This window comes from Salmo salar, chromosome 19 (assembly GCF_965601325.2).
Source record: "Salmo salar chromosome 19, fSalSal1, whole genome shotgun sequence".
NCBI lineage: Eukaryota > Metazoa > Chordata > Actinopteri > Salmoniformes > Salmonidae > Salmo > Salmo salar.
In genome coordinates this window covers 1,562,420-1,706,598 of record NC_138309.1, presented here as the reverse complement: position 1 = coordinate 1,706,598, position 144,179 = coordinate 1,562,420, and the positions used below count along the sequence as shown (strand labels likewise).

The 144,179-nt window shown below is 43.5% G+C and overlaps 3 protein-coding genes and 2 long non-coding RNA genes across 12 annotated transcripts; 2 read left to right on the top strand and 3 right to left on the bottom strand.

Annotated features, from left to right (window-relative positions):
- The first annotated feature begins 12,148 nt into the window (after positions 1-12,148).
- Positions 12,149-14,274, top strand: LOC106578263 (uncharacterized). Its single transcript, XR_001322400.3, has 2 exons — positions 12,149-12,303; positions 13,142-14,274. It is a non-coding gene; the product is annotated as an uncharacterized LOC106578263 (long non-coding RNA).
- On the bottom strand, positions 13,985-19,705 carry LOC106578262 (histone H3.3A). Of its 2 annotated transcripts, none has more exons than XM_082965556.1 (4): positions 19,533-19,705; positions 18,811-18,975; positions 18,573-18,730; positions 13,985-15,019 (listed from the first exon to the last, which is right to left on the bottom strand). In XM_082965556.1, exons 2-4 carry the CDS (start codon positions 18,936-18,938, stop codon positions 14,895-14,897), a joined length of 411 nt encoding a protein of 136 aa, XP_082821682.1. In that variant the 5' UTR covers positions 18,939-18,975; positions 19,533-19,705; the 3' UTR covers positions 13,985-14,894. The 2 variants fall into 2 exon arrangements, with proteins under 2 accessions (XP_082821682.1, XP_082821681.1); XM_082965555.1 differs by having other exon boundaries at positions 18,811-18,957; positions 19,533-19,699.
- A 21,266-nt stretch (positions 19,706-40,971) lies between these two features.
- On the top strand, positions 40,972-47,034 carry LOC106578261 (uncharacterized). 2 transcript variants are annotated; one of them, XR_001322397.3, is made up of 4 exons: positions 40,979-45,515; positions 45,602-45,799; positions 45,929-46,024; positions 46,325-47,034. It is a non-coding gene; the product is annotated as an uncharacterized LOC106578261 (long non-coding RNA). The 2 variants fall into 2 exon arrangements; XR_001322396.3 differs by having other exon boundaries at positions 40,972-45,515; positions 45,602-46,024.
- A 282-nt stretch (positions 47,035-47,316) lies between these two features.
- Positions 47,317-54,515, bottom strand: LOC106578258 (GATOR2 complex protein WDR24). Of its 6 annotated transcripts, none has more exons than XM_014156917.3 (12): positions 54,292-54,515; positions 53,415-53,583; positions 52,875-52,950; positions 52,047-52,530; positions 51,631-51,808; positions 50,765-51,437; positions 50,098-50,207; positions 49,873-49,994; positions 49,122-49,244; positions 48,596-48,936; positions 48,132-48,316; positions 47,317-47,973 (listed from the first exon to the last, which is right to left on the bottom strand). In XM_014156917.3, exons 4-12 carry the CDS (start codon positions 52,525-52,527, stop codon positions 47,805-47,807), a joined length of 2,382 nt encoding a protein of 793 aa, XP_014012392.1. In that variant the 5' UTR covers positions 52,528-52,530; positions 52,875-52,950; positions 53,415-53,583; positions 54,292-54,515; the 3' UTR covers positions 47,317-47,804. The 6 variants fall into 6 exon arrangements, with proteins under 6 accessions (XP_014012392.1, XP_014012391.1, XP_014012394.1 ...); XM_014156916.3 differs by having other exon boundaries at positions 53,461-53,583; XM_014156919.3 differs by having other exon boundaries at positions 48,596-48,933; positions 53,461-53,583.
- A 6,693-nt stretch (positions 54,516-61,208) lies between these two features.
- Positions 61,209-139,316, bottom strand: LOC106578257 (rhomboid-related protein 1). The gene is made up of 8 exons (XM_014156915.3): positions 138,846-139,316; positions 123,391-123,549; positions 110,405-110,629; positions 108,577-108,725; positions 108,232-108,344; positions 77,657-77,757; positions 70,853-70,913; positions 61,209-66,796 (listed from the first exon to the last, which is right to left on the bottom strand). Exons 1-8 carry the CDS (start codon positions 138,882-138,884, stop codon positions 66,525-66,527), a joined length of 1,119 nt encoding a protein of 372 aa, XP_014012390.1. The 5' UTR covers positions 138,885-139,316; the 3' UTR covers positions 61,209-66,524.
- Between the last annotated feature and the right edge of the window lie 4,863 nt (positions 139,317-144,179).

Sequence of the window (144,179 nt, the reverse complement as noted above, 5' to 3'; positions counted from 1 at the left end):
GATATATATATATATAGTTAATCTGTAGTCTGGGGGTCTTATAACCCCTCCCTTCTATTAATACAACATAAGCATAATCAATTATTATAGTACATCAAACATTTGGTACAGCCCCTATCATGACCCCAAGGCGAACCCCTGACACGTGCATCAGTTATTTTGACAAAAGTTGCCATTTATAAAAAACTGAACTTGACATGAGAATGTGCTTATTCTACTTCAAACCATGCGTACGCACAATGTCTACTGGCTGAAGTATTGCATTGCAAGAAGACAAAAGTAGCCTAGTTGCCTTGCGCAAATGGGGAATATATGATGACTTATTCAAAACAAAATAACAAGTAGCTAAATATAATAACAGGATGCTATCATTTGTGAGAAGAGGGAAAATCATTTTTTAAATATTTACATTATAAAAAAAATAGATTTTTTTTTTCTCAGATTATTTAACTTCCATGATCATTGCAGAATAAATTCCTCACCTCTTCTGACTGTGATGGTTTCATACTCGCGAAATAGCCTGTAGGCATACAACAAGTTAGGATAGGCAACCATTCGTCCGATCTATCTATCATCTAATTGGACCCACTTCACAGTAGTAACTAGATAAACTATTTAAAGTATTTTGCTTTATGTGATCTCATCCGAAGTGCAGTTTAACAATAGAACAGACGGTTCACCGTTGCCATTTGTAGGCTACGCCTGAATACTGTAATGTCAAATGTCGTGGAAATTCACCACTAAGGACTCAAACTCAATGTAAATGAATCAATCTTTATTATCACGGTTGGAGAGGTTCACAAATTCAATCCAAGCTTGATGAAAACTCTGAAAAGGGCGTTCCCGTTCAGTCCTTATATACTGCTATACAAAACAAGTCATATAAGCATGATTTACATTATTAATAGTTGGTTCCTGCATGTGACTGATGGGGCTTCTTCTCTCAAAGCTGAGACCTTGAAACTGAGATACCCCTTTCGGTTCCCAGAGCAATGTTCGGTGCGTACATCCAAATTGCTTATACAGTGATAGTGAGGATTTCTCCCATGCACAATATTTCCGAAGTAGCCAAAAAACGAATTACCATGCACATCTCTCATTTAATTGGGCCTATTAGATAACCTATTATAACTTAAAGTTTTTGCTCTATGCATCTGAAAGGCAACGCGGTTTATAACATACAGTAGAACTTAACAGGTGAACAGACAGTTGATATTTTGCATTGAAGTGTGTAGGCTACCACTGTAAGCAGGCCTACTGTAGTTAAAAAAAATTCAGAGAAGACAATGTTTTAGAATTCGCGGAAAGTGCAGCATATTTAGGTTCGGGAAAGTAAATGCAAAACATGGTAACACTTCCTTTTAAAGGGTCCTTTTTGTAATTACACTAACAATACTGTAGTTAAGTGTAACGACTCATAGTTACAATGTAATAACTACCTGGTAGTAATTGTGGTCTGTAATTACAGAAGTATAACAGCGAATGCTTGTTACCATGCTTGTTACAAATGGGCAGGTTTCCACTAAATTCACCAACTTAGTATTTTATTTCTTCTCAGATGCATCTGAGTCATTAACAACTGTGACAAAGGTTGGGATCCCTTGTGGATGTGCTGGGTGTCTGAGAGATTATAGCTTATGTTCAATAGGCTCTAATTAATCATGAATGTGCACTGTACAAAATATATCTCCAGTCCACATTGTTGCTAGCACTTGACCCCCCCAAAAAGCATACCACCTGGGTTAACTTGGTTGAGCTAACGAAAACAGATTTAATTTGAGTGTCATCCCAGATGAATAGGACACTATTTCAAAGCACATGTAATATTTGCCTAAGTACAATGTAATTACTAATTGTTACACAGGATTTAGCTAGTTAAAATTAAGTGTATCTTGAGGAGTACTAACTTGTAACTAAACTTGCGTACTTATACAGTACATTACCCATACTGAGAATCTGTCCCTCTATTTAAAAGCTTGTGGAAGCGAGATCCAAGTGGGAGAATAAATACAAGAGTACACCACAGTACATGTAATATCTGCATAAGTACAATGTAATTACTAGGTGTTACACAGAACTTGGCTAGTTATAATGAAGTTTATCTTGAGGGGTACTTGTAATTATAGTGCACCAATAGCCAATGACTGAAGTAAAAATGAAAGTCACCCAGTAAAATACTCATTGAGTAAAAGTCTGAAAGTGTTTGGTTTTAAATGTGCTTAAATATGCTCACATAACTTATATTAAGCAAACTAGATGGCACAATAATAATAAAAACAAATATTATGGATAGTCAGGGGCACACTCCAACACTCAGACATAATTTTCAAACAAAGCTTTTGTGTTTAGTGAGTCCGCCAGGTCAGAGGCAGTAGGGATGACCAGGGATGTTGTTTTGATAAGTGTGTGAATTGGACCATTTTCCTTTTTTTGTGTACTACGTCATCCATTTTTTTGTGTGCAATTCCTATGATATGTTACGAATCCAATTCGTACTATGTTACACATTTGTTGTGCTTAAGATCCTGGAGTGCGTCTTTAAGTACTGGTACTTTAGTTTACACCACTGCTGATAGCATCTCAACTAGTGAAGCGCCGATACCGATATCCAATATGTTCCTTGCCCAAAAAAACAATACCAATAACCGATATTTAAAATTTTTGTGACGTTTTAAAGAATTCTAGTACAGTTAAATAGTTAACACACACATGGACACAGCGGTCTAAGGCACTGCATCTCAGTGCAAGAGGCGTCACTACAGTCCCTGGTTCGAATCCAGGCTGTATCAAATCTGGCCATGATTGGGAGTCCCATAGGGTGGCTCACAATTGGCCCAGCTTCGTCTGGGTTTGACCGGGGTAGGCCGTCATTGTAAATAAGAATTTGTTCTAACTGACTTACCTAATTAAATAAAGATTGCACACACACACACACACATGTCCCCATTACCAGTAAAACATAATCAAACCCTATTTCTTTCACTTACTTGCTGTGCTGTTTCATTGTTCATTTGTTCAGTCGTTTCATTCTCAACTAGGATTTCATCATACATGTCAAGTAGTGAAGTTTCAGCTCCGTCTGTCTGTGGCCTCTCTTCCTCGGTGCGCACAGTCACTGTGTCCGTTTCGATCTTGTCCAGCTGCGTATGTAACATTTTACGTAAAGCCCGTTTCTTGTCTGCATCGAAGTAGCGGTCCTTGTACCAAGCATCGAGCATGGTGGCAACACAGTAAAGAGAGAATGCCACCGAATCGCTTGTTCACAGCCTGTGTTGGCAGTTTTGTTGAGCAGGCGTTTCAATTCCATGACAGAGGGCATCACGTCAGCTGCAGGCGCAGTTGATGAGCTTATTTCTCGAGTCAGTTGTTTGAATGGCGCTAGCTAGTGTGTTCATGTTTCAAACATGTTCTCAAATGCCATTGAAATGGCAGCAGCGGTATGACAACCATCATTCATGAGCATGCAATACGACTTTGCTCAGTACGAAATCCTCAACGACCCACTGTGCTGTCAGACTCAGCATGCTCATGGGGCTGATATCACTGGTCCAAATGTCAGTGGTGAAGCTAATAGCAGTGACTGTATTATTGTGTAACTCCGGTAGGGCAACGTTTGGAAACTAGCACACCTGGTAGTGGGTACCAGTGCTCGACCAGTCGGCGAAAGCCAACATCACCCACGACAGAGAACGGTTGATTGTCAAGGGCAGTGAATTCCATTATTTTGGCGTTAATGGATTATGCCTTTTAGTTGTCTCACTGAAAATCTCTTACTCTTTCAAATGACCTATTGACTGCTTAATCCACACAGAAGACATTGTGGGCTAGATTAGGAATGCTGTGTTACACATGTAGCGCAAAATTTTACGTGGCGTCATTACATCATGTACAGTGAGGGAAAAAAGTATTTGATCCCCTGCTGATTTTGTACGTTTGCCCACTGACAAAGAAATTATCAGTCTATAATTTTAATAGTAGGTTTATTTGAACAGTGAGAGACAGAAAAACAACAAAAAAATCCAGAAAGACGCATGTCAAAAATGTTATAAAATGATTTGCATTTTAAATGAGGGAAATAAGTATTTGACCCCCTCTCAAACAAAAATATTTCTGGCTCCCAGGTGTCTTTTATACAGGTACTGAGCTGAGATTAGGAGCACACTCTTAAAGGGAGTGCTCCTAATCTCAGTTTGTTACCTGTATAAAAGACACCTGTCCACAGAAGCAATCAATCAATCAGATTCCAAACTCTCCACCATGGCCAAGACCAAAAAGCTCTCCAAGGATGTCAGGGACAAGATTGTAGACCTACACAAGGCTGGAATGGGCTACAAGATCATCGCCAAGCAGCTTGGTGAGAAGGTGACAACAGTTGGTGCGATTATTCGCAACTGGAAGAAACACAAAATAACTGTCAATCTCCCTCGACCTGGGGCTCCATGCAAGATCTCACCTCGTGGAGTTGCAATGATCATGAGAACGGTGAGGAATCAGCCCAGAACTACACGGGAGGATCTTGTCAATGATCTCAAGGCAGCTGGGACCATAGTCACCAAGAAAACAATTGGTAACACACTACGCCGTGAAGGACTGAAATCCTGCAGCGCCCGTAAGGTCCCCCTGCTCAAAAAAGCACATATGCATGCCCGTCTGAAGTTTGCCAATGAACATCTGAATGATTCAGAGGACAACTGGGTGAAAGTGTTGTGGTCAGATGAGACCAAAATGGAGCTCTTTGGCATCAACTCAACTCGCCGTGTTTGGAGGAGGAGGAATGCTGCCTATGGCCCCAAGAACACCATCCTCACCGTCAAACATGGAGGTGGAAACATTATGCTTTGGGGGTGTTTTTCTGCTAAGGGGACAGGACAACTTCACCACATCAAAGGGACGATGGACGGGGCCATGTACCGTCAAATCTTGGGTGAGAACCTCCTTCCCTCAGCCAAGGCATTGAAAATGGGTCGTGGGTGGGTATTCCAGCATGACAATGACCCAAAACACACGGCCAAGGCAACAAAGGAGTGGCTCAAGAAGAAGCACATTAAGGTCCTGGAGTGGCCTAGCCAGTCTCCAGACCTTAATCCCATAGAAAATCTGTGGAGGAAGCTGAAGGTTCGAGTTGCCAAACGTCAGCCTCTAAACCTTAATGACTTGGAGAAGATCTGCAAAGAGGAGTGGGACAAAATCCCTCCTGACATGTGTGCAAACCTGGTGGCCAACTACAAGAAACGTCTGACCTCTGTGATTGCCAACAAGGGTTTTGCCACCAAGTACTAAGTCATGTTTTGCAGAGGGGTCAAATACTTATTTCCCTCATTAAAATGCAAATCATGTTATAACATTTTTGACATGCGTTTTTCTAGATTTTTTGTTGTTGTCATTCTGTCTCTCACTGTTCAAATAAACCTACCATTAAAATTATAGACTGATCATTTCTTTGTCAGTGGGCAAACGTACAAAATCAGCAGGGGATCAAATACTTTTCCCCCCTCACTGTACCTACCTTATAAGTATGCACGTCGATTTTGCACATCGGCGTTAAACCAGACATCGGGCTGATACCGATGTTGGCATTTTTAGCTAATATCATCCGATTCTGATATGTTCACCGATATAGCGTGCATCCCTGATCTCAACACACCATATTTCAGCCTGCACAAACACTGTGATACGTGTTTGCCAACTGAGAACCGATCTCCTCATTGACACAACTCTGCTTAGATTGCCAGGTAGTAAGTTCACTTTGGTTGTTTTGTTTAGTAGTTTAGCGAGCAGGCTAATGCTGGCAAGTACTGAGCTAGGCAGTTTGCTAATAATGATAAGTATACATACCTTTGTAATCCGTTAAATTGGACAACACGTAGAATTTAAAGCCCTTCTCCAATTTGTTTTTCGGCCCGGGCAATTCTGTGGACATTGTTTACAGTCAACTTCGACAACTCCTGAAGGCACCGCAATTTGCTTCATTTTTTAAAATATATACAGTATCAGTCAAAAGTTTGGACACACCTACTCATTCCAGGGGTTCTCTTTATTTTTACTATTTTCTACATTGTAGAAGACATAAAAACTATGAAATAACACATATTGAATCATGTAGTAAACAAAAGTGTTAAACAAATCAAAATATATTTTATATTTGAGATTCCTCAAAGTAGCCACCCTTTGCCTTGATGACAGCGTTGCACACTCTTGGTATTCTCTCAACCAGCTTTTCCAACAGTCTTGAAGGAGCTCCCACATATAATGAGCACTTGGCTGCTTTTCCTTCACTCTGCTGTCCAACTCATCCCAAACCATCTCAATTTGGTTGAGGTTGGGTGATTGTGGAGGCCAGGTCATCTGATGCACTCGATCACTCTCCTTCTTGGTCAAATAGCCCTTACAAGGCTGGAGGTGTGTTGGGTCATTGTCCTGTTGAAAAACAAATGACAGTCCCACTAGGCCCAAACAAGATGGGATGGCGTATCGCTGCAGAATGCTGCGGTAGCCACGCTAGTTAAGTGTGCCTTGAATTCTAAATAAATCACTGACAGTGTCACCAGCAAAGCACCATCACACCTCCTCCTCCAAGCTTCACGGTAGGAACCACACATGCGGAGATCATCTGTTCACCTACACTGCATCTCACAAAGACACGGCGGTTGGAACCAAAAATCTCAAACTTTGACTCATCAGATCAAAGGATAGATTTCCACTAGTCTAATGTCCATTGCTCATGTTTCTTGGCCCAAGCAAGTCTCCTCTTCTTATTGTTGTCCTTTAGTAGTGGTTTCTTTGCAGCAATTCAACCAGGAAGGCCTGATTCACGCAGTCTCCTCTGAACAGTTGATGTTGAGATGTGTCTGTTCCTCTGTGAAGCATTTATTTGGGCTGCAATTTCTGAGGCTGGTAACTCTAATGAACTTATATTCTGCAGCAGAGGTAACTCTGGGTTTTCCTTTCCTGTGGCGGTCCTCTTGAGAGCCAGTTTCATCATAGAGCTTGATGGTTTTTGCGACTGCACTTGAAGTTTCAAAGTTCTTCAAATTTTCCTTCATGTCTTAATTTAAAGTAATGATAGACTGTCGTTTCTCTTTGCTTATTTGAGCTGTTCTTGCCATAATATGGACTTGGTCTTTTACCAAATAGGGCTATCTTCTGTATACCACCCCTACCTTGTCACAACACAACTGATTGGCTCAAATGCATTAAGAAGGAAAGAAATTCCACAAATTAACTTTCAAGGCACACCTGTCACGCCCTGATATGTTTCACCTGCCCTTGTGCTTGTCTGCACCCCCTCCAGGTGTCACCCATCTTCACCACTCTGGGTATTTATACTGGTGTTTTGTCTGTCTGTGCCAGTTCGTCTTGTTTGTCAAGCTTACCAGCGTTTGTCCTGTCAGCTCCTGGCAGTTCCCAGCCGCTCTTTTTCTCATCCTACTGGTTTTTGACCCTTGCCTGTCCTGACCACTCTGCCTGTCCCTGAGCCTGCCTGCCGTCCTGTACCTTTGCTCCATCTCTGGATTATCGACCCCTGCCTACCTTGACCTGTCGTTTGCCTGCCCCTTGTTACAATAAATATTGTTACTTCACACAGTCTGCACTTGGGTCTTACCTTAAAACACACCTGTTAATTGAAATGCATTCCAGGTGACTACCTCATGAAGCTGGTTGAGAGAATGCCAAGAGTGAGCAAAGCTGTCAATGCAAAGGATGGCTACTTTGAAGAATGTCTTCACTATTATTCTACAATGTAGAAAATAGTAACAATAAAGAGAAACCCTGGAATGAGTAGGTGAGTCAACCTTTTTTTTTAACCCCGTTTTCTCCCCAATTTCATGGTGTCCAATTGGTATTTACAATCTTGTCTAATCGCTGCAACTCCCGTACGGACTCGGGAGAGGCAAAGTTCGAGAGCCATGCATCCTCTGAAACACAACCCAACCAAGCCGCACTGCTTCTTGACACAATGCCCACTTAACCCGGAAGCCAAACGCACCAATGTGTCTGAGGCAACACGGTGCACATTGCGACCGTGTCATCGTGCACTGCGCCCGCCACAGGAGTCGCTAGTGCGCAATGGGACAAGGCCATCACTGCCAGCCAAACCCTCCCCTAACCCGGACAACGCTGAGCCAATTGTGCACTGCCCCATGGGTCTCCCGGTCAGCTGCGACAGAGCCTGGACTTGAACCCAGAATCTCTAATGGCACAGCTGCCTGCGTGAAGTGCCGCCACGAGCCCTCGGGACGTTGGGCTTGAGTTGGACCAGCCCCTCCCACCCAGTAAATTTCGAAATGTCCATAAAGTACATATCAGATTTAAAAAAATGTCATGACAGGCCAGATGAAAACAGAACATTTTTCGTTCAACTTTCGAAATGTTGAAAAAACAATATGCTAGACAAGGTGGGATCTTTTGTGTCGGTAAAATGAATGATAGAAGTGTCGGTGGAAACACTTATGCACAAATATTTATATACAGTGCATTCATAAAGTATTCAGACCCCTGGACTTTTTCCACATTACAGCTTTATTCTAATATGTATTTAAAAAAAAAATTAAATCTCAATAGACACACAATACTCCATAATGGCAAAGCAAAAACAGGTTTAGACATTTTTGCAAATGTATTAAATAGAAAACTGATATCACATAAGTATTCAAACCCTTTACGCAGTACTTTGTTAAAGCACTTTGGCAGCAATTACAGCCTTGAGTCTTCTTGGGAATGACGCTACAAGCTTGGCAGAGTTCCTCCCATTCTTCTTTGCAGATCCTCTCAAGCTCTGTCAGGTTGGATAGGGAGATTTGCTGCACAGATATTTTCAGGTCTCTCCAGAGCTCGATCGGGTTCAAGTCAGGGCTCTGGCTGGGCGACTCAAGGAAGGACATTGAGACTTGTCCCGAAGCCACACCTGCGTTGACTTGGCTGTTTGCTTAGGGTCGTTGTCCTGTGGGAAGGTGAACCTTCACCCCAGTCTGAGGTCCTGAGCGCTCTGGAGCAGGTTTGCACTGTTTATCTTTGCCTTGATCCTAACTAGTTTCCCAGTCCCCGCCGCTGAAAAACATCCCCACAGCATGATTCTGCCACCACCGAGCTTCACTGTAGGGATGGTGTCAGTTTTCCTCCGGATGTGACGCTTGGCTTTCAGGCCAAAGAGCTCAATCTTGGTTTCATCAGACCAGATTATCTTGTTTCTCATGGTCTGAGAGTCTTTAGGTGCCTTTTGTCAAACTCCAAGCGGGCTGTCATGTGCCTTTTACCGAGGAGTGGCTTCCGGCTGGCCGCTCTACCATAAAGGCCTGAATGGTAGAGTGCTGCAGAGATGGCTGTCCTTCTGGAAGGTTCTCCCATCTCCACAGAGGAACTCTAGAGCTCTGTCAGAGTGACCATCAGGTTCTTGGTCACCTCCCTGACCAAGGCCCTTCTCCCCCGATTGCTTAGTTTGGCCAGACGGACCGCTTTAGGAAGATTGGTTGTTCCAAACTTCTTCCATTTAAGAATGATGGAGGCCACTTTGTTCTTGGGGACCTTCAATGTTGCAGACATTTTTTGGTACCCTTCCCCAGATCTGTGCCTCGACACAGTCCTGTCTCGGAGCTCTACAGACAATTCCTTTGTCTTCATGGCTTGGTTTTTGCTCTGACATGCACTGTCAACTGTGGGACCTTGGAAAGGCAGACACCTTTCTAAATCATGTCCAACCAATTGAATTTACCACAGGTGGATGCCAAGTTGTAGAAACATCTGAAGGATGATCAATGAAATCAGGATGCACCTGAGCTCAATTTCAAGTTGCAAGAGGTCTGAATACTTATGTAAATAAGGTTTGTTTATTTTTAATACATTTGTAAAAAATACATTGCACTTTATCATTATGGGTTATTGTGTGTAGGAAAAAAATGAATTTAATCCATATTTGAATAAGGCTGTAACGTAACAAAATGTGGAAAAAGTCAAGACTTCTGAATACTTTCCGAAGGCACTGTATCAAGAAATATAGCTAGCTAACGGTCTCTCTCGTCCTTCATTTTTTAAGAAATATATTTGCTCAAAACTGTTCAACTATTGTCCTTCTCTCAGTCAACTACTCACCACATTTTATGTACTGCAGTGCTAGCTAGCTATAGCTTATCAAATTTATATAACCCTTCTTACATCAGCTGATATCTCAAAGTGCTGTACAGAAACCCAGCCTAAAACCCCAAACAGCAAGCAATGCAGGTGTAGAAGCACGGTGGCTAGGAAAAACTCCCTAGAAAGGCCAAAACCTAGGAAGAAACAGAGAGGAATCAGGCTATGAGGGGTGGCCAGTCCTCTTCTGTTCAAATGTTCATAAATGACCAGCATGGTCAAATAATAATAATCATAGTAGTTGTCGAGAGTGCAACAAGTCAGTAACACAAGAGTAAGTGTGAGTTGGCGTTTTCATAGCCGATCTTTGAGAGTATCTCTACCGCTCCTGCTGTCTCTAGAGAGTTGAAAACAGCAGGTCTGGGACAGGTAGCACGTCCGGTGAACAGGTCAGGGTTCCAGCAGGTCTGGGACAGGTAGCACGTCCGGTGAACAGGTCAGGGTTCCATAGCCGCAGGCAGAACAGTTGGAACTGGAGCAGCAGCACGGCCAGGTGAACTGGGGACAGCAAGGAGTCATCAAGCCAGGTAGTCCTGAGGCATGGTCCTAGGGCTTAGGTCCTCCGAGAGAGAGAAAGAAAGAGAGAGAATTAGAGAGAGCATATTTAAATTCACACAGGACACCAGAAAAGACAGGAGAAATACTCCAGATATAACAGACTGACCCTAGCCCCCCGACACAAACTACTGCAGCATAAATACTGGAGGCTGAGACAGGAGGGGTCAGGAGACACTGTGGCCCCATCCGATGAAACCCCCAGACAGGACCAAACAGGTAGGATATAACCCCACCCACTTTGCCAAAGCACAGCCCCCACACCACTGGAGGGATGTCTCCAACCACCAACATACCATCCCGAGACAAGGCCGAGTATAGCCCACAAAGATCTCCGCCATGGCACAACCCAAGGGGGGGCGCCAACCAAGACAGGAAGACCACGTCAGTGACTCAACCCACTCAAGTGACGCACCCCTCCCAGGGACGGCATGGAAGAACAGTCACACTTATGCTTTCAGTACTAGATTCATTCTCTGATCCTTTGATTGGGTGGACAACCTGCTCTGTTAGGTTGGAGGCCGGCCTCCAACCTATCATAATTACTGTGTAAGTCTATGGGAAGGGGTGAGAACCATGAGCCTACTAGGTTTCGTATTGAAGTCAATGTACCTAGAGGAGGACAGAAACTAGCTGTCCTCCGGCTACACCATTGTGCTACCTTACAGAGTGCTGTTGAGGCTACTGTAGACAGTCATTGTAAGACTGTTTTAATCAATTATTTGGTGACGTTAACATATGTAGTATAGATTTAGCTAAAAATCATTTTCTCATGTTTGACTATTTTTATGAAATTCATTGAGAATGGCCCTCCCCTTCCTCTGAGGAGCCTTCGCTGTTATTGGATTCAAGACAAGGTTGTTTATATTGATCTCAGATTCTCAGTTTGTCAGTGTCAAAAAGTAGCCTGTCATTTTGATAATTTGTTCAGTATAAACTCTGCCAAAGTTTCCAGTCATGTAAAATGACACAGAATTGCATGAAATGCATTTATCCAGGACCCTAGGCTACTAAAAATGTTCCCCATGTGTGCAACTTCTATGCTGCTCTATGCCACAACACAAATGCTATGATTTGCTTACAATTCTTTAACATAAAACAGACCGTCTCCTATGCGTTCTGATACCAAGTCACCCCGCTTACTTACTTGTTCTGGCACCTTGCGATTTACAAATTAAGCACCGGTTTTAAGCATGACCCGAAGGCTACATAATTGTCTGGGTGCTCTTGCAATTCCAATAGGTGACAGATGGCAATATTATCCAACATTTTATGCAAGCACAGTATCTTGCATTGTTTATCATAAGAATTTGACGTCCACCATAGATTAAATGTAAAAAATATAATATTCTAGTTTTGTTTAAATATATTGGCAGCATCTGTGATCATACTGTAAAATTAAAAGTCCTCAACTACCTGTCGAATGTTTAGGAATCATTTTCTCGTTAGCTTTTTTGACGAACACAATTCAGTGTTACACAACGAAATGTTACATGATCTGCTTCGAACTGAGTATTTTGACCTGTGATGGCCATTCTTCACGATGTCGAGAGTAGGACGTGTTTTATCTAGTTTGTCACACTATCGTGAGATTGTGATTTATGTTAACATGACAAAGCAGAGGTATGTACAATATGATAAATATACAGCTACATGTGCAGTACTCAATTAAACTCCAGGAGTTGCGTTTAGGCGGCTAGCTATACAGTTCAGTTTCATCATGGACAGAGTAGTTCAGTGAATCAAACAAACCTGACTGAAACCAAGCTAGCAAAGGTGTAGACATTTGGTTCAGGTTTTAAAACCATCACTCAGTGTTCAGTGACGCTGGTTATTTTACCTTTTAGATTAAGGGGCTCTTCGACCTTCCTGCACCCCACGTGATCAACCAGGAGCGACTGACTCACATTAGCTAACAGTGATGCTTGCTAGCTACATTTCCTACGGTCATGTTTTTATTTAAACTAGGCAAGTCAGTTAAGAACAAATTCTTACTTACAATGACGGACTAAGAACAGTGGGTTAACTGCCTTGTTCAGGGGCAAAAACAGATTTTTACCATGTCAGCTCGGGGATTCGATTTAGCAACCATTCGTTTACTGGCCCAACACTCTAACCACTAGGCTACATGCCGCCCCAGGATCCTGAGTAGCTGCATATCTGAAGCCTTTTCAAACGATCAAATATGAGAAGGGGGGGATACGATATTGCGTAACAGCTTTCTGTAGGTTGCCAAAAAAAATCCTAGACGCCCAAGCTCCTAAAATAGTACATTAGTTATTTGGCAGACGCTCTTATCCAGTGTTTGTCCAGATGTGGTAGCACATCTGTCATAGAAAGTACGTTTTTCCTCAAAGTAGCGATCAGTAAAGTCACTGTATGGGTGGGGAGTGGCATTCTGTTCAATGCCATTTATTGAAATGTAACGGTGGCTTGTTTTTTTTTTTTTTGTTTTTTTTAGATTAAACCATGCACGGACCCTCTCCCTTACCTCCCAGAGGCTGGCTAAGTCAACAGCAGATGAGGATGGTGAGGAGCTCAGTCATCCCATCAAGTTCAGTACCAGCAAAGCCAGTCACAAGACTTGGGATGTAGACCAGTCCCTTGGAAGCAAGTATCAGCGGCCATGGTGGAAAGTCCTCCCCATCAGTCTCTTTGGGGTGAGCTTCTTGCTGTGGTGTGCACTGAGGGGTGAGACAGACTTTGATGGACAGCTTGAGAAGAATCTATGAACATTTACCTGGCTTACTTGAAGAACAAAGCAAATCTAGCTAATATTGTGCAACTGAAAGTCTAATTTCAGGTTATTTTAGCTAGATTAGGCAATGTCTGGAATACACAATTTGTGTATGCTTCCATGTCGATGAGCAGTGAGCCTGAGGTATTAATGCTCTGGCCATCCACCTGTAAGGATTTAAGGAGCAAAATGCAATTATCATACAAAATGTTTACTATCCAAGATTTAGACTTTATGAACCTCACTCAACATTGTCAATCGTGTGAGGGAAAGGTAACACTAACCATGCTTCCGTCCAACCTTCAGGCAAGTAGTCATAAACATATGGTGAAACCAAGTTGTGTACAATATGAATTAGATGTAATTTTGCAGAAGATGTAGTCTTTGGCTGTGTATTTGTAGCCTGTTGGTTTTAAAATGTTAATGCAGAGCCTTGTACTTAACATACTGCCTCACTTTAAATCAACAAACACCAATCCTGGGCATAGTTAATTTTGCCTCAGCCATGGCTAAGAAAGTTATAGCTCAGCCTAGAGTTTGCATAAATTAGGGTCATAAACAATGTAGTCCAAGTGAGGTAGTGGAAATTTTATTTACAACAAATGGCCATAATGTGATATGCATACTACATTAAGATGACCTAAAAGTATTACCATTTAAAAAAAAAAAAAGTTTCAAAACCTGAGAGAAAAGAGTAGGAATGTTTTTGCATGAAACTTGCTACTAATGTACTATAAATACCAAGCTTTTATTTTACTAATGAGACCATACAAAAATGACTACATACACTGAACAAAGATTGTCCCAAGTTCAAGCTGAAATTAAAAAAAATAAAGATTTTACACACAAATCTTAAATTTTGTGCACAAATTGTTTTACATCCCCATTAGTGAGCATTTCTCATTTTCCATGCACCTGACAGGTGTGGCATATCAAGAAGCTGATTAAACAGCATGATTACACAGGGGCACCTTGTGCTGGGGACAAAGGCCAATTAAAATGCGCAGTTGTCACAATGCCAGATGTCGCAAGTTGGGCGAGCATGAAATTGGCATTCTGACTGCAGGAATGTCCACCAGAGCTGATAAGCCGCATCCAACATTGTTTAAGAGAATTTGGCAGTACGTCCAACTGGCCTCACAACCATTGCTGATGTTCATGTTGTGAACAGAGTGCCCCATGGTGGGGTTATGTACAGACAATGAAAACAATTGCATTTTATCGATGGCAACTTCAATGCTCAAAACCGATGAGATCCTGAGTCCCATTCTAAGGTATTTGTGACCAACAGATGCATACCTGTACCCAGTCATGTGAAATCTATAGATTAGGGCCTAATGAATTTATTTAAATTGACTGATTGCCTTTACTGAGCTCAGTAAAGGCAATGAAATTGTTGTTTGTCCAGCATAGTAATTTATGGTTGAACACCCCAGCCAATATCACCCACCTTCCCGCCAAGAGTTCAAAGTTCATATTATGCACGCTCGCCTCGGATTCGCCTAGCCAGCTGGATGTCTTTGGGCATGATGGTGACCCTCTTGGCATGGATGGCACACAGGTTGGTGTCCTCAAACAGGCCAACAAGGTATGCCTCACTGGCTTCCTGTATGGGGAGAGAAAAGCCCATAATCAGAATCTATTGGCATCAGTACATATTAATTTAAGTGCAGCAGCAGCTAACCAAGTCATGATTTACCTGCTACATAATTGGGACAAAGGCTAATCTGGCACACCACTGCCTGGGTTGTCTGCCCATGTTAGAGCAACAGCCAATGGGACTGAACCAAGGTTTCCATTTGGGGGGGGGGGGTAGAATAAGTTTCCAGACAATGTGACTGGGAAGAGAGAAATTTACCAGACACGTATGCATAAACCATTAGGGCATCAACCCACAGTGCTCAGAATATAGCAATGCATCTTAACAGAAAAAGCAACGCATTTGTCGCAGCAATCAATAAAACTATTTTCAAGTTAGAAAGCAGGAGAATCTAAAGATTGAACTTGGATGGGTTGCTAATATGACTAGGATTGTACCTTTTGCTTCTGGACAACGAAATAAAGTAAACATGAAAACTAATTGAACGGGATTAATGGCATAGGGGTGGGCCCAATAGGGAATGGAAATGCATGTCAAAAGTACTTGTCCATAGAGGAATAAGACCATTCGACACACTTCACCAGAAAGGAACCGAGGATCATTGGCATCTTACTTTTTTGTTGTTGCTGTGGATTGTTTCAAAATCACAAGCACGTACGCCGATGCCCATTTGGGAAGTCTGCAATTTGGTAAACGCAGGGCAATAAGACCTAGCTGATTGAGTTACGGCTTGTGTCGTGAAAATGTAAAATGTGTGAAGCCGTCTGGAGTAGAATTTTTAAATGTTGGGACAAGGGGAGGGGTGTGTGGCGAAGATGGTCGAGTCTACAGAATTGCTCAGCTGTCTCCCGCCAATTCAGTGTAAATTGTTTGCCCTTTGATTTTAGTAAATGTACCGTTAAGCTGTCATTTGGTTACAATTTCTGCTAATGCATGCATTAGTCATTTTACTGTTCTCATTGAATAGAAACACTGTTTGCAGAGTTTACAACCTTCTACACTTGTGAGTTTGTTTATTTCATAACCATTTGAGGAGATTTGTCAATTTCTCATTGTCTTTTGTTTGGAGTGCTCCATGTGAGCAATGAGCATGTCTGGTTTCTCAGTCCTGATAATGTTGAGGGAGCGTGCATGCATAGAAGTACCTAGCCTGCTGTGTGGAAATGTAGGAAAGAGGAACATCCACTGCGAACTATATTTTATTAAAACTAGTTCCACAGTAACCTATTAGAAAAATATTTCCAACAACCGCCATCAAGCCTCAGTGTGAAAACGCAATAGAAGTTAGAGGCTACGAGTTCTGTGCACTCATTTAGCTGCCAATGGATCAATGTATCTGTTAGAGGTCGACCGATTAATCGGCATGACCGATTTCAAGTTTTCATAAACACTTTTGGACGCCGATTACATTGCACTCCACGAGGAGACTGCGTGGCAGGCTGACCACCTGTTACACAAGTGCAGCAACAAGCAAAGGTAAGTTGCTAGCTAGCATTAAAACTTACCATAATCACTAGTTAACTACACATGGTTGATATTACCAGTTTAACTAGCTTGTCCTGCGTTGCAAATAATCAACGCAATGCCTGTTAATTTATCATCGAATCACAGGGTAATGATTTAACAAGCGCAGTTGTGAAAAAAAGCACTACCGGTGCACCAATATACGTAACCATAAACATCAATGCCCTTAAAATCAATACACATATATTTTAAACCTGCATATTTAGTTAAGAAAGTCATGTTAGCAGGCAATATTAACTAGGGAAATTGTCACTTCTCTTGCATTCTGCGCAAGCAGAGTCAGGGTAAGAGCAGCAGTTTGGACCGCCTGGCTCGTTGTAAACTGAAGGCCAACACCGTAATTAATGTGCCACAATTATGACATTGAAGGTTATGCAATGTTACAGCAATATTTAGACTTAGGGATGCCACCCGTTCGATAAAATACGGAACGGTTCTGTATTTCAATGAAAGAACTAACGTTTTGTTTTTGAAATGATAGTTTCCAGATTTGACCATATTAATGACCTAAGGCTCATATTTCTGTGTTTATTATATTATAATTAAGTCTATGATTTGCTAGACCAGTGGTAGGCAGCATGCTCGTAAGCATTCAAACAGCACTTTTCTACATTTGCCAACCGCTCTTAGCAATGCTTGAGGCACAGCGCTGTTTGACTTCAAGCCTATCAACTCCCGAGATTAGGCTGGCATTACTATAGTGCCTATAACAGCCAATAGTCAAAGGTATATGAAATACAAATGGTATAGTCCTATAATATCTACAACCTAAAACTTAACTGAGAATATTGAAGACTCATGTTAAAAGGAACCACCAGCTTTCATATCATGTTCTGAGCAAGGAATTTAAACGTTAGTTTTTTTTACACTTTTACTTTCTCCACACTTTTTGCATTATTTAAACCCAATTGAACACGTTTCATTTATTTGAAATGAAATTGATTTTATTGATGTATTATATCAAGTTAAAATAAACATGTTAATTCAGTATTGTTGTAATGGTCATTATTACAAATAAATAAAAGTCTGCATCAGCTTTTTTTGGTCCTCCAATAATCAGTCAACCTCTAGTATCTGTGTCCATATGGCAGAGGTTGGTGATGAAATCTGAAGTTTGCTTAACTTTCAGATTTCTATCATTTGAACTCAGGTTTATGATTAACATGACCGATTAAGAAAACAAAACTGCACATGAAAATCCTAACTGCACTTGTTTACCTTTATTTAACTAGGCAAGTCAGTTCAGAACAAATTCTTATTTTCAATGATGGCCTAGGAACAGTGGGTTAACTGCCTTGTTCAGGGGCAGAACGACAGATTTGTACCTTGTCAGCTCGGGGATTCGAACTTGCAACCTTTTGGTTACTAGCCCAATGCTCTAACCACGAGGCTACCCTGCCACCCCCTTAAAAAGTAGGAAATGGTAAGATAAATTGCTAGCTTTCCCCAACCTTAAAACGGACAAAATTATTGCATCCATGTTGCCATGGTCAGATTATGCCTATAGGCTACTTTGAAGCAAGATAAGTGTCTTGAGAAATGGTGGTGGGTGATGGGCTGCGAGCATTTACTTGAATGGGAGGCACACTTCAGTTGCCAGTTGAGAAATATAGTCTCTTTAGTTGCGCACCAAAATTGAACGCACAATAGCATTTAGAATTATTGTGCAACTAGTTTTTAAATTATATTTCACTCCAGCAGCAACCAGCTTAGGACATACAAGAGATCCAGTGCAAAATAGGCTCTGTATACTGTGCACATGTTGTGTTGGGGATAAATAAGAGCCATGACTAAAGAAAATACTGGCCAATTTAATACCAATAAATTATGCAAATTAACCTATAGTAACTGTAGACCAATAAGCATAACAGTCAAATTTACTTAAATCAACTGGTATTGCCAGCAGTGAAAAGCACTATTTAGCTATTTGTTTTTCTGTTTTCAGCTACAACAGGCTTTTTGGGCAAAACAGAAACCCTGGACTACACCCATCCATAAGCAACCTGTTTCAACTCAAATCCTATGGTTAACTTGCCTGCAGAGCACCAATGGCAGCACTCTGGAAGCGGAGGTCTGTCTTGAAGTCCTGGGCAATCTCACGGACTAGCCGCTGAAAAGGCAGTTTCCTGATCAGCAGCTCAGTGGATTTCTGGTACCGACGAATTTCTCTCAGAGCCACTGTACCCGGCCTACACACACACAGTCAGTACACATGCCAAGAAGTGTCCCGTTGCAGCAAATTGAGAAAGGTCCAGGTGAGAAGCGTTACCTGTATCGGTGAGGTTTCTTCACACCGCCAGTAGATGGCGCACTTTTCCTTGCAGCCTTGGTGGCCAGTTGTTTCCTGGGTGCTTTTCCACCAGTGGATTTACGGGCGGTCTGCTTGGTACGTGCCATAGCTCACTTGTAGACTTATCTGAAAATAGGTGAAATTCTAAAATGCACAATAAACCACGTGGCGTCACTACTCAAAAAACAAGGTAACTGATGGCCAGCACATTTAATATCTCGAGTTTTGAAACCAATCGTAGTGGTCGCATTAGACAGCCAAATAAATGGTGATACCTATATCAGCAGGCATGCAACTACACCATAAAAAAGGTGCCAAAAGGCTACTACTAACTTCATAAGGCTAATGGCGCCAAGATGCTAGCCGAGACCCCACCCACCCAGTCAACAACACAGGATGTTTAAACATATTGGACGCAGGGCGACAGCTTTCTAAACCGGTATGGCGGTTCAACTGAATGTAACGTTAGCTACCTTAGTTAGCCAAGCAGCATTTCAAAATTGCCTACAAGGCCTGGTTTGTTTAAGTTACCTACAGTAACTAGTTAACGTGGATAGCTAAATAAGCCAGGTTGGCAAACTAGTGCCCACGCAAACCACCTGTTTTTAGTTAACGCTCGACGTTAATTAGCTACCAACAACGGATAAAAATAATAGTTTTGGCTAACTATATTTCAATATGAACAACCACAAAACACTTACCTAGTGTATTTAGCTTGGTAAAATCTTAACTGAGAACAAACCACTACTACAATGTTCTTAGATGCCAGATACACCGTTACAGTTTCGTAGAGTTTTGAACAAGAAATGGTATTTGTATTTATACTTTTCTTGACGTCTAATTTGTAGACCTGCCCACAAACACCAGCAAAACGCATATGTATTGGTCAAACCAAAATGACGCCCTACGACGCCGAGACTTGTTTACAAATTGAATCACATTTCTAGAAGGCATTTCCAAGTTAAATATGAGATTTCTATGATAAAGTAGTTTAATAAATATAATACATTGTGGTTCATTTCCTATATAGAAACTGGCATCTAGCAACAAAAATCTGAATAAGTGGAAACAAAAGTATTTTGGAAACTTTTACTTGTCGGAATAACGGAAACGTGTAAAAAGGTCGATGCATTCGAAGAAAGACTCACATAGTAGTAATTTGGCTGCTTGAAATAGCATTGTGCATTTTTTCAAAGCCTTCAGAAAGTATTCACACCTCTGTACTTTTGCCACATTTGTACACACTATACCCCATAATGTCAAAGTGGAATTATGTTTTTCGAAATGTTTGAAATGAATTTAAAAAAATGAATAGCTGAAATGTCAATACATATTCAACCCCTTTGTAACGGCAAACCTAAATAAATTCAGGAGTAAACATTTGCTTAACAAGTCACTTAAATTGCATGGACTCATTCTGTGTGCAATAATAGTGTTTAACGTTATTTTTTTTTATGAATATCTCATCTCAGTACCCCACACATACAAATAATTGCATTTCGCTACATCTGCATTAACATCTGCTAACCATGTGTATGTGACCAATAACATTTGATTTAATTGTAAGGTCCCTCAGTCAAGCAGTGAATTACAAACACAGATTCAACCACAAAGACCAGGGAGGTTTTTCAATGCAGACATTGAGTAAAATAGAATAAAAATCAGACATTGAATATCCCTTTGAGCATGGTGAAGTTATTAACTACACTTTGGATGGTATATCAATACATCCAGTCACTAGAAATACAGGCATCCTTCCTAACTCAGTTGCCAGAGAAGAAGGAAACCGTTCAGATTTCACCATGAGGCCAATGGTGACTTTAAAACAGTTAAGAGTTTAATGGCTGTGATAGGAGAACCTGAGGATGGATCAACAACATTGTAGTTACACCAAAATACTAACCTAATTGACAGTGCAAAGAAGGAAGCCTGTACAGAATTGTAAAAAATCCAAAACATGCATCCTGTTTGCAAACTAGGTACTAAAGTAATAATGCAAAAAATGTGTCAAAGCAACTAACTTTTTGTCCTGAATACAAAGCGTTGTACACAAGCATAGTGGTGGCTGCAATATGTTATGGGTATGCTTTTAATCCTTAAGGACTGGGGAGTTTTTTGGGTAAAAATAAATTGAATGGAACTAAGGACAGGGAAAATCCTAGAGGAAAACCTTGTTCAGTCTGCTTTCCACCAGATACTTTTAAGCAGGACAATAACCTAAAACACAAGCCCAAATCTACACTGGAGTTGCTTACCTAGAAGACAGTGAATGTTCCTCAGTGGCCGAGTTAGAGTTTTGACTTAAATCTGCTTGAAAATCTATGGCAAGACCTGAAAATGGTTGTCAAGCAATGATCAACCACCAATTTAACAGAGCTAGAATAATTTTTTTAAGAATAAAGGGCAAATGTTGCACATTTCAGGTGTGGAAAGCTATTACAGACTTACCCAGAAAGTCTCACTGCTGTAATTTCTGCCAAAGGGGATTCTAACATGTATTGAGTCAGGAAGTTGAATACTTATCTAAATCAAGATATTAGTGTTTTATTTGTCATATACGGTAATATATATATATATATTTATTTTTTACAAATGTTATAATTTATCTTGCACTTTGAAATTACAGTGTTTTATGTAGATCACTCAAAAAATTACAATTCAATCCATGTTAATGCCACTGTAAGACATACAAATGTGGAAAAAGTCAAGCGGTGTGAATAGTGTGGATTTAACCTCATTATCGGATCATAGCTTTCACCTGGATTCACCTGGTCAGTCTTAATGTTTTGTACACTCAGTGTATGTAGATCACTTTTTGTTGTTGTTGAAAGATTACTATATTTCCCTTGTTAGAGTAATTCTGATTGTGAACTTACCCCACTTTTAACAATTTCCACAGAGAATGTTGCAAAAACACATTTACAGGAAGAACTGTACAGATAAAGTTTAGTAACATAAGAGGGAGATTTGACCTTTATTCTGTTACCAAAGTTAGCCTCTGCACAGTTTATTTATTTTTAATTTACTGTGTAAATTGTTCTAAGTAATCATTGTGTGTAGAGCTATATAGTTTGTTAAACTTCGTAATTAATGTTTTTTTGTTGGCATAAAGTGTAATTAAAGTGTAAAATCGGAGTATCAGTGTAATTCCATTATCGTGAAATTCCCCATGCATACAAAGTTTGTTATGGGGTTAGTTATATCTTGAGTCTATCCTGTCTGTAGAAAAGGAGGCCTCTAGTGCCCTTAAGAAGCTGCGTAGCTCCAAAGCCCCCCTGGCCAAGAAGAGGCAGATGAGGGCCATGTCTGGGGAAAACCGGAAGAAGATGGAGGTGGAGAAGGACAAGCAGTTCAAACTTATTCAGGCTGGTGATTGGGGAAAGAGAGAAACTCAAATATGAAAGTAGGGGAGATGGGGTCAGTTGAGCCAAAGGGGTAAGTTGAGCCACCCTCGTTTCTAGGAAACCATACACTAAAGTCATCATTTGACTAACTACTTAGGAAGAGGTCATTATTTCATGGAGTCTGTGAAGGAAGAAATCACATGGAAAAAGTGTTAAGCAAGTTAGGTCCAAAAAAACTGATTTCACCATGTTAAATTCATTTATTGTGTTATAGGTTTCATGATGATTGTATCAAAACCGAAGTAGATCATTTTAGGCTTGTTATATAAGTTGGGGTCTCTATACGCTTCAATATGATGTCCTAAACCTAACATGAAAGTGCATCCTGGTAGCTGTGTGGGCTAATACAGTCAAAATGTTTGCCTTGGGTTAAGTTCAGCCCCATGGCCATGGGGTAAGTTGAGCCAATGATTGAGCCAATGGCAAGTTGAGCAAATGTAAGTGTTTTCTTCCCAGGCCTATTGCAAGGCATTATCGCTGGGATATGAGGAAACAAAAGGGCAATGGTGTATGTTAAAAGTGTTTAAAAAAACGAAGTGTTTGTTAGATGTTAAGCCTGTGTTAAAAGATGCTTAAAATGATTAATTAAAATACAAAAAAGCGATTGTGTTGAATTGTGTTTGGGAAATAAAGATAGACATGGTTTTAAAAAGGTAGTGTTAATATTTAATTCAGTACAGAAGTTTGTAGGCAGGCAGCTTAACTTACCCTGTCCCACGATTTAACATACCCCATACCCGGGGGTAAGTTGTGCCAAGATGCCACCTTTTTGGACAAGCTCCGTTTCAAAACTGTAATGTTAACATGAATTCTGATTATTTCCAGGGATACACACTATCCTCAAATATACTGATTGTACAAAACATTAAGAGCACCTTCCTAATATTGAGTTACACACGGAAAACTGTTGAGCGTGAAAAACCCAGCAGCGTTGCAATTCTTGACACACTCAAACTGGTGCGCATGGCACCTACTACCATACCCTGTTCAAAGGCACTTAAGTCTGTCTTGCCCATTCACCCTCTGAATACAATCCATGTCTCAATTGTCTCAAGTCTTAAAAATCCTTATTTAACCTGTCTCCTCCCCATCATCTACACTGATTGAAGTGGATTTAACCTCATTATCGGATCATAGCTTTCACCTGGATTCACCTGGTCAGTCTTAATGTTTTGTACACTCAGTGTATGTAGATAACGTTTTGTTGTTGTTGAGAGATTACTATATTTCCCTTGTTAGAGTAATTCTGATTGTGAACTTACCCCACTATCTCCTACAGCAAGACAAATAAAAGTTCAAATTTAACCAAGCTTAGGTGAAAAATAAACATGCAGTGTACACTAAATTCAGTAGACTAGAAATACAACCAATGATATATCGAAATATGTGGCATAGAAATGTGGCAACTAAGCATTCTCTTTTTCTCTTTCAGCAATGTCAATGTCATGTCAAAGCAGTGGCAGACCCTGCTAAGATGTCCGTTTTCCACAGGAAAGCAGAAAATAAGACAGACACTTAAATACCAATAAATTCCGATGCAAAGAGTCAACAAGATACTTTCCAGGCACAAACTCAAAACACAAGTGTGCAGAACCAGGATAACTCAACTTTGAGAGCTGTCTATCCCTGTTCTCTCCCCTCTGCACAGGCCATACAAACGCTTCACACCGCGTGGCTGCTGCCACTCTAACCTGGTGGTCCCAGCGCGCACGACCCACGTGGAGTTCCAGGTCTCCGGCAGCCTTTGGAACTGCCGGTCTGCAGCCAACAAGGCTGAGTTCATCTCAGCCTATGCTACCCTCCAGTCCCTAGACTTCCTGGCGCTGACGGAAACATGGATTACCACAGATAACACTGCTACTCCTACTGCTCTCTCTTCGTCTGCCCACGTGTTCTCGCAAACCCCTAGAGCATCGAGCCAGCGGGGTGGTGGCACTGGAATCCTCATCTCTCCCAAGTGGACATTCTGTCTTTCTCCCCTGACCCATCTGTCTATCTCCTCATTTGAATTCCATGCTGTCACAGTTACCAGCCCTTTCAAGCTTAACATCCTTATCATTTATCGCCCTCCAGGTTCCCTTGGAGAGTTCATCAATGAGCTTGACGCCTTGATAAGTTCCTTTCCTGAGGACGGCTCACCTCTCACAGTTCTGGGTGACTTTAACCTCCCCACGTCTACCTTTGACTCATTCCTCTCTGCCTCCTTCTTTCCACTCCTCTCCTCTTTTGACCTCACCCTCTCACCTTCCCCCCCTACTCACAAGGCAGGCAATACGCTCCACTAATCTCATTGCAACTCCCCTCCAAATCTCCGACCACTACCTTGTATCCTTTTCCCTCTTGCTCTCATCCAACACTTCTCACTCTGCCCCTACTCGGATGGTATTGCGCCGTCCCAACCTTCGCTCTCTCTCTCCCGCTACTCTCTCCTCTTCCATCCTATCATCTCTTCCCTCTGCTCAAACCTTCTCCAACCTATCTCCTGATTCTGCCTCCTCAACCCTCCTCTCCTCCCTTTCTGCATCCTTTGATTTTCTCTGTCCCCTATCCTCCAGGCCGGCTCGGTCCTCCCCTCCTGCTCCGTGGCTCGACGACTCACTACGAGCTCACAGAACAGGGCTCCGGGCAGCCGAGCGGAAATGGAGGAAAACTCGCCTCCCTGCGGACCTGGCATCCTTTCACTCCCTCCTCTCTACATTCTTCTCTTCTGTCTCTGCTGCTAAAGCCACTTTCTACCACTCTAAATTCCAAGCATCTGCCTCTAACCCTAGGAAGCTCTTTGCTACCTTCTCCTCCCTCCTGAATCCTCCTCCCCCTCCCTCCTCCCTCTCTGCGGATGACTTCGTCAACCATTTTGAAAAGAAGGTTGACGATATCCGATCCTCGTTTGCTAAGTCAAACGACACCGCTGGTCCTGCTCACACTGCCCTACCCTGTGCATTGACCTCTTTCTCCCCTCTCTCTCCAGATGAAATCTCGCGTCTTGTGACGGCCGGCCGCCCAACAACCTGCCCACTTGACCCTATCCCCTCCTCTCTTCTCCAGACCATTTCCGGAGACCTTCTCCCCTACCTCACCTCGCTCATCAACTCATCCTTGACCGCTGGCTACGTCCCTTCCGTCTTCAAGAGAGCGAGAGTTGCACCCCTTCTGAAAAAACCTACACTCGATCCCTCCGATGTCAACAACTACAGACCAGTATCCCTTCTTTCTTTTCTCTCCAAAACTCTTGAACGTGCCGTCCTTGGCCAGCTCTCCTGCTATCTCTCTCAGAATGACCTTCTTGATCCTAATCAGTCAGTTTTCAAGACTGGGCATTCAACTGAGACTGCTCTTCTCTGTGTCACGGAGGCTCTCCGCACTGCTAAAGCTAACTCTCTCTCCTCTGCTCTCATCCTTCTAGACCTATCTGCTGCCTTTGATACTGTGAACCATCAGATCCTCCTCTCCACCCTCTCCGAGTTGGGCATCTCCGGCGTGGCCCACGCTTGGATTGCGTCCTACCTGACAGGTCGCTCCTACCAGGTGGCGTGGCGAGAATCTGTCTCCGCACCATGCGCTCTCACCACTGGTGTCCCCCAGGGCTCTGTTCTAGGCCCTCTCCTATTCTCACTATACACCAAGTCACTTGGCTCTGTCATATCCTCACATGGTCTCTCCTATCATTGCTATGCAGACGACACACAATTAATCTTCTCCTTTCCCCCTTCTGATAACCAGGCGGCGAATCGCATCTCTGCATGTCTGTCAGACATATCAGTGTGGATGACGGATCACCACCTCAAGCTGAACCTCGGCAAGACGGAGCTGCTCTTCCTCCCGGGGAAGGACTGCCCGTTCCATGATCTCGCCATCACGGTTGACAACTCCCTTGTGTCCTCCTCCCAGAGTGCTAAGAACCTTGGCGTGAACCTGGACAACACACTGTCGTTCTCCACTAACATCAAGGCGGTGACCCGATCCTGTAGGTTCATGCTCTACAACATTCGCAGAGTACGACCCTGCCTCACACAGGAAGCGGCGCAGGTCCTAATCCAGGCACTTGTCATCTCCCGTCTGGATTACTGCAACTCGCTGTTGGCTGGGCTCCCTGCCTGTGCCATTAAACCCCTACAACTCATCCAGAACGCCGCAGCCCGTCTGGTGTTCAACCTTCCCAAGTTCTCTCACGTCACCCCGCTCCTCCGCTCTCTCCACTGGCTTCCAGTTGAAGCTCGCATCCACTACAAGACCATGGTGATTGCCTACGGAGCTGTGTAGGGAACGGCACCTCCATACCTTCAGGTTCTGATCAGGCCCTACACCCAAACAAGGGCACTGCGTTCATCCACCTCTGGCCTGCTGGCCCCCCTACCTCTGAGGAAGCACAGTTCCCGCTCAGCCCAGTCAAAACTGTTCGCTGCTCTGGCACCCCAATGGTGGAACAAGCTCCCTCACGACGCCAGGACAGCGGAGTCAATCACCACCTTCCGGAGACACCTGAAACCCCACCTCTTTAAGGAATACCTAGGATAGGATAAAGTAATCCTTCTAACCCCCCCCCCCCCCTTAAAAGATTTAGATGCACTATTGTAAAGTGGTTGTTCCACTGGATATCATAAGGTGAATGCACCAATTTGTAAGTCGCTCTGGATAAGAGCGTCTGCTAAATGACTTAAATGTAAATGTAAATAAAGTTCTTTGCTTTGGTCGTGATAATGCTATTGGTCATGGTTTGACTATGTATTGTAAACCGTTTGATTAATAAAATGTATTATTTGCATAAATATCCTCACTTCGCATGAATTCACTGAAGTTGCATCAATCTACGACCATCTCTACCTTTTGTGGCAGACCAGGGGGTTTTGTCAAGACGTTTACACAGATCAGACACGGACAGAGTTGGATTAGCTCGGTTTCCAGGATGTTAATTTAAATAACAAACCAAAAGAAAATAATGGGGGAGACCCTCTCCGGGATACTGTCTTCTGGGCTCTGGGTCTTGCTGTATCCTATGGGGAACAAACCTGAGCTCCCTCCTTTATCCATGGGACTGAGCAGGGACTATAAGGGAGTAACCTCTCTTCCCCCAGTCCCTTCCCCGTGTGCTGCCCTTCTGGCAGCTTTTGGGACTTGTCCAGCTCGTGAGCAATCAGCCCCTTGATTACTCACAAACAACAAACATCCCCAATTAGTCCTGGCCGGCGAGCCCCTCGAGACCTGGCACGTCCAGCAGAAGGAGCCATCGCCTCGTGATCTGGACTCCGTCTGTCACCAGGCCTCGACGAGTCTCCCCCTGGTGGCTAACCTGCTGTACACCACACTTTATTGAAACTGAAAGGTGGGCAAGTCAGCCTTGTCCAGTAACACACCTGTCTTGTTCAGGGAGGTGGAAACAGTTACTAATAATGTGCCCTGGACTCAAGACAAGTGTGTTGTTGGAAAATAGTATACTATTTCATGCCACAGTTTCTGTTACAACTTGCAGTAAAACTCCTGTTAATACATAGCCTCGTACGAACCATCCTGATCTGCAAACATTCAGTTTTTTGTAAAAACGGCTAGCTGTAGCCGTCCGAGCAGTTGGCTGTAGATGCCCTCACCCGCTAGTGACTTAATGCTGACTCTACTTGAGTCTGACCCCACTACAGGCAGTCCGACAAGAACCAGACAGATGTATTCATATCCAGAATTTTATTCTCTAGTTCACCACCACACATTAGCATACACACACACATAGAAGTGATCTTTGTGATTATTGCTGATGCACACACAACACACCCAGACCTGACCTGGGGAAGGGTGGGTCCCCCAGGTCAGGGAGCTGAGGGCCTAGCAGGGCAGGAAACTTAGGGCCTGACAGGGCTGAGGATTTGGAACCTACTACTAAGACTGAGGACTGCAAACTAGGTATGGCGGGAGGCTGCGAACCTAGCCGAGCAGGGAATTTGTAGCTTAGCGCTAGTGTAGTCGATTGGGTGTTGGCTGAGACTGGGGGCTGTGAACTGGCTAGATGCAGGGACTGCACACCTAGAGGAGCAAATAACTCAAAGCCGAGTGGGACAGGAGACCCAGGGCTTAGAACTAGTGTAGGTGGTTCAGCGTGTAGCACTGAGGGAGCTGACTACTTGCCAATTGAGGCTGGGGGCTGCGGACCAACTGGGGGCAGAGGCTGCCGACTTAGTGGGGCAGAGAACCTATAGCCTGGTGGAGCAGTGGACTGATGGCCGACTAGTGCTGGAGACAGCGAAATTAGAACGGCTGAGGGCTGGGAGCCTAGTGTTGATAACTTTGGGCCTGACAGGGACAGCAAATCTGGACCTGACAGGGAAACTGACTCTAGACCTGACAGGGAAACTGAAAGAGGCTAGAACAGCAGTAGAGCTCTGGGCCTACTGGAGAAACTGGTACCTTTGAGCCTAGCGGGGCAGGAGCCTGATGACCCACCTGGGCTATGGACTGAGGGCCGACTAATGCTGGAGACTGAGGACCTAGTACTAGGGACTGAGAGTAGACAAGGGCTGAGGACTGAGAAGCTAGTGCAGGTTACTTGTGGCCTAGCAGTGCAGGAGGCTCAAAGCCCAGTTAGAGAGCTGTGAACTGTGTGTCTGGAGACTGCGATCCTAGTGCAGCTAATTTGGGGCCTATTAAGGCAGGAGGCTCCAAACCTGGTGGGATAGGCAACTACCTACCAACTAAGGCAAGGGGCTGCAATCTGAGCAGAGAGAGAGACTGCAGACCTACAGACAGGACACCTAATTAGAGCCTGGCAGGGCAGGGGGCTCTAAGGCTGACAGGCTAGGGCGCTGTGTACCCAATAAGGCGGGGGTCTTCGATCCCTTCAGGGCAGGATACTGTGGACCTGACAACAATGCGAACGTGGGTCCTGGCTGGGTAGAATACCTAGGGCCTACTAGTGCAGGGAACTGTAAACCTAGAATGGCAAATGACTGGGGGCCTAGCAGTATGGCAGGAGTCCAGGAACCTAAGTCAGAACAGTATGAACCTGCAACTACGGCCAGAGACTAAAGGCCAGGTACGAACGTAAACTGAAAACCTACAGAGGGGCCAAGATAGACTGGACCTAACGGGAAGGCAGGGAACTCTAGACCTACCATGGGGGCAGGATACTCAAAGCCTATCTGAGGGGCAGGACACTCAAAGCCTCCCTGTGAGGCATGGCGCTGAAGGCCTAGCAGAGAGGCACGGAACTCTAAACCTGACCCTACCAGGAAGGAAGGGAACTCTGACCCTATCGTGGTGGCGGGGAACTCTGATCCTACCAGGAAGGAAGGAAACTCTGAACCTACTGGGAAGGAAGGGAACTCTAACCCTACCCTGTGGGCAGGGAACTGGACAGCTAGGTCATGGGGAACATCAGGGGGGACTTCTGGTGGGTCCCCCAAGGAGAGGACTGGAGGGCCTGAGAGATCTGGAAGTATCAGAGTCCTTGAGGCTGGAGCTAGCAGGCTGCTAGCAGGCGGGGAAAACAAGAACCCCAGGCCTGGGACCAGGCAGGGCTGACGGAGCCAGGAGGAAGGGCTGAGTCCTTGTCGCCGCAGGCTTGAAAGACCGGAAGAGTCTGATCCCACCAGGCCGTGACTGGAGGGGCCCCAACGTCTGGGCTGTACTTTACCTCTGCAGTAGCCGGAGGCTGTGGCTCCATCCTAGGAGAGGGCAAATAATCCACCACAGGCTTAGGCTCCTGGCCAGGAGCAGGGAGGGGATCCTGAGAGAGAGCAGGCACCCTCTCGGGCCGGCATCCGATTGGGCACCCAAGTGTCTGCCTCGACCAGCAGGTGGTCCCCACTGGGAGGAGAGGACCACTCTACAAACGGCAGCAAGTACAAGCCCTATGGCATCGGCTGGCTGTGGCTCCACAACTGAAGCGGGTGTCTCCTTAACCATGTGGCGCTCTCGAAGCTCTGGTAGATATGGCATAGGCTCCAGCCAGGTGGGCCTGGAGCGACGACGAGCTGGTGAATAACTGGGCCACCTGTGGAGGTGGCGAATACTCTGGCCGGGGAGGCCTGGAGTGGTGTCTGTTTGGGGAGTATCGGCTGTGGTGGTACTCCTGGAGAGTAGTGGCGGTACTGGTGCTCCCACAGAGTACGCCCTCCTGATCTCTTGCTGCTCATGACGCAGGTCCTCGTATTCCCTCAGCAGCTCCCCACTGGTGAGCTGACCACTGAGGAGGCCTGGAGTCGGGCTGGTCGACTGTAGGATGAGAAAGGTGGGTAAGACCTAGCAGCTCATCTTCCTCTGGAAAGCGACGGCTTCGTGTGTGTGTTCTGGCTGGTGACAGCAGCCCCATATGTCCTAGGAATGCAGGAAAACTAATCTGCATCCTGGGGCGCAGAAACAACTTCTCTTTTGGGTACTGGAACATCTTCACTGTAGCCAGGTCAGAATCCTGCTCGAAGGACCATGTAAAAACGTCCATCTGGAACTGAACGGTTGGCTGTAGATGCCCTCACCCGCTGGTGACTTAATTCTGAATCTACTTTGGTCTGACCCTAATAGAGGCGGTCCTTCAAGAACCAGGCAGGTGTCTCTGTATCAAGAGCTTTATTTTCTAGTTCACCACACATTAGCACACACACACACACATAAAAGTGATCTTTGTGGTTATTGCTGATGCACGCACAACACTTCTAAAATAAACACTGTAAACTCGGTCGCCAGCCAAACTTGCATCTTCTTTTGTCAATGCCTAAAAACACTGAGCTAGAGTGGGCAAAGCCAGAGTTCAAATGTCAATTCAAACCCGCTGATTGGCTGAAGGGCTTTTTTTTACAGTTTCGCTACACGGATTCAAGTGGCAACGACCAGATTCAAACCGTTTGAGCCCCTCACTTACTAAATGTCATTAGTGTGCAGGAGGGCATGAGACAAAGGAATGTGTAATATCGGTGGAAAAAGTTGTCTGGGGAACCTAGTAGAGGTGTGTGGGTAAAATCACTGGGGAAGCCAAGACACAGTGGAAGAATACATTCCACCACATCTTTGTTTTATCACAAAACCAGGTAGCAACCTCTGTCCAGTGAAGTCCACAAAGCATATTTCATGTACAGTAACATGACCTATAGCATGGTGAAGCAAGTTAATGTTTCTGCCATTTTTGGACCACTAAACAACTGTTGATTTAGAACCACAGAGAGTTACCGTAAGTCGCAAAGAAATAAAAAGCTGCCTCCACTATTCCAGCACCATTTCAACATTACCAAATCAGCTCTGCTTAGTCTAATACAGTGACAACTAAAAGATACCGAAAACAATTGTCCAATCAACGTAAACTAAACATGATATGGCTGTCCATGGTTCTGATTTCTGTGTTTGTGTGTGTGTGTGTACGTGAGCATGTGTGTGCGCGTTCATGCAAGTTGAAAAACATATTGACTCACCCTACTCGCAGAGAAACACCAACGCTATCCTCCTCTCTTTCATGTTGACAAAACGGTCTATCACTCTGTCATACAGTACACGCTTATAATCGCCATTATAATAATTGTCCAGTACGGAGAATTAAGTAAAACCACAAGTCCAAATCCCTATCTCCATCCATGGCTAATTTAGGAAAGGGCCAATTTTAGCTAGCTAGTTAGCCACCGGAGGACAACAACACAACGAGATGCAAAAATTAAAGGGTTTCTGTCAACGATGTATGCTCTCAAAGGGATTTGATAGGAGTGAGGCCAAAATCCAAGCTGGCTTCCCTTGACACTTTTTTTTGGTGCGTCGACCAAATAGATGAATAGCTCGCTCAGTTTAGCTCAACGCTGATTGGCTAATTTTTTATACTTTTTCTTAATCAATGAAGGCCAAATGCTCACTGGCTTCCCTTGCATTCAATGCTACGGGCGGGAATAATTTCATACTGGTTTGGACCAGACAGCATCAGATAGATGGCCTACACGTAGAGAGACAGAGGGGAGCTGTTTCACTCACTCGGATGCTTTCTCCTGTGAGATACATTCAGCCTCTTGTGAACTGAAGAAAAATGATGAAACACAGAGAGACAAACGATAAATTATTGTTTTTTTGTTTGTTTTTTTTACATTTTTGGGGCGAAGTCTGGCTTCCTTGCCATTCATGAATACAAGCCATTGTGGGGACCAATGGTGCTGGAGATCAGAAGTTTCCGGTGAGAGAAAGGCAGGTTAAGGTTGCCATGATCAGAGTATTACAGAAGGTGTCGTATGCTGAGGCAGTGAAGAGTAGTAGCAGAGGAAGATGGTTCCAGGGCGGGGATCCTAAGAGGCTCCCTGTGAGTAGGCCGAGGCCAATAAAGAATGATAGGAATAACATGTGCTTCAGTACGGTTGGTTTCTTAGCATTCATAGCCCTGGTTATCAACTGTACAGCAGAAATGGAATGTAAATCACAGAAAATATTTGTGGTGGCAGCTGTAGAGAAGTACTTGGGTGTACGAGATTTTGCTGCAGAGTTACAAGGTGTGTTGAAAGATAGTGTCCCGTCCTCCCAGGCATCCGGCCTGGTGTAGGATCAGACAGGGCCAAGTGGCATAGTGGTGAGGTTTTAATAGGTGTGAGGTTAGTTGGTAGGGCAATTTGTCTTCCCTTTTCCCTGTCCTTTGTCCCCTCTCTTTTTTTGTCACAAAGTGTAATGAATTCACACTCCAGAACAATGGGGCTAGCTGAAATAAATAGATGAATAGGGAGCAGTGGAGGCTGCTGAGTGTAGGACGGCTTATAAAAATGGCTGGAACGGAGCAAATGGAATGGCACCAAACACATAGAAACCATGTATTTAAAACAGTTCCACTCATTCAGTTCTAGCCATTACCACGAGCCCGTTCTCCCCAATTGAGGTGCCACCAACCTCCTGTGATGGGGAGCCTTCACACTCCAGTGTAGTAGGTGGCGGTGTATGCACCTTTCAGTTGGTTACGATCCGCCAATGCAAATTTAAAGAAGTCGCAACAACAATGGCTGTTCTTGAGGAGGTTGGTGTTGATGCTGCTATAGGAGGAGTTATATCAGAACTGGAAGGCATAACTAAATTGAAACAGCAAATAACTGCAAGGCTTTTCCAGGGGGAAGAAGAGGTTTCCATTCTTCTCCCGACTGGGTTCGTCAAGAGCATGATTTCCCAGCTAGCTCTGCTGGTAGTCAAGAAAATGGGACGGATAGACAACCAATTCTCATTGTTGTGTCACCGTTGGTCGCCAGATCAGACAGGCTGTGAAGCTGGGGATTACTGCTATGCAGCTCAGTGTAAATAATGCAGGCCCCCCAGTGTCTGGTTTGCCCTAGAAAACCAATGTAAATTACGATCGCCAGAACGGCCAAACAAAAAATATATAGGCGCCTGTTTTGGCCTCTTAAATTAGTTAAATTAGTTCAACCCCCACAGTGAATTATTTAAAAGTTTGCTGCAAATCGAGATATTTAATTAAATAGTGATCCATTCTAACTACTACATTTGTCGTCACATAGGACCACGTGCTGACACAGACCAATCACGGGCCAGCAGGGTACAAGGATGTTCCCGGTTGACTCTCTTCGGGCAGAATGAAAACGACTACATCGACCATGATGCTTTGCTAGTTATGACCACTTTCCCCATGATCCGTAGAAATGTTTTGGTGCCATTCAGGTAATAAGAACTGGAGGCTGCGTCCAGGATGTCCGCCCGTTGTTTTCAAGGTAATCTACTCACGTTCGCATACGCCGATTAATGAACCATCTTGTCCGGGTTGCATCCGGTTCATACGGACCAACATTACATGCACACTAGCACTCAGTATACATCGGTAGCAGCGACGACGTCATCACGTCAACCAAAAACATGGCAGACATTGTATGAAAATAAAACGTTAATATCTTCGGGAGTGAGTGATTAAAAAAAATATGGCCTTAGTGATAATTATCTGTATAATTCAATGGATGTTTTGTGCACAAAGGTGATGACTAAAGTGTCTTATTAGGAATTTTCAAATCTAACTTCTCTATGTGGCTGTGTAGGGAAATTCTCTTTCTGGGCCGGCATCAGTTAAACTGCAGTAACGAAGCAAAACTGTAGGAGCAGTCGAAACAGTGCTTTTAGACCAGAACTCTGGCCCCTTGATTTAGCCCCATTCAGCAATATGGCCAAGGGGCCAGGGTTCGGTCTAGAAGCACGGCTGATAAAAAAAAAACTTGGTAGTAGATTCATGCTGTCCCCACATGCTTCAACATGTCCACCATTGTTCCTGTACCCAAGAAAGAAAAGGGAACTGAACTAAATGACTATCGCCCCATAGTACTCACATTTGTCATCATGAAGTGCAAACTACCTGCACTCCAGGACACCTACAACACCCGATGTCACAGGAAGGCCAAAAAGATAATCAAGGACAACAACCACCCGGGCCACTGCCTGTTCACCCCGCTACCATCCAGAAGGCGAGGTCAGTACAGGTGCATCCAGTGGCGATTTTAGCATGCAAATCTTGGTCGGACAAACTCAACATTTTCATATTTTTTTTTGTAGACAAGCGGTGCCCACATAAAGCTGTCCCAACATCAGAGCTTCTTTCCAGCACAATTGAGTGAATCCTTACCACCGCTACACCTGGCTATCAACGGAGCCTTGTCTGGCAGCGAAACAGTTCATTCAGCCTTGTTTATTGCCTTTTTAAAAAACATAGCTGATATGTCTGACCATATCTCCCTGGCATATTACAACATTTATGCAGCAGCATATAAGACATTTTTGGGCTCACCTTGTGGGGCGCGGCGGTCCTTCTTTGGCAAATTTTGTCATCAAAGAAAAATATTTGAAATTCCGAGTAGCATGACCGTTCAAAACTTATTTTCCCAGTCTGACTTCCCAGTTGCAATGCTTGCGGTTAGCCACTTTCACCGATTCCTTCCAAACAACTCATTGTTGAATTTGCGATTGCCAACTTGTTGTGTAATGTTTATGTCCAATTACCGATGAGCACCGATACGTTTTATCTATATTTTCTCTTCATATGACAAGGATTAAAAAGGATTTGTCAGTAGACTTAATTTACGATGATGACTGATTGTGAAAGTAAGATGTTGACCTGATCAGTCCAATCAAAGCTACTGTACATATAGCATGATTTGATGTCATTTGTGGCCAATGACCTTGAGCCTTCTTGGAAGGGCACTTGTAATATAAGTCCATGGTAGGACCCAAAGGGCTGAAATTTTGGATGTCTACCTTTACTTAAGGACTGAAACTAAGCCATTGTGCAATGTCCCCATGAGTGACAGAATACTGAGCCAATCACAGTGCAATGCTCCTATTTTCTGCTGGCCCGCCCCACCACCACAGAAAGCACTGAGCTAGGCTGAAACACCTGTGTTTTGGAGCTGCTTTAGTCAAGAAAACAAAAAAAGAGACCATGGTTGTATGCCCTGAATGACGGGTTGCCACTGGGTGCATTAAAGCTGGGACCGAGAGACGAAAAACATCTTCCATCTTAAGGCCATCAGACTGTTAAACAGCCATCACTAACACAGAGAGGCTGCTGCCTACACACAGACTTGACATTACTGGTCACTTCAACAAATGGATCACTAGTCACTTTAATAATGGCACTTTAGCAATGTTTACATATCTTGCATTACTCATCTCATATGTACAGTTGAAGTCAGAAGTTTACATACACCTTAGCCAAATACATTTAAACTCAGTTTTTCCACAATTCCTGACATTTAATCCTAGTAAACATTCCCTGTCTTAGATCAGTTAGGATCACCACTTTATTTTACGATTGTGAAATAGTAAAGAGAATGATTTATTTCAGCTTTTATTTCTTCCATCACATTCCCAGTGGGTCAGAAGGCCTCCTTGCACAAGCTTTTTCAGTTCTGCCCACAAATTTTCTATAGGATTGAGGTCAGTGCTTTGTGATGGCCACTCCAATACCTTGACTTTGTTGTCCTTAAGCCATTTTGCTACAACTTTGGAAGTATGTTTGGGCTAATTGTCCATTTGGAAAACCCATTTGCGACCAAGCTTTAACTTCCTGACTGATGTCTTGAGATGTTACTTCAATATATCCACATAATTTTCCTACCTCATGATGCCATCTATTTTGTGAAGTGCCCTCCTGCAGCAAAGCACCCCCACAACATGATGCTGCCACCCCCGTGCTTCACGGTTGGGATGGTGTTCTTCGGCTTGCAAGCATCACCCTTTTTTCCTCCAAACATAACGATGGTCATTATGGCCACACAGTTCTATTTTTGTTTCATCAGACCAGAGGACATTTCTCAAAAAGTACAATCTAAGTCCCCATGTGTAGTTGCAAACCGTAGTCTGGCTTTTTTATGGCGGTTTTGGAGCAGTGGCTTCTTCCTTGCTGAGCGGCCTTTCAGGTTATGTCGATATAGGACTTGTTTTACTGTGGATATAGATACTTTTGTACCTGTTTCCTCCAGCATCTTCACAAGTTCCTTTGCTGTTGTTCTGGGATTGATTTGTACTTTTCGCACCAAAGTACGTTCATCTCTAGGAGACAGAACGCGTCTCCTTCCTGAGCGGTATGACGGCTGCGTGGTCCCATGGTGTTTATACTTGCGTACTATTGTTTGTACAGATGAACGTGGTACCTTCAGGTGTTTGGAAATTGCTCCCAAGGATGAACCAGACTTGTAGAGGTCTACAATCTTTTTCATGAGGTCTTGGCTGATTTCTTTGGATTTTCCCATGATGTCAAGCAAAGAGGTACTGAGTTTGAAGGTAGGCCTTGAAATACATCCACAGGTACACCTCCAATTGACTCAAATGATGCCAATTAGCCTATCAGAAGCTTCTAAAGCCATGACATCATTTTCTGGATTTTTCCAAGCTGTTGAAAAGCACAGTCAAATTAGTGTATGTAAACTTCTGACCTACTGGAATAGTGATAGTGAATTATCTTTTATTTATTTATTTATTTCACCTTTATTTAACCAGGTAGGCAAGTTGAGAACAAGTTCTCATTTACAATTGCGACCTGGCCAAGATAAAGCAAAGCAGTTCGACAACATACAACAACACAGAGTTACACATGGAGTAAAACAAATATACAGTCAATAATAAAGTAGAAAAAGAAGTCTATGTACAATGTGAGCAAATGAGGTGAGATAAGGGAGGTGAAGGCAAAAAAGGCCATGGTGGCAAAGTAAATACAATATAGCAAGTAAAACACTGGAATGGTAGATTTGTAGTAGAAGAAAGTGCAAAGTAGAAATATAAATAATGGGGTGCAAAGGAGCAAAATAAAATAAATAAATACAGTAGGGGAAGAGGTAGTTGTTTGGGCTAAATTATAGATGGGTTATGTACAGGTGCAGTGATCTGTGAGCTGCTCTGACAGCTGGAGCTTAAAGCTAGTGTTTCCAATTTCAGAGATTTTTGTAGTTCGTTCCAGTCATTGGCAGCAGAGAACTGGAAAGAGAGACGGCCAAAGGAGGAATTGGCTTTGGGGGTGACCAGAGAGATATACCTGCTGGAGCGCGTGCTACCGGTGGGTGCTGCTATGGTGACCAGTGAGCGGAGATAAGGGGGGACTTTACCTAGCAGGGTCTTGTAGATGACCTGGAGCCAGTAGGTTTGGCGACGATTATGAAGCGAAGGCCAGCCAACGAGAGCGTACAGGTCGCAGTGGTGGGTAGTATATGGGCCTTTGGTGACAAAACGGATGGCACTGTGATAGGCTGCATCCAGTTTGTTGAGTAGGGTATTGGAGGCTATTTTGTAAATGACATCGCCGAAGTTGAGGATCGGTAGGATGGTCAGTTTTACGAGGGTATGTTTGGAAGCATGAGTGAAGGATGCTTTGTTGCGAAATAGGAAGCCAATTCTTGATTTAACTTTGGATTGGAGATGTTTGATGTGAGTCTGGAAGGAGAGTTTACAGTCTAACCAGACACCTAGGTATTTGTAGTTGTCCACATAATCTAAGTCAGAACCGTCCAGAGTAGTGATGCAGGACGGGCGGGCAAGTGCAGGCAGCGATCGGTTGAAGAGCATGCATTTAGTTTTACTTATATTTAGGAGCAGTTGGAGGCCACGGAAGGAGAGTTGTATGGCATTGAAGCTCGTCTGGAGGGTTGTTAACACAGTGTCCAAAGAAGGGCCAGAAGTATACAGAATGGTGTCATCTGCGTAGAGGTGGATCAGAGACTCACCAGCAGCAAGAGCGACATCATTGATGTATACAGAGAGTTGGCTCAAGAATTGAACCCTGTGGCACCCCCATAGAGACTGCCAGAGGTCCGGACATTTATAAGTGATATAAGTGAAATAATCAGTCTGTAAACAATTGTTGGAAAAACAATCCCTCCACAATCCCTCCATCAGTGCTCAGACAGTCCGCAATAGGCTGAGAGAGGCTGGACTGAGGGCTTGTAGGCCTGATGTAAGGCAGGTCTTCACCAGACATCACCGGCAACAAAGTTGCCTATGGGCACAAACCCACCGTCGCTGGACCAGACAGGACTGGCAAAAAGTGTTCTTCACTGACGAGTCGCGGTTGTCTTACCAGGGGTGACAATGACACCCAGCCATGCTGCTCGTTCTGTGTGTGATTTCCTGCAAGACAGGAATGTCAGTGTTCTGCCATGGCCAGCAAAGAGCCTGGATCTCAATCCCATTGAGCAGGTCTGGGACCTGTTGCATCGGAGGATGAAGGCTAGGGCCAGACATGTCTGTGAACTTGCAGGTGCCTTGGTGGAAGAGTGGGGAAACATCTCACAGCAAGAACTGCCAAATCTGGTGCAGTCCATGAGGAGGAGATGCACTGCAGTACTTAATGCTGCTGGTGGCCACACCATATACTGACTGTTACTTTGATTTTGACCCCCCCTTTGTTCAGGGACACATTTTTCAATTTCTGTTAGTCACATGTCTGTGGAACTTGTTCAGTTTATGTCTCAGTTGTTGAATCTTGCTATGTTCATACAAATATTTACACATGTTAAGTTTGTTGAAAATAAACACAGTTGACAGTGAGGACGTTTCTTTTTTTGCTGAGTTTGACGTGTCAAATTAAAAGCTTATTTAACACGTCAAATAGTGTTATTTGACGTGTATTTTTTGGACATTGAATATTGTAAGAGTTTTCATTGTCTGCTTATATGCCCCCTTTATTTATCCTACAGTTCTGACTTGGTGTACAGGGACTACACTGCAAGAACGGCCCATGTTCTGAATTCTGTCGCTGTACATTTCAAAAGTGCTGAACAAATAGTTATATTTGTTGTTGCTCGCTCATTAATGTCCTAATAAAATTACGGATTGCCTCTTAACTGCTTGTCGTCCCCTTATGCCATAGTTTGTACATCTCAATTGTCAGTAGAAACCACATTTGTTTAAGCAAGTCAACCATATCAGCTATGTTGTTTTAAAAGGCAGTAAATGAGCCTGAATTAACTGTTTCGCTGCCAGACAAGGCTCCACTGATAGCCAGGTGTAGCAGTGGTAAGGTGTTGGGACAGTTTTATGTAGGCCCTAACAGTTTGTTGGCACCGTTTGTTACGGTTATAGTGCGATTAATTAATGTATTGTTTAGTGTTGTGTTATGTGGCGGCTTTGCTGGCATTCATCCATGTTTGCCCACCAAGATTTACAAGCTAATATTGCCACTGCACCCACATTAATCACTCCTTTCAACGGCGCCCACAAGTCACGAGTCCACTTTGAGTTACTTTCAAACTCAACGGTGCACAACCTTTTCTCCACCCAACCTCAACGGTCCTCACCATATGTACTCCATCCTCTCTCTCGTCAGGTTCTATCTCTGAGCTTCTGGAGCACGTTTCCCTCTTTTTGCCTTGACGCCAACCTTCCTCACTACACTGCTTCCCTCTAGTCTACACTCAGCTGCTTTTCGGCGGTCACCACCGCACCTGCTAGCGCATTTAATTAATCCTCACTCATCACGTTCAATTTTCTTCTGTAACTCTTCCAAAAGTTCTGTGTGATCCTCTTCCATATTCACTCAAAACATGTTCCACTTTTCTCCTTTTTTTCCTTGTCTGCCATCTTCTCCTTCATCAGATCTTCCAGAAGGCTTGTGAAATCCCCCACTCCATATTTACATATTTACTCATATGTTCAATTGTCCTCCTTTTTTCCCTGTCCACATTTTACCATCAGCTTCTCTCCTGAATCAACAGCCATAGTTATGATTTTCAACTTCTGCACCCAGTACAGGCAGGCGCTCATCAACTAAACCACCCCCAAAGATTATCAGAGGACTTTCTTTAATTGGTCCGGCCATACGGAAACGAGGGGCTGAATCTGGTCACTGAGTTTCTTTAAACCCAGTGCCACAAAATTGCGAGACTTACGGGAACGCTTGCGAAACAGACCCAACCGAAGTTTGAGAAGTCAATGAAAAAGAAACAAAAAAATTCTTCCTTAGTTGTTAATTTTCTCTAAATCTAAAAGACACATCCTAGATTAGAGCCAATGTCTTAAGTAGTTGAACATGTTATTACTCCAACCTTGTGAAACTGGCACTTTTTCATTTTAGTCAAAAACAACTTTATAGGAGTGCTTTTGATTTGACGGCGCTAGAGGACCGTTAGTCCCGATGACGTGTTTCTACCAATAGTGTGTAACTGCAGCTCGCAATTCGGGGCGTTCCTGCATGTGGGCATTCCTGAACGTCCCCCCCGAGCATCCCACTGGTTCATGCATGAACGCCCCCCCCCCCCCCCCCCCCCCCCACCATCTTCATGCTTGTGTGCCACTTTTGAATGTGGGTCAAAAAGGGAAAATAAAGTATTATGAGTTCTTTCACCCCCGCCTCCCGGTAGACAGTATGCTTCGCTACCGCCTGCCGAACACCTGCCCTCACTTTTCCGCAGAGTACTACGGAAATAAAGGCAAGGGACACATCTACCGGTAGCCCCGCCTCCCACTAGCACAGCAGGCGGGACGCTGGGACGACACCGTGTGCTAGCTAACTAGCTAGTTTGCTAGTTAGTGACATCTTGTGCTAGCTGCACACAGTGTCGCCCTCTCCTCCCGCCTGCTGTGTACCCGAGAAAACCGTGCCCGACAGGGACAAAGGACACTGTCTACCGGTCACCCCCACATCCTAGTTAGCGACACATTTCCTCCCGCCTGCTGTGTACCGGAGAAAACCCTGCCTGAACATGTGGGGGCGAATGACAGCTACTACTAGCTACTCAGGTACATAGTGGTGGCAGGTGGCCTGGTGGTTAGAGCGTTGGGCCAGTAACCGAAAGGTTGCTGGATCGAATCCCCGAGCTGACAAGGTAAAACAAAATCTGTCGTTCTGCCCCTGAACAAGGCTGTTAACCCACTGTTCCCCATTAGGCTGTCATTGTAAATAAGAGTTTTTTCTTAACTGACTTGCCTAGTTAAATAAAGGTAAAATGTAATAATAATAATTAAAAAACATAGCAGGTGGGAGCGACACTGCTTGCTAGTGTTAGGTTGCGTCAATTCGAATCTGGTATTAGAACAAAAACAGTCAGCACAGAGCAACTTCTGTTTCTTTGTATTTTAATTAATGCAATGATTTATAAATGGTAAGTTTGATGTTCGTATATACGGGCTCACTGTGACACTACGCAGGGCAAAACAGAGAACTAACTGTTCAAACACAAAGTTCTTCTTTAAAATACTCGGACAGAGATAGTTCCCGCTCGGAGCGGGCCTGTCAGACTAGAGGCTGAGTGTGGTTTAGACTTACTCAGCCTATCGTAGGCGCACAGGCTGGTCCCAGCCTCCTGGCGCATCACTGTTGCCAAGCATAGTTGTCTTCTAGCTTATCTTCGTGTGTGTACCCGAGAGTCATACACCCAAGGACAGTGTCTGTTTTTATGCTACAGTTAGGACAGTTTCTGCTTTTGTGCTACAGCTATCTTCCATTCTACCAGTCCCTCACGTACACATGTCCTTGAGTGGTTCCACAACCAGGCAGTGTGTGTGTGTGTCACGGGTCTACTCAGCCTACACCCTAGCTGCCCAGCAACCCTCCAGTTAGTCACGTCTATTCTATGTTAATGCAATACAAACCTGTTATGTTTAACATTAATGTATTCATATGCTATGCAACACATCTAGTTTAACGAAATATAACCCAACACTAGTTAGCACACTTGTTGCCCCATCTGCAGTGTACCGGAGTCCTCCTTAGGACTAGCTGGTTAAGCTAGCACAGTGTCCTTCGCTCCTGCCCTTCCAAATGCCTTTAACAGATCTGCGGGGAAACAGTGCCCGCAATTCCAATAGAAGTATAAAAGAGTGCTTCCACATGCAGGAATGTCCCGAATTGCAGGCCCGAGTTGCACCCTTATCGTTTCTAAGCATGAGCTTAGCTAGCCAACGTTGCCTACAAGTGTGATGGGGGATTTCTATTGGATACGCAATTTTTAGCCTATCTTCATATTATACTGTCTTTGATCTGGTCGTGGCCAGACTGTATCGGTCAGTGCTTTCCGGACTCCTTGGGACTCAAAAGAACAGACAATGACTTTTCTGTTTCACCATTCACGCCACCCTGTCTGCGTTGCACTAAACGATGAGCATCACAAACACCAGGAATCTAGGAAACAGCACTTTCACATTTACCGCTAACCCAGTAATCACTCCTTTCAATGGTGCCCTTTTCTTGAGAGCAAAACAAGTCACATCTCTTGTTCCAATTCGTTTGGCGCGAAGCACCTACTCCCTCTGACCAGCAGAAGCACAAACAATCATCACAAGACCACTTTGGGTTACCTTCAGCGATTCCACAGCACCCAACTCCGTTTTCACCCACCCTGAAACCACAAATGGATCAGCCAAAAGGCAGTAGCCCACCTTCAAAAATGTCACTCCTACTGTCACAGACTCATCTTTATCCTGACCATCGATGCAAACCTCATGCTCCAAGGATTAACACAGCTGCCACCTCCGATAATTCGCCCTCACTCACTTCCATTTCTCCTCCAGATCTCAATCCAGCGTACGACTCACTCTGCTTACACTTTCTAACATTCTTCTTTGACATACCATCTTCCTCCCACTCTCTCTTTGACCTCCTCTGCCTCTTTTTCCCTCCATTCCTCTTCTGTATTCCAAGTATATATCTCCTTATGATAATATTGCACTTCTACATATCTCATTCTTAGATGCCATTTTCATCCTCAATCATTTTTTTCTGGCTAAGACCCTTTCGATCCATGTTTACTGTTACAAGCTCCCAATCAGCTCCTCCTCCTTCTTTAAATTTATATTGGCAGATCATATCCAACTGAACGGTGCATACACCGCCACCTACTGTACTGGAGTGTGAGGCCGGTCTCCCTATAGATGGGTTAGGTGAAAACGTCACGAGCATGCTTCAATGGGTCAGAAGTCCGTTGTTGTTGTGATTTCTGGATGGCCAGATAGCTACGAACAATGACAAGAAACTGCCATGTGGGTAATCGTAAATTACTCCTTTCATCTTGTTCTTGATACAATGTATTGTTTTGAGGTGTTTTGGCTGATGTATTTGTTGTCAATAAACATTGGAGACAAAATATAGTTTACATGTTGTCAACTAAGCCAACAGTCTGTTTTGCCCTATAGTTGTGCACGTGTCTTTTTTTTGCCAAACAACTATTAATCTATTTCTCTTATCTAGCCAAGCGTTTTTGCCAATGGCGTAACACCCCCCCACGTAGCTCTCAAACTCTAGGCGGCCTTCTCCCTACAGTTTTCAGCCACTATCTTCACCCACGACAACCTCATGTGAACTTCATTCCCAACGCTGTGTTTTAAAGTTTAGAAACCTCAATAAATCATTGCTTGTGATATGGCTTTCGAAATATATGGCACTTATCTTTAATCAGCGAAAAATTATACTTACTGTAGCAGTTTTGCATAGATCCATACTGCTATGGGTACTTCCATCCGACAAAGCTACACTTCCGCTACACTTTCCGAATTACACTTACAAACAGGTGTTCGGAGCATGCTAAATAGTTAAATAGCACAGGTGGCTGCCTCTTGTCTTCCATAAACAAGCGCTGTAACATGGAGATATGGCCCTGTGGGAACACTAACCCTATCAAGGTGTGCATCAATTTAACCATATATATTCTTTTAGCTGATATGAAAGATAAGGTCCTCATGCTTCCAAAACCGTACCGCAAGCAACACGTTTTAATGTTTCGATTGAGTGTCAGGGCTCTTAACAAAACTTCCCCGTTACGCCACTTGTTTTCGCCTACTGTTCTAGAATGTGAAATCATTACACTTTGTGACACAAAGGGAAGGGAAAAAGGATAGGGAAGAAAAATTGCCCTACCAACTAACATGACACCCATTAAAACCTCACCACTATTCCACTACTTGGCCCTATTTGATCCTACACCAGGCTGGCTGCCTGGGAGGATGGGACACTATCATTCAACACACCTTGTAACTCTTCTGCAGTAAAATCTCGTACAGCTAAATACTTCTCTGTGGCGGCTACCACTATATCTATTTTCTGTGATTTCCTTTCCATTTCTGTGTTACAGTTGATAACCATGGCTATGAACACTAAGAAGCCAACCTTACTGAAATACATGTTCATTTTTATCACTCTCTATTGCCTCTGTCTACTCACAGGGAGCCTCTTAGGATCCCTCGCCCTGGATCAGTTCCTCAGTTCCAATGCCACGTGCCATTCCAAAAATGGCTACGGTGACTACTGCTAGCTAGCTAGAAGAAAAGGGCAGTTTTCTGGGAAAACTAGCAGTATTTCAATCTTCTCAACGGAGCAGTGTGGATAAAGGTACAATTTGGAGTACAGTGGCATATCCCATCCCTGCATTGAGGTATGTTTTCCGACCAATATCTCGCGCTGGCTCCACAGTGTCTTAATGTAACCATGATTGTGTTCAGACCCCAGTGCAGCTCACTTTAAACAAGCGTAACGGTGGGGTCGGTATCTTATTGCAAATAGCTAGCTAGTTGGTAGCGTTTAGTCCCATCCCCTAAAAAGGGCGCAACAAATTAGCTTGGCCTGTTTTGTAAGCTAGCTACAGAAGAGTTGGTTACAGCACATACAGTATGGGACCAGGCTAAAGTTGGCTAGCTAGAAACAATTTCTCCACTGCTTTCTTTCTTATTTGGGCACCTGTGTGCAGATTGCAGCTCTGTGCTGGGGTAAGAATGTCGGACTAGAGCGATGATGCGAGTGAATCGGAGCAGTTTGGTGTCAGCCTCTCCCTGTGGCTAGGGGACATTAACACTTTAGTACGACCTGAGGAATTGGATGTACCACTCCACCACCACACTGCCTGCTACATTAGCCAGTATGATGTAGCATCAGTGTATTAAAAAGTGAGTACCTCATCAATGTTGAATTTGGTGTGAGAGATGCTTCTCACAACATTCATTGATAGTAATGTGATACTATGTCTTTTTAGAGGGGAGGTGAACGTGGATTAAAGAACATTGGTAGCTGGACTCCGCTGATGTATGCTTCATAGATTGGGCATGTCAACATTGCTAATCTCTTGCTGGAAGCTGAAGTGAAGGGCAATGCCACCACTGGCAAAGGCCTGACACCCCTTATGCTGGCAGCGAGCTGTGGGAATGAAAACCCTGGATACTTCCTAATGCAGGTCAGATTTACTTCTCTGAATCAAATATTGTTTTAATTTGTAACGCAAATTAACCTCAAGTTTAGGTTGAACGTTAGTGTAATGGGTGGTGGTGTTGTACATTATGGAAAGATTTCTCCCAAAAACAAGGTGCTGAGTTGGAGCTGAAGACTCAAGGCTGGACAGCCCTGCTCCACTGCATCAGCAGATGGTTAAGTTCCTGCTGGCCCATAATGCCAATGTAAAGTGAGTATCTTCAGTTAATGAATACAACCACAACAATCTATGTCCAACTACTCAATCATGAGGTGTGTAATGACACATTTCTCACCTGCAGAGAGCCAGGGTCTGGCTTCACTACCTCATGAAGCTGGTTGAGAGAATGCCAAGATTAGCTACTCTGTTTAATAACACTTTTTTGGTTACTACATGATTCCATGTGTGTTATTTCATAGTTGATGTCTTTTATTATACAATGTAGAAAATAGTTTAAAAAAGAAACCCTGGAATGAGTAGGTGTGTCTAACCTTTTGACTGGTACTGTAGGACAGGTGTGCGCCTTTCCAAATCATGTCCAAACAATTGAATTGACTCCAATCAAGTTCTTGAAGCATGTCAAAGATGATCAATGAAAACAGGATGCACCGGAGCTCAATTTCAAGTCTCATAGCAAAGGATCTGAATACTTCTATAAAAGGTATTTTTTATTTATTTCTAAAAACCTGTTTTCGCTTTGTCATTGAGGTATTGTGTGTAGATGGGAGGAAAAAAATATTTTAGAATTAAGCTGTAACTTAACAAAATGTCGAAAAAGGGAAGGGGTCTGTCTGAATGCACATGCTGTGATCAGTGACGCAGCCAAACAAATTAAAGATCACTTATGTTTCTAACTAACCTGATCTTTGACAGGAAGAGAAATGTAAATTCATTTTTGATATCCCCTAAAATCAGTTGTGGTCTTTAAATTAAGATATCTTAATGTATTCTGTTTCATGTTAGGAAGTGTCATCCTTCTGAATGTAATGTCTGGGACAGAAAATCCCAAAAGAGGAAAACAATGTCCGTAACCTCCAGTGTTAATCTTTCACTACGCCTATGTTACTTGTCTCTTCTGGGATATTTCTCTCTGAACCACACAAACTTCCCATTTTATTGTGATTGATGTTTACATCTTTCTTTAAGCATGACCACAGTGAATGTAGTGTTCTGTGTGGGTGTGTAATCATAAGCTCAATAAATCCATGTTTTGCATCGTGTCAGTGAACCTATTCAATGACCAAATCTAATGCACATTTTAACTTTCCAGGCTATTATTCATCCCTAACAAAAAGTAATTTCTCAACATTTTAGTATGAAAGTTACACAAGTCTTATTAATGAATAAGATGTAAACACAATTTAACCTGTCTAATATAGTGTAACTTATTCCTTTTAAAATATTAGTTCCATAATAATTGTTATGGCAATGTGTCCCATTCAAAAGGTCACTGACAGCGGTAATACGAGTTCACATGGTTAATGGTACAGAGACAGCGGAGCTTCGGTCTAAAATGTTTTATTGCCATAGAAAACACTGCTGAACATGGAGGTCTGCCCAGCTGTGTGTGTGAGAGACAAGACCAGCTGAGCAATACATTGAAGAAATTACAAATAAAAGGCCATTTCAGCATATATATATGTACACATATACATACACACATGTATACATATTTTCACAAATGATTGTTTTCACTTAACTTCAAGTTTCTGTCATTGTCAAGGTGAGCACTGAGTAGGGCAGGGGCCCATCAAACTTTTAACAGTGCTCCATACATGTCCTCCTCTCAGACTGGTTCTGTGGATTGGACTCCAGTCTTACCCACCTGTCTTCCAATAGTAGCCATTTTGCTACCATGGCCAGACCCTTGTGGACCCCAGTCTCAGGAGACGCCAGCCTGGAGTGTGAGACCCAGGCCAGGGTGAGCCAGGCACTGAGGTGTGGTGCTCCCTCACACAGAGAGCAAGCTGGGCAAGGGTGGAGCGGAGGGTCAGGTGTACTCACACAGGTGACCGCAGCCGGCCGGGCAGTGGGAACTGCTCTTTAGCCAGTTCTTCACGTGCTCCAAGTGCCCGCCGTGACTGCAGCCCTGGCACCACACGAACAGCCCCTTCACCACGTGGTGGCACACGGCACAAACGCTGGCACACTGGTGGCATCTGGAGAATGGGCAAAGATGTCGAGTGGTAAGACATATTGGTCTAACTTCCAAATGTTCTCTTGACTTTGAGCTCTATATTGTTTCTAATAGGTTATTAACCCTTCCCTTTACTGTGTCAGGTGGGTCAAAGTTATACGTTATGGTTTTAAGTTATACCTGTCACAGAGCCAGCCCCTGTTGCTCATGGGCCGTTTGCAGTTGCTGCAGTTGACATGCAGAGTGGTGGATGTCTGGTTCAGACAGGTGATGGCGCTGCACGTGCTCAGCTTGATGACCTCGTTGGACACGTTCCACAGCTCGAAACGCTGCAGCAAGTCAATGTAGGACATGTACCAGTGCTCCTGAAATAGGGTCACCTCTATTATTAGAACATGCCGAAATGAACAACATATTTGCCAGCTTGGAGAATATTCAGATTACCAAGACTACTCTCCATCATAACTTTTTCTATCAAGCAATCAGCCATGTTAAATCGTTCAAATAGAATTCTCAAGAGCATCCCAATAAATGTTATGCAACGCATAATCATAGAATCTGGATTCTACTTCAGGAACCGACCATAGATTAACATTATTATAGTGTTATAGAACACTATGACAACTTATATCCCTAGCTCTGACCTGAGTGAGGTCGTCAATCTCCTTGCGGATGCGGTCTCCCAGGACGATGAGCACCGAGACAGCCATCTGCACATCGCCCTGCTCGGCATAATGGCTCAGCATCTCCCTGACCACAGGGCAGAAGAAGTGGGCAGGAAGGTGGGGACTGAACAGTGGCTGGGAGATTGAGATCAGGGAGAAGGACTCGATGGGCGTCAAGCACATGACCTCTGCCTCATTTCCGCTGGCATGCGGCGAGTCGGCCTTGTCCTGCTGCAGGTGCTCCGGCGCCAACGGGTTATCCATGATCTCGTGGCGCAGTGGGAAGGCCTCCTGGGGGAGCGTGTACTCCTGCTCTTCTGCTGAAAACACCAGAGAGAAGAACATGCTCAGAAAGTACTTGGGGTAGATCATAGTCCAGCCCTCAATCATGGCTGTAACTTACATTTTTTATGACAATAGACATGTAAGGTTAGTGGTGGCTAGTGGCTACATCCAAGTTGTCAGTGTTGAATGTATAGGACCTATATAGGGGTCAGAGACTCACCGGCCTGGTTGTCGTGCTCCATAGAGTAAAGGTCATCGTCGTCCAGCTCAGCATCACCAAACATGTACTCCGCCTGGCCCTCACTTCCCTCTGTCTCTTCATTCTCTGCAGTGGGACAAATATCTATATTTTTTACTCATCTAGCATAGTAAGTCACATGTTACTAAATGTAGTTCACAAGAACCACCTACACTGAATGTACAAAACATTAGGTACACCTACTCTTTCCATGATAGACTGACCAGGTGAATCGAGGTGAAAGCTATTGACGTCACTTGTTAAATCCACTTCAATCAGTGTCGAAGGGTTGGAGGCAGGTTTTTTAAGCCTTGAGACATGGATTGTGTATGTGTGCCATTCAGAGAGTGAATGGGCAAGACAAAATATTTAAGTGCCTTTGAACGGGGTATGGTAGGAGGTGCTAGGGGCGCCGGTTTGTGTGTGTCAAGAACACTGCTGGGTTTCACGCTCAACAGTTTCCTGTGTGTATAAAAAAAATGGTCCACCACCCAAAGGACATCCAGCCAACTTGACACAACTGTGAAAAGCATTGGAGTCAACATGGGCCAGCATTCTTGTGGAACACTTTCAACACCTTGAAGAGTCCATGCCCTGACAAATTGAGGCCGTTCTGAGGGAAAAGAGGGGTGCAACTCAATATTAGGCAGGTGTTCCTAATGTTTTGTACACTGTTTATGTTTATTAATTTCTTCAGTGAAGTGGGAGCAGCTTGAGTTTAGAGCTCACTCACCATCGTTGTTGCTGTTGATTAGGGAGTTCCCAAGCTCTAGGTGAATGTTGTCCTGTCTGCTCTCTCCTTTACTGCGGTCCAGCCTGCTCTCCGTCCCCATGCCCATCTCCTTCATACTGAAACTAGGGCAGACAAAAAAAAGGATTAAAGATTTTACTTTTAAGTCTTTAGTTTGTCCACACAATTGTACAGCCTATGCGTTTATGTGAAGCATGTGGGAAGTACCTGTTCATTAAAGGAAGGGTGCCCAGTTTGCCAATGTGATTTGGACCCGGCGTTGAGAGGTTCGCTGGGTCTGAGAACATGATCCGAAGCATCGTCCATGTAGTGGAAACCTTCAAGTGGGGGGGGGGGGGGGGGGGATATGAAAGAGGTTTGCTATTGATCATCAAAACTCGACTTAGTTCCTCAAATGTTGAATTAGATATACACCACCGTTCAAAAGTTTGGGGTCACTTAGAAATGTCCTTGTTTTTGAAAGAAAAGCTAATTTTTTGTCCTTTAAAATAACATCAAATTGATCAGGAACACAATGTAGACATTGTTAATGTTGTAAATAATTATTGTAGCACGTTGTGTTAGCCTTTTAAAATTATAAACTTGGATTAGCTAACACAACGTGCCATTGGAACACAGGAGTGATGGTTGCTGATGGTACACCCATGTAGATATTCCATAAAAATCAGCCATTTCCAGCTACAATAGTCCTTTACAACATTAACAATGTCTACACTGTATTTCTGATCTATTTGATGATATTTTAATGGACAATTTCTTTTGCTTTTCTTTCAAAAACAAGGACATTTCTAAGTGACCCAAACTTTTGAATGGTAGTGTATATATTATTCCCCCCAATGAATGCAGCTCATCTCTTAAGGGCAGTCTGACTGACCTGAGGTCTGTTGAGCTCCTTGGCCATCTTGGCATTGTGGTCACACAACTCGGCAAAGGGTTTGCCGCTGAGGAGGTAGAGGCGTGCCGTCTTGACAAACCAGTCCATGCGCCTGCACTCCAAAGACGACTCAAACACACTGAGGGCGCTGGAGACGTGGGCAAACTGCTCTGTCAGGTCGGGCTTTTTGAAGAAGAAGATGGGGTAGCGGCGGTCACCACCCGGGTACGGCTTCCTGTTGGCGTCGCAACTGATGAGGCTCTCCTTGGCAGCGAAGGCCAGGTCGCCAAACAGGCCGAAGCACAGTCCCTCAGGGTTGGCCCGGTCCACAGGCCGGCTGGCATCCTTGAACATGTGCTGGTAGAGCGTGCTGTCCTTGGAACCTGACAGTAGGAAGTAGGGGTCGTGCTGGTGGCGCCACACAATACCTGTGGTCACGTCCTTGTGCTCCTCGAAGGTGGCAAAGGGGATGAAGGGCCTCCGGATGTCCCACACATAGATGTTGTGGTCCACCATCATGGAGCAGGTGGCCAGGTGCCACTTCCTCTCAGGACGCCACTTGACCCGGGCCACCGAGGCGATAGTCTGGACACAATAGATCTCCTTGGCCCGGTTGGTGGTCATGTCCCACACCTTCACCATCTTGTCCCGGCCACCAGTGGCCAGCCAGCCCCTGCAGACAGAGACCAATACATTAGCAATGCACAATCATTTAAGTGAATTAACAGCCACACTGTAAGCAAGAATGATTACTGCATCTAAAGAAAATTCACTTTAGATTAATGGTCAACCAATGCAAACATCAATGTTTTTTCAACATGTATTGACATGTCTTTCACTAAATTTTCTCTAAAGTCTCTCCCTACCTGTCATCAGGGTGCCAGTCACAGCAAAACACAGGTCCGGTGTGGGCTGTGAACATCCTCTCATACCGGTCTGGCCTCCGTATGTCCCACAGCTGAACATTACCGTTCTCAAAGGAAGCAGCGAAAGTAAAGTAATCCTTCATGCTAAACTGAACATCTCTTACACTCTCTGACTGACCTGAGAGAAATAAAATAGGAAAAAAAAAAGTCCTCAGGCCAGGTTCATTCCCATGTCATATGTCAAAACGTGCGGTTTAAGATACTGTCTGAAAAATGTCATTTAAGACAGTAGTAACAAATAAGATGCTGTTTGTTTTGTAGCCCAGAGGCATTCCTGGACATAAGCAGGTAGGTATTTTGAAGGTGTTACTCCTGTGTTAAACCTCAGAGTGCAAAGAGTCCCCACACACACATACCTGAGAAGGTGCTGACAGACTCTTTCTTGCGCAGGTCGAAGCACTTCATGTAGCCGTCCTGGGAGCCACTAAGCAGCATGTAGACTTCGGTGGGGTGGAAGCACACCTTATTGACTGTGCGCTTGTGCTCTGTGAACAGCTGGTCCTGCTTGTTGCGCGACGGTTTGCCCAGGTTCCAGGTGACTACTGCCCCGTTGGTGGCAGCCGTGGCCAGCAGGTTCTCCTCCATCTGGTGCCACATGACGTCGGCGCAGCTGAAGTTGAGCGAGGGCTTGCGGCCCACGCGCAGGTTGAGCTTCTCCACAAACTGCTCCTCCTCCAGGCCGTAGATCTTGAAGATATTGCGGCCGGCCACCACCACCTGCGTGGCATCGCGGCACACACTGATGGCGTTGGCGGGCGCGTCCAGGTGGCAGAACATGGTGCGCCCGCTGATGGCGCTGCTGCCTAGGGCCGTAGTGACCCGAGACATCTTCTCCATGGCCTGGTTGGGGACATAGAAAGGTGGTTTGGTTCAGGAAAGGTGCTAGACTCAAAGCAGCAGAGGTACACAACAAGCAAACAAAAATTGATTATGCAGATTCCAAATAACTGTTTTTCAATGGCAAAGTCAGAACAGCATTCAACAACCACCACATTTCTAATACATGGACAAAGTCATTCTAGCTTATTGGGAAATTCTAAAAGAATGCCCCTAGTTCCACCAGAAGATGGCACTACACCTATGAGGTGAGCTCAGTTTGGTACTTGAGCCGTGCTGCTGGCAGTGGTCTGTCACATATTTATATGACCCTCTAATCTCTCTCTAATTAATTCCAATGGACTTACTTCAAATAGCAGCGGTGGTCTTCTCTGCCTCTAAAGAAACACGGAGGCCTCCTCATACAGTCCTGTCAGAGGTTACCTGAGAAAAGGGACATTATCATCACTTTGTATTGGTCACATACACATTTAGCAGATGTTATTGCGGGTGTAGCAAAATGCTTGTGTTCCTAGCTCAAACACTGTAGTAATATCTAACAATATACACAAATGTAAAAAGTACAAAAATGGAATTAATAAATCATCCACTTCAACAATTATCCACACTTATGTTCATGTTGTAGAGCTGAGAAAGGTAACCCACTTAAGTGTCTGTAGGTTTTTGCTCCAACCAGCCAGCCACGACCTGATAGAACCAAGGCCTAACCAGTCTCTACTAAGACAATGTTCCTTCCTGTTCAGGTGTTGATGTCCAAGCTGGAGCAAAAAGCTTGACTGTCATAGCAACTCTTCAAGATCAAAGTTCTCTCAAGAGTAGCTACACTGATACATCAAATATTGCAACCAGATTGAACATTCACATTAAGTTATAGTAAAACAGCTTACCTACAACCCAATAGTCTTCTATAAAATGGCTTAAGAGAATATTCACCTCCATTTTCCAGAGGTGAATGGCAGACTGCTTAATGCTCCCAGCTCTCCAGAGTCCAGAGTGATTATAACAGAGGGGCCCTGGTTGAGGTTGGACCACAGCAAAGAATGACACACTAAGGTGCTGAAAGAGGAGGGAGAGCCTTGTTATGGTTTATGCAGCTTTACTCCATACTAAAGCTAATTATCCTGGACAGTCTGGAAACACACACTATACTTTGTCATTTGGGTCCCTAAGCCTAGAGTAATTGTTGATGATGACATTAGCATGACCACAGTCCATGACCTATGGTCAGGTCGGATAGGGGTGAGCATGAGTTTAACAACATAAACATGGCCTGTTAACCTTGTGATAATTCCAGTTCTACCTAAAATCAAGATGCATAAACCTGAGATACACAAATTGCTTAAAACAATGTAGCCACTAAACTATGCAATGTTAAGGGACGTTGATTGTCATTTGAAGTATTAATATAAATAGAGCTAAGCTAGCTAGCATCTGGCTAGGGTGGCTGTCATGCAAATTTTGGTGTTTATGTTCTCAGAATTACCTTACACCAAACACAACATGACAGACACACAGCCAATGAGTGCACATCAATATCGAACATTTGTCTTCTAATTTGCAGGTAGAAATCACCTGGGAGCCAGATACAAATCTAGGTAGCTGGCTTGTTAAAGTAACTAGTTGCAACATCACAGTCAGATAACCAATGTTGCTAAATCTTTCACTAGCAGGTTCAGAACATTAGCGTGACGAGATATTTACTGTTATTTCTCTACATAAATGTTCTCAGCACACAATAATTGGCCCTAATTTTGTAGGACTTACCTTGCTTCTAAACAACAACAAATAATTCACGGCACTGGAGAACCGGAAGTTATAAGTGTCATTCACATGAATTTAACAAAAAACAAGCATTACAAAACGGAAGTACATGCTCTAAAAGGAATTCACTCATCATCACGTTTTCATTTTCTTCTTCTTCTTCGATATCATGGCGGTCCACAAACAATCGTTTAAGTGCATGCCGCCACGTACTGTGCTGGAATGTACGACCAATCAATAAATTAGCCATGGCTCTGTGAGTGAGCAAGATTGAGCTAGCATAATGGTGAACACTTGAACCGGATCTTACCTTCTCTATCAAACATATTTACATTTTTTGTATTTTATTATGTTTTTCTCAATAATTTAGAATAGTAGGGTGGAAATGTATGAGTGGGACATACAGACGAACAACATGAAACATGACAAATAGATACAACTGAGTGTTTATATTTATTTAGCTTCGCACAATTGTTTTCCCACCAAAGAAATTATGACACTTCCTGAATATGGTATCATTGTAGGAAGTGGTTGTTTTCTTCAATGGAGAATTACAACAAACTAACAGGGTGGAACGTGGTATCAGGGACAAACAGAAAATCTTAAATAAAATAAAATAAATGCATTAATCATGAAAAAAAAAATATTGATGAAAGATACTTTAACTATCACTATTAAATAATGAAGAAACATTTTATTATTTTAAGGCTTATACCGAAGTCTACGTGCTGCTCCCTAATCTTACAACATTTGCACACACTGTATATAGACTTTTCTATTGTGTTATTGAATGTACGTTTGTTTATCCCATGTGTAACTCTGCTGTTTGTGTCGCACTGCTTTGCTCTATCTTGGTCAGGTCGCAGTTGTAAATGAGAACTTGTTCTCAACTGGCCTACCTGGTTAAATAAAGGTGAAATTAAAATAAAATAAATAAATAACACCTGGGGACATGGCAAAAACATCTACATCCACTGACAAAAAGTGTTTAAAATGCATAAAATTCCCTTTCAGGATCCATATTTGGTGTTTTAAAGACTTCTGGAATCCACATTTTACACTAAATAAGAACTGATATTTCCTGGGGAAAGCCTTTGGTTTTTGCGCAGTAATAAGCTGTCGTAGGGTAAACCTTGTCCTTTAACGCAATATTTTTTGGTCCTATAGAGTCGACAGTAAGATAATTTGTTTCTAAAAATCTTAAATAAAATAAATACATTAATCATGAAATTAAAGGAAGGGACCTGGAGCAGGTGCTAACACAATACATCACCTTTGTTAAGCCCGCCTTTGAAGAGTTCTGTCTGCCATCCAACCAGATTAAAAACTGATGTTTGAGCAATGTGGCGCGGTCCTCCTCAAATGCTTTTCTCTCGTGGCTCAGTCTTATGGCTGCCTCTGTGGCTGCCATAAGTGGCTGCCTTATGGCTGCCTCTGTCACCAAAGTTTCCAGAATTCTTGAAGCATCCCAGGATTCCGACAAAGAGTCGTTTGGGTTTCCAAACGTTTCCAAAGGTAGGAAGCAAGAGTATTGATGTGTTAGGGTGGAAAGTGGTGATTGTGTTTGATGAGACCACATGGCCTCATTTACACCCTATCTAACTAACTATTGCCATAGAGAAATAGGTAGGTGAAGTCAAATTAGTTTGGTTCATTGGAAATGGTCAATTGTTCATATGTTGTGGTAGCCAGGCTCAGTAAGAGAAGATTCTGAAAATGGAAAAGCTTAATGGGAAGAAATTAAAAGCCATGCTCCTTTATTTCATCCTTCAGCCCATACACCGTGTCTACAAGAGTCTTCTAAAAGGCACCTCTTACTAGGAATGACCCAGAACCGACATTAGGTCCTCTTAGTACAGGAGCAGCCGTGGAAGCTCCATCATTCCACACTGTAGTTCCACCAATCTGTCGTACAGGCTCAACATACAATACAGCATGACTAATTATATATCCCTGAGCCTCTCTAGCCTCTTTTTGCACCTGGCATTCACCAAATGATGCACAATGTTCCCCCACACAATTACAACACTTAACCTTCACTTTGCTCCCACATTCACCGTAATCATGTTCCCCTCCACACTTGGCACATCTTTTCTTTCCTTTACATTGAACAGCTACATGTCCCATTCTTTGGCATTTAAAACACCGCAATACAGATGGGACAAATTCTCTGACATTGAAACTAAGGAATCCTCTCTGTACTTAACCTTCTCAAACCTCAGCAGCACTGATAGGCTTTCACTTCTTTGACCTTCTTTCCTACTGATCAACCTTTTGGTCTCAATCACTCTTCCCCCCTTCACATTTTCTTTAGTATCATCTACGGACATAGATATTGGGACCCCAGTGATGACTCCCCTCAGTCTAGCATAAGCACCAGGAACATGGCTTTTATATTCTTCCCATTAAGCTTTTCCATTTTCAGAATCTTCTCTTACTGAGCCTGGCTACCACAACATATGAACAATTGACCATTTCCAATGAACCAAACTAATTTGACTTCACCTACCTATTTCTCTATGGCAATAGTTAGTTAGATAGGGTGTAAATGAGGCCATGTGGTCTCATCAAACACAATCACCACTTTCCACCCTAACACATCAATACTCTTGCTTCCTACCTTGGCCGTCTTTATGCTTTCCTTACTAGATGCTCCACTGCTTACTGTATCACAATCTCTCTTCTTCCTATGTTTTTCCACTACTGACCATTACGGTCCTTGACCCTCATCCTCCCACTCCATACTATGCGAACTGACACCAATATTGGTTGCATTCCAGCACAGCTGTTGCTTCACCAACTTTTTATCCATTTCCTCCATTTCGCCCGCACTACTCGCCACCATTTCCAAATCTCTCCTCCATACATAAGACAGATGGTTACTTAAAGAAAGTAGGGTGGGCAGGCATATAACGCGAAAGTAGGGTGGTTGGGCGAATGATGCGAATGCAACATATCATACTAAATGGAGTGTCTCGGATTTACATACAGAATAATACGAAATGCTCTGAGACCAGGTTGCAGCCACACATGGTAAGTGTTTGTCTAATGTTTATTATTCTGGCATCATGACTGTCTTTGAAGTTGCAGCTGAATACATTTTTCGTGTTCTTTCATACAGTTTCAGTTCATGGGCATCCATTGAATATGCTATTTTTGGCCAAAATTAATATCAATACAGAGAGTACTGAACTGAGAATGAGGCTTGTCAACACTGGTTTCTGTTCTCCAATGCATGAAGGTTTAGACAGCGGCAGTCCTCGCAGTGTGTGTCAGGGGAAAAAGCACCCCCTCAGGAGTTTTGGGTAATAACAACATTCCCTTGTGTGTGCTGACTCCCCAGGTCTGAGGTAGTTTCAGCCCACCATTAACCCTGTACAGCAATGAATGGAGCACTATTTGCCATGCTTTTTGATTGATGTAAGTTAACATGGGATATTGAGTCTGAGACTTGTCTCCAGCCAAGTATCAAGAGCTGCATGCAGCCATCGCTGTGTGTCCTTACAAATATCACCCAACCAGAGCTGGTGAAACTGATGGAGTGGATTCTCACTGTAAGTACTGTAGTGCAGATAGATGCAGAGCCTTATTGACTCAATAGTAAGTGGTGCATGGCATTTTTTCGATGTTTCTGAAATTCAAGGTAATAATGTGAAATGAAAACATCTCCTACTAAGATAAATAAAGCTGTGCTTTACTTACTTTGCATGAGCAGAGGAATCTCTTTAAACTCCCTGCTCCCTGACTGGTTGTGAAATGTCTTGGCACTTTATCCCCTGCAGAGGGGGAAGTTCCGCCCGTGGCTGCAGCAGCTGGTGGCCACTAACAGTGAGGAGATATGGAGAACTGCTCCAGAAAGGCCTTCAGTTTCCTCCCTGACATACAGGCAGCTATCACAGAACTCAGCTCTCTCAAAGCCCTGGGCCCAGCCACCGCCTCAGGTCAGCAGCAACTAAGGGCCAGGGCAGGGGTCTGGAGTGGAAAATGCTTTTTTAGGCACTATCTAATACTTACAAATAAGGCAGATATTTTTTCTTCTTATCAAGAGTAGAAAAAAAGTAACCTCGCCAAAGTTGGTTCAGTGGCGCTCTCAATCGGATTAAGCAAGCTGAACAGAGCTCACACTGCAGCCTTAATAGACGGGGTTCCCTACCCTGTAGTTAATAGTCAGGAAATATCAGAAATCTGGCCAGGGGCCACATTAACTTGGCCTATCGCTGACAGTCCGTTTTGTTCCAGCTGTTTTGGCACCAGGAGCTCCGGAGCAGGCAGCGTTCATGGCCAACAAGGCTGTTGAAAGTGTCCCTGGACTGAGGCCCTTCCAGTACACAGCCAGACACTATGCACTCTATCTGAACAAGATGGCTTCACACACACAAATCAATCAATCAATCAATCAAATGTATTTATAAAGCCCTTCTTACATCAGCTGATATCTCAAAGTGCTGTACAGAAACCCAGCCTAAAACCCCAAACAACAAGCAATGCAAGTGTAGAAGCACGGTGGCTAGGAAAAACTCCCTAGAAAGGCCAGAACCTAGGAAGAAACCTAGAGAGGAACCAGGCTATGAGGGATGGCCAGTCCTCTTCTGGCTGTGCTGGGTGGAAATTATAACAGGACATGGCCAAGATGTTCAAATGTTCATACATGACCAGCAGGGTAAATCATAATAATCACAGCGGTTGTCAAGGGTGCAACAGGTCAGCACCTCAGGAGTAAATGGCAGTTGGCTTTTCATAGTCGATCATTCAGAGTATCTCTACCGCTCCTGCTGTCTCTAGAGAGTTGAAAACAGCAGGTCTGGAACAGGTGGCACGTCCGGTGAACAGGTCAGGGTTCCATAGCCGGAGGCAGAACAGTTGAAACTGGAGCAGCAGCACGGCCAGGTGGTCTGGGGACAGCAAGGAGTCATCAGGCCAGGTAGTCCTGAGGCATGGTCCTAGGGCTCAGGCCCTCCGAGAGAGAGAAAGAAAAAAAGAGAGAGAAAGAGAGAAAGAAAGAGAATTAGAGAGAGCATACTTAAATTCACACAGGACTCCGGATAAGACAGGAGAAATACTCCAGATATAACAGACTGACCCTAGCCCTCCGACATATAAACTACTGCAGCATAAATACTGGAGGCTGAGACAGGAGGGGTCGGGAGACACTGTGGCCCCATCCGATGATACCCCTGGACAGGACCAAACAGGCAGGACATAACCCCACCCACTTTGCCAAAGCACAGCCTCCACACCACTAGAGGGATATCTTCAACCACCAACCTACCATCCTGAGACAAGGCCGAGTATAGCCCACAAAGATCTCCGCCACAGCACAACCCAAGGGGGGGGGGACGCCAACCTCGACAGGAAGATCACGTCAGTGACTCAACCCACTCAAGTGACGCACCCCTCCTAGGGACGGCATGGAAGAGCACCAGTAAGTCAGCGGCCAGGCAGAGACAGCATGGGCGGTTCATTGCTCCAGTGCCTTTCCGTTCACCTTCACACTCCTGGGCCAGACTACACTCAATCATAGGCCCTACTGAAGAGATGAGTCTTCAATAAAGACTTAAAGGTTGAGACCGAGTCTGCGTCTCTCACATGGGTAGGCAGACCATTCCATAAAAATTTAGCTCTATAGGAGAAAGCCCTGCCTCCAGCTGTTTGCTTAGAAATTCTAGGGACAGTAAGGAGGCCTGCGTCTTGTGACCATAGCGTATGTGTAGGTATGTACGGCAGAACCAAATCGGAACGACAGGTAGGAGCAAGCCCATGTAATGCTTTGTAGGTTAGCAATACAACCTTGAAAGCAGCCCTTGCCTTAACAGGAAGCCAGTGTAGAGAGGCTAGCACTGGAGTAATATGATCAAATTTTTGGGTTCTAGTCAAGTCATTCTAGCAGCCGTGTTTAGCACTAACTGAAGTTTATTTAGTGCTTTATCCGGGTAGCCGGAAAGTAGAGCATTGCAGTAGTGTAACCTAGAAGTGACAAAAGCATGGATGAATTTTTCTGCATCCTTTTTGGACAGAAAGTTTCAGATTTCTGCAATGTTCCATAGATGGAAAAAAGCTGTCCTTGAAACAGTCTTGATATGTTCGTCAAAAGAGAGATCAGGGTCCTTCACAGTTTTATTTGAGACGACTGTACTACCATCAAGATTAATTGTCAGATTCAACAGATCTCTTTGTTTCTTGGGACCTAGAACAAGCATCTCTGTTTTGTCCGAGTTTAAAAGTAAAACACTTAAGTTAAACACTTAACAAAGGTGAGATAGCAACTTGGTTAGAGTGTGAACCTGTGCTCTGGAATGCACATTTGTGGATACATATTCAGTGGGTGAAAATATGATCTATCTGCAACATTGTAGTATTGCTCCATGTCCATTGCTCCTGGTTTGTTTGTGTGAGAGACATGAGGATGTGAAAACCCTGTGCTGTAGTCTATGCTGATGTTGTTTGTTGACCCGCCTCCTCCATCTCGCTCAGTGAACAGCGAACAGGAATGGACGCCCCATAGGGTGGAGCTGTGTTTGTGGGCATGGGCTGTAGCCAATCAGCTGCAGCTTCCCCTGATGAAGGACGTCAATCTAGAGAGCAGCCTCAGCAATAAGACAGACCCAGAGACCAATGACAGGCCAGCTAAGAGACAGAGGACAAAGTAAACCCTGTTTTACTTCAACAAACAACCTTGTTAAGCCTTTAACTATGGAGAATATGACTGATGAAAGAAGGCTACCTCAACATCATGACAATATAGTATTTTGTCTTTACGTCTACAGTAGATTTGTATAGTGTAACTTGCAAATAAATCTTTGATATTAAACAGGATTGATTTTGCATCTGGCACTGTGTTTGGTTAACTCACCCCATGTACCCACAATGTGTAGTGCTCAGTGCCCACTTGATAATATGTACAAGGACAAGGAGGCTAGTAATATAGCAGTGGGAAGATGAGACATTTCCACAGTATTGTTCTTTATTCGTATTGTTCCGAAATTAAAGCAAGTACAATGAACAGTACAAAATAAAACATAAATATATACAATATAAAAGGGTTCAATTCAGAACATTTAAAAAGTACAATACATCATTAAATAATTAATGAGGAATTTAATATAAACTATCCATATTTACATACATTTTGTGACCCAGAGAAAAATAGCCTCTCTATTCATTTTTTCTTTTTTTGTAAACGCTGTTTTGGTACAACCTCTGGGCTGGATTTGGAGACTTAACCTCCTAAGCTTGGCAACATTTTTATCAATGCAAGAGAACAGCCAGTGAAAACTACCACAGCAGCACACATATGACCATAAACCAAACTGCCTCAGTTATCCATAACTGCTGTACCATATGCTGCATTCAAAACCTCCATATACTGGTATTCTAATGGTCTAGAGATAGATGAAAACAAATTGGATAACTATTCAGCACTGGTGATTGTTGTATGTTGGTCAAACCATGTGTGGATTCCACTGCGCTCAAATTATTTAATATTAGAAGTTGATCCTGGAAAAGTAAATCGCTGGTTTGCTTGCTTTGATTTTTATTTAAAATAACAGTTTATCTGTCTAATGAGCTACAGTAGCCTGCCTCATACAGTACAGCATTAAAGTACCCCATGTTCAAGTTGTACACCACTGACACGTACTGGGAGAAGGCAACCTGCTTGTTCACAAGCATCAGCTTAGTACTTAGTACTGCATATTGATATAATTAAGGTTGGTTGATCTACATATCCATACTATATAAAGATCAGATCAGTGACGCAGTGCAGTGACCCTCATAACCTGATGCCTTTAATCACATACATACGCAAAAGCCAAGCCCCCTCTCCCATTGCTAAGTTTAGAATGTAGATGCACTAGTTGTAACAAGGCATTATCCATAAGAGCACAACAAATTGGGGTAAGGAGGTAATACCAATGAAAGCATAAAGAACAAAATGGCACTATAACATATTGGCACGATGACATGTCAGTTTACCACATTACAACAAGTGCAAAAAAGCTCACTCATGTCAAAACACAAGAGTTTGGAGTATCTAATAACAGTATAAATCTCAAATATGCTTGCTACAAAAGTTATGTTGCATTTAGACATGAACACAGAAAGGATGAACAGGGAAAGTGGTTTGAGAACGGCCACATAGAATGATGTCAACTATGGAGTTGATGCATCCAAGGAAAATGGAGGGCACATGGCAAGGTGGTATGTTGGTCCCACTTTTTGTTTTAACCAATGATTTATATATATACACTAGAGAAGATTTAGAATTCCATTCATTCTTATTGAGGACTGCCAATATGGCCGACCAGTGGCTTCAATGCCTGTCATTGGCCAATACATACATAAGCATCAGCAATCAAGGGTTTATATATATCATTGGTTTTAACAGTGACGTCCTTTAAATGGTGATGTGGTTCAATAACGATCCTTCCTTCCTTCAAAATGTTAGGCTATGCATGGACACTGACAAATACACTACATAACCAAAAGTATGTGGACACCTGCTTGTTGTACATCTCATTCTAAATCATGGGCATTAATATGGAGTTGATCTCCCCTTTGCTGCTATAACAGCCTCCACTCTTCTGGGAAGGCTTTCCACGAGATGTTGGAACATTGCTGCGGGGACTTGCCGCCATTCAGCCACAAGAGCATTAGTGAGGTCGGGCACTGATGTTGGGCGATTAGGCCTGGCTCACAGTCAGTGTTCCAATTCATCCCAAAGGTATTTGATGGGGTTGAGGTCAGGGCTCTGTGCAGGCCAGTCAAGTTCTTCCACACCGATCTGCACCAACCATTTCTGTATGGAAGACTTCCCTTCACTGGAACTAAGGAGCCTAGCCCGAACCATAAAAAACAGCCCCAGACCATTATTTCTCCTCTGCCAAGCTTTACAGTTGGCACTATGTATTGGGGCAGGTAGCTTTCTCCTGGCATTTGCCAAACCCAGATTCGTCCGTCAGACTGCCAGATGGTGAAGCCTGATTCATCACTCCAGAGAATGTGTTTTCCACTGCTCCAGAGTCCAATGGCGGCGAGCTTTACACCACTCCAGCCGACACTTTGCATTGTGCATGGTGATCTTAGGCTTGTGTACGGCTGCTCTGCCATAGAAACCCATTTTATGAAGCTCCCGACCAACAGTTCTTGTGCTGATGTTGCTTCCAGAGGCAGTTTGGAACTCTGTAGTGAGTGTTGCAACCGAGGACAGGCGATTTTTAAGCACTACGCGCTTCAGCACTTGGCGGTCCCATTCTGTGAGCTTGTGTGGCCTACCACTTCACGGCTGAGCTGTTGTTTCTCCTAGATGTTTCCACTTCACAATAACAGCACTGACAGTTGACCAGGGCAGCTCTAGCAGGGCAGAAATTTGAGGAACTGACTTGTTGGAAAGGTGGCATCCTATGACGGTGCCACGTTGAAAGTCACTGAGCTCTTCAGTAAGGCCATTCTACTGCCAATGTTTGTCTATGGAGATTGTATAGCTACGTGCTCAATTTTATACACCTGTCATCAACGGGTGTGGCTGAAATAGCTGAATCCACTAATTTGAAGGGGTGTCCGCATAGCTTTGTTTATATAGTGAATGTGAAGGGGGAGGGGCGTGGTCAGTAGACCACTCACTAAAGAGGTGGTGGTGGGGTTCTAATCAATACAGCATAATTTATATAATGGATCACATGGTACGGTTGGCTGGCCCCTATCCTACTCATCCTTTTCTTCACCAGGTCCCCCTATGTCGATGAAAACAAACATGTCACATAAAAGACAGCAATTAAATCAACATCATGCAGCCTTTCACATCTACTTAAAGAAAAAGAGATCATGTTTACAGTGGTGGAGCCCCGGGTCCTGGTAGAACAGAGCCCCACGTAACAGCCATACATCATTTCTGACGCCCGAGGCGTTGTGATGGGTATAAGACAAGATATGAAGGCACACACAGTTGCTTTGACCCCAATAGTGTTTTATGAGTGGTGCCATCTCCGATCCTCCTCCTCTGTTCCCCCTCTCCCACCATCGCTCACAGGCACACATTGGCACCATCTAAAGCGGTCACATATGTCAGCCTGTAGATGACACTTGCTCCTTCATCACAGCATTTATGCCTCTCCCTCCAGATCCTCGGATGTCTGGACAAAGCAGAGGCATCTCAACCAAACGAGAGTGGGATTGGATTGGCTTTTGTAGAAGATGTGTTGTTAGTACTGTTGTGTTTGGATGCAGCCCAAGGTGAAGTAATTTGGCTTACAGACGGGTAATAAACTACTCCCGTCGACTCTTCTCTGCCTGCTTAATTAAGATATATGCACTTCTTAATTCCTCCAACGGCTGTCTCATATGCCATGGTAAAAAGAGAGAAAAAATGAACATATCTATGAATACAGAATTGGAGACTTATTTGAGACTGATCACACATTAATTTAAGAACAACTACGGTTGACAAATAACTTAACTGAGACCTGGGTGTGTTTTTAAGGTTGGGGAAATAGAAGCTTGTACCTTGTACTTCAGCTTTTATCATCCCCTTTAGTAATTTAGTTTTCATTTTCGGGAAGGTTCCTACTCCTATTAACAGTTTTATCAATATTTAGTTTCTAGCCCTTATGTAGGCCCAATTGCCTTTTCTGTGTTAATGTCCTATGGATTCTATAGTTTATGAGTATCATCTGTCAGTGACAATCACGTATGCTGAGGATTATGTCTGAGACCAACTGTCAACATTGGAAACTAAAACTTTTCTAAAGCAATCAGAAGAAACCTTTCACATGAATTAGCTTACAAACTGAAAAAAAGAATACATATAAGTAAATTTAATTTCAAGTTTAGCAAATGCTTGGTTCAGACAATGAGCTAATTTGGGGCATGTTCCTCTATCCAAAATTTGTCATTAACCAAAAAAGACTAGTCAGGCATCACCACACTGGGGTGATTTGGAACAATCATAGCATTAAGTCTGCACCGTTTGAAACTTTTTCTTCTTTTGTTTTCCCAAACAAGGAAAGAATACAAGTAAATATACTCTTAATTATTAACATATAATATCCACATCCACTATCAAAGGAAAAACAGAAATAAATTATTAACACTTTTTTATGCTTACATTCCTTTACAAAAGTGTACAGTCCCTAAGAATGAGACACTGAGGTATAGACTGGGCCTTGACAGACCGACCCCAATGCCCGCTGGGACACAGAGGTCAGAGGTCAGGCGATGAGAACATGTCCGTTGCCCTCCCCAGTTCAGTCTGTTAGAGTGAGTATTGACAGAGGTCAGTGTGTGCATCTCTCTCTTTGCGTTCCCACACCGACATACAGCATCAGGCAGTGGTTGTTCTTGGAGACGGCAACACAGAAGGGTGAGGGCTGGTGTGTCCAGGGTGCACAGGGCAAGCGTTTTAGTTACGACCTTATAGCATTAGCTAGATGAGATGCTGGTGCTTAGCAAGTTAGCATATGGTACTGGTAGAGATTATGCTAACCTGCTGAAGCATTTAGGTTGGGTGGAAAAGGAGTGTCAATGGCTACTAGGGACATGAGCACCACGGTGGTGACGGTGAGGAGAAAGGATGTCACAGTTTCAGCATTTATTTTTTTTCCCTCTCCCCTCTTGTCTTTTCCACCTCAATACTTCCTAGCTGCATGCCTTGTTACATGTAATACCTATTCCTGTGAATTCCTATTATTATTCCACAGTGTAGATCTTGTGTTTACATGCATGATGAGCAAAAGAACACTGGTGCCCTACTGCCTCATGGATTTAAAAGGGGCAGTGAGGGATACTGACAGAACGCACACCTGTCCAGTAAGAAGCACCTAGAGGGTCATGAACCCACTCTGAACACAGGAGAACTGAAGCTGTATGGGTATTAATCAAAATGGCTCGCTGACGGGTTCAACCTTGAGGTGGGTAAAGCTTCAACACAAAAGACAAAAGGGATTACCTTTTTACATAGCTGCTCCACAATGAGAATATGAAGAGAGCTACACAGGTTTCACCTGCATATGTTGCTACCAAATTCCCTCCCACCACAAAACAGATATAATTTTTTTATGATATGGGTACATGGAAAGAATAATTCCTGCCCTGTACAGTTTTAAATGAAAAACCGTATTGTGTTTTGAATGGTGTTGTGGGGAGGTTGGCTGAGGGGACAGGAAAAGGATATGGTAAAGTGGATGGGTCTTGACATATGACATTGAGAGGGACATTGTAATGGAGTGGGAGGGAGCTTCTTGGTGTCAGGGAGCGGGCGGGAGCTGCACCCCTAGCAGCTCGTAGGCGAAGATGTTCCAGAAGATGGCAAAGAGAAGGAACGTGATGAAGGAGAAGACGATGACCCACCAGGAGCACTGCTTCTGCAGGCTCTCTTCATAGCTGCGCAGGATGAGCAGGCCCATGCTGATGCCTACCACTGCCCCCGACAGGTGGGCCATGAAGCTGGGCTGGGGCCCTGAGGAGGGCAAGGGCGGGGAGAAGCGCAGCCACACTGCACGGCCCACCTCCGAACTCACTGCAATGGAAAGGAGAGGAAGTTTTAATCTCCTCCTCCATTAGGCTACTGAACAGTGGGACATAAGAGATTCAGATTCAGATTTGATATGTGAAAATGTACATTTGTGACTTGTGTACTAACTTTCCAGTTTTCCTTACTGCATGTAATATATTGTATTGTGTTTGTGTATTTGTGTGCTGACATCACAAAATGAACTTCCATGTAAATGGACAATAAAGTATATGTCACATCCTGACTAGTATAAGGGGTTATTTGATATTGTAGTTTGGTCAGGGCGTGGCAGGGGGTGTTTGTTTAGTGTGTTTCGGGGTTTTTGGTTTATGTTTTCTATTTCTATGTGGTTTTCTAGTGTCGTGGACGAATCAGAATTAGTTGGGTAACATAGATAATTAAGATGTTTTATTAGTATAATATGCTTATTTGAGGTACTTTTCATTAGAAAGTGTCCATTGGACTCTGGTGTCTTTTCAGTTGCATGTCTACCTTAGCTGGGGCTCAGACACTTGGGGCCCAGAGAGGGGAGAGGTCAGACTTGTCGTCATGGGAATGTGTCTTTACCTATGCTTAAACCATGTGAAGGGAGGGCGTGATTACTGGGGAACCAATGACTTGTCTCCACAATGTCTGTGAGCAAGTCACACGCTCCTTTTCCTTATTGTGGGGAGGTTTATGGCAGTGTCTGGGACCATGGTCTCTTAGATCTCACACTTATCCTGTGATAATATATGGCCTAGAGGCTCACTCCCTCCAGTGAGCCTGTCCAGGAGTGGGGTCAAGAGGGGGTTTGCTTGAGATGGGAGTATCTAGAGTTGACAATTGATATATGCCATTGGATGAAATAGTTCTGTTCAATACCGTACCAGGGAGGGACAGTTCTAAGGAGACCAGATACTGGGCTATACCATTAACCCTGTTGACATAGCAGTTACTGTCTGATGTGTTTTATGGATATCTGTCATACAAAATGTAACCTTTGTGAACTGTTACTAAGTATCTGTGGTTTGTCAATGTACGTTGAAGGGGCTGTATCGTTGCTATAAAAGATCCCTGTAGCCATTCTGCAATCACCTCATTAAATGATTCATTCGAGAGAATGCATTATTGGGGGTCAAGAACTTTTGCAAAAGTATCTTAAGCATTAAATATGTAGTTTTAACTCGGACTGGTGTGTTTGTAAATCCTCATTTGGTAATGCGGAAATTAGCCACCACACTAGTTTTTCTATGTCTATGTTAGTTTTGTCAATGACCTCCAATCAGAGGCAGCTGATTGTTGTTTTCTCTGATTGGAGGCCATATTTAGTTGTGTGTGTTTTCACTTGTGTTTGTGGGTGGTTGCTTCCTAATATAGTCTGAGCACCTTACGGGACTGTTTTCGTCGTTTTTTTTGTGTAAGTGTTTTTTTTTTTTTCCTTCAATAAATCCGAAGATGAGCAATATACCCACTGCATATTGGTCCGATGATTTCTCCTCTTCAGACGACGAAGATTATGATAGAACCACCCACCAAAATAGGACCAAGCAGCGGAGGAAGGAGCAACAGAGGAGCTACTTAGAGTCGTGGACATGGGAGGAAATAATGGATTGAAAGGGACCCTTGAGGCAGGCAGGGGAGTACCGGTGCCCGAAGGAGGAGCTGGAGGCAGCAAAGGCTGAGCATCGGAGGTATGAGGCACTATATCCTCCATTTCAGGAGGTGAGGAGGCAGCCCCAAAACATTTTTTGGGGGGTCACACGGGAAGTTGGAGTAAGTCAGGCAATAGGCCTGAACCAACTCCTCGTGCTTATTATGGGGAGCGTTTGGCGTTGAGAGCACCGTGCTATGCGGAAGTGCGCACGGTCTCGCCCATCCGCACGCACGGTCCGGTACGGTTGATACCAGCCCCCCGCAAGTGCCGTGCTAGAGTGGGCATCCAACCAGGGAGAAGTGCGCCGGCACAGCACATCTGGCCACCAGTGCGTCTCCTAGGCCCAGGCTACCCTGCGCCTGCTCTACGCACGGCAGCAATCATGCCTCAGCACAGTCCAGTTCGCCCTGTGCCAGCACTCCGCCCGTGCAGGGTTACAGTGACAATCCAGCAGGACGGGTTGTGCAGGCTGTGCGCTCCAGACCTCCAGTGCGTATTCAAGACCCAGTGTATCGTGTTCCTGCTCCTCGCACTAGCCCTGTGGTGCGTGTTACTGTTCTGGCGCCTCCAAAGCCAGCCCCACGCATCCGGCCTCTAGTTCGCCTGCCCAGCCCAGTATGTCCTGTTCCTGCTCCTCACACTAGCCCTGAGGTGCGTGTTAAATAGTCTGGCGCCTCCAAAGCCAGCCCCACGCATCAGGCCTTCAGTGCGCAGTCCCCGTCCAGAGCTTCCGGCGACAGTTCCCCATCCAGAGCTTCCGACGACAGTTCCCCGTCCAGAGCTTCTGGCGACAGTGCCCCGTCCAGAGCTTCTGGCGACAGTGCCCCGTCCAGAGCTTCCGGCGACAGTGCCCCGTCCAGAGCTTCCGGCGACGCCCCACAGTCCGGAACCGGCAGAGACGGCCCACAGTCCGGAACCGGCAGAGACGGCCCACAGTCCGGAGCCTGCAGAGACGGCCCACAGTCCGGAGCCTGCAGAGACGGCCCACAGTCCGGAGCCTGCAGAGACGGCTCCTCAGCCCTGAGCCTCCAGCGGCGCTCCTCAGCCCTGAGCCTCCAGCGGCGCTCCTCAGCCCTGAGCCTCCAGCGGCGCTCCTCAGCCCTGAGCCTCCAGCGGCGCTCCTCAGCCCTGAGTCTCCAGCGACGCACCTCAGCCCGAGGTCTCCAGCGACGCACCTTAGCCCAGAGCCTTCAGCAGTGGTCTACAGCCATGAGACTTCAAGGCGGGTGGGCAGGTTAGAATGGGGACTAAAGCCGGAGCCTGAGCCACCTCCGTAGTTGGAGGGTTGGGGAGGGGGGGTGTAGCACAGGAGCGTTCGGTGATGGTGGCCACCCTCCCTTCCCTCCCTTTAAGTTTGGGGTTATTTTTGTGTTTTTTTTGTGTTTAGGTGCAGTCGGGGTCTGCACCTTTGGGGGGGGGGGTACTGTCACGTCCTGACTAGTATAAGGGGTTATTTGTTATTGTAGTTTGGTCAGGGCGTGGCAGGGGGTGTTTGTTTAGTGTGTTTCGGGGTTTTTGGTTTATGTTTTCTATTTCTATGTGGTTTTCCATTTTTTCTATGTCAGTTTTGTCAATGACCTCCAATCAGAGGCAGCTGTTTGTTGTTTTCTCTGATTGGAGGCCATATTTAGTTGTGTGTGTTTTCACTTGTGTTTGTGGGTGGTTGTTACCTAGTATAGTCTGAGCACCTTACGGGACTGTTTTCGTCATTTGTTTTGTGTAAGTGTTTTTTTTTTTTTCCTTCAATAAATACGAAGATGAGCAATATACCCACTGCATATTGGTCCGATGATTTCTCCCCTTCAGACGACGAAGATTATGACAGCATATTGTATCGTAAGTCATCAATATCAGTTGAAATGTGGGACTTGGCAGATAGATTTATGGTTTTGAGTACAGTTCAGTTGAAAACAAAAGCCAGGGTGCAGATTACATAAGAGTTACACTTCTGGCCAAAACTAGGGCTATGATAAGGCTAAGGCTATGTTAACAGATAGGGTTCTGGCTAAGCATAGACTAGGTTGAGGTATAGAGTCAGACGAGGGACAGACGGAGGGGACATATTGAACAGTAACAAAAGTCGTAGTGAATTGACCCCCATGTGGGGAAAAGTTGCTGCCATACAGCATGAGGAATATCATCTGAACAAAATACAACATAACCAACATGCAACCACTCATTCCTCCCAATTAACGACTGCACTGGAAAAATATCTCAATTTTAGGAGGCCAATAAATCCCACTCAAGTTATAATTAGCTCACAATTAAATTATACTGTCAGCAGTTGTGTGGACATGAGGAAGGCTTAAAGTTAAGGGGTGTTATACGCACACGAATTATGTCTGGATGCAGCTATGACCATAACACCAATGGCTCTCGAGAATGAATATAGTGTGGCTATGGAATGGATATAGAATGAAACTTACTGCACACCAGCGCCAGAATCATGCGGAGGAGCTTGTATGGACAACGCATGCCGGCCCAGTTCTGCAACACAGAGCAAAAGAGGCAAATCAAACAGTCAGTTCCAAAGACCTGCATATTTACAGCTTACACAGTATCTTCACCATCTCTGTATTCTGTAAGGAATGTGTGTAGACCACAGAGCGATCAGAAATCCATTTCAATACAGGCAGGATGAGGATAGGCCTACTAGACAGAGAAATAATTATACACCTGGCTGGTCTCCATTTGGTGGTTTCACCTCGCTAACGATCTATTAAATCAGGGTTAAGATAACTTAACGGAGGATGAGAACGGCCCAATAAAAAAGCATGTGTTCCTCCTGGGATAAAACAAAAGACTTCTGCCTCACAATAACATATTTATTCCACAGGATAAAGAATTGCACCAATCACATCCCTCTTCATGTCCTCTGGGTCCTGGGAGAACCGGAGGGAGCAGCAGTGTTTTTCTCCATGCAGAGGAAGCCAGGCAGGCAGAGCTGAGCACCTTGCAAGATTAAAGATACTAAAGAAAGTCCTATAAACATGACTCTGCTCGTATGATTGATATGCCTGTGGGACGGCAGGGCCTCAAAAAAGTGCAATAATATCACAAATAAATTATGAGTGTTTTCCTTACTGAAGTAGGGTTTGTTTTACATGACTGTGAGAGAAGTGTATCCTCCATTTTGACTGTCTCAATACCAAGCTTACGGATTTGATTGAAGCTGTATCTCCACAGAGACAAGGGGATAATAGGGTGCTTATAGTACAATATTCTGAAAGCTGAATACTTTTCTTTGCATTTCTAAATATGTCAAAAGACACTGTCCGCTCTGAAAGGAAGTGTCTCTTTTTAGATGTCTTCATTCTTATGAGCAATGCTAATCTCATTTCATCCTATTATTGTCTTTAGCTTGTCGCTCAATATTATTTATTTTTTTACACTATAGGTAAAGACAGTTCGACATTATTTTTATACGCTCTCCTTGAAAGACTTGTATTCCACTTTTATACACGAACAAACTTCCATCACTAGCTTTTAGAGTCGGAGATATCTCGGGAATGCACAGTAACTGTACTTGTGTGAGCCCTGTCGTTCAGGGAGAGGAATCTTTTGAACACCACAAACATAAAAACATGAGTGACATATACACAAACGCTACAGAATGATTTAAATTAGAGAATTGCACACAAACATAATTTAATGATAATGCATGCACACACCCCCACAACAAACACTATAGTTTACTATAGAATTCTGTAGTAAACTGTAGAATCCTATACTCCGCACTGTAGTATCCCTCGATCGGGTAGTGCTTACTATAGATTTTTGTAGTATACTGGAAAATCATATACTACACACTGTAGTATCCCTCGATTGTGGGGATACTAGTGGAAGTAACAAATCTAATAAGTCATTTTGGTGTACTCTTGTTAATGTGTGTTATCTGTCAAACAAGCAAACCTAATCCTCCAAGCTTTAATAAACTTAGCTTGTTCTTTATATCTGCCTCTGTACTGTTTCCCTTTAATGGGCCTAGAACCCGTGTCTAAAGTTTAGGTGTTACAATTGTAATAAACATGTTATACTTTTGCTTAGGTGTTGTCTGGTCTGTTGCATTGCTCAGAACTGTTGACCCAACTCAATAGGTGGCCTGCTACGAACATGTGTGTCTTATGTTCTGGTCGAGGTGTTCCCCTAATTAAACAGTAACTGGCGTAGTCTGGTAGTTGGGAAATTTTAGCTAACCCTAGTCAGCAGGTGTTTTGATTTATTATTTGATTTATTAAGACTAGCCAATGGCGACGGCTAGTCTTACTGGGTTCCGACACATAACGAAAAATACACCACTGTTCAAAAGTTTGGGGTCACTTAGAAATGTCCTTGTTTTTGAAAGAAAAGCTATTTTTTTGTCCATTAAAATAACATCAAATTGATCAGAAACACAGTGTAGACATTGTTAATGTTGTAAATGACTATTGTAGCTGGAAACGGATGATTCTTTATGGAATATCTACATAGGCGTACAGAGGCCCATTATCAGCAACCATCACTCCTGTGTTCCAATGGCACGTTGTGTTAGCTAATCCAAGTTTATAATTTTAAAAGGCTAATTGATCATTAGAAAGCTTTTTTGCAATTATGTTAGCACAGCTGAAAACTTTTTCTGATTAAAGAAGCAATAAAACTGGCCTTCTTTAGACAAGTTGAGTATCTGGAACATCAGCATTTGTGGGTTTGATTACACGCTCAAAATGACCAGAAACAAATAACTTTGTTCTGAAACTCGTCAGTCTATTCTTGTTCTGAGAAATGAAGGCTATTCCATGCGAGAAATTGACAAGAAACTGAAGATCTCGTACAACGCTGTGTACTACTCCCTTCACAGAACAGAGCAAACTGGCTCTAACCAGAATAGAAAGAGGAGTGGGAGGCCCCGGTGCACAACTGAGCACATTAAATGCTCTGAGCACATTAAACTGGCAGCTTCATTAAATAACCAATAAAAAGTACCCGCAAAACACCAGTCTCAACGTCAACAGGCGACTCCGGGATGCTGGCCTTCTAGGCAGAGTTCCTCTGTCCAGTGTCTGTGTTCTTTCGTCCATCTTAATCTTTTCTTTTTATTGGCCAGTCTCAGATATGGCTTTTTCTTTGCAACTGCCTAGAAGGCCAGCATTCTAGAGTCGCCTCTTCACTGTCAAAATTCTTATTTTTAATGACAGCTTAGGAACAGTGGGTTAACTGCCTTGTCAGCTGAGGGATTCGATCTTGCAACATTTTGGTTACAAGTCCAACGTTCTAACCACTAGGCCACCTGCCGCCCCTATAATTGGCAACATCAAATTGTTTTGTGATGAATAAGCCATCTGATTCAATGAAAGATGGAGTTGAATGTCTTTCTGCCCATAACTTCATTTAAAGTACTCCAAATTGTTTTTTCTCATATAATTGATCTTGGCTTCCTAATACAGTTTCTTCTTCTACTAGTCATGTCCGAAAAAACACTACAGTAAATACTGCAGAGTACTACAGTAAATACTGCAGAGTCATGTCTGCAAAACACTAGTGAATACTAAAGTAAAGTCAATAAAAACATTACAGTGAATACTATAGTATATATACTACGGTCATGTCAGCAAAAAACACTACAGTAAATGCTAATGTACACTACAGTCATTTCAGCAGTGCTTGACTTGGGATGAAAGAAGTCAGTCCATTAGACTATGTTCACCGAAATTCACAAATTACATTATGCTATAGAGACATCTGATTATCCACTTAAGGGTTCATACACATTTTCCATGACTTCTCCATGACTTTTAACAACATTTTCATTACTATTATTATAGCCTACATGTAAAAGTAGCATTATTGACACTAGAAGGCCTCTGTTTCTGATCCCATGTAGGCTTACCATCTCCTGCCGTTGTGCCCTTGATCAAGGCACTTAACCCCCCCACAAAGTAGAACTGCACTGTTAGTCACATGTTGTCAACATGTGGTCAACCCTCCATCTGGAGAGCTCCTGGGTGTGCAGGCTTAGCTTTTGATCCAGCCCTGAAACACCCAAGACTGCTTATCAAAGTCCTGTTGAGCAGCTGATGTTTAGGCTACAATTTGGTTAGACCAGGGCTTGAAAAAAAGCCTGTACACCCAGTAGCTATCCTGGAGGAAGGTTGCCACCGTTGATATAAAATATTGCGACATAACCAAATACTTTTTCTTTGTAAAATTATTCCCTCATTCAATGAATCAGGGATCAAATGAATAAGGTTGGCTACTTCAAAGCAAGGTACACTACATTACCAAAAGTATGTGGACACCTTCTTGTCCAACATCTCACTACAAAATCATAGGCATTAATATGCAGTTGGTCCCCCCTTTGCTGCTATAACAGCCTCCACTCTTCTGGGAAGGCTTTCCAATAGATGTTGGAACATTGCATTTAGGCTCCCAAGTGGCGCAGCGGTCTAAGGCACTGCATTGCAGTGCTAGAGGCGTCACTACAGACCCTGGATCGATCCCGGGCTGTATCACAACCGGCTGTGATCGGGGGTCCCATAGGGCAGTGCACAATTAGCCCAGCGCCGTCCTGGTTAGGGCTTGGCCGGTGTAGGCCGTCATTGTAAATAAGAATTTGTTCTTAACTGACTTGCCTAGTTAAATAAAGTTTAAATAAATAAATAAATAAATAAAATTAAAATTGCTGCGAGGATTTGCTTCCATTCAGCCACAAGAGCATTAGTGAGGTCGGGCACTGATGTTGGGCGATTAGGCCTTCCAATTCATCCCAAAGGTCTTTGATGGGGTTGAGGTCAGGGCTCTGTGCAGACCAGTCAAGTTCTTCCACACTGATCTTGACAAACCATTTCTGTATAGACCTCGCTTTGTGCATGGGGCATTGTCATGCTGAAACAGGAAAGGGCCTTTCCCAAACTGTTGCCACAAAGTTGGAAGCACATAATCATCTAGAATGTCATTGTATGCTGTAGCGTTAAGATTTCCCTTCACTGGAACTAAGGGGCCTAGCCCGAACCAGGAAGAACAGCCCCAGACCATTATTCCTCCTCCACCAAACTTTACAGTTGGCACTATGCATTGGGGCAGGTAGCATCCTCCTGGCATCTGCCAAACCCAGATTCGTCAGTTGGACTGGCAGATGGTGAAGCGTGATTCATCACTCCAGAGAACCTGTTTCCACTTAGCTATTTAGTTAGTCTGTTGTCTGTCAGTATTTAATACCTGCTGCTGAAATGTCGCATTCTCTCTCCTCGGGCAATAGCACCACACACACACACACACACACACACACACACACACACACACACCACACACACACACACACACACACACACACACACACACACACACACACACACACACACACACAGGTCATTCTGATAATGGCTGATATGTAAGTGATCATTAATCTTTAAAAGTGTGCCTTCATTTTCAATCGAACAGCCTACTATCACGCAGATTCACAGACTAGCGGCAAATAAACTTCAACAAAGCGGAATCTGGAAATTAATGCCCACTCTCCATTGCTAGTCAATGCAGATCCCATCTTCATTCTGCTTTGAGCAACCTTTTTTGCCTCCGTGTGTGAATCTGGCCCGGTGATAGGGTACTTTATAGTGGAGCCGGTATGCCGGTAAGGCGCTCCGGACAGTTCCGGCCCAAGTCAAGCACTGTCTGTCCGCAAAAACTCTACAGTGAATTCTATTGTACACTACAGTCATGTCCGCAAAAACACTACAGTGAATACTATAGTTCAGTCCGCAAAAGCATTACAGTGAACACTATAGTATATAAATATAGCAATGCTGCAGTATTTAGACCATAGTTTACTATAGTCTTTCTTTTTCTCCATATGGGGGGCACACACCCACAATGGGGTGAATAAAATTGAAAGTTTTTCTCACTTTAACTTTGGATGAGTAGATGAAAAAAGCTTCCTATAAAATATAAGAGCAACATACATAAAAAGTAAATGCTGCGGAGGTGCAGATTTCTTGTTCAGTCTGAACTTTAATGAAGAGGCATTCGGACGATTTAACAGGAAATTGCGATGGCCTTGACAGCAGTGAGTCAAAACCTCAGTTTAATCGTCTGATCCACATAACCAATGATACAAGCCTTCAGACAGACAGATGAGGTCTACTGGGGTAAAAAGACTTCCACCCCCTGAGACACAAACGAGTCAAAACTCACCCAAACATTTTGAGAACATCAGAAAAAAAAAAAAAAAATCAAGAGTACAAGACGTAATAATGAGTCAACCAGTGTGTGACCAGTGGGTTAGTTTGCCGGGAGCAGGGACCAAAGTTTAAACTCTTTGCTCTGGGGCTGCTGATGCATTTTGAGTTAGATTTTTGTTGGCATGTCTTTTGCCCGTAGTAAAAGCCTACTCTACTTAAGAGTGATTCATCAGCTCTTACACAGCCTTGAGTCCTCTGACAGAATGTGATGAGACATCACACATCCAGACCCACTGATCCTGACTTTCACACACACACACAAACACTGTGATCACACATTTGATGTTTTCTGTTGCAGGGACATTTGGCAGACCAGTCATCCAGAGAGTAGTGAGGAACAGATTTACTTTAATATTCCCATATGCATCGGATTTGGCTCTAAATAGAAAGGAAATAAGAATACATTACAAAGGAAAACAATGAATAACAGATTAAGGGTGGAATAAAAACATCCTTTGTCGGAAAAATAGTGGAGAGTAGCTAAGGTGTTTTTAAGTCAAGTCAATAGTCTATGCACCCACTGCAGAGGGCCTTTCTGACAAGCTGTGATCATGGGGGTTCTGGAATATTTAATGGCGCTTATCCAAAAAAGCACTTCTTAGTCAGTTATAAAAAGTCCTTATCTCATCATATTGATAGGGACCACAGGAGGCTGCTGATGGGGAGCACAGCGCATTATTATGGCTGAAACGGTGCAAACGGAATGGCATCAAATACATGGAAACCATGTGTTTGATACCATTCCACTCCAGCTATTACTGCGAGCCCGTGCTCCGCAAATGAAGATGCCATCAACCTCCTGTGATAGGTACCCACTCTCTATCTGCACTCGTGGGCATGGAACACTTAGTAAAACTCATCGGTTCCATTGAAGATCCCACTCACACCTGCAGAGCCCACATAAAAACAGGAGGATGTTGTGTGGAGGAGCTCTCTCCAAGGGGATGGCTCTGACATTTTGTCTCCATTGATACTGTTATCAAGCGTAACAATGGAGGCAATAATGACGGCAGTTACCATGACGACGTTGGCCAGATGCGCCGAGCACAGAGCATAGACCCCACCGGAGCCCCCCACCACTGGAGCACGCATGTCTGTGATTGACACCGTCAAGGAACCTGACGAGAGAGAGAGATGGAGAGAGAAAGAGGGGAGGGAGAGAAGGAGACAGAGAAAAATGGCGGGAGTCAGAGAAGACGTTCAGAAAGAGAGAAAGCATGAGGGAAAGAGAAACATGTTCGGGGAGGGAGGAAAGAGAAACATGTTCGGGGAGGGGAGGAAGAAAAAGAGAGGGTTAGTTTACTCATCAAACAGCAGTTTCAGTCACCTTTCTTCCAACATCCCCCAGAACCCAAAATAACACATCCTGTCTGTCTGGCATGAGTCGACTTGCCCTCTTTACACCCACATACTTTGCTTTTCTCTTCTGAGCTGGTTACACTGTAGTGCAGGTCCCAGCACCACCACCAGGCCCATAAAATAGAACAGCCATGTTAAACAGAACAGACCATAGTCATAAAATGTAATTTTATATACTTAGACACATATTAACCTCATGGGCAGCTACAAAGACCATAATCTACACATTACACAGACCCATAAAAGGGTTTATTTATGATGTTGTCGTGCTATAATGCCATTATACTATGAAGTCCTCTTGATCCCATGCAGATTATACTGAAACTTTGAGCATTGGCTTTTGAAACATTCTCTGTCACAAATGACTGAAATTGTTATAGAAATAAGTAGAGTAGAATTGAATTAGATTTGTAATTTCTTTAGGATGCTAAAGAAAACTGTCAATGAATGCCCAACACCAATGAATGACCTTATACAACATTTAATATGACAACAAAAGCCTAGTATGACTACTCTGGAAGATAAATGTAATTGGGTTCCCAAAATAGACATGCTACTCAGACCAGTCAGCTGGATGATTTCATCAATTCCATATAAGACTGTCTGTATTCATGAGAAAAGTCTAATCAGAAATATGCATAGCATGGCTATGGGCCAATTCTTCTGCAAGACTGAACTTAAAACGATTGCTTAATTTAAGGTGGTTCAGACACTGGCAAACTAAATGATGGGGCAAACAGCTAATGTGGCCAGACAAAGACTGGAGTGGAAAAATGTTGAAGTATCTCTTCAGTTTAACTATATTTATATGTAATTATATGGGTAGCAGGTACTGTCTAGTTGTGCAGGAACCCAATTGTCACAGCACTTACATAAGGAATTTTTATGAAAACCTCCACTCTAATTATTGTCTCAAATCACGCAGTGAAAATTAAGTGCTTTGTCGCAAATGTGTTTTCAAGTCTGAAACTGTGCAAGCCATAAAGATATAGCAATCATTCTACAACGTGTCACACTGTTGTTCTACTGACCCGCCAATGCAATCACAATGTAAATATAGTTTTAGTGATACTCGCTATGAAGTAGAAAATAATCTTAAGCAGTAAATTACAGTGGCAGTTGCTCACAAGGACACCATCAACCATCGGGTTTAAGTATGCAAATGAGCAGATAACAGAAATGAAAAAGGGCTGATAAAACAAAAGTCACTTTTTAATTACAGCAGGGGTGTGCCGGCATTCTGATCTCAGATCCATAATACATGTTCCATTGGCATTCTATGTGTGCGCGCAGAGACCACAGAGTTATAACAGCTCCTTAAAGAGTGCCCTGTCAAACCTGTGGTGGTGATCATCATCTGATGACAGATGGTAATCGGAGTGCGTTTCCTGAGTCATTTATCCCCCCGACACTCACACGTCCATTTTACATAGATTTATGGAAGATACAACGCTTGATGAAGTGGGTGCAGCAGCTCAAGACTTGTACAGATCCATAATGACAAAGGAAAAACATTTTTTTTTTTTTTAAATAACTGAAATATCACATTTACATAAGTATTCAGTACTTTACATAAGTACGCAGTACTTTATTGAAGCACCTTTGGCATCGATTACAGCCTCAAGTCTTCTTGGGTATGATGCTACAACCTTGGCACACCTGTATTTGGGGAGTTTCTCCCATTCTTTTCTGCAGATCCTCTCAAGCTCTGTCAGGTTGGATGGGGAGCGTTGCTGCACAGCTATTTTCAGGTTTCTCCAGAGATGTTCCATCGGGTTCAAGTCCGGCCTCCGGATGGGCCACTCAAGGACATTCAGAGACTTGTCCCGAAGCCACTCCTTCGTTGTCTTTGCTGTGTGCTTAGGGTCGTTGTCCTGTTGGAAGTCAAGAGAACCTTCGCCCCAGTCTGAGGTCCTGAGCGCTCTGGAGCAGGTTTTCATCAAGGATCGCTGTACTTTTCTCCATTCATCTTTCCCTTGATCCTGAGTAGTAGCCCAATCCCTGACGCTGAAAAACATCCCCACAGCATGATGCTGCCACCACTATGCTTTACCGTAGAGATGGTGCCAGGTTTCCTCCAGACGTGACGCTTTGCATTCAGGCCAAAGAGTTCCAGCTTGGTTTCATCAGACCAGAGAATCTTGTTTCTCATGGTCTGAGAGTCCAAGCAGGTTGTCATGTGCCTTTTACTGAGGAGTGGCTTCCGTCTGGCCACTCTACCATATAGGCCTGATTGGTGGAGTGCTGCAGATATAGTTGTCCTTTTGGAAGGTTCTCCTAACTCCAATCAATCAATTTAAAATTACCACAGGTGTAGAAACATCTCAATTATGATCAATGGAAACAGGATGCACCTCAGCTCAATTTCGAGTCTCATAGCAAATGGTCTGAATACTTATATAAATAAGTTATTTTTTAAAAATTTTTTATACATTTGCAAACATTTCTAAAAACCTGTTTTCGCTTTGTCATTATGGGGTCTTGTGTGTAGATGAGGAAAAAAATTATTTAATCTATTTTAGAATAAGGCTGTAATGTAACAACATTTTTAAAAAGTCAGGGGGTCTGAATACTTTCCAAATGCACTGTAAATCCGTTTGACTATTGAAATATGAGCTGCGATTTAACTTCAGAGTTACTTTTTTCTCTCTGATTGCTAAATCAGGGACATTTCCGGGGAAGGCTCCCCAATAAAAATCAGGGACTCTCCACGGAAATCGGGGACGTAGGTCACCCTAACACAGACTACTCTCAGATGTTTTTAGGTCTTCCTCAAAGCCTAAAAAAATTAAGTCAATGTGGTTCAATTATAACTCCAATACAGCATTTATCGAATGTGGAGATCTCTCCCTAGACGCCCCCCCCCCCCCCCCCCCCCCCCCCCGTTTTTTCAAGTTGAGACTAGCTGGAAGTGAAGCTTTGATGTTTATTTGAACTGCAAAAGTGAATTCACAGAACAAATGCATGAGTTTCCATGAAACACAGCACAGTCTTCACGTTGTACTGCAGCTAAACTGGCATGCTGTCATAACATAAAAGTGTTTATAGCGGCCAGAGCAGCCACAACGCCATGGCTACATCCCAGTAAGCAGCCACCTGACTCTAGTCGCTGATGGGACGCTCCATCTGTAGTTAAGTGGGGGGAGCAGGCAGGAAGGGGAAGCAAAGGAGTCTGTGGGGATGACAGAAGTGTTTCACACGGCTCCCTCTTCCTGCTAGCACAGCTCTGGTTAAAAGGCTTCGGATATGAATATTAACCAGGGCCTGTCATCTGGGCTCTCCTGCTTACAGGTAATTGGAGATGTAGGGATATCTCACTCAGCAGGAGCCCAGAGGTGAGGTCTCAGATAATTTTTTTCTGTGTTTACCGTTCATGCACAGATTTATTTGTTGGGCCGATTTTCTAAGCATCATCAAGTTTACCCCCCGCTCTTTGTATGTGTGTGTGTGCAGTATGTGTTTACAGTATGAATCATCTTGTTATGTATAGAAAGTGCATTTTTTTACCATATATATATATATACACACACACACACACACACACCTCAGGGTCACATTTACAGTGGCTATAATCCTCTTGTGGGAGAACTGAACTGTCTCTGGTTCTGCCTGTCAAACTAAACCAAGCAGCACAGCAGTGATGTTAGCAGATTATGCCCCTAAGCAATGGCTAACCATGCACATTTGAGTTATCATGGATAAGGTTCTGATGTGGGAAGGGGACACTGATCCAAGACCAGTGCTGAATGCCTAAGGCTACATTTATCTTAAGTCACTCCAGTGGCTCAACTGGTAGCTACAGAAGAGAACAAAAGATGATACAATAAAAATCATTCTACTCTTAAGAGGACAAGAAAACATGGCAAATCTAGCAGCCTCTGCATCCACCTGAGTGCTTTCAGAGCAAACATGCCTAGTGTTTTCAAAAGGATAGTTGCCTTATAGAGTAGTTCTATAGCACAACAGGTTTAAGTATTGTTGTCTCGTTACACATTAGAGGTGATTTTGGACAGATCATTTGGCTAAGAGATGTAGGATTTTCAACCTATTTTGTTACATGACCCAAACAGTAAGGACAGCCAAGGACACCAAAGGACTGATTGACCCAAAGCACTGACATGCACTGAGCAGCATTTCCTGATTGGTGAGTCAATTAGGAAGGGACTCTGCAAGGACAATTAGTGGTGATTTATTAATGTGATTCACACACTTCATGAGACAGTGCTCAGTGCTTCTATTCCTTTAAGGTTGATAGCCCACTGTGAAAGGAAGGAAAGGCTTTTATTTTGCCAGCGCTCTCAAGTCACAGAAAAGAGATGACCGTGTCTGATATCTGATCCCACATAGTTTGCCATTACCCAGACTGCATATTGTTTTTGAATATTTTTGGATAATCCTAAATTGTGTCGACTTCTGAGAAATTACACTAGTTGCATACAATAAATCAATACCAACAGTTCAAATGTACTACACTTGTCACGTCCTGACCAGTGTGGGGGTTATTTTGTTATTGTAGTTTGGTCAGGACATGGCAGGGGGTGTTTGTTTTATGTGGTTCAGGGTGTGTTTTGTGTATGTGTTTAGGTAGAGGGGGTATTTGATTTATTAGTCCGAGGTTTGTTAGTCATTGTTCTATGTTAGTATATTTCTATGTTCTATCTAGTCTTTTGTATTTCTATGTTTAGTTAATTGGGGTTGGACCTTCAATTGGAGGCAGCTGGTTATCGTTGCCTCTGATTGAAGGTCCTATAATTAGGAGTTTGTGTGTCATGGGGTTTTGTGGGAGATTGTTCTTGTTTAGCTGTGTGTGTGTGTGTGTGTGTGTGTGTGTGTGTGTGTGTGTGTGTGTGTGTGTGTGTGTGTGTGTGTGTGTGTGTGTGTGTGTGTGTGTGTGTGTGTGTGTGTGTGTGTGTGTGTGTGTGTGTGTGTGTGTGTGTGTGTGTGTGTGTGTGTGTGTGTGTGTGTGTGTGTGTGTGCGTGTGCGTGCGCGCCTGACAAGACTGTCAAGTTCGTTTGTGTTTTTGGTATACGTGTTTATTTTGGTTTTCCTTCTTTGTCCGTTAGTAAAAGAAGATGAGTATACATTTTCCCGCTGCGTCTTGGTCTCAACCCTATGACAACACTGAACTTTGCCTCAGCTTTAAACCAAATTCAGGTGCTTTAAACCAAACTCAGAGCTCTGAAAGTCTCCCTTTCAGAACTCTTTTCAATAGAGGCTATTTCTATCCTATTAGAGAATTGCTTAGTTTGAGTTCTTGCTGCCCTATTTGTACATGCCCATCTAGCACATTTGGATCCTTGTAAGTTGTGTGAACGTATGTTTTTGGTTTCCCATTGGTTCTGGGAAAGAAACCATAAGATTTCCGACTGGTAAAACTGAACAAACGTTTTTATACGGAGCTAGCATGCCATGTTTTTTTTTAACTCATACAAAGCTGTTCATATCAGTCTATTCAAATAGACCTCATTTAGAAAGGAAACGAGCACTCATTAAGATCAGGTGTGCACAATTAGTGGGCTAACACACCTGAACACACTTGACAAGATAGGATAGAGAATTTTGTTAACACTGTTTTTAATAACATTCTTAAAAAGTTCTTTAAATGTTACAAACGTTTTTTTTCTGGAACGTTTTCTTAATGTTCTGAAAATGGACTGTATGTTTTAAAATAATATTCTTAGAATGTTCTCTGAACGTTATTAAAGTTGTAGTTTTTATTCATCTGCGCTGCCCTCAAACCAAGGCACTGTTTTTATTTATAGGCTGTTCCAACTTGTCAATTTCAAATGATTTTCTAACAAGTTTTTATTTTCTAAAGAACAGTTTGAATTGCGGTGTGGTAAAGTTGGATGTCAGTGGTGGACCCTGCATAAACTATAATGTCCTGGACAAATCCTGTCTTCACGTGGCACATGACAAAGAACTTGACCCCAAACCTGTGCCTTTTGGAGGGAATATATTGACAGAATGCCAGCCTACCTTTCCATAACATCTGGGACTCATCATTGCATAGGTCCTTGTATGGCACAAAGACCCGACCAAATGCTGATGTCAGGCTGATAAGAACATTTCTTATTTTGTATAACGGATTATTTAGGTTGGCAGTAGCATTGTTGACGAAATGCAGGCATCGCAGCAGAACTAGGAATCAGTCTTGGGAAAAGAGGGTGGCAAAAAAAGGGAGTTGCAAACAGGATGGATGCTCCAGTATTCTCTTAGGGAGTTCTCCTTTACTGTTCCCATGAGAAGGACTGTCACCAGGAAGGTATACATTTCATAAATTGTGGTTGTCACTAGGGTTGCAAAGGGTCAGAACTTTCCGGTAAATTTCCGGAATTTTTCTGAAACTTTTCCATGGGAAGTTAAGCACTGGAATTTTGGGAATTTTGCTTAAATTCATCAAAAAAGTTAGCTTATAACAGTGAACCTTTTATGTAGGATACACATAAGGCAATTCTAGGTTGTGTGGCATATTGTGGTTAAACTATCCCCAATTCAATGGAATTGCAACCCTCTGCATGCACAGTGCATTCTTCCATCACATGTACAGCTGATTCTCAAGATCTTGCACACTAATGAGATGCTATTGAGCCCACACTACTATACTGTCTGAGCCAAGGACTACATGCTTTATGGTAACTTTTGATTACAATACTGGGTGGGGTGAATATATTAGTTAGTTTTTGCTACCATGTGGGTTTTAGCTTGCTTGAGCCTGCCAACTGAGGAGTGTTAAATCACCTTTTTCCATACATGTTTCATTTTAAAACATTTATCTTACAAAGGAGTTGTTTAATCTAACTGCTTAACCTCTTGGCGTTCCCCTAGGATAGGGGGCGCTAAAGCGATTTTTGAAAAAAATTCGTGCCCATTTTAAACGGCCTCCTACTCAAACTCAGAAGCTAGGATATGCATATAATTAATACTTGTGGATAGAAAACACCCTAAAGTTTCAAAAAATGTTTGAATTGGTGTCTGTGAGTATAACAGAACTCATATGGCAGTCAAAACCCCGAGACAGATGGAAACAGGAAGTGGAATTCTGAATTGCGAACTCAACTTCATCACGTTGCCTATTAATCACACCGTGAGCTATGGTTCATTGAGCACTTCCTATTGCTTCCACTAGATGTCCCCAGTCTTCACAAATTGGTTTGAGCCTTCTACTGTTAAAATTGAATGAATGAGACGCTGTGGAACGTGGTCACACGGAGAGGGCCATCACCATTATGACGCCGGCGCCCCTGGTTACCCTCCCCTTTCGAAACGTTTTGAAACACAATGCAATCGTCCCCCTCGAATCTTATTGGCTCTCTTGTTGAAAAACGCCCTGAAGATTTATGTTATACAACGTTTGACATGTTTGAACGAACCTAAATGGGGGAAAAATGCATTTTGTCGAAATGGCTGTCCCGTGGCCGACGAAGCATTTGGATCAGCCTTCAGACGCGCTAACAAGAACAAGCTCTTGGAACATAAAGGAGTAATTTTTTCGAACGAAAATACATTTGTTGTGGACCTGGGATTCCTGGAAGTGCTTTCTGATGAAGACAACCAAAGGTAAGGGATTATTGACAATAGTATACAAGACTAGATGTGATATGCAATTGTTCCAAGATGGCTAGCCTATTGCTATTGCTAGCCTATTGTTCTGAGTATCGCATCCCCTTTTATCGCAAAGTGTGATTACCCAGTAAAGTTATTTTTAAATCTGGCATTACAGGTGCTTTCAAGAGCTATTCATCTATAAATCTTAGAATGACAATATTACATTTTTAAAATGTTTTCGAATAGTAATTTAGTAAATTGTAGCTCTGTTTCATCGGATGCATTTGAGGGAAAATAGTTAGTCAACGTTACGCACCGATGTAAAATGCTGTTTTTATATATAAATATGAACTTTATCGAACAAAAGAATGCATGTATTGTGTAACATGATGTCCTAGGTGTGTCATCTGATGAAGATTGTCAAAGGTTAGTGCTGCATTTAGCTGTTTTTTGGTTATTTGTGATGCATGTGGTTGGTCGGAAAATGGCTATGTGGCTCCTTTTACGATATACTCCTCTAACATAATCTAATGTTTTGCTTTTGCTGTAAAGCCTTTTTGAAATCGGACAACGTGGTTCGATTCAGGAGAGGTGTATATATAAAACTATATAATTAGATATTTTTTTTTTTTTTTAATTATTACATTTTGTTATGCTAATGGCGATATGATTTTTCGCTGGATGTCCGCATACGGGACGGAGGCCGCACAGGGGTTAACAATTTATCTGTACATGGAATTGTATGTTGTGTTTTTACTAATTTTATTCTAATCTTTACAGGAAAATGCCACGGGCACTATCTGATGTGTGGAGACATTTCAATGCAGCTAATATAGTAGGAAAAGCTATGTACATTTGCAAATACTGTGCCAAATCATATGTGAAGAATGCAACAAAGATGCAAAATCATCTGGCCAAGTGCATAAAGTTCCCTCAGCGCTCACAACAAGCAACCTCTGACAAAAGTCTCTCTACTTCTATTTGAGGTGAAAATGATGAATCAGACACCTTATCGATAGCAACAGCTCATAGTCCTCCTGGAATCAGAAGTTTTTTTTACTCAATGGAGGAACGTAGTCAGAGAAATGCTGATGAATGTCTTTCTCAAGCTGTGTATGCAACTGGTTCACCTCTGATGCTCACAGACAATGTGTATTGTTAGAGATTTCTGAATGTTCTTCGCCCAGCATACACACCTCCAACCAGACATGCTTTATCTACTCATTTGCTGGATGCAGAGTTCCACAGAGCTCAAGTGAAGGTCAAGCAAATTATAGAGAAAGCAGACTGTATTGCAATCATCTCTGATGGGTGGTCGAATGTTCGTAGGCAAGGAATAATTAACCTGTTATGGCTAGGGGGCAGTATTTTCACGGACGGATAAAAAACGTACCCGATTTAATCTGATTAGTACTCCTGCCCAGAAACTAGAATATGCATATAATTATTAGCTTTGGATAGAAAACACTCCAAAGTTTCTAAAACTGTTTGAATGGTGTCTGTGAGTATAACAGAACTCATTTGGCAGGCCAAAACCTGAGAAGATTCTGTACAGGAAGTACCCTGTCTGACCATTTCTTGGCCTTGTTGATTATCTCTATCAATTACAGGGGATCTCTGCTCTTACGTGACACTTTCTACGGCTCACATGGGCTCTCAGAAGGCGGCAAAATGCTTTGCAGGCTCTGGTTGAAACAAAGTAGCGCGTTTGGGTAGTGGCTGGTCACAGTACTGTGAGACTCAGGCTCGTGCCCGCGTCGACCGAAAGCTTTGTTTACTTTCCTCTGTTTAGCTAAACGGAGATTCCCGGTCGGAATATTATCGCTTTTTTACGAGAAAAATTGCATAAAAATTGATTTTAAACAGCGGTTGACATGCTTCGAAGTACGGTAATGGAATATTTAGAAATCTTTTGTCACGAATTGCGCCATGCTCGCGACCCTGATTTACCATTTCGGATAGTGTCTGGAACGCACGAACAAAACGCCGCTATTCGGATATAACGATGGATTATTTTGGACCAAACCAACATTTGTTATTGAAGTAGCAGTCCTGGGAGTGCATTCTGACGAAGACAACAAAGGTAATGAAACTTTTGTAATAGTAAATCGGAGTTTGATCGGGGCTAAACTTGGTCGGTGTCTAAAAGGCTAGCCGTGATGGCTGGGCTATCTACTGAGAATATTGCAAAATGTGCTTTCACTGAAAAGCTATTTTAAAATCGGACATATCGAGTGCATAGAGGAGTTCTGTATCTATAATTCTTAAAATAATTGTTATGTTTTTTGTGAACGTTTATCGTGAGTAATTTAGTAAATTCATTGGATGTTTTTAGCTGTATTTCTAGTTTTTGTGATGCCTCTCCTTGCTTGGAAAATGGCTGTGTGGTTTTTCTTGTCTAGGTGCTGTCCTAACATAATCTAATGGTATGCTTTCACCATAAAGCCTTTTTGAAATTGGACACTGTGGTTGGATTAACGAGAAGTTTATCTTTAACCTCTTATGGCTAGGGGGCAGTATTTTCACGGCTGGATAAAAAACGTACCCGATTTAATCTGGTTACTAATCCTACCCAGTAACTAGAATATGCATATACTTATTATATATGGATAGAAAACACCCTAAAGTTTCTAAAACTGTTTGAATGGTGTCTGTGATTATAACAGAACTCAAATGGCAGGTCAAAACCTGAGAGATTCCTTTACAGGAAGTGGCCTGTCTGACCATTTCTGGAACTTCTTTGCCATCTCTATCTTTTACTAAGGATCTCTGCTCTAACGTGACACTTCCTACGTCGTCCATAGGCGCTCAGAGCCCGGGAAAAACCTGAATGTCGTCATCCCAGCCCCAGGCTGAAACACATTATCGCCTTTCTCAAGTGGCCGATCAAGGGACTGTGGGCTTAGGCGCGTGACCTGACCGCCCCCGTCTTTGTGATTTTTTTCCTCTGTTTGCCGAAAAGGAGATTCCCGGTCGGAATATTATCGCTTTTCTACGAGAAAAATGGCATAAAAATTGATTTTAAACAGCGGTTGACATGCTTCAAAGTACGGTAATGGAATATTTAGAATTTTTTTGTCACGAATTGCGCCATTCGCGCGACCCTTCTTTACCATTTCGGATAGTGTCTGGAACGCACGAACAAAACGCCGCTATTCGGATATAACGATGGATTATTTTGGACCAAACCAACATTTGTTATTGAAGTAGCAGTCCTGGGAGTGCATTCTGACGAAGACAACAAAGGTAATGAAACTTTTGTAATAGTAAATCGGAGTTTGATCAGGGCTAAAGTTGGTCGGTGTCTAAATGGCTAGCCGTGATGGCTGGGCTATCTACTGAGAATATTGCAAAATGTGCTTTCACCGAGAAGCTATTTTAAAATCGGACACATCGAGTGCATAGAGGAGTTCTGTATCTATAATTCTTAAAATAATTGTTATGTTTTTTGTGAACGTTTATCGTGAGTAATTTAGTAAATTCACCGGATGTTTGCGGGGGGTATGCTAGTTCTGAACATCACATGCTAATGTAAAAAGCTGGTTTTTGATATAAATATGAACTTGATTGAACAAAACATGCATGCATTGTATAACATAATGTCCTAGGGTTGTCATCTGATGAAGATCATCAAAGGTTAGTGCTGCATTTAGCTGTGGTTTTGTTTTTTGTGACATTATATGCTAGCTTGAAAAATGGGTGTCTGATTATTTCTGGCTTGGTACTCTGCTGACATAATCTAATGTTTTGCTTTCGCTGTAAAGCCTTTTTGAAATCGGACAGTGTGGTTAGATAAAGGAGAGTCTTGTCTTTAAAATGCTGTGAAATAGTCATATGTTTGAAAAATTGAAGTTTTTGTATTTTTGAGGAATTTGTAATTCGCGCCACGCCTATCATTGTATATTGGAGCAGGTGTTCCGCTAGCGGAACGTCTAGCTGTAAGAGGTTAAAATGGTGTATAATCTTTGTATGTTTGAGAAATTTGAATTATGAGATTTTTGTTGTTTTGAATTTGGCGCCCTGCTATTTCACTGGCTGTTGGCTAGTGGGATGCTAGCCCAGAGAGGTTAACTACATCTCCACCCCTCAACCAGTATTCTACAAGAGCACAGACACAAGGGACAACAGACACACCGGTCTCTACATTGCAGATGAGCTGAGCGCAGTCATCAATGACCTTGGACCACAGAAGTTATTTGCACTGGTGACAGACAATGCTGCGAACATGAAGGCTGCTTCGTTTAAAGTGGAGGAGTCCTACCCTCACATCACACCCATTGGCTGTGCTGCTCATGCATTGAATCTGCTCCTCAAGGACATGGCACTGAAAACAATGGATACACTACAAGAGAGCCAAGGAAATGGTTGGGTATGTGAAGGGTCATCAGGCTATAGCAGCATTCGACCTCACCAAGCAAAGTGAGAAGAATAATAGCACCACATTGAAGCTGCCCAGCAACAGCCATTGGGGTGGTGTTGTCATCATGTTTGACAGTCTCCTGGAGGGCAAGGAGTCTCTCCAAGAAATAGCTATATCCACAGTCTGCCGATATGGACAGCCCCATCAAGAGGATCCTCCTGGATTAAGTATTTTGGGAGAGAGTGGTAAGCAGCCTGAAACCTATAGCAGTAGCCATTGCACGGATTGAGGGAGACAATGCCATCCTGTCTGATGTTCAGACTGCCGGCAGATGTAAGAGAAGAAATCCGTGCTGCCCTGCCCAATTCACTGTTGCTCCATGCAGAGGAAACTGCAGTTCTGAAATGCATCATAAAGTGTGAAGACTTCTGCCTGAAGCCCATACATGCCACAGCGTACATGTTGGACCCCAAGTATGCTGGCAAGAGCATCCTGTATGCTGCAGAGATCAACAAGGCCTATGGTGTCATCACCACCTTGGCCTGGATGAGGGCAAGGTTCTTGGCAGTCTGGCAAAGTACACATCCAAGCGTTGGCAGTCATGCCAACATATCTCATCAGCCACCTGGTGGAAGGGACTTTGTGGCTTTGTGGCTTTCCCCTGTTGTCTTTATCATCCTTCAAATCCCACCAACATCAGACACCTCAGAGCGCAATTGGTCCTTGTTTGAGAACACACACATCAAAGCATGCAACAGGCTGACCAATACAAGGGTTGAAAAATTGGTGGCCATCCGAGAAAATTTGAGGCTTTTTGAGCCTGATAACGAGACATCCTCAACAAGGTTGGAAAGTGACAGTGATGATTAGGCCTCAGAATCTGATGTTCAAGAGGTGGACATTGAGGAGGTCCAGGGAGAGACATGGAAGCCTGAGAGGAAGACAACCAAAGCTTAAGTTTCTAGACTATCATTTCACAGATGTATGTTGAAAACGTTTTTGGGAGATGCGATTGATCATTAGGGATCATTCTATATTCCCTTTCTTTTGTTGTTCAGTGAAATCATCCCATGTGAAGAGTCAACTCACTTAATTAAAGTTAAATAACTAAATAGATTTTTTTATTTCTATTGGAAAGATTGATTTAATCATTTGCAATTATGTCTACTTATGATAACGTAAAAGGTTTATGTCTCCATATGATATGGTAAATATATCCAACGCAAAAAACATCTACATTTAAATGGTATCCATTTGCATATATTCCCGTTAATTCCCACGGAAGGTTTCCACCTCTGAATATTCCCCAAAATGTGCAACCCTCGTTGTCACCCATTTAGCGAGCTTCCCTCTCTCTCACTCCTGGCTAGCTCTTCTCCTGTAGCTCCTAGGCATAGCGATTGGTCTCCTCTACTATGTATTCCACCAGCTCCTCTATCAGAAACAACTTGAAGCACTCTGCCTGAGATGGATTTGGCAAGGGGCTTTGCACTCCAGACTAGGACTCATCAAAGCAAACAGCAGGGCCAGGAGGGGTGAAATGGCTGGCGACCTTCCAGCTACCACAGCACTCCTGTACTTCGTCCACTGTCGGTCTGCCTCCATCACCACCAGCATCTTCAAATGGACCTGGGACTTTGTCAGTGGACAAGGGGTCCTCAGATTCAGGGTTCTTAATGGCTACAAGGTTGGGGGGCACCACCTCACTGTCACTGGCAGAATCTGATTCCTGACTTTCATACTCAGACTCATTGTCAGAATTTAAAAAAATCTACAGAATTTCCGCATTTATGAATTGTCTCCTTTTGAAAGACATTGCTAATGCTACAGCTTAGCTCACTAGCTACATACATAAACAACAACACTGAATGGCTCAGAGTGGGAGTGAGAGATTATGTGAATGACTGCCTGCACACGCCACTTGTATCAATAAATCACTATCAGAAAATGTTTTGTGTGGTAATTACTTATATATTTACTGCTTTATTCGCATGTTTTCAAGTACTGGTGACAAAACATGCATTCCAATTCTTGCATAGATTGTAATGACACGTGTGTAAAATACTTTTTTAAAGTTTTGTACTGATTATGATGAGCTAAGCTAATTCCAGCTGTGTGTGGAGCCATGTTTGTTGACATACAGTGCATTCTGGGTTTCAAGTAATCGTCTGTCGGACCAAAGATGTTATAACAAAATTAGGTGAGTAAAGGTTCACTAATTTTTCGAGAACTTCCAGAAGTGAATGGTGGGATGTGAACGATGGTAGATGACACACCCCCTTCAACATGCATACTATGAACAGACCAAACTCATCTTGTCTCCTCTTATCTCTGGTTTCTGTGAAAAAACAAACATGACGGCGTGCAGAAACTACCCATCGGCGGATTACTTTTGATTTTTAGAAAGTGTTTTACTCAATTATTTTGATCAATGGTGAGCTCACACGTGATGTGATTAATTATAAATAGTAATTGCTATTAGCTAATTCATATTGTAGTTTCTGTCAGCTGAGAGTTATACAAATTCGACTGCTTGTGTTATATCAATTTTTCCTCAGTTAGCGCTAGGACAAATGTAGCCTACATTTTTCCGGTTTGGATGATTGTGTTATGCTGTAGCTACTTCTGTGAATGTCTGAACATTGCATCCAAAAATAAACTGCTCACATTCTGGACATAACTTTGTAAGGACTGGGTTTGTGCAAAATGTTTCTGAAAAAACAGTATGGCCAGCTCAAATGCTGATTGTTGCGTCATACCGAAACTGGACGTTCTAAATAAGTGTTCTAATCACACCGGTTTGATCATATGCTACAGGGACCACTGTAGAATGATCACACCCGTATGTTGGTACGTGTGAAAAGGTTCAAGGTTTTCTTAACATTCTCTGAATTATTTGAGAACATGACTTTAAATAGAACCATGAGGAAACCCGTAAGAAACATTATGATGAAGTACTGAAATTCCCACAGAATAATGTTGTTTCTGAATGTTCTCTGAGCTATTTGAGAATATTCCCAAAGTCAAACCAGTTGAAGATTTAGAACATTAGCAAAATTAAAATGAAATCATGTTTGAACTTTTAGGAAACGTTCTGTGAAAGAAAATAACTTTTTTTTTGCCAAGTTCCTTAAATGTGATAATGTTCCAATGCCAAACAACTACCCTGCACCATTCCCAGAAAGTTGTGGGAATGGTGCTCAGACCATTATGTGCTAGCTGGGAGATCTATCCTGTATGTATTCAATCTCCTGGTCATCTAAGCAAGATGTGCGCTATAGTCAGCACTGTCCCTCTCCAAAGGCTGCCTCGCCTTGCTAATAAACTGGGGAAATGCCTCATCAGATTTATTTACCAATCAGAAATGGAGGGAGGGAGAGGGAAAGAGCAAGAGAGAAAGAAGGCGTGAGAGAGTAGGTCTACAGGAACAAATACTGTTAATGCAGAGAGGGCAAGAAACTTAAAAGGCCGGGGAGGCCTTTCAATGCGTGTTTTCTCAAAGGGGTGGGGGTTTACCCAGAGTAGGAGGAGTATCTAATGTTCCTCAGGTAAAGTGAAACTGACAGCCTCTAACGAGACACAGATTCATTTGTGTGCTTTTTACAGTGCAGCAGAGTAGGCAGCCACATTAAACATGAGTAGGAGATCTTAATCAGCAACCTTGATGATGTAAAATTAACACAAGTTTACTGCAATGGGGAAGGATCACAAGTGGTGCACATGACAGGACTGAGCTTGGGTCAGGAGGTCAACAACACATTGTTCTGTTACACTGGGATGAACACAAATGGAACGCCTGTATCCCAAACCTAACCTTAAAGGAAAATACCACTCCAAAACAATAATTTGGTATCTATTTCATTATTCCACTGTTGATAAAGTCCCAAAATGTTTTGGATGTCAGCAATCAAGTTTCCAAGACAGAACTAATGAAACCAATGCTAAAATATAGTTTGAGTGGTATTTTCCTTTCAAGCTTACACAGCCTAGATCTGTAAAAACATGTGCTTTTGTTCCTTTATCAAATAGATTTGTGTTTGAGTGGTGTCTGCAGTAATTACACAACAAGAGTCATACACATCAAGACAAGGGCATCTAGGAACTCTGCTGATGTTGAGAGGTAGAAGGGAGGGGAGGGTGGTAGAGGGTGGCGGGGGTGACATAACTGGAGGCTAGCCATCTGTCACATGGGCTTTTGTCTACCCTATCCTCTATTTGACATGCTCATAACTCTAAAGGTCATTATTCGAATGGGCGCCCATTTTCTAGTCCCATTTGAACTATAATGGTCCTGTCAGTCTGGGGAAGTTTGTTTAAAATATGATGGTACACCTGGGATAGAGATGAACGCTTCCTCTCCCTGACGGCACGAAGACATAAGGAATATATCCTCATTCTACTATCTGTGGCTTTTCTTCAAAGGGGAGCCGCACCATCTACAATCAGTCCACTTTCAATCTGCCACCACTATCCATTTCTCTGGCTTGGTGTAGAGTACGAATACAGAGGAAAATATTAAACCTTAGAATGACCTTAATGGAAAGAGGAGACTGAGGCCTTTTAATCATCAGCCCCAGTTCACAAGGCCACCATGGGATAAAAACACTAATTCCCATAGAAAACAAAGATAAACAACACTCCCACCTGAATCTCCAGTCAAAACAAACCACCCTATACACCAGACAGACAACATTTAGGGTCAATACACAACACAAAAGCCTAGTCAAAACACACAGCTGCGTTCCATAGAATCAAAGGGTTTCCAAAACACTGTCAAAACAAAAGCAGTAATATCAACATCAGGGCCCTGAGAGCAGCGCTTAATCACACAAGTATATAAAATTCATACATTTTGCACTGTGCTAAAACACCCGGTCCAAAGACACTTTGCCCTTGGTCTCCTCGGAGATTGAGTCAGTTTATTCTATCACAGGCAGTGTTCTGCTCCGCCAAATTTGCCAGGCAGGGAAAAACCTGATAATATGTATGTTTTCCCGGGAGCACAGGGGCCGTCAAGAAAAATCTATAGTCTCCCGCAGTCACATCCTCAGAGCTGCTGAGAGGAGAGCCCATTCAACACAGCACCAGGCATCAGAGGCCAGATATAATCACATCTGACGCCTGGGTGTGCACATGGATGTGTGTGTGTGTTTAGCGCAAATGAGAGTAAGTGTGGTGTATATTATAGTGTGTGTGTGTGTGTGTGTGTGTGTGTGTGTGTGTGTGTGTGTGTGTGTGTGTGTGTGTGTGTGTGTGTGTGTGTGTGTGTGTGTGTGTGCGAATGCATACCAGTGGTTACTGCTATGTGTCCGAATAGACTCTGGTCACGACCAATCTCGTCCTCAGTCACAACAGCTTTTCAGCAAACAGACACAAAAGACACTTGGGAGAAAATGATTCACTGTTTAAAAAAAACTAACAAATGAAATACATTCCTGTGCTCTAGAAAGCAAACAGAATGCACCTGGACTAGACTGGACAGGATAACCCACAGAAATAGAATATACAGTGCATTCATAAAGTATTCAGATGCCTCCCCTTTTTCCACATTTTGTTACGTTACAGCCTTATTCTAAAATGGATTAAATTATTTGTTTCCCTCAATCTACACACAATACACCATAATTACAAAGCGAAACAGGTTTTTAGAAATGTTTGCTAATTTATAAAAATGAAAACAAATACCTTATTTACATAAGTATTCAGACACTTTGCTATGAGATTCGAAATTGAGCTCAGGTGCATCCTGTTTCCATTGATCATCCTTGAGATGTTTCTACAACTTCATTGGAGTCCACCTGTGGTAAATTCAATTGATTGGTCATGATTTGGAAAGGCACACACCTGTCTATATAAAGGTCCCACAGTTGACAGTGCATGTCAGAGCAAAAACCAAGCCACGAGGTCGAAGGAATTCTCCATAGAGCTCAGAGACAGGATTGTGTCAAGACACAGATCTGGGGAAGGATACCAAAACATTTCTGCAGCATTGAAGGTCCCCAAGAACACAGTGGCCTCCATCATTCTTAAATGGAAGATGTTTGGAACCGCCAAGACTATTCTTAGAGCTGGCTGCCCGGTCAAACTGAGCAATTGGGGGAGAAGGGCCTTGGTCAGGGAGTTGACCAAGAACCTCATGGTCACTTTGACAGAGCTCTGTGGAAATGTGAGAACCTTCCAGAAGGACAACCATCTCTGTAGAACTCCAATCAGGCCTTTACAGTGGGGCAAAAAAGTATTTAGTCAGCCACCAATTGTGCAAGTTCTCCCACTTAAAAAGATGAGAGAGGCCTGTAATATTCATCATAGGTACACTTCAACTATGACAGACAAAATTAGCAAAAAAAATCCAGAAAATCACATTGTAGGATTTTTAACAAATTTATTTGCAAATTATGGTGGAAAATAAGTATTTGGTCAATAACAAAAGTTTATCTCAATACTTTGTTATATACCCTTTGTTGGCAATGACACAGGTCAAACGTTTTCTGTAAGTCTTTACAAGGTTTTCACACACTGTTGCTGGTATTTTGGCCCATTCCTCCATGCAGATCTCCTCTAGAGCAGTGATGTTTTGGGGCTGTCGCTGGGCAACACGGACTTCCAACTCCCTCCAAAGATTTTCTATGGGGTTGAGATCTGGAGACTGGCTAGGCCACTCCAGGACCTTGAAATGCTTCTTACGAAGCCACTCCTTCGTTGCTGGATGCTGGAGTGAGTGGTCGTGCTGCACATCACTCCCCGGGTAATATTACATTTCATTACATTACATTGGAACGATTTGATTAGTGTATTGTTAGCTAGCTACGTAGTTGTATCTGCTGTCTTTGTATCAAGGATAAAGGTGTAGCTCTGAGGAACTAACAAGGTTAGCTAGCCAGCTGTATTCGTTCGTTCGCGCCGTTTTCGAAACGGCGTCAACACCATAACACCACAGCTAGCTAGCCAACTTATATTACATTTCATTACATTACATTGGAACGATTTGATTAGTGTATTGTTAGCTAGCTACATAGTTGTATCTGCTGTCTTTGTATCAAGATAAAGGCGTAGTACAGAGTAACTATCGAGGTTAGCTAGCCAGCTACATTCTCTAACATAGTCAACAACGCACCCACTGCTAGCTAGCTGTATCATTTTTAGTCAATAAGATTTTTGCAACGTTAGCTTAACTTTCTGAACATTCGAGATGTGTAGTCCACTTGTGTAGCTAGCAGGACTGACTTAGTGTTAGCTAGCCAACGTTTAATTACTTCTGCGTTATGAACTAGACACGGACACGAATGATCCATTGGTAGCTTGTTGTTACCAAGTATTGGTGCTAACCGTATGTTATAGGATGCTAGCATGCTAGTTAGCTACGGCGTCATAGGACACGGTGCACTAGGTGGGTTTTCACAGAAGAATACTGTACCAAGTTATCTAGCGGAATAAACTAAGTTTGAGCCTATTCGTGGAAACATTGAATCACTGTAGTTTACATCAATTTTAATTTCTAGTGGTAGCTAGAAAAGTTATATTTTAGCGTTTTAGTGTTTCAGTGAATTGTTAGTGAGGGAGGCCCTGCTCTCTCGCTTCCCCAGTTGTTTAGTTCATTTTTCATGCCAATCTCCTTTGCAATAGCGTAGCCTCTTCTGTAGCCTATCAACTATGTCTATCCCTGTTCTCTCCTCTCTGCACAGGCCATACAAACGCTTCACATCGCATGCCACTCTAACCTGGTGGTCCCAGCGCGCACGACCCACGTGGAGTTCCAGGTCTCCGGCAGCCTCTGGAACTGCCGGTCTGCGGCCAACAAGGCAGAGTTCATCTCAGCCTATGCTACCCTCCAGTCACTCGACTTCTAGGCGCTGACGGAAACATGGATTACCACAGAAAACACTGCTACTCCTACTGCTCTCTCCTCGTCTGACCACGTGTTCTCGCACACCCCGAGAGCATCTGGTCAGCGGGGTGGTGGCACTGGAATCCTCATCTCTCCCAAGTGGACATTCTCTCTTTCTCCCCTGACCCATCTGTCTATCACCTCCTTTGAATTCCATGCTGTCACAATCACTAGCCCATTCAAGCTTAACATCCTTACCATTTATCGCCCTCCAGGTTCCCTTGGAGAGTTCATCAATGAGCTTGACGCCTTGATAAGATCCTTTCCTGAGGATGGCTCACCCCTCACAGTTCTGGGTGACTTAAACCTCCCTACGTCTACCTTTGACTCATTTCTCTCTGCCTCCTTCTTTCCACTCCTCTCCTCTTTTGACCTCACCCTCTCACCGTCCCCCCCTACTCACAAGGCAGGCAATACGCTTGACCTCATCTTCACTAGATGCTGTTCTTCTACTAATCTCACTGCAACTCCCCTCCAAGTCTCCGATTACTACCTTGTATCCTTTTCCCTCTCGCTCTCCTCCAACACTACTCACTCTGCCCCTACTCAGATGGTATTGCGCCGTCGCAACCTTCGCTCTCTCTCTCCTGCTACTCTCTCCTCTCCCATCTTATCATCTCTTCCCTCTGCTCAATCCTTCTCCAACCAATCTCCTGATTCTGCCTCCTCAACCCTCCTCTCCTCCCTTTCTGCATCCTTTGACTCTCTATGTCCCCTATCCTCCCGACCGGCTCGGTCCTCCCCTCCTGCTCTGTGGCTTGACGACTCATTGCGAGCTCACAGAACAGGGCTCCAGGCAGCCGAGCGGAAATGGAGGAAAACTTGCCTCCCTGCGGACCTGGCATCTTTTCACTCCCTCCTCTCTACATTTTCCTCCTATGTTTCTGCTGCTAAAGCCACTTTCTACCACTCTAACTTCCAAGCATCTGCCTCTAACCCTAGGAAGCTCTTTGCCACCTTCTCCTCCCTCCTGAATCCTCCTCCCCCTCCCCCCCTCCTCCCTCTCTGTGGATGACTTCGTCAACCATTTTGAAAAGAAGGTCGACGACATCCGATCCTCGTTTGTTAACGTGTTATGGCTAGGGGGCAGTATTTTCACAGCCGGATAAAAAACGTACCCGATTTAATCTGATTAGCTTTGGATAGAAAACACTCCAAAGTTTCTAAACTGTTTGAATGGTGTCTGTGAGTATAACAGAACTCATTTGGCAGGCCAAAACCTGAGAAGATTCCATGCAGGAAGTGCCCTGTCTGACAATTTCTTGCCCTTCTTGATTATCTCTATCCATTACAGAGGATCTCTGCTGTTACGTGACACTTCCTACGGCTCCCATGGGCTCTCAGAAGGCGGCAAAAAGCTGAATCGTGGCTTTGCAGGCTCTGGCTGAAAAAAAGTAGCGCGTTTGGGTAGTGGCTGGTTACAGTACTGTGAGACTCAGGCGCGTGCCCGCGTCGACCCCATGCCTTGTTTTCTTTCGTCTGTTTACCTAAACGCAGATTCCCGGTCGGAATATTATCGCTTTTTTACGAGAAAAATGGCATAAAAATTTACTTTAAACAGCGGTTGACATGCTTCGAAGTACGGTAATGGAATATTTAGAAATCTTTTGTCACGAATTGCGCCATGCTCGTGACCCTTATTTACACTTCGGATAGTGTCTTGAACGCACGAACAAAACGCCGCTATTTGGATATAACGATGGATTATTTTGAACCAAACTGACATTTGTTATTGAAGGAGCAGTCCTGGGAGTGCATTCTGACGAAGACCACCAAAGGTAATCAAACTTTTGTAATAGTAAATCGGAGTTTGGTCAGGGCTAAACTTGGTCGGTGTGTAAATGGCTAGCCGTGATGGCTGGGCTATCTACTGAGAATATTGCAAAATGTGCTTTCACCGAAAAGCTATTTTAAAATCGGACATATCGAGTGCATAGAGGAGTTCTGTATCTATAATTCTTAAAATAATTGTTATGTTTTTTGTGAACGTTTATCGTGAGTAATTTAGTAAATTCACCGGATGTTTGCGGGGGGTATGCTAGTTCTGAACGTCACATGCTAATGTAAAAAAGCTGGTTTTTGATATAAATATGAACTTGATTGAACAAAACATGCATGCATTGTATAACATAATGTCCTAGGGTTGTCATCTGATGAAGATCATCAAAGGTTAGTGCTGCATTTAGCTGTGGTTTTGTTTTTTGTGACATTATATGCTAGCTTGAAAAATGGGTGTCTGATTATTTCTGGCTGGGTACTCTGCTGACATAATCTAATGTTTTGCTTTCGCTGTAAAGCCTTTTTGAAATCGGACATTGTGGTTAGATTAACGAGAGTCTTGTCTTTAAAATGCTGTAAAATAGTCATATGTTTGAAAAATGGAAGTTTTCGGATTTTAGAGGAGTTTGTATTTCGCGCCACGCCCATCATTGGATATTGGAGCAGGTGTTCCGCTAGCGGAACGTCTAGATGTAAGAGGTTAAGTCAAACGACACCGCTGGTCCTGCTCACATTGCCCTACCCTATGCTTTGACCTCTTTCTCCCCTCTCTCTCCAGATGAAATCTTGCGTCTTGTGACGGCCAGCCGCCCAACAACCTGCCCGCTTGACCCTATCCCCTCCTCTCTTCTCCAGACCATTTCCGGAGACTTTCTCCCTTACCTCACCTCGCTCATCAACTCATCCTTGACCGCTGGCTACGTCCCTTCCGTTTTCAAGAGAGCGAGAGTTGCACCCCTTCTCAAAAAACCTACACTCAATCCCTCCGATGTCAACAACTACAGACCAGTATCCCTTCTTTCTTTTCTCTCCAAAACTCTTGAACGTGCCGTACTTGGCCAGCTCTCCTGCTATCTCTCTAAGAATGACCTTCTCGATCCAAATCAGTCAGGTTTCAAGGCTGGTCATTCAACTGAGACTGCTCTTCTCTGTGTCACGGAGGCTCTCCGCACTGCTAAAGCTAACTCTCTCTCCTCTGCTCTCATCCTTCTAGACCTATCTGCTGCCTTTGATACTGTGAACGATCAGATCCTCCTCTCCACCCTCTCCGAGTTGGGTATCTCCGGCGCGGCTCACTCTTGGATTGCGTCCTACCTGACAGGTCGCTCCTACCAGGTGGCATGGCGAGAATCCGTCTCCGCACCACGTGCTCTCACCACTGGTGTCCCCCAGGGCTCAGTTCTAGGCCCTCTCCTATTCTCGCTATACACCAAGTCACTTGGCTCTGTCATATCCTCACATGGTCTCTCCTATCATTGCTACGCAGACGACACACAATTAATCTTCTCCTTTCCCCCTTCTGATAACCAGGTGGCGAATCGCATTTCTGCATGTCTGGCAGACATATCAGTGTGGATGACGAATCACCATCTCAAGCTGAACCTCGGCAAGACGGAGCTGCTCTTCCTCCCGGGGAAGGACTGCCCTTTCCATGATCTCGCCATCACGGTGGACAACTCCATTGTGTCCTCCTCCCAGAGTGCTAAGAGCCTCGGCGTGACCCTGGACAACACCCTGTCGTTCTCCGCTAACATCAAGGCGGTGACCCGATCCTGTAGGTTCATGCTATACAACATTCGCAGAGCACGACCCTGCCTTACACAGGAAGCGGCGCAGGTCCTAATCCAGGCACTTGTCATCTCCCGTCTGGATTACTGCAACTCGCTGCTGGCGGGGCTCCCTGCCTGTCCATTAAACTCCTACAACTCATCCAGAACGCCGCAGCCCGTCTGGTGTTCAACCTTCCCAAGTTCTCTCACGTCACCCCGCTCCTCCGCACACTCCACTGGCTTCCAGTTGAAGCTCGCATCTGCTACAAGACCATGGTGCTTGCCTACGGAGCTGTGAGGGGAACGGCACCTCCATGCCTTCAGGCTCTGATCAGGCCCTACACCCAAACAAGGGCACTGCATTCATCCACCTCTGGCCTGCTGGCCTCCCTACCGCTGTGGAAGCACAGTTCCCGCTCAGCCCAGTCAAAACTTTTCGCTGCTCTGGCACCCCAACGGTGGAACAAGCTCCCTCACGACGCCAGGACAGCGGAGTCAATCACCACCTTCCGTAGACACCTGAAACCCCACCTCTTTAAGGAATACCTGGGATAGGATATAGTAATCCTTCTAACCCCCCCCCCCCCCCCCAAAAGAAGATATAGATGTACTATTGTAAAGTGGTTGTTCCACTGGATATCATAAGGTGAATGCACCAATTTGTAAGTCGCTCTGGATAAGAGCGTCTGCTAAATTACGTAAATGTAAATGTAATGTAAATGTTGCCCGGGCGGTGTGTTTGGGATCATTGTCATGCTGAAAGACCCAGCCACGTTTCATCTTCAATGCCCTTGCTGATGGAAGGAGGTTTTCACTCATAATCTCACGATACATGGCCCCATTCATTCTTTCCTTTACACGGATCAGTCGTCCTGGTCCCTTTGCAGAAAAACAGCCCCAAAGCATGATGTTTCCACCCCCATGCTTCACAGTAGGTATGGTGTTCTTTGTATGCAACTCATCATTCTTTGTCCTCCAAACACGACGAGTTGAGTTTTTACCAAAAAGTTATATTTTGGTTTCATCTGACCATATGACATTCTCCCAATCCTCTTCTGGATCATCCAAATGCTCTCTAGCAAACTTCAGACGGGCCTGGACATGAACTGGCTTAAGCGGGGGGACACGCCTGGCACTGCAGGATTTGATTCCCTGGCAGCGTAGTGTGTTACTGATGGTAGGCTTTGTTACTTTGGTCCCAGCTCTCTGCAGGTCATTCACTAGGTCCTCCCGTGTGCTTCTGGGATTTTTGCTCCATTTTCTTGTGATCATTTTGACCCCACGGGGTGAGATCTTGCGTGGAGTGAGGGAGATTATCAGTGGTCTTGTATGTCTTCCATTTCCTAATAATTGCTCCCACAGTTGATTTCTTCAAACCAAGCTGCTTACCTATTGCAGATTCAGTCTTCCCAGCCTGGTGCAGGTCTACAATTTTGTTTCTGGTGTCCTTTGACAGCTCTTTGGTCTTGGCCATAGTGGAGATTCCTCTTAAAGAAGAAGTTACAGGTCTGTGAGAGCCAGAAATCTTGCTTGTTTGTAGGTGACCAAATACTTATTTTCCACCATAATTTGTAAATAAATAAATTAAAAATCCTACAATGTGATTTTCTGGAAAAAAAAATTCTCATTTCGTCTGTCATAGTTGAAGTGTACCTATGATGACAAATTACAGGCCTCTCTCATCTTTTTAAGTGGGAGAACTTGCACAATTGGTGGCTGACTAAATACTTTTTTGCCCCACTGTATGTTAGAGTGGCCAGACGGAAGCCACTCCTCAGTAAAAAGGCACATGACAGCCCGCTTGGAGTTTGCCAAAAGGTACCTAAAGGACTCTCAGACCATGAGAAACAAGATTATTTGGTCTGATGAAACCAAGATTGAACTCTTTGGCCTGAATGCCAAGCGTCACATCTTGAGGAAACCTGGCACCATCCCTACGGTGAAGCATGCTGGTGGCAACATCATGCTGTGGGGATGTTTTTTAGCAGCAGTGACTGGGAGGTTAGTCAGGATCGAGGGAAAGATGAAAGGAGCAAAGTACAGAGAGATCATTGATGAAAACCTGCTTCAGAGCGCTCAGGACCTCAGATTGGAGTGAAGGATTGCCTTCGAACAGAACAACGACCCTAAGCACACAGCCAAGACAACGCAGGAGTGGCTTCGGGAGAAGTCTCTGAATGTCCTTGAGTGGCCCAGCCAGAGCTCCCCATCCTACCTGACAGAGCTTGAGAGGATCTGCAGGTGTACCAAGCTTGTACCGTCATACCAAAGAAGACTCGAGGCTGTAATCGCTGCCAAAGGTACTTCAACAAAGTACTAAGTAAAGGGTCTGAATACGTGATGTTTTTTTGTTTTTATTAATTTGCTAAAATTTCGAAAAACCTCTTTTTGCTTTGTCAGTACGGGGTATTGTGTGTAGATTGATGAGAGGATAGAAAGGCTGGGAGAGGAAGTGAGCCTGCATGGTGCCACATCGTGTGGTGAGGTTGACGGTGAGGAGGGCCCCATGGAGGACTGGCTGGGGGATTACCATAATCACACCGGCAGCCAATGAGCCAGCTGCACGACGCCAAGGTCACCCTGCCTGCCTCCTCAATGCACATTCACACTACCCCACCGCCAAGAGACTACATCAGAGGGGCTTACAGCCACAGAACCGCACACAAGGCAGGGGCTTTATGCAACACCAGGATCTATACACAATACAGGGCTCCATGGCTAATATTAAAGGGTTACATGCACTCAAACAGAACTCAGTTCATACAGGCTATACTGCTAATGTAGTGTTAGTGACAACTGAGTCCACACAACACCATTCATGCATTCAATGAACCAAAAAAACAAGAAGTATAATGAAGCAAGTGACTCAACTAGCTGAAGCAAAGCCAAATCGACAAGTACATAAGCTAGAAGAGTGGCTCATGTTTCCTCCATCTCTCGCTCTATATCTATCTGTCTTCTCTCTTCCTCCCTCAGGGCCACAGTGAATAATAAATATCCTTCCACCAGGAGTCAGAGCCTGAGTTAGGGTCAGGGTGTTAGTCACCTCTCCCTGGCACCTGAGGTGATTTATCTAGCCTTGTGTTCTCTGCACCCTCTTCTATCCTCCTCTAACCCCCCCCCCCCCCCCTTCTACTTTCCTCTGCTCTCATTCTCCCTTTGCCTATAGGCTGGCTCAAAGTTGTTCTACATTGCACAGCAGGAAGGGAAAATACCTCCCAACTTGTTGTCTGATCGGACCCCTCTACTCCATCATGGCCATAATGACACTCATGCAAATCAACTTCCTGGAAAGAGATTAAAGAGGGCAGAGGACTCTATTTTTTTTATCAGAATAAAATGTTAAAATACAAAGGATAACTAATCCATCTCACATAATGGTGCATCAAATTCCCATGTCTTAAAATTCCCATTAGAGAAATACAATGTGGACTCCTTAATACAGATTTATTGGGTCTCCGCGACCTGATGAAACTGAGACAAATGTAAAACAACTTGCCTACCTATAGCATTCCCTTAACTTGTATTGCAGTGAAACACTCACACCTCCTGGGCTTACAAAACAAGTGACAATATTTTATCAAAAAAATACAAGGCAATTTTTAAACCTATTAAAGCCATTTCACCAAAACCGAGGAACAGAGCAAACAAAAAATCGATTTAGCCTGGTCTCAGGTTTTCATCATTCTTACAGGCTTTATTTTTTATCACATTGACAACTTGATGACCAACTGAATGCTCCTGAATCGATCCCATTAAGAGTGAACTCAATGATGGACTGACACCATTATTAGAATTGATAATCAGCATCATCGCAAAGCCAACCATATTTCTTATTTTGAATGAATGTATTGATATGGGAGCAACAGTATGGATATGGATTTTCACAGGTTTTGGGGGATTACAGTGGGATACAGTAGCAGTACACAATGACTGAAACTGGCTAGGGTCCCTATAAGCCTACAGGATCAACTGCTTTTCTGTCAACACCCACACACTAATACAAGTTAAAGCATATTTACTCTTGCAAATACTAGGCCATGTCCAGTAACCGACTATTACATTAATTCATGAACACTGAAAATCAGCACCACGCAGAGCAGCTCATGACCTAGCTAGGATTCCTCATCCTCCACATTATATCATGAAGATCTGATGGTATAGTTACTCAAAAATGAAACCAGAAAAGAACTATGCATAGGTCGGAGATGTTTACTGTGTATAATCTAATCCCTTTAACTCTTGTACCGCCCTGTAACACACACGCACGCACACACACACACACACACACACACTACATCCTCAGGGAGACCTTCAGCAGCAACTAAACCCGGTGAGCTCTACTGTTTTACAAGAACAAACAAACCCTGACATGATTGAACAGAACATGAATATAAACATGAGATAGACAAAGGCTACAAAATGGAAAGAGAAAAAAAAGTTATCCCAAGTCATCTGTATCCCTGGGCAAGTTTTATTAACCTGGTACATCCATCCAGAAGTCTTGTGAGATTACATTCTGTTTTGCTAGCACAACGGTAAGTCTAGCGCAGCGGTAATCATTCTGGTAATACAAGGCTTACGTCATCCACAAACAATCAGACAGGAGATTTCTGGGAAACGGACAGGGTTGTTCTCCCCGAGCTATGCAGTAACTTTACAAAGACAGACATATATACACTCGGACATAACCCCCCCCCCTTCACTCACACCACACACACACACACACACACACACACACACACACACACACACACACACACACACACACACACACACACACACACACACACACACACACACACACACACACACACACACACACACATACACACACACACACACACACGAATGAAACCATATAAAGCACAGTAGAACATTTATGTTAATGGCAGTTGCTACTCGGCCTTAACTCAAACAGACAATTCATTCCAACAGCATAAAGCTATAAACCTTGCTATATGGCGTTTGGCATTAAATGAGCCACACTAAAACTCCAGTGGAAGAGTCAAAACAGAAGTCAGCACCACTTGCTCACTTACTTGTCCCCCCTCTTTTTCTCTCTTTGATGTCTGCCTGTTCTTTTCATGTAAAATGTTAGCTGAAGGCAGGAGGGCTCAGGGATCTGGGTCTTTATTACTTTCTCACTGTGCCTAGAGCCTGGGCGTTTGGCCCCATTGACCTCTCACCTGGACGTGAATCCTCGGTCTCTCATAACTCCCGTTATTACGTGTGCCTCATCATTAGCTGCCCTAAAACCATGCCTGAAACCTGTGAGTTTGACCCCTGGCTGAGCCTGTAGACCCCAAACTCCCCTGGCGCTGATCTACCTGCTTGAAAACAGACCTTCCACTGCTTTTCCTCCTACTTCAGTTTCGGCTGCACTTAGGCTAATACACGAGAGAGGAGGCCTAAAATCCTCTGTTTCACTGGCTCACTTTTTTTCTCTTTTTCCGCCTTTCTCTGATTCTTTTTTTAATTTACTTTATTTCACCTTTATTTTACCAGGTAGGCTAATTGAGAACAAGTTCTCATTTATAACTGCGACCTGTCCAAGGTCTGTCATCATCACAAAAATAAATAAAAGCATGAGCATGTACTGTGTGTGGTGTGTGTGTGTGTGTGTGTGTGTGTGTGTGTGTGTGTGTGTGTGTGTGTGTGTGTGTGTGTGTGTGGGCACGTGCAGGTGTGTGTAAATTTCAGGGAGCACGAGGAGTTGAATGACATTTACACCATCTTACGCTAGCAGGGAAATAAGGGTAGTGAAAGAATCAATGTTTTTAGTAGACAATAGAAAAACAGTACAAAATGAATGAATATCGCTCAATTGGAATTAGGCTTGAGCTTCTGATACAAGTACAAGTCAGAGAGAAAGTGATTTGCAACGTCAGAAAACAAAATCATGCAGAGTGGAGATAAAAGAGATACAGTAGTAGGAAACAAGGGTTTTACGCGTCAGAAGGTCAGCATCCCAGAGTCGCCTCTTCACTGTTGACGTTGAGACTGGTGTTTTGCGGGTACTATTTAATGAAGCTGCCAGTTGAGGACTTGTGAGGCGTCTGTTTCTCAAACTAGACACGCTAATGTACTTGTCCTCTTGCTCAGTTGTGCACCGGGGCCTCCCACTCCTCTTTCTATTCTGGTTAGAGCCAGTTTGCGCTGTTCTGTGAAGGGAGTAGTACACAGCGTTGAACGAGATCTTCAGTTTCTTGGCGATTTTTCGCATGGAATAGCCTTCATTTCTCAGAACAAGAAGACTGACGAGTTTCAGAACAAAGTTCTTTGATTCTGGACATTTTGAGCCTGTAAACGAACCCACAAATGCTGATGCTCCAAATACTCAACTAGTCTAAAGGAGGCCAGTTTTATTGCTTGTTTAATCAGACAACATGTGCTAACAATTGCAAAAGGGTTTTCTAAAGATCATTTAGCCTTTTAAAATGATCAACTTGGATTAGCTAACACAACGTGCCATTGGACACAGGAGTGATGGTTGCTGACAATGGGCCTCTGTACGCCTATGTAGATATTCCATAAGAAATCAGCCATTTCCAGCTACAATAGTCATTTTCAACATTAACAATGTCTACACTGTATTTCTGATCAATTTGATGCTATTTTAAATGGACAAAATATTTGCTTTTCTTTCAAAAACAAGGACATTTCTAAGTGACCCCAAACTTTTGAATGGTAGTGTACATTTTATGGCCAACTTACCAGCCATGTGGAACAGACACCAAGGAACTAAAATATTAATACACCAACACATTCATATACTAAAACACCAAAGTACCAAGATACAGTACTATCAGCACTAAAATACAGGGTTACTAACACAATAAACAACGATACTATCACATCAACCAACGTTGCAAACCCACTGACACTCACCTGCCACAACACCGGCCATGTACAGCAGACTGATGCGTAGGATTCCGTGGACCATCTCCAAGGGAACGCCGATCATCAGCTGGAGCAGAGCGTTGAACCCCAGCTGCTCCAACCTGAGAGACACAGTGAACAGGAGGATGATTCTGGTCTCAATAACAGATTAATTATGCATATAGTTTTAATCAGCTCCTTTAGTCTAGACACTTCATCAATGTTAACTACAGTAGTCATCTATCACCATCAATCCTATCTAATGCATTATCGGTCAATGCCTTCCAGTATCAATTAATGTTGCTTCACACTGCGTGTGTGTGTGTGTGTGAATCAGGAGGGGTGGTCTCTTACCCAACGTGCATGAACATGTAGCTAAAGAAGCGCCAGACCTGGTGGCGGTGTCTGGGGTGGTACACCAGGGGGCTCTTCATGAAGTCTGGCTGGTACGTCTGCAGCACCCACTTATTCAGCATGATGCCATAACACATGAACACGATGATCTGACGGGAGAGACGACACACGCTGGTTCACACCCACGTCTCTTCATTCAGACACTCATTGATATCATATAATAAAGATTTCTGTTATGAGAGCCAAGAAATTGCAGTGCCAATACGAATTGTGATTTTGCTAATAAATGCCATGAATGTCGTCTTTTTTCGAACGCCGTATGCCTTGCGTCGGTTGAAGACTTCCATTGGCACCAACAAGAGATGCACATACAGAGAGACACAGAGCTGGACCGATTCCATTTGCTCCTTTCATAAAACATAATCTCCATGAATTTGAATGAAAGGAAATAGTCATTATCATAGCCTCATTGTCATTACAGACCATTCACCGCCATTGTGAAGCATTTAGATATAAACGCAGTGTTGGTCCCATGTTTCATGAGCTGAAGTAAAAGATTCCAGAAATTTTCCATATGCAAAAAAAGCTTATTTCTCTAAAATGTTGTGAACAAATTTGTTTAGATCCCTGTCAGTGAGAATTTCTCCCTTGCCAAGATTTTAGATTTTCTTTGTTGTTGTTGAATTGAACCTTTATTTAACTAGGTAAGGTAGTTAGAAACAAATTCTTATTTACAATGACAGCCTACCCTGGCCAAACCTGGACGATGCTGGGCCAGTTGTGCGCCACCCTATGGGACTCCCAATCACCGCCGGATGTGATACAGCCTGCGCCACTCAGGAGCTCTAATCATCCACCTGACAGGTGTGGCATAAACCGCCTCCAACGTCATTTTAGAGAATTTGTCAGTACGTCCAATGACGTTGGAGGCGGCTTATGGTAGAGAAATTATCATAAAATTCTCTGGAAACAGCTCTGGTGGATATTCCTGCAGTCAGCATGCCAATTGCACGCTCCCTCAAAACTTGAGACATCTGGGGTATTGTGTTGTGACAAAACTGCACATTTTAGAGTGGCCTTTTATTGTCCCCAGCACAAGGTGCACCTGTGTAATGATCATGTTGTTTAATCAGCTTCTTAATACGCCACACCTGTCAAGTGGATGGATTATCTTGGCAAAGGAGAAATGCACACTAACAGGGATGTAAACAAATTTGCGCACAAAATTTGAGAAATAAGCTTTTTCTGCATTTGGAAAATCTTTTATTTCAGCTCATGAAACATGGGCCCAAGACTTTACATGTTGCATTTATATTTTTGTTAAGTATATTTCAATTGACTGATTTCCTTATATGAACTGTAACTCAGTAAAATATTTTAAATTGTTGCATGTTGCGTTTATATTTTAGTTCAGTGTAAGAGCACTTCATTCGCTTTCTTCAGAATGGCAGTGAGTTAGAACAGAAAGTGCTGTTGCTTCGCTGAGGAGCAGCAGGTTTTATAGCATTGCCTGTTCAAGCCAAGGCCTCTGGGGCTAAAGCTGTCTAGTGGATATTTTCTTTCCTCTCACTAAATTGTTCCAATAATGTCAATGACTTGGCCAGAGACTAGTCCACTGGCTTGGTTTCCCAGTTCTACATTCAATCATGAAATTCAATCATGAAAGCCAATACAGTGTTGCCTTTGAGGACAGGCATCGATTGCACCTCCTTAACCATTGTTTACCAAATAGTTGGTCAGTGCCCACATATGACAAAGCTAAAGACTTTCTATGCCATAAACATTGTTCTGCTTATTTTAAGGGTCTTCTTTCTCTCTTCCCTCTCACCTGGACAATGGTAATGATGGCCATGAATATGGGCGGGGGACAAAGGCGGTTCTGGTGGAAGTACCAGCGCCGGTCTGTCTCGCAGGGCAGGATCTCATAGGCCACGTAGCGCACAAAGCGCTTGTACACACCCAGGCCCGTCTCATCCAATAGGATCTCTCGCTGCAGCGTACGGCGGCCATTGGCGATGGCCCGTCGGAAACTGCTGGAGCGCTTGCTGCTCATCTGAAGAGAAGGGCGGGAGATGGATGACATATAGAAAAAGAAAGGAGAAAGAGAGAGAACGAGAACAAAGTTAGTATTCCTTTGACTGACAGAGTGAAGAAATATATCATTTGATAGATGAACTGGCATGCTAAATGGCTGCAACTGCTTTTAGAAGTTGACTTTTCAACTGCACTCAACTTCAAACAAAGGGGGGGGGGGGGGGCATGCGGTGGGGAGACCGGTGACAGCCTTCTGTTATCATTGAGACTCCAGGTTTGTTTAGTGAGCAGGAACGGCACAGCTGGGGCTAGCATGACTTGGTACATGGAATCCCTGATGTCTGCTGCTTTAGTAGGACGTCATGATGAAACACCCTGGTGCAACCACAACTGACAAGGATAAGGGACAGATTGTACAATGAATCTGGAAGAAAATTAACTTTCTCATATGATGACAATAAATCTGAAAGGTCCTACAAGGGCGGAGATAAGAACGTCACATCTCACTGTATATGGATCTGTGTATGCCTATGCCATAGAGAGAATGATGCTTAAATCCAAGATGATACATAGACAATATGTCAAGCCATATTCGTACTGTATCCATCTATACTGCAACAGTCGTCAAAGTCCCCACAGACCCCACCAAGGAGGCAGCTAAAGCAAACCAACCATAATTCATTAGGTGCTGTTGTGTGCAGGCTCATTACATCCGGACACTGTGGGGAGCATAATAATGAAAGTAGTCGGGTGCAATATGTACATGGTGCTAATGAAATAAACAAAACAAGGAGACAAATAAATATATAAACTAAGAACTATCACATACAAATGAGTCCCAGTCGTCTGAGGCTATTAACATTTATTTTCTATTTTTTAGGAATAACAGAAATATATAGTTAGTCTGTAGAGCGGTAGTGGATCGTGGTGAAGTATAGTCGAGCGGGATGCCGTGAGACACAGATTAGGTAATTATGATGCCAGGGTTGAACAATGAACGAGTGTGGGCCTGTGGCACACCGATAAGCAGCATGAAGACGAGAGGGGCTGCCGGCCCTCCCGTGGCTGCACCACTGCATATTTTAGCATGGAGATCAGGCCCAGGAAATGCAATTATACTGTACAAGCTTTAGGAGGGAGAGGAAAGCACATTAGGAAGGAAGGAAGGAAAGGAAAATGAGATGCCCTCGTGGATCTACTAGCTCCGGGGAAGCACAACTGCGGAAGTGAATGGTTTCCACCTGTCTTTACCAATGTCTTTAAGAGACTGAATAGGAGAAAAGGAGGTTGGGGGATGTACACACAAATAAAAATGTTCTTCTCTGTGGGCTTTCTTCTCTAAACGATGCCTGTGTTTCCAGTGTTTTAACAAAGTTTTTTTCTCCGAAAACACCTACTGCCTTTCCTCTTAGCGATGCGTTTCTTCTCCCTCTCTGAGAGTTGTGCTCCTGAACGTTCCCGGGAGACGTTTCCAATTAGACACACTTGTCATTCTGCCTTGCCTTCTCCTCTGACATGTGGGACTGCCGCTTCTAAAGTGAGCATTAAGAGGCCTTTGAAGTTTGGGATATGAGACAAGGAGGCAGACAATAAGGCGTGTGAGCACGAGAGCTGACGACTTGACTGGTGAGCCCTGACAAACACAGCAGGAGCATTCTAGCAGGGTGTGCTAGTATCACATCCCATTGCATCACTACTCCGTACTCAGGAGAACCTCAGACTCTGGCATCAACAAGGTCCACAGCTAAAATTCCCCTGACAAGAAGCAAGATGATGTCTGCCAGGGACAATAATTGATATTAAAGGCTAAGGATGGAGCTGAAGATAGAATTCCCTTTTAGGGAGACCGGGATAGACCTAATTGACATCGTGTGTGTGTGTGTGCGTCCGTTTGTGTGTATTCCGAACAGCAGAATGCTCACACTCCCCTCCTTGCGAACAGTGTGAGCTTACAGTACATACTGGTTTCAGCTCAGCTCCAGCCTCTGTTCTTCATGATGACTTAATTCATTCTGGTGTTTTCTCAATAGTGTACAGTCGTGGCCAAAAGTTTTGAGAATGACAAGAATATAAATTTTCACAAAGTCTGCTGCCTCAGTTTGAATGATGGCAATTTGCATATACTCCAGAATGTTATGAAGAGTGATCAGATGAATTGCAATTAATTGCAAAGTCCCTCTTTGCCATGCAAATGAACTGATTCCCCCAAAAACATTTCCACTGCATTTCAGCACTGCCACAAAAGGACCAGCTGACATCTTGTCAGTGATTCTCTCGTTAACACAGGTGAGTGTGTTGACGAGGACAAGGCTGGAGATCACTCTGTCATTATGATTGACTTCGAATAACAGACTGGAAGCTTCAAAAGGAGGGTGGTGCTTGGAATCATTGTTCTTCCTCTGTCAACCATGGTTACCTGCAAGGAAACACGTGCCATCATCATTGCTTTCAACAAAAAGGGCTTCGGAGGCAAGGATATTGGTGCCAGTAAGATTGCACCTAAATCGACCATTTATCGGATAATCAAGAACTTCAAGGAGAGTGGTTCAACTGTTGTGAAGAACGCTTCAGGGCGCCCAAGAAAGTCCAGCAAGCGCCAGGACAGTCTCCTAAAGTTGATTCAGCTGCGGGATCGGGGCACCACCAGTATAGAGCTTGCTCTGGAATGGCAGCAGGCAGGTGTGAGTGCATCTGCACGCAAAGTGAGGTGACGACTTTTGGAGGATGGCCTGGTGTCAAGGGCAGCAAAGAAGCCACTTCTCTCCAGGAAAAACATCAGGGACAGACTGATATTCCGCAAAAGGTACAGGGATTGGACTGCTGAGGACTGGGGTAAAGTCATTTTCTCTGATGAATCCCCTTTCAGATTGTTTGGGGCATCCGGAAAAAAGCTTGTCCGGAGAAGACAAGGTGAGCGCTACCATCAGTCCTGTGTCATGCCAACAGTAAAGCATCCTGAGACCATTCATGTGTGGGGTTGCTTCTCAGCCAAGGGAGTGGGCTCACTCACAATTTTGCCTAAGAACACAGCCATGAATAAAGAATGGTACCAACACATCCTCCGAGAGCAACTTCTCCCAACCATCCAGGAACAGTTTGGTAACGAACAATGCCTTTTCCAGCATGATGGAGCACCTTGCCATAAGGTAAAAGTGATAACTAAGTGGCTCGGAGAACAAAACATCGATATTTTGGGTCCATGGCCAGGAAACTCCCTAGACCTTAATCCCATTGAGAACTTGTGGTCAATCCTCAAGAGGTGGGTGGACAAACAAAATCCACAAATTCTGACAAACTCCAAGCATTGATTATGCAAGAATGGCCAGCCATCAGTCAGGATGTGGCCCAGAAGTTAATTGACAGCATGCCAGGGCGGATTGCAGAGGTCATGAAAAAGAAGGGTCAACACTGCAAATATTGACTCTTTGCATCAACATTATGTAATTGTCAATAAAAGCCTTTGACACTTATGCTTGTAATTGCTTGTAATTATACTTCCGTATTCCATTGTAACATCTGACACAAATATCTAAAGACACTGAAGCAGCAAACTTTGTAGAAATTAATATTTGTCTTATTCTCAAAACTTTTGGCCACGACTGTACTTGTCGAATATAGCTTGAATATATAATAACACAAATAACACATATATAATAACACAAAGATGCTATTTGATCCATAGTTTTCCTTATATAGATGTATATTAGGAGGTATTGAGTTTGGTATCAAGTCATTCTAAATTACTCAGACGTGCCATTCCACTACATTTCCAAAATTGGTCCTGATGCTTTCCAAACAAAGTTTGGTAAATTTAGCTAATCTCATTTATTTAATTAATAGCTGATTGGGAGAGCATCAGCCCTCGCGCTCTTACACACAGAGCCCTCCAGGCGTAGAGTCAGAGAGTCCTGCTGCTAAACGATAGCTAGCTCGATTAATAAATTATTCAATTAATGTTACTAAATGATTTACCAAATCAAATTTTATTTGTCACATGCGCCAATTTTTTTTTATTTCAACTTTATTTAACCAGGTAGACTAGTTGAGAACAAGTTCTCCTTTACAACTGCGACCTGGCCAAGATAAAGCAAAGCAGTGTGACACAGACAACACAGAGTTACACATGGAATAAACAATAAACAAGCCAATAACACAATAAACAAGTCAATAACACAGTAGATAAAAAATAAAGTCTATATACAGCGTGTGCAAAAGGCATGAGGAGGTAAGGCAATAAATAGGCCATAGTAGCGAAGAATTACAATTTAGCAGATTAACACTGGAGTGATAAATGAGCAGATGATGATGTGCAAGTAGAGATACTGGTGTGCAAACGAGCAGAAAAGTAAATAAAAACAGTATGGGGATGAGGTAGGTAGATTGGGTGGGCTATTTACAGATGGACTATCTGTACAGCTGCAGCAATCGGTTAGCTGCTCAGATAGCTGATGTTTAAAGTTGGTGAGGGAAATAAAAGTCTCCAGCTTTAGAGATTTTTGCAATTCGTTCCAGTCACTGGCAGCAGAGAACTGGAAGGAAAGGCAGCCAAATGAGGTGTTGGCTTTGGGGATGATCAGTGAGATATGCCTGCTGGAACGTGTGCTACGGGTGGGTGTTGTTATCGTGACCAGTGAACTGAGATAAGGCGGAGCTTTACCTAGCATAGACTTATAGATGACCTGGAGCCAGTGGGTCCGACTAGAGCATACAGGTCGCAGTGGTGGGTGGCATAAGGTGATTTGGTAACAAAACGGATGGCACGGTGATAGACTGCATCCAGTTTGCTGAGTAGCGTATTGGAAGATATTTTGTAGATGACATCGCCAAAGTCGAGGATCGGCAGGATAGTCAGTTTTACTAGGGTAAGTTTGGCGGCGTGAGTGGAGGCTTTGTTGCGAAATAGAAAGAAAATACAACAGGTCTAAACCTTACCGTGAAATGATTAATTACAATCCCTTAACCAACAATGCAGTTCAAGAAATAGAGTTAAGAAAAGATTTACTAAATAAACTAAAGTAAAAAAATAAAATAGAATCAAAAAGTAATACAAGAAAATGACATGACAATAACGAGGCTATATACAGGGGGTACTGGTACAGAGTCAATGTGTGGGGGTACAGGTTAGTCGAGGTAATATGTAAAGTGACTATGCACATAGATAATAAACAGCGAGTAGCAGCAGTGTAAAGACAGAGGCGGGGGTGCCAAAAAAATTGTCAGGAGGGGACTAAGCACGAACCGTGAGGGGCCCCGGTGTTGAGGATCAGCGTGGCAGATGTGTTGTTGCCTACCCTTACCACCTGGGGCCAGCGCGTCTGGAAGTCCAGGATCCAGTTGCAGAGGGAGGTGTTTAGTCCCAGGGTCCTTAGCTTAGTGATGAGCTTTGTGGGCACTATGGTGTTGAATGCTGAGCTGTAGTCAATTAACAGCATTCTCACATAGGTGTTCCTTTTGACCAGGTTGGAAAGGGCAGTGTGGAGTGGGATTGAGATTGCGTCATCTGTGGATCTGTTGGGGCAGTATGCAAATTAGGGTTTCTGACATGATGGTGTTGATGTGAGCCATGACCAACCTTTCAAAGCACTTCATGGCTACAGATGTGAGTGCTACGGGGCGGTAATCATTCAGGAAGGTTACCTTCGCTTTCTTGGGCAAAGAGACTATGGTGGTCTGTTTGAAACATGTAGGTATTACCGACTTGGTCAGGGAGAGTTTGAAAATGTCAGTGAAGACACTTGCCAGTTGGTCCGCGCATGCTTTGAGTACACGTCCTGGTAATCCATCTGGCCCCGCTGTTTTGTGAATGTTGACCTGTTTAAAGGTTTTGCTCAGCTGGTGCTCTCATGCATGCTTCAGTGTTGCTTGCCTCGAAGAGAGTATAAAAAGCATTTAGCTCATCTGGTAGGCTTGCATCACTGGGCAGCTCGCAGCTGGGTTTCCCTTCATAGTATGGAATAGTTTTCAAGCCCTACCACATACTGTGAAGAACCAGGTTGGAATTTGAATGCCCCTGAATTACCATACAGTAAATGACTCACCATCACTTAGTTCTGTTAAACAGGATCAGCACGCCATTTACTACACATTTACTGGTAATTTATAATCCATTACTAAGCTATTAAATAAATGCAAACACACATTATTATAGCAAAATCCTTTTAAAATGAGAGCCCACCTTTATCTCCCCATAAGCCCATAGCCATAACCCTCCTTCATGGTTTTATCTTCAGGACCTAAACTGGAAAAACCTTTGGTCATGGACACTTAAGCATTGTGCACCATTCTGGAGCCAGCAATCCAAGTAAAAAATAAATGGTGCCTGCCTGAGTTTGTGGTGTGTTGCGAGGGTGTGTTTGTATGTGTGGAGCGTGTACGTGTGTGTACGACGAGCAGCCAGTATGTGTGTGTGGGATGATGGGGTGCAGGGATGGGATGATGGGGTGCATCTATCATCTTTTTTTGTCTTTCCCTTCAGTGAGACCCTGGTCTTCCACTCAGAAGACAGATGGACCGTGGGCACTAAACACGGTCAGACGACCCCATTGACACCTCTAAACAATATAATGACCACACTGGAGTCACTAAATATCCCAAAATGGCCTTGCTGGGGACACAAACATTCCCCAAGAGAGCTTCAGTCAGGTCACAGGTGGCAAACGGTTCTCTGGGCTTATGGTGTCAACTTCATCCATCATCAAGTGAAGCAGAAACCCAGAGAATCCCTGGAGCAATATTTGTGTTACACAGGAAACTGAAATATTCTTATTTGACTATTTACTGTAGGTAACTGAAGCATGCCCAGTAAAGTTTTCCTAACGTTGTATATATTTCTGTGTCATGACTACAACACAAAGCACATTGCCAGATGGTGGCAGAGGTGGGATCCGTATTGCTGTATCTCTCCCATTAAGGAGGAAAAATGACTAAGGCAAGGAGTTTTTCATGATCACAGTCACCTGACAATGATCCTACCTACAGAATGGGAGCTGTTGAATGTTCTCAGAACATCATTTAAACTGCCACCTGAAGGAGAGGAATGACAGATGTATTTAATTTAACAACAATACATGATAGCAACTACCGGCACACTCTGTTAATGAGGTGAAATCAATTGTTACGAAACCCATAACTAGCCTATGGATATTAGGGGTCCTAGGCCTAGTTACATGGTCTGTAACCTGAATGAATGTGTGCATTTATGTGAGAACTCTGCTGTCTCCCTGGGAACATGTGCATCCAACACGGTCCTCAAATGCAATCTTACCTTGGTCCAGAACCAGCTCTCTCTCATGACTTCTTGTTCAGCCAGTTTAAGCGGATTAGTATTTTCTCAGTGGGTGAAGAAATATACATTTACAAAAAGGAAAAAATACCAAAGGCATGCCCAAACAATGACTCAAACACTAAAGACCTCATGACCACCAAACAAAACCAGCCACCTCCAAGCTTGGAGGTGCAAGCTTGGAGAGGAAAGCCCATATAAATTGTCAGAGACTCCAGTCACCCAAGTCATAGACTTTTCTCTGCTACCGCACCGCAAGTAGTACTGGAGCGCCAAGGCTAAGACCAAAAGGCTCCTCTACCCCCAAGCCATAAGACTGTTGAACAATTAATCAAATGGCCACTGGACTATTTACATTGCTGTTTATTATCTATGCATAGTCACTTCACCCCTACCTACATGTACAAATTACCTCAACTAACCTGTACCCCCACACACTGACTCAGTACTTGTACCCCCTGCATATAGCCTCGTTATTGTTATTATTGTGTTACTTTTTATTTTATTTTTATTTTCTTTACTTGGTAAATATTTTCTTAACTCTTCTTGAACTGCACTGTTGGTTAAGGGCTTGTAAGAAAGCATTTCACTGTAAGGTCTACACTTGTTGTATTTGGAGCATGTGACAAATAAAGTTTGATTTGATTTGAAGCTGGGACACTAACTGACAATCACCTTAATTGGCAACACCTGATGTGCTTATCAACCAGGCTCAGCACCTGGACAAAGTTGCTGGTGCCCCCTTGGGGAATGGACTGTGGAAGTGGTAGTGAGCTATAGTGTGCTGTTCAAACTACTACTTTTTCCCAATTTTGTTACATTACAGCCTTATTCTAAAAGCCTTATTTCATCATCAAGCTACACACGATACCCCATAATGACAGAGCTAAAACTGTTTTTTTTACATTTTAGCAAATGTATTGTCATGAATCTCCTGGTCGAGGATCAAAGGCCTCAGATCAGCTTGGTAAATAGCTGACAACAACCAGACCCTCTTACCCACAGAAGAGGAGAAGGGAGGGTGGGCCGGTTTTGACACCTTAACACTTGGTCATAAATTAGGCAGGAGGGGAATCTCTCCCTTTGCTCCTCAGTATTGGGAAAGGAATGTATTTTTTACAGAGACATTTTGCTGCCCAAAACTATAACACCCAAAGAGTGAACTTTGGAACAATATGTATAAGATAGGAATGTTAAGAATGGTCCATGGGGATCTAAAGAATAATCCTGTCATATTGCTTTTCATTTTGTGATGGCATTAAAAACTGTATAAGGAAAATACTGTAACTTAGGAAGGAAACACATTCAAGCTTTCAAGTTTCTATCCAATATGATGTTAATATAATATGAAGAACGATGAAACTATTTTTGTTAACATATTGATTTTGTTTTTCTAATGAGATAATGGTTTTTCACGCCCCTAATGAGGTCAGAAGAGCGTGTCAGTGTGATGGAACTGCGTTTCCGACCAGAGTGCTTAAAAGGATTCACTAAGAATTAACATATCAGACCAGCAGATGGACAGTGTGAGCTGAACATTACGAATGGTTGAAACTCTAAGACTCAACACGAGGTGAGAAGATAAGCTCATCTATCAGACCAGAAAAGCGTGGAGTGTTGGCCACATGTTGAAATGGTTAGAAACTCTGAAACTCAACACGAGTGAAGATAAAGACTAGCCCAGAACATTTCACAGTCTGCAGCTGTACATGTAAAGTGGTCTTGACTAGAACTTGACTATCTACCTGAGAAAGGAAGGAGAAGATCCCATCTCAGACAATCATTTGAGCATCTGAAGAAACATCCACTATAAACCAGAACAACTAAGAAGGACATTGTGACCTCTGGTGGACAACCAGAGCCTTACACTCATCAAGCCACTTCCATAGAAGGATCGATTGGTTTCAGAGAGACGAAGGACAAAGACATCTACACGTAAATACATTACATTCCTTACCCCAAATGGACGATGGATCGTGAGCAAAGTATTACTATTACTTTAAGGGTAGATTCCAAATGTACGTTAAGTTTGACTCTCTTTGTCTCTCCCTCTCTTTATCTACCCCTCCCTCTCCATGTGTGTAACAAGCTGTCATATCTTGTCAGTCCACTAGGGACTTTGTCTAAAGGAATTGTGAATGTGTATTCTGTGTTATTATTTAGTTAGTTAGTAAATAAATGATTAAATCAATTTGTGTAGTACTGAATAATCAGAAAGGCTGGGGTTCTTGTGGATTCAAGAAGTCTGCGACGTTCAGAATGAGACTGATGAGGTAATGATTAACAGGTGACGTATTGATGTAAGAGATATCTACATATCTTCTAGAGTTAATTCGGGAGATGGTAACTTGTTAAACAACTTTTCCCGTGGTGCCCAAAATTCCTAATGAGTTAATTGTTACATAATTAATTGAAATCAGCTGGCAATTAAACATAGTTGATTCGATAAATAACAGTCATCACGTTAATGAAAGTCCCGTCACGACATTATAAAAAAAAATACAGAAATACCTTATTTACAAAAGTATTTGTGGTTCCAAACGTCTTCTATTTAAGAATGATGTAGGCCACTGTGTTCTTGGGGAACTTCAATGCTGCGACATTTTTTTTTGTACCCTTCCCCGGATCTGTGCCTCGACACAATCCTGTCTCGGACCTCTACGGACAATTCCTTCGACCTCATAGCTTGGTTTTTGCTCTGACATGCAATGTCAACTGTGGGACTTATATAGATAGGTGTGTGCCTCCAATCAAGTTGTAGAAACATTTCATAGATGATCAATGGAAACAGAATGCACCTGAGCTCAATTTCGAGTCTCATGGCAAACGGTCTGAATACTTATGTAAATACGGTATTTCTGCATAACGTTTTTAATACATTTGCTAACATTTCCAAACACCTGTTTTTGCTTTGTAATTATGGGGTATTGTGCGTAGAATGATGAGAATTTTTTTAAATCGATTTTAGAACAAGGCTGTAATGGAACAAAATGTAGAAAAAGTCAGGGGGTCTGAATACTTTCCGAATGCACTATATGTAGAGTGTACAGTGAATAAACATGTGAAAACACACAGCACGAAAGAAACACTGTCACACATACACACTGCTCAATCTCCCTAGGCAAGGTTGTTCTATCTTCCTGTTCAAGTCTTAACTCAGGCTAGATGTTCACTGGATGTGCTACCTTGTCCCGGACCTGCTGTTTTGGACTCTCTCTCTACCGCATCTGCTGTCTTTAACTCTGAATGATCGGCTATGAAAAGCCAACAGACATTTACTCCTGAGATGCTGTCCTGTTGCACCCTCTACAACCACTGTGATTATTATTATCATCATCACGTGACCCTGCTGGTCATCTATGAACGTTTGAACATCTTGGCCATGTTGTTATAATCTCCACCCGGCACAGCCAGAAGAGGACTGGCCATCCCTCAGAGCCAGGTTCCTCTCTAGGTTTCTTCCTAGGTTCTGACCTTTCTAGGGAGTTTTTCCTAGCCACTGTGCTTCTACATCTGCATTGCTTGCTGTTTGGAGTTTTAGGCTGGGTTTCTGTACAGCACTTTGTGACATCGGCTGATGGAAAAAGTTCTTTATGAATAAATTTGATTGATTGAAATAAATTCGTTTGATGAGATAATATAATGGCAGTGGTGCAATTTCCAACAAAAAAATACCATTTAACATTTACATTTTAGTGTTAAACAAATCAAATTCTATTTTAGATTCTTCAAAGTAGCCACCATTTGTCTTGATGACAGCTTTGCACACTCTCAACCAGCTTCATGAAGAATATTTTCCAACAATCTTGAAGGAGTTATCACATATGTTGAGCACTTGTTGGCGCTTTTCCAACTCAACCCAAACCATCTCAATCGGGTTGAGGTTAGGTTTATTGTTGGAGTGCTGCATCAGATGACCTGGCCTCCATAGCCATAACCTTCCTTTATGGTTTTATCTTCAGGACCTAAACTGGAAATACTCAAGACAGACTAGTCTTGAGTCCGGTCTCGAGACCACATATTGAGTGTCTTGGTCTTGTCTTGGACTCGGATACATTTTGACTCGGTCTTGGGCAACGATAATTCAAAGATCATCATTTCTTCACGAGACCAGCGGAGCAGTAAACTCATAATTATCAACCCCAGTTCAGTCAACACATAAAACCGCTTCGCCAGGCCAAATACACACTTCTTTCATGCTACATTTATAAAGTATGCTTCCTACTTTACTCATAACTTTACTGTCCTTTACTTTTGTTGAAAAATATCCTCAAACCTTGTTGCACTTGTCAAAATGTTCTTGTTCCACTAGTAGGGGAGACTGGGGCAAATTTGAGAAAATGTAACATTTTTTTTACATATATTTGACACCAGTTTTGTTTAGTGATAATTTGTAGTGCTAAATTAATTTTTTACAAATTTGAATGGATTAAGAATCTATATCTTCGACTGAAATATTAACACTGAAATACTGTACATTTTGAGCTCTTATTATTGTGGTGATCTGACAATTACAATCATGGTTTTGACTCAGACTCGATTAGCTCCCGTCTTTGTCTTGGCTTGGTCTCACTTTAGGTGGTCTTGAACACAACACTGCAATGTCCTCCGTCACATTCTGTCAATGATGTCCCCCCTATAAATCTCCCTGGGGTGTATGATCACGTTGAGAAAAAATGGGTTCAATTAAAGGAGGATAATATCTGCAGAAGGGAGTAGTCGGAGGAAAGAGTATCACACCTTGGATGGATGGAGTAACAGAAGGAATAGACGTGAAGATCCATAAAGGGAAGAGTGGATGGTAGAAGGAGGAGAGTAAAGTAAAGGATGGGTTCAAATGTCAGCGAGAGCATCTGCATTGCTGATCACACACTAGAAGCGAGACCTGAAAATTTGAAATTCAAGCTTTCATTACAAACCATGAGCAACACAGTGGGAAAGAAGGGAAAATGTCAGGAATTGCATTGCGTTTAATTAATCCCGCTGCTTACACCGTATGCTGTGAGGAGGAGCAGACACATGCTCTGGTCTGTGGCTACACAGGGCTGAGAATCACCTCAGCCCCTTTAAAAGGCTTTGCATTAATTCATAATAGGAACACCAGGTCTAAACACAGACAGGTTAGGTAGAGAGGAATGAATAAGAATGATGTCTATGATCTCCTAGCAGCATCACAAGACTCAGAACCCTGCTCAGCAGAAGACATCGAGGCAAGGTTTTCTCCTCTGCTCCACCACCAGATAATACAGTACATTACGCTACAAGTGCATGATATTCTCATGCTATGAATTATGAGTTTGAATGTCTGTATGCGTGTGTGTGTGTGAGGCGCACTTGTGTGTTTGTGTGTATTATCATTAAATAATTTGAGTGTGCAAATCTAACCTTTCTCAAATAATTCTGTTGCGTGTGTGTGTACTATGCCTTCTTCTGTATGAATGTGCCTCTGTGTGTGTGTGTGTGCATGCTTCTGTGTGTGTACCCTTTCAGCCACTTACCAGCTCAATGAGCTCCTGGTAGCACACCTGTCCATCCTCGTTGTTCTGCACCAGGGCGAACAGCATGTCGAGTTTGGAGGGGTCCAGCTGCAGCTCATGGTGCTCCACCAAACTGGTGAAGTTCTCCACTGCGATGAAACCGGTGTTGTCTGGGTCCAGCTGGAAAACACAACACAACAAACACTCAGTACAGGCTGACCAGAATAGTGCTGCTGTTGATGATGATAGTAGTATTGCCTATTAGCAAGAATGGGCTCAATTCCATTTAAATTCACAGAATTTATTTTCATGGAAGATTTTTTAAATTCTTGTTATTTAAAAGGGAATTTACCTCATCCCTGAGTATTAGTGATTCTCTTTCTTTACCTCCCGTTATACATAATCATAATGCATCTTATGTGCTGTACTTTTTTAAAGCACATTGCACTCAATACGCTGCAGTGATTGTCACGACTTCTGCCGAAGTCGATGCCCCTCCTTGTTCGGGTGGTGCTCGGCGATCGATGTCACCGGTCTTCTAGCCACCATTGATCAGTTTTTCATTTTCCATTGGTTTTGTCTGGTCTCCTTATACACCTGTTTCTTATCCCAGTAATTACATGTTGTGTATTTAACCCTCTGTTTCCCCTCATATCCTTGTCGGTGATTGTTTGTTATGTTATGTACGTGTTGATTATGTATCGGTGTGCGACGGGTTATTGTTTACCCGGATTATTGAGTACGTTGGTTTTGGAGTTAGTTTAAAAAAAAAGAAATACTCAATTTTTAACCACTTTGGTTTCTCCTGCGCCTGACTTCCCTGCCACCTACATACACGGATTATGACAGTGATGTAGAGAGATACTGTATGAATGAATCTTCATGAGTGCATCAGTAATCACCTGGTCACACAAATTTCCTAGGTGGCAAAGGTAAAATCAAGTAAAATATTATTTGTCATATGCTTTGTAAACAGTCTCTCCCAACAGTGAGAGAATTTTTTTTAAATAATAGAAAGATAATGAGGAATAACTACACAATAACAATAACTTGGCTATATACACAGGGTACCAGTACCATGTCCGGATGGATATATAGTCATTTATTGGCGTAGTAACAAACCCCCACCTTGAAACCCATGCGACCCCCCCCCAGAAATGATCAGCCCCCTCAGCAACCTGCGCCACATCTAATTTTAACACACACACACTGTCCATGACAAAAACTGTTCACACCTCTCGTTAGCAGAGAGAATTTTGCAGTTTTAAAGCTAATTTCATGCAATTCTATACATTTTGCCATGTCTTGTGTGTTCATATGATAAAAACTGCTAATGTACCACCAAATTTCAAAATTGCACCTTCTGCATTCAACTATTACAATTCTCAACAGTAAATTAAAAGCCAGACAGGATCTTAAAAATATATACAATTTCATCCAGGAGGTCACCTATTGAGTAGGGCTGAACTATTCCATAGACAACAGTCGACAGCAGAGACACAACAGATGTAACAGTGTAGGTTCCGTCCCTCTCTTCGCCCCAACCCGGGCTCGAACCAGGGACCCTTGCACACATCAACAACTGACACCCATCGAAGCATCGTTACCCATCGCGCCACAAAAGCCGCAGCCCTTGCAACGCAAGGGGAAACCCTACTACAAGTCTCAGAGCGAGTGACGTCACTGATTGAAACGCTATTAGCGCGCACCACTGCTAACTAACTAGCCATTTCACATCGGTTACACAGACATGCCAGGACAATGGCGAGCAACAGAGCCAAGAGAGAAGAAAATGTCAATAAGAGCAGCATTAATTAAACCATATTGTCAGTGGGAACATTATTAGAAGAATCAGACGAGCCTTAGACAAAAATACAGCTGGCTTGTGTTCTGTTTTTATCTAATTAAATGGGCAGGCCTAAAGAAAATAACAGACTGGTAACAACAGGCATTGGCAGGACTGATAACAAAGATGGGCCAACAGGTCATTCTATTGGTACACCGTGATCTGTACGACTGAAATCCCACTGCTGACACCATATGTCATTGTACATACATTGTATTCTCTTTTTCTTTCATTTTGGAGTTAGTGAGTTGGGTTCTACTGCATTTGCATTTGTGGACAAATCATTGTGGTTTTCATGAATCACCACTCTCACTGTGAGGCCCCCATGGGTTATTACCGCTGATGCTTGCATGCCTCGGCCTCCCCGTAATTGATTTAAGCAGGGAGTGTCATAAAAATGCCAGAGTTTAGCAGTCTGAAATAGTGCCTGGTTAAAAATGGCCCATTAAGTATAGGGTGTGTATGTGTGTGTGGTGTACAGTGTCTGTGAGCCCGCATTCTAGTATGTTTTTGTGTTTGTACTGTATCTATCCATTGTCTCTTATTTATTTATTTATTTTATATTAGATTTAATTTGTTTGATGGCGCATTAATATCCTGTTCTAGTTTCTCTTTAGGCTGTCTAGCTGTGTCTTTACTGCATTTCTGTGTTTCATATAATGATAAAAGAGAGTTAACCAACAGCTCCTTGTTGCTCTAGGGCCGAAAAGTGGTCTTTCAGCAGTTGCATCACTCTGGAGTCACCCACAGTGTGTATCATGCTGGTCTGTGTAAATATAGGAGGAGGAGATCCGCTCGTTCTGAATATAGATGGCTCCATGACTCAGTAGGCAGAGGCCATTCCCTGGCTGCCTCAGGAGGGTAGAGTAGTTCTGTTAAACACTGAGCCTGCTAGTGCCAGTCTCTACTGTAGCAGTCTCAAGGTTTACAGCTCGCCAGCTCAACTCATGAACAAAGAAGATTCATCAGAAAATCCCTGGGAGTGTCTGATACAGTGTGTTTGTGTGTGTGTCGATCCCTCTCTCTTTGTGGAGTTCTTTTCCTCTGATTTCTGCAACGTTTACGGCTGTTTAATTGAACACAAGAAGCTCTTTAATTCCATTTCTACTGCTCACCCTCCCAAGGTCTCTTGTTACTTATTTATTAGTCAGGGGCGGGGTATTAGCAGTCAAATACTAGTGTGTTAGCTTTGAACATGGTTCGAGTCAGATGCTAGCATTTTTGCAGGGCCGGCTTTAGCCTTTTGGAGGCCCTAAGCGAGATTTGGTTGAGAGGCCCTCCACCTCGCAGCAAAACATTTTTGTGGACCCCCCTCTTGACGATGGGGAGACATATTTTTGTTTGAAAGTTGTACACATTTTGCTATGGGCGGAGAAAAATGTTGGCAGGTTTAAAAGCTATTTTCCTGCAATTCTACACATTTTGTAATGACTTATGCCATGTTAATATGATATCCGAGTGAGAATGACTAACAAAATCAAATGGAGCTCCCTGGAGGTCAGGGACCCTGGGCACGTGCCTTGCGTGCCCAGTCAGTATTCGGCCATGATTACTACAAGTTTAGATAGCTTGCTAGACTAACTACCAATCTAAAAATGGTTAGCGGACAGGGCTAATTGAGTGACTGTCAGTGACTGACATAAGAGAAAAACTGCTGATGCACAAACAAATTTTGAAATTGCACCTTGTGTGTTCTACTATTCTTACTCTCAGGATGGGGGCCTCCTAGCGGCCGGGGCCCTCCTAGCGGCCGGGGCCCTAAGTGACCGTTTATGTCGCTTATGCCTGGAACCGGCCCTGCATGTTTGCCATGTTGATGCAAGCAACCAAATGTTATCAGCCTTCTGAAATGGTAGGGAGCTAACAGCAAATACTGTAAATTCTTGTGTTTTCACAATCACAGACTTTGTTGTGAAGTCATTTTCCATCCCAACAGGCCCATACAAAAGTACACACACACACCGACACGAACACAAATACACACATGGACACACACACACATCAGTAATCTGAGCCATCTCCCTTCTCAGTCATCTCGCGAACATATCACACACTGAGTAATATTGGCTGAATGCCGGGGCCCCTCGCTGGCTGGGCCTGACAGTCTTGAGCTTGGGAAGTGGCTTCCTGAAATGCGGCTAAAGCAAATGCATGGATGAGAATGAACCAAGAAAGAAAAAATGTCCCAGATCTATTTTTACTTAATCCCCTTACTGTGTGTTCACAGAGGTTTGTTTAAACACAGCCTATTCTGCCCCTGGGGAGAGAAAGAAGGGTTGCAGATAAGGCCAACATTTTGCATAGGCTGAGTGTAGGGCGCTAGGATGATAGGATGGGGAGAGAGGGAGGGAGGGGTATGGATACATTTGCAAGAAAAAGTATGTGAACCCTTTGGAAATATGTGGATATCTGCATAAATTGGTCATACAATTTGGGTGACCCTCCTTTGGCATCAAAAACCTCAACCAAACATTTTCTGTAGTTGTGGATCAGACCTGCACGGTCAGGAGGAATTTTGGACCATTCCTCTTTACAAAATTGTTTCAGTTCAGCAATATTCTTGGAATGTTTGGTGTGAACTGCTCTTGAGGTCATGCCACAGCATCTCAATCGGGTTGAGGTCAGGACTGACTGGGCAACTCCAAAAGGCGTATTTTTTTTCTCTGTTGAAGCCATTCTGTTGTTGATTTACTTCTGTGATTTGTGCTGTTGTCCTGTTGCGTCACCCAACTTCTGTAGAGCTTCAATTGGCAGACAGATAGCCTAACACTCTCCTGCAAAATGGCTTGATAAACTTGGGAATTCCTTTTTCCGTTGATGATAGCAAGCTGTCCAGGGCCTGAGGCAGCCCCAAACCATGATGCTCCCTCCACCATACTTGGTGGAGGGAGCATCATGTGTGCTGTGCCTTTTTTTCTCCACACATAGTGTTGTGTTCCTTCCAAACAACTCAAAATATTTTGCCAGTAGCGCTGTGGAACATCAAGGTGCACTTGTGCAAACTTCAGACGTGCAGCAATGTTTTTTTTTGGACAGCAGTGGCTTCTTCCGTAGTATCCTCCCATGAACACCATTCTTGTTTAGTGTTTTACGTATCGTAGACTCGTCAACGGAGATGTTAGCATGTTCCAGAGATTTATGTATGTCTTCTGCTGACACTCTAGGATTCTTCTTAACCTCATTGAACATTCTGCACTGTGCTCTTGCAGTCATCTTTGCAGGACGGCCACTCCTAGGGAGAGTAGCAACAGTGTTGAATTTTTCTATTTATAGACAATGTCTTACCGTGGACTGATGAACATCAATGCTTTTAGTGATACTTTGTAACCCTTTCCAGCTTTATGCAAGTCAACAATTCTTAATCTTAGGTCTTCTGAGATCTCTTTTGTTCAAGGCATGGTTCACATCAGGCAATGCTCCCTGTGAATAGAAACTCAAATTTTGTGAGTGTTTTTTATAGGGCAAGGCAGCTCTAACCAAAATCTACAATCTCGTCTCATTGATTCGACTCCAGGTTAGTTGACTCCTGACTCCAATTAGCCTAGGGGTTCACATACTTTTTCCAACCTACACTGTGAATGTTTAAATTATGTATTCAATATAGACAAGAAAAATACAATAATATGTGTGTTATTAGTTTAAGCACACTATGTTTGTTTATTGTTTGTGAAGATCAGATCAAATTTGATGACCAATTTATGCAGAAATCCAGGTAATTCCAAAGGGTTCACATACTTTTTCTTGCCACTGTATATAGAGAGCGAGGAGAGCGAGAGAAATAGAGGAAAAGAGAGAACGTCAGAGACTGCTCAACCACTGTGTAGCATTCAGTCAGTCAGACGGCTCTAACACACTCCAACAGTCCAAGTCTATCAGAAGTCTGTGACACACTCCGGTGCTCTGCATCCACAGTTCCACACACAAGATTCTAATAGGATCCTCTCCACCATCTCTCACCCGGGCACACAGAGGAGCCACGAAGTCTGATCACTGTCTGGCCCCATATGTCATTGTCACATCGCCACGGTTACCATGTGGGGTTTTACACTGCAAATTGAACTGTAGCCTATACTGTAAATAGAGACAGTATTTGCCTAACCTTCTACTGGAAGGGTGTTACACAAGTACGGGAGCTGAGAATGAAGGTGAAGAAAGATTGGTCCTTGTTGGTAATTATGATGATTAACAATCAATACATTCAGTGAGGAAAACAGAGACGAATGAACGTTAGGTTATAAGCTTCACCTTTTTTTCTTAGTAAGGGTAGTGGGGTCCATGACTGTGTGTGTGTGTGTGTGTGTGTGTGTGTGTGTGTGTGTGTGTGTGTGTGTGTGTGTGTGTGTGTGTGTGTGTGTGTGTGTGTGTGTGTGTGTGTGTGGTGAGAATAATAATGCGTTGACAAGCCACATCGTCGCCATGGTTACGGGTTTCCTGTGTGTCACAGCTTTCCCATTTCCCTTTTACGAGGGGGGATTGAGAGAGGAGGGGGTAGAGAGCACTGGAGTAGGGAAAGAAGGACATAGATGGATGGAGAGATAATTAGAGGAATGGATAGAAGGATGGGCTGGTGAAAAAGGGATGATGAAAGAGGTGAGGGCTAAGGGGTCGGGGGGGGGGGGGGGGTGACAGCAGGACCTGCGGATGAAGAGGGTGAATGGGTTAACAAAAATAGAGAAAAACAAGATGGAGTGAAGAAAATAGGGTGGGAGCAAGTAGAAGGGGATGGATGAAGATAAGGGGATGAAATAGTGTGGAGGAGGAGGAGACGGCTGTGCTGACTGCAGGGGAAAGATCACGTCGTTAACCCTCAAGACTATTACCGTCAGCAGACAACCAGCCACTGAGGCTAACCCCAGAGCAGGTGTCACTTAACTGAGGCCAGCACTACAGTGGGAGGGGGAGGAAACCCTGACCTGGGAACCTTGGCCCTAAATAAAAAGGAAGCTTTGTTTGTCCACATTGCAAGATCTACATCCTCACATCCAGACTAAAATGGATGGGTCTGTGTGTGCCTACAGTACGTCACACAGCAAATCTAGGTACTTTCAGTAAGTATTTGTGCAGTACCTATCTATGTAGTAGTAAGAGTGTAGTACTGTAGTAGCATGAGTGTAGTAATGTAGCATTGTAGAAGTGTAGTAATATTTTAAGTAATGTAGTAGTATCAGAGTGGTGTAGTAGTGTTGTAGTATAAGCAGGGTAGTATAAGCAACGCTAGTACTTTTCAGACTGGGCTAGTAAAAATTGTGGTCTACTAGCCTGCTATGCCAGTGCCCAAAATCCTTAATTTCCATACCAGAGTACAAGGATAGCACGGTAGTAGTATACATGTAGCATCTGAGTATTGCTGTAGTATGAGAGTAGTATCAGTGTTGCAGTAATATTTGCGTGGCAGTGTATTACCATAGCGACAGCGTCTGAGCTAAGCAGTGAATCAGCTCCAGTGCCCCCAGGATCCACTGCTGTTCTTTGACAACTGGGCCCTCTAATTATTATACATCAGCAGCATTCTAGGCTACTGTGGCACTGACTGCAAGATGGTGTCAGTCAGGCCACGACAACAGCTCGCTCTCTCTCTCTCTCTCTCTCTAGTCTCTACTCTCGCTCTACACAGAGAGAGCAAAACTCCTTGATTCATGTCGAATCCATGACTACATTTTCTCCCTTTGACACACAGTCACACAAACAGCAGCAGGAGACATTTCTCAAATGCTATGCATGAAAAGCACCATGCTGATGGCATCAGACCTCGATGAAAGGGAAAATAAGAACCTCATCCTTGCTATGGTTGGCATATATACACGTCAAAACTGTATAACACTGTCCTCAGATCATCAGTCTTTATCTAGCAGGTGAAAATAGCTCTGATAAAGAGGGGAATTGCAAAGGAGATATTAATCAACTAACGATTGCATGGCTCAGTGATGGTGGAGCTCGAGCTTTGGCTGCCAATTTCCTTATTAAGTGTGAGTGTGTCTGTGTTTGTCAAGGCTAAGAGTATGAGTCTGAGTCTGAGTCAGTGAGTGTATGTGCCTGCATGGGACAGAAATAGCCTGAGCTCAGCGCTGCTACCTCCTGCAGACAAAGACTAATAAAACTCACTCGTGTAGCTACTCTCTCTCTCTCGTGCTGCAGTCTGATGTAGCAGCCCAATATGAGAGGTACATGCAACTAGCTACATGTAGCACAACTCCACTCATAGCCCTATATGAGTGAAAGGAGACTAGACCAACATGAACTCAACCTGCTGATCTAGGCCTACATGAATGTCTACACATCTGAGCCTATGAAAATATAGCCTTCAGAGATATTTTGAGGAGACAAGAACAACAAGTATCTCTTAGGGGAGAAAATATTGGTCTACTCTACTTTCAAGTTGAGGTCTGCCACACATTATGGATAAATAGATGTTGACATGCACACAACTTCGTTGCTTTCCCGGGCTAACATAAAGACAGTTTTTCTCCATTGAAACCAGACACATTAAAGCTAAAGAATTCCCTCTACCTGTGCACCTTCAATGAATTGCTCATAAATGATTCACTATGCATGCTCCTGCTCGAAAACTTTGAAAACCACCACCATGACCACAGGACATCCTTTTACCACATTGATATTCACACAATATTCCTTGGTGGCTTTTCACCTTCTTCTCATACATAAACACACACACACACACACACACACACACACACACACACACACAAATATTGAAAAAAAGGTAGGGTAAAACAAGCACGCACACACACCAGTTTGTATTGCTATCCTTGTGGCGACCAAAGAATTGATTCCCATCCAAAATCATATTTTCCCTAAACCTAACCATAACCCCTAACTTTGAAACTATACCTAACCACTAACCCTAACTTCTAACCTTAATTCCGTTCAACTGACGATGGGGTCAGCCTGCAGGCGCCCGGCCCGCCACAAGGAGTCGCAAGAGCTCGATGAGCCAAGTAAAGCCCCCCCGACCAAACCCTCCCCTAACCCAGATTACGCTGTGCCAATTGTACACTGTCCTATGGGACTCCCAGCCACGGCCGGTTGTGGCACAGCCCGGGAATGAACCCAGGTCTGTAGTAACGCATCTAGCACTACGATCCAGTGCTTTAGACCGCTGCGCCACTCGGGAGGCCCGGCCTAACCTTAATTCTAACCCTAATTGTATCCCAAACCCTAAACCTAACCCCTAAGCCTAAAAAATACATTTTCCTGGTTATCGGCAAAATGTTCTAACGTCCAAATTCTCCTTGTTTTACTATCCTTGTGAGAACTTCAGGTACCCACAAACGCACGCACCTCTAAGTCTGTTGATCAATGTGTTACTGATGGTCCACTCGTGACCCTTAGACCCTGCAGCAGATAATCGATGCCTCCCTCTCGGTGCCCAATCTGTCAATCAGCCAAATCCCCAGCTGGTGCCACAGAACAGTGGATTGGTCCAGCCAGCCAATAACGTGAATGAGGGATGAGGGGGTGGCACGATGCACATTAGACATTGATACGATGCACATTAGACATTGATAAAAAAAACCATTAAAGTAGTCTTTGATTTAACTAGCAAAACGCTTTAAATACTAAAACTGAAAAAATTGAAAAATGTTCAAAGTTGAATAAATGCTTCCTGAGAGACCTGAAAAGAGTGCTTGAGGCTGTAGCCTGTGCTGGACAATGGTGGAAAAAAGTACCCAGTTGTCATACTTGAGTAAAAGTAAAGACACCTTAATAGAAAATGACTCAAGTAAAAGTGAAAGTCAAATACTACTTGAGTAAGGTCTAAAAGGATTTGGTTTTAAATATACTTAAGTATCAAAACTAAATGTAATTGCTAAAATATAACGCTACAATATATAACTTTTTCAGTGGCCTGACCAAATTCATATAGAAATGTGAGTTATAGACCTTTAATTCCAGTTGAAGGCAAGTCTAAGAAATGTGTCCTATTTCTATGCTTCCCGTTCTGAAATTTAGTTTTTGCGTCATTTACACCAGCTTCTAACTGCTGAATATACAATATTTTTGGTTATGGAAAATATACTTCACAGCGGTTTAGATGGAATAATGATTTTCTACACAATGACTGCTTGTTTTGTCACATAAACCGAAATTAGGCGAACTATTAGAATTTTAGTAACCAGGAAATGGCAGAACGATTTCTGCATAGTGCATCTTTAAGTATCAAATGTAAAAAAATATATATAATAACCCAATTCCTTATATAAAGCAAACCAGACAGCACCATTTTCTTGTTTTTTTACATTTATGGATACCCAGCGGCACACTCCAACAGTCAGACATAATTTACAAACGAAACATGTTTGTTGATTGAGTCCGCCAGATCAGAGGCAGTAGGGATGACCAGGGATGTTCTCTTGATAAGTGTGATTTGGACCATTTTCTTGTCCTGCAAGGCATTCAAAATGTAACGAGTACTTCGGGTGTCAGGGAAAATGTATGGAGTAAAAAGTACATTATTTTCTTTAGGAATGTAGTTAAGTAAAAGTAGTCACAAATATAAATAGTAAAGTAAATTACAGATACCCCCAAAAACTAAGTACTTTACACCACTGGTGCTGGATCTTGATACTGCAAAGCACAGCATTGCCCCTGGGTTGTTATGTAACCAAGAGGAAAATCTGTCAATATGTCTGAGATACACAAGGAATAGGAAAAATACCAGACACCTAGACAGACCTATGGCACACAACAACATAGGTACAAGCTAGTGCCCAGATGATTGCCCTACTGACTACAGTAAAATCATCAGGTTAGGACCAACCATCTACAGATAAATTACCCCGTGACCACTGCTTCCTACAATCCATTCATTCACACTAAATCTATTTCATCCAGAGTTTAACCATTCATTCCTATCACTGCTGCACAGGTAAACCAGGAAAACATGCCATTTCCACCTCTACAAACTGTGACACATGATCTGACCTTTTTTAATTTTGTACATAATGTTGATGCTACCGTCTCTTACGACCAAAAAGAGATTCTGGATATCAGAACAGCGATTACTCACCTCGAACTAGACAAAGATTTTTTATTTAATGAGTGACAAGAAGGATATAATGTTGCTCCCATACAAGGCCCATGGCATGAAGAAAATAAGGAAATAAATACAGGGGGCAGAGATCATGTTGCCTTGTGAGAATTCGTTGGCGAGTGGGTAACCCGCCTCTACCATCCGTTCTATTGGCCAACGTGCAATCACTGGAGAATAAACTGGATTAGCTCCGTTCGAGACTATCCTACCAACGAGATATTAAAAACTGTAATAGTTTATGTTTCACCAAGTTGTGGCTGAACGACGACACAGATAATATACATTTGGCTGGGTTTTCCGTGCATCGGCAGGACAGAACAGCTACATCCGGTAAGACGAGGGGTGAGGGTGTGAGTCTATTTGTCAATAACAGCTGGTGCGCGATGTCTAATATTAAGGTAGTCTCGAGGTATTGCTCGCCAGAGGCAGAGTACTCAAGACCACCTTTACTCCACACACATAGACGCGTACAAGGCTCTCCCTCGCCCTCCATTTGGAAAATCTGACCATAATTCTATCCTCCTGATTCTGGCGTACAAGAAAAAACTTAAGCAGGAAGTACTAGTGACTAGCTCAATACAGAAGTGGTCAGATGACACGGATGCTACGCTACAGGATTGTTTTGCTAGCACAGACTGGAATATGTTCCAGGATTCATCCAATGTCATTGAGGAGTATACCAACTCAGTCACTGGCTTCATCAATAAGTGAATTGATCACGTTGCCCCGACAGTGATTGTACATACATATCCAAACCAGAAGCCATGGATTACAGGCAACATCCGCACCGAGCTAAAGGCTAGAGCTGCCGCTTTCAAAGAGCGGGACACTAATCCGGAGGCTTATAAGAAATCCCGCTATGCCCTCAGACGAACCTTCAAACAGGCAAAGCGTCAATACAGGACTAAGATTGAATCCTACTACACCAGCTCTGACGGTCGTCGGATGTGGCAAGGCTTGCAAACTATTACACCCTACAAAGGGAAACCCAGCTGCGAGCTGCCCAGTGCCTTGCGCCTACCAGATGGGATAAATGCCTTATTTGATCGCTTCGAGGCCAGCAACAGTGAAGCATGCATGAGAGAACCAGCTGTTCATCACGCACTCCGTAGCCGATATGAGCAAGACCTTTTAACAAGTCAATATTCACAAGGCCGCAGAGTCAAATGGATTACCAGGACATGTACTAAGAGCATGCACGGACCAACTGTCTTCACTGACATTTTCAACCTCTCCCTGACCGAGTCTGTAATACCTACATGTTTCAAGCAGACCACCATAGTCCCTGTGCCCAAGAAAGCGAAGGTAACCTGCCTAAATGACTACCGCGCTGTAGCACTTACGTCGGTAGCCATAACGTGCTTTGAAAGGCTAGTCATGGCTCACATCAACACCTTCATCCTGGAAACCCTAGACACACTCCAATTCGCAAAGCACCCCAACAGATCCACAGATGACACAACCTCAATCGCACTCCACGCAGAGCTTTCCCACCTGGAAAAAAGGAACACTTACAGTACCAGTCAAAAGTTGACACACCTATTCATTCAAGGGTTTTCTTTATTTTGACTATTTCCTACACTGTAGAATAAAAGTGAAGACATCAAAACTATGGAATAACACATATGGAATCATGTAGTACCCAAAAAAGTGTTAAACAAATCAAAATATATTTTAGATTTTAGATTCTTCAAAGTAGCCACCATTTGTCTTGATGACAGCTTTGCACACTCATGGCATTCTCTTAACCAGCTTCATTAAGAATATTTTTCCAACAATCTTGAAGGAGTTACCACATATGTTGAGCACTTGTTGGCTGCTTTTCCACCTCATCCCAAACCATCTCAATTGGGTTGAGGTTGGGTGATTGTGGAGGCCAGGTCATCTGATGCAGCACTTCATCAATCTCCTTCTTGGTCAAATAGCCCTTACACAGCCTAGAGGTATGTTTTGGGTCATTGTTCTTTTGAAAAACAAATGATAGTCCCACTAAGCCCAAACCAGATGGGATGGCGTATCCCTGCAGAATGCTGTGGTAGCCATGCTGGTTAAGGGTGCCTTAAATTCTAAATAAATCACAGACAGTGTCACCATCAAAGCACCCCCACACCACCTCCTCCATACCTCACAGTGGGAACCACACATGCGGAGATCATCCGTTCACCTACTCTGCGTCTCACAAAGACACGGAGGTTGGAACAAAAATCTCAAATTTGGACATATCAGGCAAAAGGACAGATTTCCACTGGTCTAATGTTCATTGCTCGTGTTTATTGGCCCATCAAGTCTCTTCTTATTATTGGTGTCCTTTAGTAGTGGTTTCTTTGCAGCTATTCAACCATGAAGGCCTGATTCACGCAGTCGCCTTTGAACAGTTGATGTTGAGATGTGTCGGTTACTTATTTGGGCTGCAATCTGAGGTGCAGTTAACTCTAATGACCTTATCCTCTGCAGCAGAGATAACTCTGGGTCTTCTTTTCCTGTGGCGATCATGAGAGCCAGTTTCATCACAGCACTTGAGGGTATTTGCGTTGAAGAAACTTTAAAAGTTCTTGACATTTTCCGTATTGACTGACCTTCATGTCTTAAAGTAATGATGGACTGTCGTTTCTCTTTGCTTATTTGAACTGTTCTTGCCATAATATGGACTTGGTCTTTAACCAAATAGGGCTATCTTCTGTATACCCCCCCTACCTTGTCACAACACAACCGATTGGCTCAAACGCATTAAGGAAAGAAATTCCACAAATTAACTTTTAACAAGGCACACCTGTTAATTGAAATGCATTCCAGGTGACTACCTCATGAAGCTGGTTGAAAGAATGCCAAGAGTGTGCAAAGCTGTCATCAAGGCAAAGGGTGGCTACTTTGAAGAATCTCAAACATAAAACCTATTTTGATTTGTTGAACACTTTTTTGGTTATTACATGATTCCATATGTGTTATTTCATAGTTCGATGTCTTCACTATTATTCTACAATGTAGAAAATAGTAAAAATAAAGAAAAACCCTTGAATGAGTAGGTGTGTCCAAACTTTTGACTGGTACTGTGCATGAGAATGCTGTTCATTGACTACAGCTCAGCGTTCAACACAATAGTGCCCACAAAGCTCATCACTAAGCTAAGGACCCTGGGACTAAACACCTCCCTATGCAACTGGATCCTGGACTTCCAGGTGGTAAGGGTAGGCAACAACACATGATACGCTGATCTTGAACATGGGGGCCCCTCTGGGGTGCGTGCTTAGTCCTCCCCTGTACTCTCTGTTCACCCACAACTGTGTGGCCAAGCAAGACCATCATTAAGTTTGCTGACGACAGGGCCTCCCGACTGGCGCAGTGGTCTAAGGCACTGGATCGCAGTTAATGGCTGTGCCACTAGAGATCCTGGTTTGAGTCCAGGCTTTATCGCAGCCGGCCGCGACCGGGAGACCCATGGGGCGGCGCACAATTGGCCCAGCGTCGCCTGGTTTAGGGGAGGGTTTGGCCAGCAGGGTTGTCCTTGTCCCATTGCCCTCTAGCGACTCCTGTGGCAGGCTGGGCGTATGCACGCTGGCACAGTCGCCAGGTGTACGGTGTTTCCACTGACACATTGGTGTGGATGGCTTTCGGGTTAAATGGGCATTGTGTCAAGAAGCAGTGCGGCTTGGTTGGGTCGTGCTTCGGAGGACGCAAGGCTCTCGACCTTCGCCTCTCTCAAGTCCGTACGGGAGTTGCAGCGATGAGACAAGCCTGTAACTACCAATTGGATACCACAAAATTGGCGAGAAAAATGGGTAAAAGTATAAAAAAAAAGCTTCCTGACATCCAGGACCTATATACTAGGCGGTGTCAGAGGAAGGGCCCAAAAAATGGTCAATACTTCAGTCACCCAAGTCACCCATGGCAAGCGGTACCGGAGCGCCAAGTCCAGGTCCAAAAGACTCCTTAACAGCTTCAACCCCCAAGCCATAAGACTGCTGAACAATTAATCAAATGGCCACAGGGACTACTTGCATTGACACCCCCCCCCTTTGCTTTTACACTGCTGCTACTTGCTGTGTATTATCACTTTACCCCTACCTACATGTACAAATGACCTCGACTAACCTGTACCGATGCACATCGACTCGGTATCGACTCGGTTATTTTGTGTTATTTAAATAAATAAAAATATTTAGTAAATATTTTATTAAGACTATTTTATTAAAACTGCATTGTTGGTTAAGGGCTTGTAAGTAAGCATTTCATGGTAAGGTTTGTATTCGGCGCATGTGACAAAATTTGATTTGATGCCGACATCAAATTTTATTTGTCACATGCGCCGAATACAACAGGTGTAGGTAGACCTTACCATGAAATGCTTACAAGCCCTTAACCAACAACGCAATTCAATAAATAAAGTCAATAATTACTAAATAAAATAAAGTAAACATTTTTTTTTAAAGTAACACAATACCACATGCCCCTTCCCCCCTCCCCTAGCAGCAGTTCTAACACCTGCCTCTTGTCTTTCATCCCTAGATAGAAAGAGTGCGGCTGGCTGCTGGCAGGAGACGGTAACCATAGAAACCTCCCGCCGCTGCTTTGCTCGCTTACCTGCTCTTGTATGAGCTGAAACAGGGAGCTTCTATCCATATACTGGCCAGGGAGTTGAGAGGACCCGCCGAGGACAAGGGCATAGGGAGGAGCAAGCAGGCTGCCGGTGGTGGTTGGGGAGAAGGGGACGGGGAGTGGGGTTGGGGGAGGTAGGAGCGGGTGACTAAATCGTAGCGTCAGCCCCCTCCACTACACGACACGGCTACGTCCCCTGCTCAAAGGATGGAGAAACCCGGCTAGCTTGATTCCTGGTGGCCCCTTGCTCTCCTGTTAGCGCCGTGGCTAACTAGCGTGGTAATCTGCAGCGTCTGTAGTGGTGGCAGGGTATTCTGTGGTGCAAGTGTTGTGTGGAAAGGAGGCAGCCCAGCAAAACAAGCAAACAGCAGATTCAGCAGCTCTCATTCACTCACTCTCCTCGCTAACCTCTGCCCTGCAGCACTGACTGCTCCCTCTTTCCTCTCTCCTCTCCTCACTGACACTGCACTGCCTGCATACCAATGAGGCTGGGGAGGGAGGTGGCTCCTCTCGGCCAATGGGAACCGGAACAGGAGGGGCAACTGGCTGCAGCTCATTTCCACACTGCAAGGAGGGCGTCTTGAAGAGGAAGAGAAGATGAGCTCCACTGCGGCTGTGTGCCTACCACAGCCTCAGATAGGGATGCACGTAGGCACATCTAACACACATACACACGGATAGAGAGAGAGAGAGAAAACACTGAAGCTACTAGTGAACAGACTGAATATATGCATACATGTACAGTACATGCAGGCCTATCACACATTGTAACAGAAACAGGAATATACATCACTCTCGGATGCACACAGGAACCACACAAATATTACACTAAAGCACACTTACAGAACCATGACGAAATACCCTTCCTGTGTACCCCTTTACGCTGATCATACACACGAAGACATATTGTAGCACATGCAATCATACACACACATGCATGCATTATTGACAGAGACAGTTTGGATGGCATACCAATTCCACCGCCATGGTATCGCATAAATGACTACAACTGCAATAACATTTGGGAAAAAATCCCTGGTGTACAATTGATCATTATAAGTAAAACCAGTACAAAGCCTTTATGTTAATCCCATGCATAATTAATGTAAATTACGAAGAAACTGGTGTATGGGGACCTGAACATAAGGTCAGAACATCAGATTCTTGAATGGCGTCTCGTAACCCCTGGTGTGGGCAGCCCTGGTAGGAGCAGTGCCATTACCAGACCTATTTCCTTAGAAGAGAACACATTATTATTCCATATGCATGTATATGTAACCGATGTGAAATGGCTAGTTAGTTAGCGGTGGTGCGCGCTAATAGCGTTTCAATCGGTGACGTCACTCGCTCTGAGACTTGAAGTAGGGTTGCCCCTTGCGTTGCAAGGGCCGCGGCTTTTGTGGCGCGATGGGTAACGATGCTTCGTGGGGTGTCAGTTGTTGATGTGTGCAAGGGTCCCTGGTTCGAGCCCAGGCTGGGGCGAAGAGAGGGACGGAACCTACACTGTTACATTGGTGCCGTGACCCGGATCATTGGTTGCTGCGGAAAAGGAGGAGGTCAAAGGGGGGGTGAGTGTAACCGATGTGAAATGGCTAGTTAGTTAGCGGTGGTGCGCGCTAATAGCGTTTCAATTGGTGACGTCACTCGCTCTGAGACTTGAAGTAGGGTTGCCCCTTGCGTTGCAAGGGCCGCGGCTTTTGTGGCGCGATGGGTAACGATGCTTCGTGGGGTGTCAGTTGTTGATGTGTGCAAGGGTCCCTGGTTCGAGCCCAGGTTGGGGCGAAGAGAGGGACGGAACCTACACTGTTACATATACATCATAACCACTTCTCTTAAGGACATTACATTACATTTACATTACATTTAAGTCATTTAGCAGACGCTCTTATCCAGAGCGACTTACAAAATGGTGCATTCACCTTATGATATCCAGTGGAACAACCACTTTACAATAGTGCATCTAAATCTTTTAAGGGGGGGGGGGGGGGGTTAGAAGGATTACTTTATCCTATCCTAGGTATTCCTTAAAGAGGTGGGGTTTCAGGTGTCTCCGGAAGGTGGTGATTGACTCCGCTGTCCTGGCGTCGTGAGGGAGCTTGTTCCACCATTGGGGTGCCAGAGCAGCGAACAGTTTTGACTGGGCTGAGCGGGAACTGTGCTTCCTCAGAGGTAGGGGGGCCAGCAGGCCAGTGGTGGATGAACGCAGTGCCCTTATTTGGGTGTAGGGCCTGATCAGAGCCTGAAGGTATGGAGGTGCCGTTCCCTTCACAGCTCCGTAGGCAATCACCATGGTCTTGTAGCGGATGCGAGCTTCAACTGGAAGCCAGTGGAGAGAGCGGAGGAGCGGGGTGACGTGAGAGAACTTGGGAAGGTTGAACACCAGATGGGCTGCGGCGTTCTGGATGAGTTGTAGGGGTTTAATGGCACAGGCCGGGAGCCCAGCCAACAGCGAGTTGCAGTAATCCAGATGGGAGATGACAAGTGCCTGGATTAGGACCTGCGCCGCTTCCTGTGTGAGGCAGGGTCGTACTCTGCGAATGTTGTAGAGCATGAACCTACAGTATCGGGTCACCGCCTTGATGTTAGTGGAGAACGACAGGGTGTTGTCCAGGATCACGCCAAGGTTCTTAGCACTCTGGGAGGAGGACACAAGGGAGTTGTCAACCGTGATGGCGAGATCATGGAACGGGCAGTCCTTCCCCGGGAGGAAGAGCAGCTCCGTCTTGCCGAGGTTCAGCTTGAGCTGGTGATCCGTCATCCACACTGATATGTCTGATAGACATGCAGAGATGCGATTCGCCGCCTGGTTATCAGAAGGGGGAAAGGAGAAGATTAATTGTGTGTCGTCTGCATAGCAATGATAGGAGAGACCATGTGAGGATATGACAGAGCCAAGTGACTTGGTGTATAGCGAGAATAGGAGAGGGCCTAGAACAGAGCCCTGGGGGACACCAGTGGTGAGAGCGCATGGTGCGGAGACAGATTCTCGCCACGCCACCTGGTAGGAGCGACCTGTCAGGTAGGACGCAATCCAAGCGTGGGCCGCGCCGGAGATGCCCAACTCGGAGAGGACAATGAGGATGGCTGGGGATACAGTAAATCCTGCTTCATAAAGTGAGCTGGTGTATTCGCTCCAATTGAAAGCTGTAGTAAGGTTGCTGTGGCTCAGCTATGACCTGACAGTGTATGAGGCCATCAATGTGTGACAACAGGTCAGGATCCCCTCTCCGTCTAGTCCACTGTCCCCTCTCAGATCCAGTGCCAACTCCCAGGTTCTATGATGCTCTGCCTCTGGCCCAGTGACAAGACAGATGCTCTCTGTCTGTTTGTCTCATAATTGCACCACACACTGTGACTCTCCAGGTCTTGGTGAATACAGTATCAGTCAAAAGTTTGGACACACCTACTCATTCAAGGTCTTCTTTATTTTTACTATTTTCTACATTGTAGAATAATAGTGAACACATCAAACTCATGAAATAACACATATGGAATCATGTAGTAAGCAAAAAAGTGTTAAACAAATATATTTTATATTATTCAAAGTAGCCACCCTTTGCCTTGATGACAGCTATGCACACTCTTGGTACTCCCTCAACTAGCTTCATGAGGTAATCACCTGGAATGCATTTCAATTAACAGGTGTGCCTTCAAGTGCAGTCGCAAAAACCATCAAGCGATATGACGAAACTGGCTCTCATGAGGACCGCCACAGGAAAGGAAGACCCAGAGTTACCTCTGCCGCATGAGGATAAGTTCATTAGAGTTAACTGCACCTCAGATTGCAGCCCAAATAAATGCTTCAGATTTCAAGTAACAGACACATCTCAACATCAACTGTTCAGAGGAGACTGCGTGAATCAGGCCTTCATGGTCAAATTGCTGCAAAGAAACCACTACTAAACAACACCAATAAGAAGAGGAGACTTGCTTGGGCCAATAAACACCAGCAATGGACATTAGACCGGTGGAAATCTGTCCTTTTGCCTGATAAACAAAAATCTCAAATTTGGACTTATAACCGTGTATCTTTGTGAGACGCAGAGTAGGTGAACGGATGATCTCCGCATGTGTGGTTCCCAACGTGAAGTATGGAGGAGGTGGTGTGATGGCGCTTTGCTGGTGACACTGTCAGTGATTTAAAAAAATGTAAGGCACACTTAACCAGTATGGCTACCACGGCATTGTACAGCGATACGCCATCCTATCTGATTAGCTCTTAGTGGGACTATCATTTGTTTTTCAACAGGACAATGACCCAACACACCTCCAGCCTTGTAAGGGCTATTTGACCAAGAAGGAGATTGATGGAGTGCTGCATCAGATGACCTGGCCTCCACAATCATCCGACCCTCAACCCAGTTGAGATGGTTTGGAATGAGTTGGACCGCAAAGTGAAGGAAAATCAGCCAACAAGTGCTCAGCATATGTGGGAACTGTTGGAAAAGCATTCCAGGTGAAGCTGGTTGAGAGAATGCCAAGAGTTTGCAAAGTTGTCATGAAGGCAAAGGGTGGCTACTTTGAAGAATCTCAAATAGATAATATATTTTGATTTGTTTAACACTTTTTTGGTTTTAACATGATTCCATATGTGTTATTTCATAGTTATGATGTCTTCACTATTATTCTACAATGTAGAAAATAGTTAAAAAAAAAAGAAAAAACCTTGAACGAATAGGTGTGTCCAAACTTCTGACTGGTACTGTACAGTAGATAATGGTTGACCATCTCGCCTTCAGATGTCCGGCAATGGTAAGTGGGCAGTGTGGGGAATCACCCGTATGATGAAAATGACAGCCAAATTAATCGGGTCACTATGTGACATAGTTTTAGTCCAAAGTGCTCTATTTTATGCAATGTCCAGGGATGAATATGGAGGGAGAGAGAGATATTAGGAGAGAGATAGGATGCAGTAGAGGAGAGTGAAACCAAGGGAAAGAGAAAAGAACCAAGGGAGAGAGTGAGATGAGAATGGGGGGGAAGATTAGAAAGTGAAAACAAGTGAAAGAAAGTGAGAGAGGGGGAGGAAGAGCACAAACAGATGAGAGATTGAGCTCACATTCTTGCAGCATAAAGTGCATTGAAGTTATTCTTTACAGGATGAAGAATTGCCTATGGTTGAGAGGTTTTGCCACCACCCAGATTTAGACATGGAATATGTGTTGCTCTGTAACATCTCTGTAATGTTCAAGTCCCAAATGACGTGCTGAACTGTTAAGAATATCATGCTACGTTTCAACATTTTGGTGTCAGGCCAAAGAGGTTTGTTTAGTGAGTTGAATCAAGTCTCACTCCTTCTTTCCGCCAATTTAAAGGCGC

Bases quoted from the DNA above. Each gene is read 5' to 3' on its own strand.
- LOC106578258 (XM_014156917.3), bottom strand. From the start codon at position 52,527: ATGGAGAAGATGTCTCGGGTCACTACGGCCCTAGGCAGCAGCGCCATC. The intron at 51,809-52,046 runs GTATGTGTGTGT...TATTTCTCTCAG, and splicing joins GTCTGTCAGCACCTTCTCAG to GTCAGTCAGAGAGTGTAAGA. The intron at 48,317-48,595 runs GTCAGAGCTAGG...ACCCTATTTCAG, and splicing joins AGATTGACGACCTCACTCAG to GAGCACTGGTACATGTCCTA.
- LOC106578257 (XM_014156915.3), bottom strand. From the start codon at position 138,884: ATGGATAGAAGCTCCCTGTTTCAGCTCATACAAGAGCAG. The intron at 123,550-138,845 runs GTAAGCGAGCAA...TGTGTTTTCCAG, and splicing joins TTCAGCTCATACAAGAGCAG to CTGGACCCAGACAACACCGG. The intron at 110,630-123,390 runs GTAAGTGGCTGA...CCTTCTCTTCAG, and splicing joins ACCAGGAGCTCATTGAGCTG to ATGAGCAGCAAGCGCTCCAG.
- LOC106578262 (XM_082965556.1), bottom strand. From the start codon at position 18,938: ATGGCACGTACCAAGCAGACCGCCCGTAAATCCACTGGTGGAAAAGCA. The intron at 18,731-18,810 runs GTAACGCTTCTC...GTGTGTGTGTAG, and splicing joins AAGAAACCTCACCGATACAG to GCCGGGTACAGTGGCTCTGA. The intron at 15,020-18,572 runs GTTAACCATAGG...CCATACAGGAAG, and splicing joins CATTGGTGCTCTGCAGGCAA to CCAGTGAGGCATACCTTGTT.